We start from the raw sequence: 112,185 nt of genomic DNA, 5'->3' as shown, positions 1-112,185 counted from the left end.
TCCACTTGGTTGGGGTTGCTTCTCCTCACAAAGTCTGATATCTACTAAGCGCCTTTAAAAAACATAAGGGGTGGCGTCAGTCACATCTAACATCTTTCATTTGGGCATTTCTGGTTTTCACAAGGGTGACCGAGGACTTGTAGCCGCTGTGGAGTGCCACCAACCACAACCACAGGCAGAGAGGAAGTAGCTTTTTCTCGAGATGAACCGACGGTGGTTCCTCATCTCCCCGCACTCCCCAGAATTGGGTCAGAGTTCTTTCTTGGTGGTCATTGGGCTTCCAGGGAAGGCTTTCCCAGGGAAGGCTTGAGAAATTCGGCACAGAGTAGAGCATTCGGGGAGCCTTCGGGTCTTTTGTTCTTTGTCTTTGCTGTTCCTGTTCGCCCAGGCTGCCCTGTATGTATCCCATTTCAGCGTGGGAGTCTTCCTGAGCCTGGAGCCCCTACTGAGAGCCCCCTTCCCTCCAGGTGCTGAGATAGAGCGTGGAGCCCCACTATCTACTATGGGGGGCCTCCAGCTGCACCCTCTCCTTAGCGCATGTGATGCTAATCCTCTTCACTTGCTTTGCAGCCTCCTCCTCCCTGCTGGCTCTCCCAACGCAACACAGAAGTGCTACTGGCTTTTCTCTGCCTGCAGATCCCCCATCATCATAATCTCAGAACGTTTTGGCCAAAGGTCACTAATTGGTAGACTGCCAAGCATATACTGATGGCCCTGTTTTACTGTTTTGTTCCCAGTGTGTGACAAAACAGGGAATTTCATCTGTAAATGCAGTCATCTGGCTTCTCTGGAAAGATCAGAATATTCGCAAGGTTGGGTACTCATGACAGTTGGCTGGGGTGTGTGCCCTCCCATTTGGAAAGGTTCCTACCATAACCTATGACTTCACCTCTGGCCCCTATAGGCATTTTGGTGAGAGTGTCATGTTTATCTCATTGAGTCCGTGAATAGGGACTTTTCCATGTCAGTCCTTGTTCTAGGCACAGGATAGGAAAAGACAAGGACCAAGGATCCTGTTTTGATGAAAGGAGACAGATAATTTTAAAAAGTAGAGGCACAGTATTTAAGATGTCAGGTGGGGGTAACTGCTATGAAGAATTTAAAACAGGGTAAGGTTATATCAGGTTGGGCGCCATCTTTTTTTCTTTTTTTTAAATATATATTTTTTATTGATTTTCAGAGAGGAAGGGAAAGGGAGAGAGAGAGATAGAAACATCGATGGTGAGAGAGAATCATTGCTTGGCTGCGTCCTGGGGATCGAGCCCACAACCCAGGCATGTGCCCTGACCAGGAATCGAACCGTGACCTCCTGTTTCATGGGTCCACTGTCAACCACTGAGCCACTCCAGCCGGGCAAGGTGCCCATCTTTTTAAAACTGTTTCTAGAAGGTCCATTTTAGGGTAACGTTTAGGGGCAATGAGGGGCTTCACAAAGCCAGGGAGAGTTTTCCTTCAAGCTGCCCCCCTCCAGGCCTGGGGGTGAGGAAATAAGCAGGCCTTTTTGGCACAATAACATACCCGAGGCCAAAGCACCGAGCTTCTCCTTTGTTCTTATTTTTGCATTCTAGCAGAAGCTCAACACAGATTCATATCTTAACCAGTTGCCAATATTTTTAATACATAAAGCTAAGATTCACGTACGGCTTTTACCCCTACCGTGGCGTGAATCAGTCCTGCTTTTTATTTCCTATATTTTGGGGAGCTGGCCTCTTTCTGCTTTAGTCACCCTGTTCACAGAGCAAGCCTTTCCAATTTGATCGCCGGGGGAGGGTTGTGTCGCTTTCTCTGGGGTTCTTTTCTTGGGCTATGATCACAGCTAGCGAGAAACGACTCCATGCTGCCTACTCATGCCCCAGGATTTGGTCATCCACACAAACATGATGCCGTTGTGAGTTCATTTTTCTATTTAGAGAAGCATGTCAGCTAGAAATACCTCTACCTCGTTTGCCAGACGCATGCGTGTTGAGCGCGTGGCCAAAATAGCCCCTTGAGCAAGTGGCAGCTTTAAAAGCCATCCAGCTGCTGACTTCGAACTAGAAGGTCAGCAAAGGAAAGTGGAAGTTGGGTTCTGAACAATCACGGTGCCCCAGAGTTGAATAGCGGTCGGGATTTGCAAGACTTGAAGGACCAGACCGAGGCTTCTCCTTGGATTCCTTGCCTGTTACCTGCCTCTGTCGCCTCCCCGGGGAAGTCAGGATGAATGTGCAGGCTTGCTCTAGATGTGGCTATGGAGTGTACCCCGCTGAGAAGATCAGCTGCTTAGATCAGGTCAGTAGACGTTGCTTGGGCTTTGGGAAGAATCACAAACGTGGGAACTTTATCTTCTCACGTAGGGACATGTGGATTCTTTTGAACCACCCAAAAAAGATGTATTTCTCACCCTTTTGCAGTTCTACCCCGTTCTAGCTATGTCTTCTATATTGTCTCAGAAAATGTCACTCATTTACATAACATACTGTAGCTGTGTGTTTTTAAATCACCGTTTTATGCCTAAAGCTCTTTTTTTTTTTTCTAACCCTGAAATATATAAGAATCCTGAGTCTGAAAAAAGGGCTATTTTGGTAAATCTTTTCTATGTGATTTCTAGATATGGCACAAAGCGTGTTTTCACTGTGAAGTTTGCAAGATGATGCTGTCTGTTAATAACTTTGTGAGTCACCAGAAAAAGCCATACTGTCACGCGTAAGTGTTCGATGGCCCTCCCCAACACCTCTTTGAGTTTTGTTTATTTTTATTTTTTAACGAGTAGCCAATCAGAGGTTCAAAAATCACGCACCCCAGGGGTAAGTCCAAGAAATGTCTTCTCAAAGGTTTTTACTCACAATCACTGATGAAACTTAAGGCAGGACTTCATGCAGTAAATAAAAAGTGGAAAGTTTCATATTTCTTCTTACAAGTAAGATAAAATCTACCTGCTACAACCCCATGTCAGACTATTAAATATTGTTCAAAACAATATAATTGCCATGATACAGTATATGCATATAGAGCTTTAACAGTTTTTCTTTTAAGTAATTTCAGAATCCTTTTGTATTTGTTCAGAAAGTTTTTAAGTGATCATTTCCAGTTATATTTAGTCTTTAAGTTACATATATTGAAGTTGTTTTATTTATTCATTTTCTTTAAGACTTGCTGTCTGGAAAATCATGAATTATTAAGTTTTCTGTTTATTACTTTTAAAAAACGACGGTGCCTTTGAGATAAGTCACTCCATCATCTTGGAGAAAGTACATTTCCAATTTGACTTTATACCTGTTTTTTGTAGTCACAACCCCAAGATCAACACTTTCACGAGTGTCTATCAGACGCCATTAAATGTAAACAGGAGGAAGTCTCCAGGAGACCTCCATGGGGTAAGTTACTTACTTCTGAATTTCAAAACAGCCTTTAAAGAAAGTTTCTTCGCTCAGACGCCTATTCAGTTTTCAAGTATGTGTCTCAATGTGAACTTGCCCATTTTCTCCACATATACACGCATGTAAGTGACAAATATTGCTATTGGTCCTACGACAGTATAGGGGCCAGTATCCAGGATAATTGCGCTTGAATATCTGAGGTGCTTGTATCCAGAGTAATCTTTCTGGTCTGCCAGCTTTGGACACATTGATGACACTTCATACAATAGGCCCTGTATATACCAGGAGCCTGATACATAAAACAACGTTTTTATAGTTGGAAAATGTTACAAAATCCTTTCCTTTGTTTCCCCCATAAGTCTTTTGGTATAGATAAATTAAGAACCTCTAGTACGACCATTTTAAATCTCTCCGAACTCAATAGTGCTCAAGATTATTTGCAGCCTCTCTTTCCCCTAGGGTAGCAGTAGGTCAAAGATATTTTTATTTAGATGTGATATTTGGGTGGACAAAGAGACCACGTTGATCAACCAGCCTCTTTTGAAAAAACAACAGTGGAGTTTTGTCAAATAACCAGCTATTGATTGAACACTTGAATTTATTAAAAGGATGAATCATTTAACTTCTCACCCCCCCCCCCACCCCATGCCCCACAAGAAGTTCTTTGGGGTAGAGCTAGTAGCTTTCTAAAATTAGAAAATTACACATTAGAGGGAAAGCGCTCTAGAAACCTTCCTTCCTAATGTTACCTCATTTTCTACTGACTCTCCTGCCTGCTCAGGCCACACTCCTCTAAAAAAAAACACGTGTATTAGATCAGCCTTAGCCTTATCGCGTGTTTCGCTATGCGTACCGTCAAGATTGCCTATTTTGCGAAGTACTTTGCACTAATTTTGACTTGTTTTTTTTTAACAAGCTTATATAGCATTTACTGTACATTTTTGCTTAATTCATTTAATGTACATTGTAGTCCAATAAATTAAATGCTATTATTATCCTATTCTACTGGTGAGGGAATGGAGGCTCAGATTGTTATTCATTTATCATTGATTTCTGAGGATTCACGAGCCTTAAGAAGTCACAAGCAATCTTAGATTACTGAGAAGGCTAATTCCTTCAGGATTTTGTTTTCATCTCTTGATGTCTAAGGGCATCTACGTGATTATTTTAAAAATAAGTAAGGGGGTTGAGGACAAATATGTGATACCTTAATCAATAAAGTAATTAAAAAAATTAAGTAAGTATTAAGACAGAACTCCCTGTTTGGTAGATGTGAATGAAATTTGTAGAAGAATGAAACATCTAGGTTCTTTTCTATCCAGAGAATGAACGTTAGCCCTTAGAGCTTCCTAACCCACGAGTAGCATGTAGGCCTTCTCCCCCTCCCTCCCCACACACACTTCTTCCTGCTTCCTCAGAATAATCCTGAATCTGGTGGAAGGTCTCTGGGGATAGACACTCCTCAGTGTGGGATTTGTGCTGTGGGAGGGGGACCGAAAAGATGTGGTTATGATTCCTTAAGTCAATGGCTCTCAAGGAGAGCAATTTACCCTCCAGGGGACATTTGATGGTGTCCTTTTTGATGATCACAACCGGGAGGGGGACATCTGGTGGACAGAGATCAGCTATGCTGCTGAATACCCTGCAGTGCACAAGCAACGCTGCCTTCGTTATGCAGCGTTCATGGTAGCTTCTTAAATCCAAGGGGGAAAGCATGTGAAACCTCTCAATTTATATGCTTTAAAATACACACATTGGAGCTGCATTATCAAGCCGAGAAAGGCAATGGTGGAGAGTGCCTTGATGAGGAACTAGATTCCCTGGGTTCTATCCCTGGCTCTGACAACCCACTGAACAATTTTAGTGAGTTCACTTCTTTCCCCTGACCTTTTCTCATCTACAAAATTAATGGTTAAACTTTAGCTTGTTAATATTGAAGGTTGGGGGTCCCATTTTAAACCTCATAAATTATGATACTTGGGTTTAGACCTAAAACCTTTGGATTTTTTCTTTTATGGTTAGCCCTTTTTACGTTCTCATTAAGAAATCTTTGCCTATTTTATGGTCACAAAGATATTGTTGAGATGTCATACTCCCGAATTGATCTATACATTCAATGCAACCCCCAAATCCTAGGTTTTGTTCATGGAAATGTATTAACTAATTTTGAAATTGATATGAACATACAGAAATTCTAGGATGGCCAAGAAATCGTGAAAAACAAAATTGCAGGACTTAGGTTACCAGATTCCAAGACTTGCAACAAAAGTAGTAGTAATCAACTCAGTGTCGTATTGGCATAAGAACAAATAGACCCGTAGCATATAATCCAAGGCCCGGAAATAGAACTTCTCATGTATGGTCACTCGAATTACAACACCGGCACCACTGCAATTCAGTGTAGCAAGAACGATCTTTAAATAAATGGTGAGGGAGGGATTGGATATGTGCATGGGAAAAAAACGAACCTTGTTACCTACCTCACATTGATGCACAAAGATTAACTAAAGATTAACTATGGATCCAGATACTAAGGGTAAAATTATAAAACATAAGAGAACACCTACTTGAATTTGGGGAGCCAGCATTTTTACAAGCTCCCTGGGTAACTGTTGCACAAACTAAAGTTGAGAATTGCTACTCTGATGTCTAGTGTTTACTGAGGTTAATTTAACCTGAATTCTTCTTGTGTGATAAGCTCATGGAGACTTGAAGTCCTTGTAGTTGCACCACTGAAGTGAGCTTTGCACACAGCAGGTGCTCTCTACATGCTGCCCATCTGGTGGAACAGCTGAAACCACGAGGAGACGGACAGCACTGTGTGTTGTGGTGCAGGGAAGATGTGGCGCAGTTGAGACTTAGGGAAATCCTCCCAATTCAGCTGTAGATTATTTCTTTTCTTTTTTCCCGATGGAAACATTACTGACAACATCTTCATTGGTAGGTTGATGAGCAAGAGGATGGTGGAAGGTTTAAATCGGTGTTTCAGTGGGACATGGAATCCAAGGACGGGGCAACTACATCTAATGAGCGGCCATTGGTGAACGAGGTGAGTTACGAATGGGTTTGGAAACGGAACAGAATGACAAATTCAGTTAGGTTCCTTTTATCCAGTTTGTAAATCCAACTGCCCACTTACCTTTAGAACTCTTCTATGATATAAGTTCAATGGCTTAGGACATTAGGTTATTTTTTTTAGTTTGTAAAAAATGAACATTTTGCTTAGCTGAGACCTGCCATATACCATTAGGAGAGTGTAGTTTTTAGAGAACTTCTCTCTGATGTTGACGATGTATGTGAGCATTGCTGGGAGGGTGGGGCTGGGAGGGGGAATCTTACTTACCAAATGCGTGTGAGGGGTGTTTGTATGCATTTGTGTGTTTCCTTTTTAGAGACCCTATTGGACTGGATACGGGGAAGGGAATGCTTGGTGCCCAGGAGCTCTGCCAGACCCTGAAATCGTAAGGATGGTTGAGGCTCGAAAGTCTCTTGGTGAGGTAAGGGCCCTAGAAATTATTTTAGCCATCCGTTTGAATGCTCCTTTATTTTAAAGTGTGGTAGACAGAGTACTGGCCCCTCCCCCAAAGATCCCCATGTCCTAATAACTGGAACCTGTGTCTATGTTACATGTCCAAAGGGACTTTGTGGATGTGAATAACTTAAGGCTTTTGAGATGGGAAGATTATCCTGGATTATTAGGGTGGCTGCAGTGTAATCACTTGGGTCCTTATATGGAGGAAGGCAGGAGGGTCGGAGTCAGAGAAGAGGTGACATGACCACAAAAGCAGAGGTCAAGGCCCTTGGCAGCCAGAAGCCAAGGAATGCTGGCAGCGTCTGGAAGCTGGAAAAGGCCAGGAAACAGGTTCTCCCCGAGAGCCTCCAGAAGGAACAGCCCTGAGGGCCCAGCTTAGGTTTCTGACCGCCAGCACGGCAAGAGAGACCTCACTTTAGCAGGTTTTCGTGTGAAAAAGGCAGTGGTAGCCCAGATGGTGGAGATCCTTAACGATTTGCACAGAATCCCTTCCCGTCCTCCCCGCACACCCGGGCACCTGCCCTTGGAAGAAATCACTTTGGAAACGATGGTTAGTCTTCAGTGACTTTTCCTTTATCGAATGGAAGGGAAACAATAGAAACACAACTGCTAAGTTTCTGTGTCTCATTAGGAAATCTAATCAGTAGAGATACTAAAAAAGCAAGGAGGAAAAAGTAGCCAACATTTTACTCCCAAAGCTGTTACAAGCATGTCAGACTTCCGGCCCGCGGGCCACATGCGGCCCACAACGAATGCTTTTGCATCCCAGCCAATATAACGGTATGTAAGAAACATTTTAATAAAAATTTCGTGACTTAATTTTTACAATATCCTGTTATACATAATTATTAATAATGAGCTACAACGTTCGCTAATGACTGATGACTATAATGGTGTTGTATTCATTTCCCTCACACACCTTACGTGCAAGCGCACCATTTCTCTCCACTAATACTAGCAGTGAATATTTTAGCAGCCAATTGCCACATCATTAGTCTTGTACTGACTAATTATGTCAGTCTAGTCTTGTTTGGTGTGCGCAGCAGGAAATATTTCGCTTTTGGAGAACAAAAAAAACACAAACAGGTTTATTTGTGTTACGCTTATTAATTTGTGCAGTTATTCAGTGTCTGATAAGTTAATGTTCAAGAAAAAATGTTAATTTTTATTAAAATGTTCTATTATTTTATGTTAACGATTACTCATTTATTTCAGCCCTTTCTATTCAGCATGTCTCTATTGAAATAAACATATGTTTCTATGAAAATTGAAGCTTTTGTTTTATTGAGGCCCACATAAACTTAAACCTTGTTTATTTGGCACCTGTTAGCCTTTGAGTTTGACATGCTTGCTGTAGAACTATCTCTAGTGGACAAGTTAAGGGAAGTCTCCTGCATATTAATGGATCTATTGTCATACATGCCTTTGAATCAAAGAAATACGCCGAAGCCGGTTTGGCTCAGTGGATAGAGCGTCGGCCTGCGGACTGAAAGGTCCCAGGTTCGATTCTGGTCAAGGGCATGTATCTTGGTTGCAGGCACATCCCCGGGGGGGGGGGTGGGTGTGCCGGAGGCAGCTGATCGATGTTTCTCTCTCATTGATGTTTCTAACTCTCTATCCCTCTCCCTTCCTCTCTGTAAAAAAATCAATAAAATATATTTAATAAAAAGAAATACTCATTGAGGTGTGTCAGGTTCCACATAATATGATGTCATCATGGAAGAGGGAAAGTTTTTTACCTGGGGAATATTATTTGAAGGTGTGATTCATTTATGAATAATAGTTCCCTAAATATGAATAACATTTTTGGATTCATTCCAGGTGGCTGAATTATTTTCCAGGTATTTTATAAATCCAGTTGCATTGGTTCTGATGATGCTTGCTATTGCCATTTTATTAGTTCTCATCCAAAATCATATTGGTTCTCATGCTGACCTTGGTTCTGACCAGCAGGAGTACACAGAAGACTATGAGCAACAGAGGGGCAAGGGGAGCTTCCCAGCCATGATCACGCCTGCTTATCAAAGGGCCAAGAGAGCCAGCCAGCTGGCCAGCCAAGTGAGTGTGTTCGTGCTTAGTCACTATTAATTAATGCTAATTTCTGTTATTAGTGTACCCCCAGGATTCAGATAACATTCAATGAGACAGTGCTTTTGGACAGAAGGCACCATTAGTGTGGTGTTATGGAGACAACTGTGTTCTTGTCTCTCCCCTGTCAGTTATCCTCTGTGCCATGATTGGGCCGCATCCATCAAATGGAGAGAAGACCATGTGTCTCACCCAAAAACTGGGCCAAATAAGTTCTTGAGGTCACTTTAGCAATGAGAGACACTGGTTCTTATTAAGCGGATAGCAGACCCTCCTGAAGAATAGCATAGCTTGCTGGTTAAGACCTCAGATTTTGGAGCCAGAATGCTGGAATTTGAATCCTGGCTCTCTCGCTGGCTGTGTGACCATGAGCAAATTACTTAACCTCTCTATGCCTCAGCTACTTTTATGCAAAATAGGGTGATGAAATGAGTTAGCATTTGTTAATGTTTAGCAGTGCTTGGTACTCTCTTGGACTTTTCCTATTAGCATCATTGCTTTTTGAAGTGGAGCTCATGTAGCAAGCCATACAGACTCACCCCAGGTGTGTGTTCACAGTAGCCCCAAGGTGTAACTTCTGGAGAGCTCCAAGGAGAGGTTTTCACAAAGGCCAGTGAGTATGACCTTGACCCTCTACTGTCTCCTCAGGTGGAATACAAGAGAGGGCACGATGAGCGAGTCTCCAGGTTCACCACAGTGGCGGACACTCCTGAGCTGCTACGGGCCAGGGCTGGGGGACAGCTTCAAAATGATGTAAGAAATGATGAAGGTGGAGACTCAGTGATTCTCATTTATGTCTCCCCATTCTTTCCTTACTTGGAGAAGGAGGGAGGGGGAATGTGGGAGGCATGTCAGTCCTACACAGGGAACAGGGAGAACTTCCTAAGGTCAAGTATGGTCGGATCAGATAAGTCAGCTCACATAGATCTTGTGAAAACTCATGTTTAGAGAGAAAACTTGAGAATAGTATTAATGACAAATCAGACGTCCCTGATGAATCTGAAAGAATTCATTTTGTATTCTCTCCTTGTCACTGAAAATTATAGACCACAACTTCTAAAGAATTTCTACCACTTTTCATAGTCTAGTTGCTCCATAGGATAAGACCAAGAACTCACTCTTGTTCTGAGTGGGAAGCTTAAACACAAGTTCAGGTTCAGCTGAACAAGTGGCTTCTATTTGCCTTGGGTTGAGAAGCCTCTCTTGTCTCCCAGACTTGACTGGCAGCTCCTCAAAGGCAGAAGCCGTATTCCTCTGCCCAGCCCTTCACCTGGCCCACACCAGGTGCTGCACACACACCTGTTGAATTCTACATAGAGTCTCATGTGCCAGGCACTGTGCCAAGTATTGGGAATAAGAAGGTAAATAAGATGCACAGGGCCCATCCAGCTATAACAGCTGTGACATAACAGCTGTGAATAGGGGATTGCGGGGTGTTCCAGGAGCCCTTAGCAAGGCTTCCCACCCTGATTGCCTGGTAGATAGCGGGATGGTGACATGCGATTCAAAGTTTGTTTTCGTTTTCCAGGTGATCTACACTGAGGACTATGAACAGCAGAGAGGCAAAGGCAGTTTTCCTGCTATGATCACACCTGCTTATCAGATAGCCAAAAGGGCCAATGAGCTGGCGAGTGATGTGAGTGTCCCCAGCAATGGTGTCCTGCTAGGGGAGGAAACAGGAAGTTACCTGGGCCTGACAAGTCCAACTTCCTGTCTCCTTTTGCATGTGCTGTGGATCCAAAAAGTAGCTTTTCTTTGTGGTTGTCCATCAACTTCACTACAATCTGCCACTTTATGTCCAAGCACACTCCCGGGACCCAAACATAAAAAGAACATTCCACAGCCATTTAGGTTTATACTTCTGGCCTCTGTGCATAGGAGGCTGAATCCACTGGGTTTTGTCCTTTCCCTTCAAACAGGTGAGGTACCATCAACAATATCAAAGAGAAATGAAGGGAATGGCTGGCTCAGCCACGGCAGCCGAGGCCACATTAGCGAGGGACTATGTGGACCAGTGTGGTCAGGTATGTGATAAAATGACTTTCTGGGAGAACGGCCCTTGGTGATGGTCAGTTATGTAGCCTGGGACACAGCCCATGGCCATTTCATCAGAGGTTGGGCCATGGCGTGTCTTTGCTCTATTTATGAAAGGTGGATTTTCCAAGCCACAAAGTAGGGGGCAAGCAATTACATAGGGGTCATCTTGAACCACTTAGGAAAACAGATTCCAAGCACCCCCCACTTTAAAAAAAATAAAAAATGAAAGACCTATATCAAGATGGTGGTTTGCCAAGAATACAGCGTTCTCATCTATTCCCTGTAGAATGGTCTCAAGGACTAAGACTGGCTACTTTTAAAAAATATATTTTTATTTATTTTAAAAGAGAGAAGAGAGGAAGGGAGAGGGGAGAGAGAGAGAAACATCATTGTGATCGGCTGCCTCATGCATGTCTCCTACCGGGGATCCAGCCTGCAACCCAGGCATGTGCCCTGACTGGGAATCGAACCGGCAACCTTTTGGTGATTGACTTATCATACAATTGATCCATTGTAATTGACCCAACCAACTGAGCCACACCGGCCAGGGCAGGACTGGCTACTTTGAACCCACTATTGAATAAGCACAAAGGGGAGCAAAATACGTGTCTTGAAAAATTACTTAGCAGCAGGGCTCATTTTCATAGAAAGTGGAGTTTCTTATCTGGGTTGCTAGGTAAAGCAACATTCCAGAGAATGCAAACCTTTTTCCCAGTTTTACTTCTTAAGTGAACTGTACTTGAGAGGGTGTAAAAAGGTTGAGGTGACAATTACAATATTTTGTAATTGTCACCTCAACCTTTTTATTTGCACATCCCTATTTCCTGGTACTAGATGGGTGTCATAGGGTTCGAGAAAGAGGACATTATTTTTTCACTGCTGTAAGTAAAGAACATTGGAAGACCAATTGTGTGTACTGGAAGAGTACATTCCATGAGTTTAGTTAAGATTTTCTTCTTAATTGGGCAGTTGTGTGAAATTTTGGCAGTAGGTAGACTCTACAACATAAATGACTCATTCAACATAATTTATAAAAGATAACAAATAACTTTATTCTCTTCCTCAGAGAAACAAGTTGCCCATGTGTGGGTACAATCATGTGAAGATAGTTTGCGGCTCCATTGCAAATGTCTGCCTGAGCAAAAATATTTGGTTTTGAATTAAAAAGGCCATTTTATGAAATTCCACAATAAGTTAGTTAAATGGTCTCTGAGTGCTTTAAACTCAGTGAGAATACTTTTTTTTATTGATTTCATGTTTTAAATATGTTGTGGAGAAGGTTCAGGACAACTTTTTAAAAAATCCGTATTTGGCAAAAATGATTTTGTTCTAAATGGGGGCCTGAGAAAGGTAGCATTCAGAGCTCCTGGAAGACAGGAGGGCTTTCCTGGCATCCACTCAGAAAGGAATTTTCCATTATCCATGGGCCTGGGAGACTGGGAGAGTGTCTTGACTTATGTGGAGGAAATGACTATGATGGTGATGAGAATAGTCACCGTTTACTTAGTGCGGACTGGGTACTGGGCCCCAGGAAGTGGCGCTCACTCCCCAGTCTGCTGCCTTAACCACCACGTGGTACCACTCCTGGGGAGATCACTGGAATGTCCAATGTGGACGGGCCTCAGTGGGAACAGAGTCTAGGAAAGATCATTGCTCATGCCCCACCCATGCAGGGAGGGGGACGTTACTGATGGAAGTTTTTGATCAACCCGGCAGGGTTACTTGGAGGACGATGAGGAGCACAGAGGGAAGGGCAGCTTCCCCGCCATGATCACCCCAGCTTATCAGAACGCCAAGAAAGCCCACGAACTCGCTAGTGATGTAAGTACCACGTTGGGACCACCCGCAGATCCCCAGAAGCAGAGGAGAAGTGAGACCGAAGGCTGTGCTTACTGAAACCTACACACGGATACATTTATTAGAGCGGAGCCAAAGTAGAATGTTAGCCCTCAATTTCTATCCAGATTTCTGGCATCCACTGCTTTTGTTCCGACTGTTTGGTCCCACGTATCTGCTTCAAAGGAGATGGATTTGGACAAATGGCATACCTCACTTTAGGTCAGCTGAAAGCCAGTGCAAATGCTGGCCCAGCCAGATATACTGGGGCTAGGACACTCATTGCAAAATAACCCATCTAGAAATTGAGCACTTTTAATAGCTGATTAGAAAAGTCCTATGATTATCAGACTGGGTGTAACCAGGTGATAAAATGATTTTTATTTGCAGAAGGTTGGCCAGTTGGCGGTCCTTGAGAGACAGGCTATAATTAAACTTGGTAAAGTGACACACACACTGTGTAGAACTAAGGCACCAACTTGAACTTGGTCTGTAATTGGAAGCCAGGCATTCAGTTCACACCCTTTTGCCCTTCTCCATTACTCAGTTACTATTCAGTTATTAAACCCATTTACCCAGAGCAGTGCACTTTGACCCCGAGGGGAAATAGAAAGACACATTCATCTCTCTGCCCCTCCTCAGCAGACAAGATGAGAAATGATGTTGAAACCTAGGGCAGACCGGGTTGGGGACTACACCTTTTTTTATGCAGAATTAGAGTGCGAAGTGTGAAAAGGGCCAGTAACTTTTTTTTAGTGAAATTCTTCTTGTTTTTATTTACAAACGTAATCCTGTTTATTTCAGTTTACAGTTACATTACATAGACAGAAAATTCATTGAGTATTTCTAGGGTTAGAAAGTGAGGCACTTTCCATAAAGAAGTACTGACAGTGCACCAAATAAAAGTAACCCGGGCCAATAACATTTTCATACAAAAGGGATGTTTAATTATTTTAATACAGTGGCATGTGGGTTGTATGGAGAGAAAAAAAAAAAAACCCATATGAAATTTGTCCTTCAGGAAATTCTGTGAAGTGAATGTTGACATTAAGCGTGGGGTAATTTGAGGGTAAGTTCTGCCATGGAGCATGAAGACAGCAACTCGGGACCCTCTTTGTGTGTGTCTTTCAGATAAAATACAGGCAGGACTTCAACAGGATGAAAGGTGCTGCTCAGTACCACTCCCTCCCGGCCCAGGACAACTTGGTTCTGAAGCGGGCTCAGAGCGTGAACAAGCTTGTGAGCGAGGTGCGTATGGGGGGCAGTCGCTACTGCTTGCTATCACTCCCTTTAACCCCCATAAAGGCAGTGAAAGGGCAACCCCAGAAAAAAACTCCATGTAAAGCCACATACACTACCCCTGGGCTGCCAGTTCCCAAAGAACAAATGTGCAGTGAAAGCAATTCATAGGCGAGGCCAGAACAAAACCAATTCATAAATAACAAATTTAATTTTCCGATGGCTCAAAAGCTTCTCCCTGAATTCTTACAGGGCTGAGCTATTCAGAAGTTCCAGGCAATAGATTGCTAGTTGCCAGAATATTGGGTGAGATAACCTTTATAAATATATGACATCATTATAGAGTGGGAATCCACGAACAAGAAGTGGCTTGAACTTGAACCTCCCCCATTCTCTCATCATTGTAGTCAAGTTCCCGAGAAAACTGTGGTTACTACATGAATCACCTTTATCTTAGAGGCTGACCTGGCTGCCAGAGGGTGTGTTTTGTTGGTCCTACCCAGTGATTAAGATATTTAGAACTGTTAGGACTCTTTGGTAAGGAAATCTCCCCTCTAGTTCCCCATGTCCTTTTTAAACCCCAGAGTCTCATTTGCATTACCTGTCTGGACCCTAAAGGCATTTGAATTGGCAACAGGTCATAGAAGGGAAGAATGCTATATGAATGTTTGCTGAACCTTGCTCTTTTTTTTTTTTACTTTTTAAAAAATATTTTTATTGATTTCAGAGAGGAAGGGAGAGGGAGAGAAAGAGAAACATCAATGATGAGAGATAATCATTGATTGGTTTCTGTGCAACCTGGGCATGTGCCCTGACCATGACTGGGAATTGAAACATGACCTCCTGGTTCATAGGTCGATGCTCAACCACTGAACCACGCCTGGTGACAGGGCATTAGGTCTGCGTGGAACTTTTACAGCCTGCAGGCCCCTCCTTTGTCATAGGCCTAGAAAAGTGAAGTGTCTCATTCTGGTTCAAAGAGACTTTCAGGGACAGAGCTGGAACTAGAAGGCTGACAGCATAGTTTTGCCATCTGGGAACAACATTGTTACCATTTTGACCTTTTTCTATGTGAATAATTTATAAACAAATACATGAATGTAAGAACATATAGTTTCAGAATTAGAATTCAGCTGTACTTTTTAATTTTATATCCTATTGTGAGCATCAGCATCTTGCATACCTTAGAAGGCGTATAGTCACCCTATCCTATATAAGAAAAGGCTAATATGCAAATCGACCGAATGGCAGAACGGCCAGTCGCCATGACATGCACTGACCACCAGGGGGCAGAAGCTCAATGCAGGAGCTGCCCCCCGGTGGTCAGTGTGCTTTCACAGGGGGAGCGCTGCTCAGCCAGAAGCTGGGCTCATGGCTGGCGAGCACAGCGGTGGTGGCAAGAGCCTCTCCCACCTCTGCAGCAGCCTTAAGGATGTCTGACTCCCCCGGGGAGCGGGCCTAAGCTACCAGTCTGACATCCCCCGAGAACTTCCGGACTGTGAGAGGGCACAGGCCAGGCTTAGGGACCCCCCTGAGTGCAAGAATTTCGTGCATCGAGCCTCTAGTGTTTCATAAAATAGGATAACAAACTGTATTTCCTTTGGTAAGAGGTCGCAAGGGAGCCTTCGGTTTCTTTTTGCCCTCATGTTTATCAAGTGAGATAAACTAGCCATGCCTCTATTAGTGGCAGCACCTTCAGCTCCTTCTCCAATGACCTGGAGTCTGTTTAATAACTGTAGCCTCACATTTTACACCCAGCTACCCAGGGGAGCTCAGCTAGCCAACCCATTTAAAATGAGAAGACACTCTATGCATCTATGGTCGTATTTATTCTATGCCTTTGTAAAGTAACTTTTTAGGTTGCATTTTATTGATGCATACATACAGAGAAGTGCATGTATCATTAAGTGTAACAGGAAGGATTCTCACTAGTGGACACATCTGTGCAACTAGTGCCCAGATAAAGAAACAGAACACAACCGAAGTCCAGACACCACCACCCCCCTCTGTATGTCCCCTCAGACATGCGTCCCCAGTAGTAACCACTGTCTTGATTCCTAAAACCACTTCTGCCATTTTTAAATGATATGAAGTCTTATCGTATTTATTCTTGAAAGAGATTGTTTATTTTTAATGTTTAGAACCAAATTGATTATCACTTATTTACTCCTTGCAAGGAAAATCTGTACTATTAACTTACGAGTATGCTGGGCCTGGTATCTTTAAATCTTGGGCTGAAAGTTTTCTAAAAATATCCTGGTAAAGTCCTGGTGACATAATTCAAGAGTGACTTCGGGTTTGGTTTCTAAGGTGGAGTATAAGAAGGATCACGAAAGTAGTAAAGGTCACAGTATCAACTACTGTGAAACACCTCAATTCAGGAACGTGAGCAAGATCTCAAAATTCACCAGTGATGTGAGTTTTTAATGCCTAAGCATTTCTGGGTCTCCTAAGAGACAGTCTATGTGAATGTACTTATGTGTCTTGGAAAAGCATGACCTTTTAAGCACAGATACCTAACAGGTTTGATTAAGATTGCTGGGACTGGTCCATGTAGTGTTAAATTCTTTTACACCTCCCGATGCATACTTGACTTTGAGTGCTCAGGGCAGTGCCTGCCTGTCCTCTTGCATCCTTTGTGTTTGGCAGTATCCGGTACCTAGAGGCGAATGCTGGTGAGCAGAGCATGCAACCTCCTCTCCCAATGCAAATCTGTGCTTCTTAACACCGGTCACGGTCACAAGATAACTCGTGTCTGCATTTATATTAATTTAAGTCATTTTAAAACTCTGAAAGCTTAAAATGACTTAGATTAATGTAAATGCAGACATGAGTTATCTCCTGACCAGTCAGCAAGGTGTTAATACCTGCTCTCGTTTGACCTGCAGAGTCACCTGGGGAGACAGATATTATTTCCCCAGATGACAGATAAGCAGCTATATGCTGGCGTGGCATTTGCAAATTTGGAGATTCTCAGAGAAGATCTGTGGAGATGTATCTTGGGAAACATAATCTACACTAGACGATGTGCATTTACTTCTGTTTAGCTGTGCATCCTAGTAGAATTTAAAGTCACTCAGGACTTTGTAAGGCTCAACGAGGAATTTATTTTTCATAAATTAGTGGTGAAGAGCACCAGCTTTGGACCTGGTTTCACACTTAGCCAAGTGGCCAACTTTGGGCAAATTGCTTAAGCTCTCCAGCCACGTTGCCCATTGTATAATGGGGATGATGATAATTCCTGTCCTCCTAGAGTGAGATCAACTGAGATAAGTAGAATCCTGTCTTGATATATAGTAACATTATTCTGTTTAAATACTCTCAGTGCCTCATAACACAATGGCCTCCCAGGGCAGGTTGTGTTAATGTAGCTTCATTAGATGCTACCCAAATTTTCCTATTTATGGCTTCTTATCCCATTTTGGTTTTCATTATTTGGTAAGCTGCATTTGAGACACAATATTATTATTTCACATGGCTGTAGTAGTGACCAATCTGTGATGAAAAGTTCATGGAATTTGGCAGAGCTCAAGTTTTATCCTTCATCTATTTAGAAATGGAGGTAGTAGCCTGCAGTGATTTGTACTAGCCCCTAGCATGGGGCTTCACACACAATCAGGGCTTGCCCATTGTGGAAAGCTCCATGCTCTCACAGTAGGTTTGCACATTGAAAAAGATCTGGTATATATACAATTGAACGTATTTTTTTAAAAGTCAGGTATGTTTTGTGTTGTCTGTGCCCATCAGATTTTATGTTTTCTTGCCTGCTGTATGCTTGCCCCATTCCAACTTCTTGTCCTTGCTTGAGACTTCAGTTGTTTATTTTTTTTTAAAGGTGTGTCTTACTTGTTATTCAGTGAAACACTGACTACTTAAATGGGTTGTCTTTAATCATTTATATTTTCAATTTAGTCCATTAAGAGGAGTAGTTAATTTTGAACACGTTGGTAAGAGAATGCTTTTGTTGAAAGTTTTGTGGTCCCCTATAGAATAAATATAAAGAAAACTACCAGAACCACATGAGAGGCCACTATGAAGGAGTTGGTATGGACAGACGGACTCTCCATGCGATGAAAGTTGGAAGTCTGGCCAGCAACGTGAGTCCTTGTGTGAGGGGCCTGGTGGTCCTGGGGATCAGTTGGAGTGGAAGGAGGTGGGGCATAAAGAATTCAGCCAATTCTTTTCAGCTTCCCTTTTGAAAAATCAGTTTTCTATTGTGTAAAGGCCGACCCGTAAGTTTCTAAACATGAACTGATACAACCAAGGCTAGGTAAAAATCCTTGATATTTTTCAATAGCTTCAATTTACTAGTACTTATCTCAGCTTTCTCTGGTTTGAAGAGTAGTCAGATCCATTGTAATTGACCCAGTGTGAGAAAAACCTTCAATTTCCGAGCGATAAAGAGAAATGGATGAGCATAATTTTTATTTGAAATTCCTGCTATGAAATTTGTTGGTCGATTGGGTGCTTGGTTGATTGGTTCATTCATTTATTCCATCGTGGTGTTCACTGAAGACCTTCTGTTCATTGAAGGCACTGGTCTTCAACGTAGATCAGGTCCCTGTTTTCACCATAGCCTGAAATCTATTAATCCGTCTTTGGCTTTGTCAATTCAGTTCATAGGTTTGCAAATGCCAAGTTGTAAATCTTACCAATTTCATTATTAAAACATAGAAATGTCAAATATCCTCTGCTTGAGAATGTCAAATTTGATCTTTAGGAAAAAAAAAAATTGAAAGCACTCTGAAGACTCTTGACTTTTCATTTATTTTCTGGAAGAAGCTCTTCCATTGTATATTCATGCGCAAATACTTCTTATTAACAAAAATTACAAGGGGTTCCATATTTAATAAGATAAAATAAACGTGCTACAGATGGAAGTTAATGAATTTTGGATTAATTAAGAGGAAGAATTCAAATTAATTGAAGGCAAAAGTGCGAGCATAATTTAATTTTCCTTGGAGGTGATGAAACTGAATTAATTTTGTTTCTGGTTACTTCCCCCTTCCCCCCCCCCCCCCCCCATTACCTTTTAAAATACTTCCTATGACATTCAAACAAGGTTAAAAAAAAAAAAGTAGAGGCTAATTTTTATTTTCTTTGTGTTTCAGATTGCCTACAAAGAGGATTATAAACACGATGTTGTCGACTACAACTACCCAGCCACTCTCACTCCTTCCTATCAAACAGTCATGAAACTCGTTCCCTTGAAAGATGTAAGTCCTCTTCCAATAGCCCTTTCTGCTCTTTTCTTGTCGCTTCTCTCCTGTGGAGTGATTCTTAGGCAGCAAGATGGACAGAAACAAGATACATAGGAAATGGAAGAAGGAATTGACAAAGGGGCGCTCTTTTTCACTAGGAAGTCCATTTATGCATGTTTGGAAACTCTTAGTTCTTATTTTATTTTGTTGATTTGAGAGAGAGAGAGACATCAATTTGTGCCCAGGTCAAACCCACAACCTTGGCATATCAGGATGATGCGCTAACCAACTGAGCTACCCGGTCAGGGCTAAGGAAACTTAGGTTTTCAATATAAGGTGAGGACAACTCGCGTTTCATCTTGAAAATAACCTGAGGTTCAGTTTCTCCTGTTGGAATTTGGTGGACTGTGTCCACTGCTGGGCACATTAAGTAATTGCTCCTTAGCAACGATGACCCTTTTTTTTTAAGTTTAGGAGTGTGGTATATTTTAGGACTGGAGGAAATAAAAGGAAGTGGCTATAAGTTGTGAGGAAGTGGTAATGGTAACTCATTTTTCTGCTTAGAAGCACTTGGGCAATATGTGTGGAATAATATATAGCTCAGTTATTACATCAGTGATTTTATTTATAGTTTGGCTGGCCCCAAATAAAATATGCATAATTAGTTACATTTTAATTAATTTCTAATTATAAGAATTTTACTACATGTTTATTACAGAAAATTTAGAAAATACAGAAAAGTACAAAGAAAAAAGACAAAAGTCATGTCCTATCTTAAAAAGTACTTAAGGTGGTTTAGAATTGAGTTGGTATCCCAGTTACTTGTCAGAAAAGGTTATCATAAATCAGTCAATAACTTGAATAATTCAACATATATTTAGTAAATGGTCAGTGCTACTTTCTTGCACATTCCTTTGGGATCACTAGTTGACTTGGGTTTTGCTATTGGTAGGTAGGTCTGTATGTCACTCTGTCTTTTGCTCATAGTAGGAGCAGTATTGGCTGTGGTGGGTATCTCTAGTGTCTGACACAGTTTGCAGGACAATGGAGGATAATCATTGTCAAACTAGAGGCCTGTTGCACAAAGATTCGTGCAATAGGCCTTCCTTCCTGGCTACTGGCACTGGTTTTCCTCTGGCACCTGGGACTCAGTCCTTCGCTTTTGCCGCCGCCTTCAGTCTTTACTCCGGCCAGAGCCTTTAGTCTTGCTCTGGCTGGAGCGCCACTCCTGTAGCTCCCTCCGCCCCCCTGCCCTCCCTCTCATAGCAGGTGTCCCGCCCTGCCCAGCTGCTCTGCACCTGCATGCGTGCTGCCCAGAGGCCCGGAAAGGCTGGGGGTTGGGGCCATCGTCAGCTTTGTTGGGTTAATTTGCATACTCACTACTGATTGGCTGATGGGCATTGTGAAGTGACAGTCACTTAGCATGTTTCTCTTTTATTAGTATAGATGATAGTTTAATGGATGAAAGGTGCTTTCAAATAAAACAAGGGATGGGCAGTAGAAGAATATAAAGGACTTAAACTTTGCTTCTCTTTTTCTGGGGAAATTTGGTTGGGTTGACTTGCTCACTTCACCTTAATGAAACCCAAGGTTAAACTTGACTACCAAAACGACTTCTTTTTGTTTTTGGCTGCATACATTACCTGAGGAATGTGAGGATCAAGAGCATTTCATTAAAATTCAAGTGTGTGTTCTTACAGTAGAATTATAGAAAACATGCATAATAGCACAAGCAAACCAAGGTAGATTCCTACAACGTGTACTCCCATTATAACATGACTTGCTATGACATTCATCTGTATAAGGCTGACTCAAACCATGCACCTGAAATATAGCCAGCTCACCTTTGGAAGTCTGGGAAAGGAATGAAATTAGACTGGATTAGAAATAAGTAGAGGAAAGTTCAAAACTGGAGCCCGTGGGCCAGATCCAGGCTGCTGAGATGTTGTATTTGGCCACAGAGTGTTTAAAAAAAAAATGGACCAATATATAGAAATTTATGTAAGAGAGCACAAATTTATATTTTCTTTTCTTTTTTTTTTTTAAGTTGGAAAACTCAGGGAACTGTGGCCCTAGTTCCTGCATGGCAGTGCTTGGCTAGGACAGAGTAGCAGCTGCTCTCTGTCATCACATTCCTCTTACTTTCTTGGCTCCCTGTGATTTTGAGTTTACACCCTAATGCAGGGGCTTTGGTGTTCAGGAAGTTTGGGGGATCTATTACAAGAACATTTGTGGCCTCTTTTTCTGTCTGGTAGTTGTTGAAGGTGCTCAGATAGCTACGAAATTAAACAAGTACAGCCCTTGATTAGAGAGGGTTCCCTGCAGATGGGTTTTATAAACACTAGCAGCATTACAATGAGACTGTGCTCAGCCAAGAGCCCCTTCAGAGAGAAAACTGAAGCAATGGCCAAGCATCTGTGACGTGGCTAAGGTGTGGTTAATCACGGAGACTGTCAGTTATGTCCTGCAGAGGAAAGCAGTTGTGCTCTGCCACGTACTTAATGCAGAGTTATCAGGAAGGAATATGCCCTTTTATAAATGTAGTTTTTGTGACCTTTTATTGTGCATAATTCTGAATTCTATTAGACACCTCATTATGAGACGATAATTTTTTCCCTCTGAATTAATGCATTAAGAAGCCACCGTACTCTAATCTCATTAATAGTTGACATTGAAATGAGTTTATATTTCCTAGTTTTCCCTACATACCCCATGTCCCAAACTCAGAATGTGCAAAAACTTTTCTTCTGGAATCTAGGCCTAAAGAAGCTGTAACAGTGTGTGGGGTGCTGGGTGGGGTCCTGGGCTTTAGACAATAAAACAGAGGCATATCCTAGCCAGTTTGGCTCAGTGGATAGAGCATCGGCCTGCAGACTGAAGGTCCCAGGTTCGATTCTGGTCAAGGGCAACTACCTTGGTTACAGGCTCAATCCCTGGCTCTGGTTGGGGTGTGTGGGGGAGGCAATCAATCGATGTGTCTCTCTCACATGGATGTTTCTCTCTCTCTCTCTGTCTCTCCCCCTCCCTTCCACTCTCTCTAAAAATCAATGGGAAAGTATCCTCAGGTGAGGATTAACAAACAAACAAAAATACAGCAGAGGCAGGATGACTATGAGTGGGGCAGGTGATCAGAGCCAGAGCCCAGCTGACTAAAGGGCCAACGTGGAGTCTGAACCTGGAAAGGCTCTGGTGGGCTCGGAATGCTTGTTGTCTCCAGTTGGAATCTTTGGTTCTCTTTCCAGTCATTTGAGAATCGCAGCTCTGTTGGGCTTAGGCAGACGGGGCTAAGCAGGTCTTAGAGATGAGCGCGAGTGACATCTTCCTGTGCCTCTTTGTACCCAGGTCAACTACAGGCAAAGCATTGACAAGTTGAAGTACAGCTCTGTGACCAACACCCCTCAGATTGTTCAAGCCAAAATCAATGCCCAGCAACTGAGTCATGTAAGTGACCCGACATGCCCAGCCGGATGTGGGTGACTTGTGATTGCTGGGTGGCCTCTGGATATCGGGCTCCCAAGGATGTGATTTTCATGAATGGTGACATTTGTCTTCTTACAGCTATGAAATGACCCTCCCTTGACAAATTTCAAATACATTCAGAAGTAAAAAGAATAGTGTAAAGAATCCCCATGGCCCATCACCCAGCTTTACCATCAACTCATGGCCAGTCTTGCTTTATCGTTATGCTCATCCACTCCCTTGCCCTCCCATGTTATTTGGAAAAAAATCCCAAGTATCATATTTACTCTATAAGTATTTTAGTATGAATCTCTAAAAGATGAAAAAATTTTAAAACATATTTATGCATTTTTTATATATCACACCCCCAAATTAATAATTCTTAATATCATTAATGTTAACTAGTATTCAACATTCCAGTTGTCTTGTAAGGTTATACTTTTTTTTATAGTTTGTTTGAATTAGAGTCAAATAAGGTCCACATCTTGTGATTGGTTGATATGTTTTTAAGACTTTTCATCTTTAAGTTTTTAAAAAAATCTTCTTTTCTCGCAAGTTGTCTGTTGAAGAGACTGGTTTATCCTGTACGATTTCCCACAGTCTGAGCTTTGCCAGCTGCATCCCAGTATGGATTTCACATGTTCCTCTGGCCTCCACTTGTCCTATGAAATAGTGGTTGGGTCTATAGACTCGATCAGGTTCAGGATTAATTTGGGGGCAAGACTGCATCTCAGATGATGCTGTATTCTTCCACTGGGAATCACATAATGTCTGGAGATTTAAGATTGCTTTTCTTCAATGTGGGCAGACATTTGATAATTACTCGTTGAGTATCCACCATGCATATCGCAAGATGTTCTGCACGGCAGTGAGATAATAAACTAAGCTCCATCCCCTCACAAGTTCTTCAAAGGAGAGCTGCTGAGGTGGCCACAGGGAAAGCCTTTGCAAGCTCATGACTTTGAGTGCCTCTGAGTTGTTTTACTTTTCATTGGGCATCTTCAGTCTGTTCTGTTAAAACATTCACAAAATTGTAGGCTTCCTTGTCAGGTGCCTTTTCCAGAAACCCCTTCTCAGCTATGAGTCTAAAGGGAAAGTGGGAAAGAGAATGTTCTCTACAAAATTCTTCTGCCCATCCAAACACCTTGCATTTACCCTGTGGGTTTATTTGAAACCCAATAGGTGAATTACCGTGCTGACTATGAGAAAAACAAGTTGAATTACACACTGCCCCAGGATGTACCTCAACTGGCGAAGGCCAAAACTAATGCCGAGCTCTTTAGCGAGGTAAGCAGGCAGCATGGGGAGAGTGTGGTGGAGGTTATGTGCACAGGTGAGCATGATGATACTAGTCCCAATGAGCCGGGACTATTCTGCTCATGAGATGGGTTCGTTCACGGCACCGACCATGTTATAATTTTGAATCTTGCTGTCTCATGGCCCGTGGTAGTTCACTGGGGGTAAAGTGATCTTAGCAATTTCATTCTCACGATATGAGCATGTGTATAATATGTGCATGAACATGTACATGTCATCATCATCATCATCATCTGGGTGACTTCAAGCTGGAGTTTTGCTGTGTGGAGAAACTTTACGTTAAAGATAGATGTTAATCACCAGATTCTTCTTGGAGTCCCAAATGGGCTGTGATTAGGCTTCTCATTCTAGAGAGGATTTGTGGGGCAAAAGAAGTAAAGAGAAAGGAACTAATATTTGTTGATGTGTATTCTGTGCTGGGCACTGGGAGAAGCAATGGAGTTATTAAATTGTCCTAACCCCAGGAGGTATTTATTATAGGGACATAGTGGCATGGTTTTTCGTATCAGATAGACCCAGGTTAGATGCTAGCATTGCCACTTTTAACCCATGTCCCTACATGAGGTTTTAATGTCTCTGAGCCTCACCAGCCCAATGCAAAGACTTAGAGCTGATGAGTAGAAGACACATAGGAAAGGGCCAGAAAACAATAGGCACTGTTACCGTGGTAACACCAATATCAACACCTTATATCTATGTTGCACTTTACTAGCTTAAGATCTGTTTTCATATACTACATCCAATTTATTCTCCCATCAATCCTGAGATACATAACAGGATATTCTTTTTGCAACTGATAAACTAAGGCATAAAAAGGTAATTTACCCAGGGTCACATGATCAGGAAACACCAGACCTAGGATGAACGCATGGGTCTTCTCTTTGTCTTGCCCATTACCGTTGCCCTGCATGGCTCAGCAGCTAAGGAATCAATGAACTGTCGTAATAATTGCTATGATGCTTTTGATAATAACACCAAGATTCTTGTCTGTAGACAGATGAAGACGCCAACTTCGCTGTTTGTTTGTTTTTTTCTTCAGCTTTCGGCAGGAATGTGTATAGGGACTCTTAATTCACCTGTGTCTTTGTTTGTCAGATTAAGTACAAAGAAGGCTGGGAAAAGTCCAAGGGGAAAGGATTTGAAATGAAGCTGGATGCCATATCTCTGCTGGCCGCCAAAGCCTCCGGAGAGCTTGCTAGCAATGTAGGTTTTTCTCTCATTAACTCAGAAATGCATAAGAAATGGTTTCCATAAAATGTCAGTGGTCCTGCAGAAAAAAATAATGACTGTTAACGTGGCAAACATCACAATCCTTTAATCTTCTGGGTGCGAAAGACTGGGAGGTGTTTTTGCAGAATTATTCCCCTTGCACTTGTTAAAACCAGAACCCCTGATCTGGCAAAGTTTCTTTCTCCCTCACGGTAGACTTTCTTCTTTCTCTCAAGATTAAATACAAAGAAGAATATGAAAAAAGCAAAGGCAAAGCCATGGGAACTACGGACTCTAGGCTTCTGCACTCCCTGCAGGTTGCCAAGATGAGCAGCGAGGTAAATTCCTTTCTACCCTCCATCCTTTACTTAGAGTTGTGTTACTTTAAAGTTTTTCCTGGGCCTCCTTCACTTGGGACTTTTTATTGACTTCCACCTATGACTTCTTTCCTGGCTTGTGTGAGAAGTTTGTGCCATTTCTCTTTTCTTAAATGTACTTTTGTTGATTTCAGAGAGGAAGGGAGAGGGAGAGAGAGATAGAAACATCAAGGATGAGAGAGAATCACTGATCAGCTGCCTCCTGAACTCCTCCTACTGGGGATAGAGCCAGCAAGCTCAGTATATGTCCTGACTGGGAATTGAACCAGTGACCTCTTGGTGCATGGACTGATGCTCAGCCACTGAGCCACACCGGCCAGGCTGTTCCATTTCTTTTGTTTGCCAAAGCATTCTTTTAAAATAGATGGGTAGTGTGTTCCCTATGAGTGACCAGGATCTCCTAGTGAAGGTACAAAGGTGTTCAGTCTCATTTACTGATTCTACAAGTGTTTACTAAAGAACTACTATGGGCAAGATCCTGTGTGAGAGACAGTGGGCTATAAGAATGAGCACGCCTAACAGGTTCCTCCCTGACAGAGCTTAATTCTACTGAGAGGGTTAGACAGTAAGCACCCTGATTATTGTGGTGATGTCCTGGATGAATCCTGTGGTTACAAATGCATATAATATTCAAAATATTTAGCAAACAACTGGGCATTTAAGCTCCAACCAATCAAAATGATGCTTCGTTGTAAACAACTGTAGTTAATGGCTGGAGATGAACTGTGGTAAAATTGTCACTTACTGAAACCCTTGTGGGGAGGTAAATTCTGCTAGAAGGGGCAGATGTGGCTTCTAATCAAGTCTTTCCTGCCAATACTGAACAGTTAAAAAGGACACTTAAGTATCAGGTTTCTGCTTTACGATTGCCGGCTCCAAGCTGTGAGGCCAGCTGACAGTGCTCTGATGGCGCGGACAGGTCTAATTACCTGGTAAATCATTAAGGAGCCATGGCTTGAGTAGAGTAAGAAGGTTGGTGTCTGAGTCGCCATTTTGGATGTGCCTATATAACAAGCCCTTTAAAGTGCATAGTTGTGAAACATATAGAGACATTGAGAATATGGCTTTGGTTTAGATAGAGAACAAAATGTTATTTCATATTTGCAGTTGGAACATCTAGGGCTGAAAAGATTGTGTCTTGCCTGAGGTCATATAGTAGTCAGTGATAGTGGTGGAGGGGTAGAGAACTAGATCCTAGAACTCTTTTTACTGGCACTCTATTCTTTTTACTGTAGATCACTACCTTTCCCCACCACCGTACCATCATCACCATCATCACCATCACCATTATTATCACCAGCACCATCACCATCATCACCACCATCATCACCATCATCATTACCATCATCATCACCACCATCACCATCACCACCACCATCACCATTATCATCATTAGCACCATCATCGTCAATCCTATCATTAACATGATCACTATTGTCAACATCACCACCATCATCACCATCACTGACATGATTGTCATCACCAACACTATCATTACCACCATCATCACCATTATCATCATTACCATAATTACCATCATCACTATCATCATCATTCCTATCACCAACATCATCATCACCATTATCAACATCACCATCATCCTTGTTATCATCCTCACTGCCACCATCATCACCATCCTTCCCATGACCAACATCATCATCACCATTATCAACATCACCATCACCACCATATTATCATCACTAGGGCCATCATTACCATCATTATCCCTATTACCATCATCACCATCTTCACCATCGTCAACACCATTACCACCATCATCACTGCTGTCACTGCCAAGCTCATTGCTAACATTTACCCAGTGTTTTCTGTATGCCAGCCTCTGCATGAAGCAGGTATCACCTACTATTTTGTTGACTCATCACAATAATCCCCCCGAGGAAAATGAGCCCTTAGAGAGATGATGTAACTTTCCAGAGATCATCCAGTTGGCAGAGGGCAGGGCAGGTTTGAACTCAGGCTACTCTGGCTCTGGAGCCTAAACTTTGTTATTCTACCTTTTCAAGCTTCTACAGAAACCATGGATAAAGGGTTTGCCTCCTGGGGTAGCCAGATAAAATGATTTAGGATTGGAAGGAGGCATTTCTCCCAGAGACAAAGTAGGGTGGAATCTCAGCTCCCCGGCACTGTCATCTTACAGAGCCAGAAAGGGGTCTCACTTTTCTGACAGATGGATGCCGTTGCCCAGAGTGCCAACTTCTCATGAAAATGTGGGCTGCTTTCCTGTGTTTTCATATCACGCCTGCAAACACAGGCTTCGAGTAATGGGCCTTGTTTTGTTACATTCAAGGTTGAATACAAGAAAGGCTTTGAAGAGAGCAAGACCCACTTTCACCTGCCCATGGATATGGTAAACATCAGGCACGCTAAGAAGGCCCAAGCTCTGGCCAGTGACCTGGACTACAGGAAAAAGCTGCATGAATACACCGTGCTGCCCGAAGATATGAAGACACAGTGGGCCAAGAAAGCCTACGGGCTCCAGAGCGAGGTGAGCCCCTGTCATTGACAGTCTCCCATGCATCTCTCACAGGGGGATACAGTGACACTTTGAGAGTGAACCTGAGCATGTGTCTATTACATAACTAGAAGGACCAGGAAGAACTGCTGGAGATGTACCAGGCCTGAGGAGGGTGGATGGGGAGGTAGAGATAGAGTTTTAGCTGAGACATTGGGGACTAGAGGATGCAGGACAGGGGCCCAGAGCCATGACAAAAGTCAAGATGAGCGAGGAGGAATCAAATGTTGAAAATGATAAGAATGATAAGTAAATCTCAGAAACTGAGCAGGTTGAAAGATGAAATACTTAATCAAAAAGTCTGAAAAGCCCACTTTTTGGTTAGGTTATGATGTTTCAGTGCTAAAGTGGAACATGGTTACAAAGTGGGCCCAGTGTCCTCCCTGCCTAGGCAGAGTCCTGCCAGATTATGAAGGAGTAGGGAGCAGTTCCTCTAGGAAGACGATGCAGGAGCAAGGATTTTCCCAACTCTCCCCTCAACTTGGCGCAGTCTGCACCCATGCATCTGTTCGAGCTTTGCACTTCTCTTGCAGCTGCAGTACAAAGCTGACCTGGCGTGGATGAAAGGCGTGGGGTGGCTGACGGAGGGCAGTCTCAATTTGGAACAGGCCAAGAAGGCTGGACAGCTGGTCAGCGAGGTAACCTGAGCCGAGGCCCCTGACTTCTAGTAGTGATCTTGTCCTCTGATTCCCCCTCCCCAATCCCCCGGATTATTTGGGGTATGACTCATAGGAGTATTTTTTTTCATTTTGCACCTGGGAAGGTATGTGTACACAGCCCAGCAATTTAAGTAGCAGATGCGTCCACAGAATAGTTCAGAAAGGGTGTCATACACAATCAGTTGGCACGAGGAAGCACGTGTTTGTTGTGTAAGAGTTTGTGATTACTTCTGAATTAGAGTTTGACACTTGGAGGATAGCGTCCTCATTACGCCCTTGCCTTACGTTCACTGCAGACTTTGAGCAAGTCATTCAGCCCTTCCCACCCTCTTTCACCTAAAAATGAGAAGGTTGGACAGGCTACCCTCCAAAGTCCCCGTGGCTCCAAGCCTGCTTCTCTTTGCACCATGTAAAGCTGGCTTTGGCAGCAGGCAGAGGAGGACTTTTAAAGGGCATTTCATTTGGAAATGTGACTATTTCAGGAGCGCTCTTGGGATCTTTTAAAGGGGATTCTTGTGTCGTGGCCAGGAAGGCTGAGTCGGCATCTCTCTTGCAAATGGTAATAATAGTGGTAGTCATAGCTGCCAATTGTGGACTGATAATTATGTACTCATTGCTGTCATTTATTTACCACTTCGAGTGTGTTACATACATACAAATAAATATTGCTCATTTATTGCTCACAGCAGCCCTACGTGAGTGACACTATTATTATTCTGTTAATATCCCATTTTACACACGAGGAAAGTGAGACTTAAAGGCACACTTCCAGGAACTAGCAGAGGTGGTAACTGAATCAAGTGTTTGATCCAGTGCCCCGGCTTTTGACCACTAAGCAATATTGCACCCCCAAAGTACGTTTTTGTAATCTGTCCTTATTTCCTACTGTACTCACCCTTCTCTCTGACCCAGACACATTTATGGCCCGAATATATAAATAAAGAAGGTAGAGAGAATAGAATAACCCTTTAGGGTCCTATTACTTAGCCTCTTTGAGACCAGCTAAAATACAGGGGGAGCAACCAGAGCCCCATTTGACTTGGACAGGAGTGCCGTAAGGGGCCCCAACTAGCCTTAGGAGTGAACTCAGCCCGAGGAATGTGTTTCTACCTCACTTCCTGTGCCTACTCATTGTTAAGCTCCTCGAGGGACATGTAGATACCATCTCCTTCGCCTTTTTAATGTCCCTGCTGTGCCCTGTCTAAGGTGATTCCTGGCTCCTCAATAAGAACATTGACAAGTGTGGAGTGTGGACCACTGGGAATTTCAACCCTGGAAGGGCAATGTCACTTCCTTCAATTATGTAGGGAAGGAGTTTTCCATCAACGCAATGGAGCTAGAAAGGAAATTGCAAGTGTCTGAAGTATTTGCTCTAGAATTTTATTTTCTCACAGGGAGGAGATTTGGAGTTTTTAATATTCCAATCCCTATTTGGGGTTCAGTTGGTACCTGTAATCCTCTTGCCAACAGCACTGGGGGTTTTGCTCATCTCTGAAGCTGGAAGGAGGTGGAGGTGAGATTCGGACCTCGGTCTTCATGATTGTGAAGTCCAAGTTCCCTACACCTCACTCTCCTGGGTCAGATCTAGATTTATAAGATGGACACATCTCAGGGCACATGGTGAAATACAGGATTTTTTAGGAGAAAACGCAGGAGTAGCAACTATTGGTAAAACACTCTCACCAGAGCAAGCAGTCTCAGGTCTGCCTGGCCCTAAGTGCAGGACCAGTGGGAACATCCCCCTCAACCTCAGGACATGCTTGGGCTTTGGAAAGTGTGTGTGTGTGTGTGTGTGTGTGTGTGTGTGTGTGTGTGTGGTGGGACAGCCTCATCCTAATGGGGTCTCTTCTTTGGAAACAGAAAAACTACAGGCAGAGGGTGGACGAGCTGAAGTTCACCAGTGTGGCCGACAGCTCCCAGATGGAGCACGCCAAGAAGAGCCAGGAGCTGCAGAGCGGGGTGAGTCCCGGGCTGCCCTTTCTCCACCAAGCCGCTGTGTCATGGGCCTGGGAGCCTCTGGGGACAACAGCAGGTGCTGCCCAGGCACGATCCAGGGGCCAACAAAGAATCATCCCTTTAAATAGACTGGACTTAGCTTTCGGCAGGCTTCCAGGCTGTCTCTGGGAGCTGAATCCCAGGTCTCCCCGACTCATCCACCACACTTCTCCCTGGTTGTTGGGGTTGATGCCATCTGATTTTATTCCTTTCAGCTTTCTTTATTGCTTAGTTCCTTCTTTCTCCTTCTATCTCTCATCAGAGGCTCTATAATTCTGGAGCCAGTAGAGATTTATTATGGGGGACAATGATATTTGTTTGTGGGTTGTGTACATTTCATGCCCGCTTGAGCTCACATGTTGAGGGCAGAACAATGAAACTCCACACGTGTTATTGACACGTCAGTGTTCAACACTGGTTGCGCACCTGCACCAAGTAGGTACCGTAGTTGCTACGGTCCTCACTTTCCCTCCTACAGGTCCAGGTACACCTGCCAGAAAGGATGCCATCAACATAACGAGTCAGCAGAAAACCACTGTACAGGAACTCGAGTTGTTGGTCGGGAGGAAAGGAGAGGGAGAAAGAGCAAGAGTGATGGAGATGTTCACTCATGGTGTCGTTCTGGTCGCTGCTCACTTTCCAGGTGTCAGACCTATGAATGCATTAGGATCGATTATGGGGGCGCAGGAGGCAGAGTGTGTTGCTTATTTTTCCTACGTGGAGAGTCTGTGCTCATTTGAGCTCTCTGATGGGTTATTTTTTTGAGGCTGCAGACAGCGTAGGTGAGAACGCCTTGGGGAGGTCTATGTCTTCTCAAGGGAAAGGCATGAGAACAAGAACCTTGGAGGGATTTTGGGGTTGGTTCCCCAGCCACATTCTTCTCTCAACTCCTCACTGCTGCTTCTCCTCCTGTTAACTCTCCCGTGTTAAGCCTCATTTACTGTATCTTACCGGCCACTGTCTGGTCTGGGTGGTTTTGTAAGGTCTTCCCAGGCAAGGCACAGAAGATTCAAGCAGACATAAGAACCCATGAGTGGTGCCCACCCGCCCACCTGCTCCTGACCCAGTTCTCTGTCCCAACAGGTGGCCTACAAGGCAGGAAACGAACAGTCCCTCCACCAGTACAGCATCAGCAAAGACGAACCCCTCTTCTTACAGGCCCGAGCCAATGCTGCCAATCTCAGCGAGGTACAGCACGTGGGCCCGGCTTCCCTATGTGGGCACCGGGACCCCAAACCTGACCAGCCATGTTGGTGTGTCAGCTCGGGTTGCATACATCTGGTCATTGTAAACAGCTCGTCTAGCAATCTTGTTCCTGACCAGTGCTTTATGGGGAGGACAACCTTTCATGGGAGTGAGCCAGTGGTGACTTGAGCCACTGACTATGTGAAGGAGGAGGAGGCAGCGGTTGTCCTGGGCTCAGAGTGGAAACAGCATAAGAGCAGTGTCATAGGGGAGTGAGTAAGAGCTCAGACGTTTGCTCCAAACTGCCTGGGTTTGATCCTTGGCTCTGCCAGTTACTAGGTGTGTGACTTGGGGCAAAGTTTTGCTCTCAGTTGTCCAATTGGTAAAATGAGGGTAATACTCGTCCCTCGTTGGGTTGTCATGAGGCTGCAATGAGCTAATATACAGAAAGCACTCGGAGGACTGTGCACAGGGAAGCTTTGCTCTTAGACACCAAAGTAAGAAGACACTTTCCCATCTGTGTCTTCTAAGGAGGGGCCTTTGCTCTGCCACTCAGCTCCCAGGTCTTTGGGGTCTTGACTTAATTAATGGGGAGAGGAAAGAATTAGAGGGAGTGACCACAGAAGGCAGAGAACCTTCTAGAAGAAAGAATTTGAAATCTGGAGGTGGAGGCAGGACAGGAATTGGGAGGAAGGAAAAGACGCAGAAGAACTAGAGGCTGGGGGACAGGGAAAGAAGAGAGTGGGGCCGGGGCTGGATGGGTGAGGTGTGTGCACAGAGCTGGAGAACACCTTTCAGAAATGTTGCTGTGTGTTATGTCATGGTATCTCATCTTTGACATGTCAAGGCCTCTCAAATTCAATGCCTGCTTCTTTTGATTGAAGCCATGAGTAGCAAGAGGTGTTAAGGCAGGAACAAGGAGGCCTGGTTGTGTTCAGGTTACAGGGTTTCTGAGAGGTCTTGGGGTTTGGGGGAAAGGCGTGATTGGTGTTTGCCTCCCAGAGGGGTCGTTACGGCGTCTAAGGGAACGGTCTCATGTGAAGATGATCTCCTTTCTCCTGAATCCCCTTAGAAACTGTATAAGAGCAGCTGGGAAAACCAGAAGGCAAAAGGCTTTGAGCTTCGTCTTGACTCCTTGGCCTTCCTGGCAGCCAAAGCCAAGAGGGACCTGGCCAGTGAGGTAAGTCGGTCTCCAACGTCTCCATGTCTCCGTGAATCCTGCCGTTTACAGCATGTGTGTATACACATTACATACTCTATAGGTCATGTACATATTATGTAATCTGTGGATTCCATAGACATAAGTATAGAGAGACGTCAGCTGAACTAACCAGTGGCGTGGTGATCCGTTGATTTACATTCCGACACCAACTCCTTATGTTGTCAGAGGGTAACGTTTTACAAACCAGCTCTGGTTTGCAGATGCCCTTGGCGTGGCACAGGTGTACACCAAGCCTGGCTCAGAGAAAGTGTCCAGTGAATGGTGACAGATACTGATACTGCTGTTGCTGTTGGCAGAGGTGAGCGAGGAGCCCAAGTCACCTGATGGCCACAGCAATGACAATGTTGAAAATAGTGCCACACACTGGTATCCTGTAACACTTTTTAAAACATTCCCATACTTATTCTTTCTCCTGATTCTCATTGCTCTTGGTGTAATACCTTTTTTTTTTTCAGGCCAATATGCTTCCTTTGGTACCCATACTTCTAAATATTTATGTGCCCCAGTTGTTTTTTCAATTCAAGCTCCTTTCTCAAAGAGCAATTGGATTTTGGACATTCTGTGTCTTTTTAATTTCTTGAATACTTTTTATTTATAATGTTCTCACTATTACCAAAAAAAGGATTTTAAAGTGGCTTTCAGGAAAGCAAAAGGGCACTTAAAAATAAATCCAGGAAGAGGGGTGGCAAATAATATAGAGAAAAGATGGAATTTCACCAGGAAATTGGGAGAAGACTGTTGTATAGCTGAACATTCTGTGGCTCTGAGTTTTCTGGCAGCTGAGGTGGAAAGGGAATAATGAGCAGTAATATTTTATTTCACTGTTTGATGAAAGGTTGTGCAAAGGAGGCAAACTTTTTATGCCACTAATTCTATTAGGATTCTGTCATATGGCTTTGTTTAAACTTTCACACCTGTGGGTTTTTTTTAAAAAAACCATGTTTTCATTGACTTTAGAGAGAGACTAAGGGAGAGAGAGAGAGAGATAAAAACATCAATGAGAGAGAAGCATCGATCAGCTGCCTCCTATTGGGGATCAAGCCTGCAACCCTGGCATGTGCCCTGACCAGAAATCGAACCTGTGACCTCTTGATGCGTGGGAAGATGCTCAACGAACTGAGCCACACCAGCCGGGCAACGCATGTGGTTTAAAATGTCACAATTCCTTTATTTTTTAAAATATATGTTTTTATTGATTTTCAGAGAGAGAAAGGAAGAAGAGAGAGAGAGAGAGAGAGAGAGAGAGAGAGAAATCAATGATGAGATAATCATGGATCAGCTGCCTCTTGCATGCCCCCTACTGGGGATTAAGCCTGCGACCCAGGCATGTGCCCTGACTGGGAATCGAACTGTGACCTCCTGGTTCATGGGTCGATGCCCAACCACTGAGCCACACTGGCCAGGCCACCCTTCCTTTAGGAGATTCTGACCCACCCCTGCTCTCCTCTTCTCATCCAGGTGAAGTACAAGGAGGACTATGAGAGGTCCAGAGGAAAGCTCATTGGGGCCCAGGGTGCCCAGGGCGACTCCCAGATGAGCCACTCCCTGCAAATGTCCAAGCTGCAGAGCGACCTGGAGTACAAAAGGGGATTCGAGGACACCAAGTCCCAGTGCCACGTCTCCCTAGACATGGTCCACCTTGTGCACGCCCGCAAGGCTCAGCATTTAGCCACAGACGTAGGCTACAAGACGGCATCTCATCACTTTACAGCTCTGCCCACGGACATGAAGGTGGAATGGGCCAAGAAGGCCTACGGTTTACAGAGTGATGTAAGCTCTGCGTATGTGTGTGTACGTGTGTGTGTTCTCGTTGGTACAGGTTATCCAGATCCTTCAAGACAATAGTTGATACTTATGGAAATATCTATTTCTGGGTCCCCAGGTGGAAACATGTTAGCTTCCTAGTGGTTTAACTCTTTATTCACATTATGCCCATTATAAATTCAATATGACTGAACAGGAAATTATGAAGCTCCTTTTTTCTTCCTGGAATTCTGACCTGCCTACGTTTTCCATGTTTCTTTGTATTGCCCCCTGGTGAGGGGGATGTATTTGTGACCTTCTGAGCGGTGGCTTCCTATGGGAGGGCATCTCGGATGCGCATTCCAGCTTTAGTCGTCCCCATTTTTAGAATGATCAGCTCACTAATCAATAGCCCTCGCCCCCTTTTCCTTATATTCCTCACCTGGCTCTGTTTTCTTTCATCTTCGGTTGACTCTTGTACACGAAGGTGGGTGAACTGAAAAGGCAGGTCAACGGCAGCCAGCGGTTACACAGGGTAGGCTGGGTACCGTGTGGACACATCCTTGCAGGTAGAGCTGTTTAAGGGGAGACAGGGGATATGCCCGTTTTAGAGAAGTGTCCATTTAATGGCTTTCCATTAAATCTACTCCTTCATTGGCAAGTAAGCGAATGAGAACTCCACCCTACCTTCCCCACTGAGGAAGGAATTGGCACGTGGGAAGCCTCGGATGTCCTGTGAAATTCCCTCCAGTAGCTCTCCTCCTGGGTTCTGTTGCGAATTCTCATTTTCTTCTCCCCCGCATGTCATTTTAAACAAGAAAACGGGGAAAGCAGACAATGAGGACGCTCCTTTTCTCTAGGTAGACATCAGTTCCTAATGAGGGACCAGGTGGATTCGGCCCCTCCCTCCCCACCCCCAGCCGTGCTGGGCGGGGCCTAAAGTGGCCCTCAGCAGGCAGGCTGCAATTAAAGGGGAAATTAATTTACCTTTGGGAGCCTTACCTGGTGACTGTGCAGAAATGGATAAGACAAAGATGGCATTTCATTCGACTCGGCTGCCACCAAGGCTACGTTGGCAGCTGTTAATAGCCCTTTAAATGCCTGCATCCCAACAATGGCCTGTCTTTTTTTTCTTTCCTTTTCTTTCTCCTTTGTCAGAACCAATACAGGGCAGATGTGAAGTGGATGAAAGGCGCGGGCTGGGTCGCCGTCGGGTCATTAAATGTGGAGCAGGCGAAGAAGGCAGGAGAACTCATTAGCGAGGTGAGATTTCCTGACAGCCTGCAACAGGCCCGGCTGCATGAGGCATGTGGCATTTCTGTATAAAATTAAAATAATTTCCACTCAAAAGGCAAAGGAAAAGGGAAAGCTACATGAAAGACCTCCAACCCCAGACTAGGGCTGGTAATTACAGAGAAACCACATACCAAACACACGCCAGTAGGGGCCCCATAGAGCCCGGCAAAAACAAAGTGGGTGACAAATGATATTATGAATAATAATGACAATCAAACGGGAGCTGCAATTGCTACCCCACTAACTTACCTTTTTAATGAAGCAACACGGGAGAGATGATGAAAAGACACATTTATTGCTCCCAGGAAGCCCTTTTGTGAGTTTATGCACATTTTCTCCCTTTCTTTCTGCCACAGTGTAAACAAGCTTTTGAATATTCACGTGGTGTGGAACACGTGACACGGTTCTCTCTTGTTTGGGGAGGGGGAGGGGTCTTCCATTTAAATCTCACTCCTGTCTACTTGGGGCCACCCTCCCTGGACCCGAAGGCATTCCGGCTTTATGAAAAGAGGCCCTTCCTCACATTGTAGGACAGCCTCATGGCGCAGATCAGAGTTTCTCAATCTCGGCGCTATTGACATTTTTTTTAAAATTTTTTTTTTTAATTTTATTGATTTTTAAAGAGAGGAAGAGAGAGGGATAGAGAGTTAGAAACATCGATGAGAGAGAATCATCGATCAGCTGCCTCCTGCACACCCCCTACTGGGGATGTGCCCGCAACCAAGGTACATGCCCTTGACCGGAATCGAACCTGGGACCTTTCAGTCCGCAGGCCGACGCTCTATCCACTGAGCCAAACTGGTTTTGGCACATTTTGATCATCTTTGTTGTGGGGACTGTCCTGGGCCTTGTAGGATGTTTGGCAGCATCCCTGGCTTCTACCCACTCGGTGCCAGTAGCACCCTCTGCCCAGTTGTGACGACTAAAAATAATTCCAGACGTTGCTGAAAGGGAGAGGCCCACTCGACTAGACACACCAGGCAGCTGTCCTGGGCTCACGCTCACCGAGAGGCTGCGCACCCCCAAACAGCCCAGATCCACCCCTGCTCCTGTCTGTTTGGAGAGGGACTTCTTCAGAAAACCAAGTGAGCATTTGTTTAGTGGCCTTCAGAGTAGCCTGGTCCTTCTGGACTTTTCTGGGTGGGGACCAGAGTGGCCGTAGCCCCAGAAGACTTCAGCCTCGGCAGTGAGTCCCCTGGGACCTGGTTTTGGTCCCCGGAGGAGGCAGAATGTGTACTTAAAACAGACCCCTGTGCTGGATTTTCAAACACGTACTCAGCACTGATATTTCCCAATAGGAGAGCATTCTAGTTACCTGACACGTCACAGAGCTGATTTGGAAAGTGGGCTCACGCTGGTTGGCCTAATTTTTAGAAACATTAGTCAACATTCAAGGCTCAGAAGACCCTGAGAGCCTGGTGGAGACTGTACCGCCCTGGGAAGTTCGAATGAAGCAAAGGCCCTGTTAGGAGGATGCCTGTGGGAAACTTACAGGAACAAGCATGTAGGTTTGAGGATTCATGCCCCAGGCTCTCCATAGGGGACCCCCGCGTAACAAGACAAAGAATAAAGACCATTATATACGTCATTTAGACGTCAAGATGGTGCCTCCGTGCATCTAAGTCTGGCAGCTAAGGGATCTGCCTGGAACTATCTACCCCACATTCCGGGTGTACCCCACAAGGGTCTTAATTTTTCCACCTCATTTTGCAAATTTACTCAACAAATTGGCTTACCTTCCATGCCTCAGACAAGTCCTCAAACTTCAGTAAGTCAGGGCATCTTTTAGCACCTTTCCCAACCATCTCATTGCAGTCTGACATGCTTCCAGGTTAGTGTCACATGGGGTTGACCTCTTAATTTTCAGACGGAACGTGAGGCTCTGTCAGAAGAGCCACAACTGCACACCCACCTATCAGTGAAAGCAGCCGTCAGCAAACCTTTCTTGTGAAGGAGCAGATAGTAAATATTTTTGGCTTTATGGGCCGTACGGTGTCTGTCCCAGCAGCTCACCTCTGTCATTGTAGCATGAAAGCAGCCACAGGCAGTACACAAATGAATGAGCATGGGGTGTTCCCATAAAACTTTATTTATAAAGTCAGGGGATGGATATTGGGCGGTGTCTTCTTAAGACAACCCAGGATACGGGAGCGCTCATAAAAGAATTGTTTGATTTAAGGCACGGTACGCTTCCTAATTCCATGAAGATGGCAACCATTCTGTTCTAGTCTCTTGAGAATGTGCTTTGATTGAAAAACTGACTAACTTAAGCATGATTTTTAGAATCAAAATTGGGTTTATAAGTCTTCTCCAGCATTTGAATTTGTTGCTGTTGCTGTTTCAAACTGCATGATGACTCCAAAAGCCCTTGTTCTTGTTCTTGTTAACCATTTTAAACTGAACCGGGTTCAGAAATGGTTAGGTAGTGTACGCTCACTCACTGTTAAATGCAAGGGTTTTGACTGTGATAATCTCTGCCAGGTCCTTTCGTGGAAAGAAAATTAGACAGCTTCAATTGGTAAATGTAACTATGAATGTTCTTTCTTGCCTCGGAGACTCCGACTAAGATATGTAAACAACTGTGAGACGGTATTTGAAGCCTATAAAAAAGACATCCTTTCCTGAGTGTGTCTCCCACCGTATTTTACCGGTACAACCTAATTTTGAGATGTTTTCTTTGCAGCAGGTAGCTATACTTTAATGTTAATTGACACGAGGTTATTCTTAAATGGAAACAAATATTAACCTGAAGTCACCGAGGATATAAAGATGGAGGAAGCCGAATAATAATTATGTTCACAAATTCACTCTAATCTCAAGCAACCTATGATTTTCTCTTTCAAATGGCATGAAAGAGCAGCACAAAATTCACAGCTTTGATCTTTTTCTGCTCAACAGAAGAAGTACCGTCAGCATCCAGATGCTTTGAAGTTTACCAGTATTAAAGACACTCCGGAGATGGTCCAGGCCAGAATTAGTTACACCCAAGCAGTGGATGTAAGCGATAATGTATATACATTATGACTCTGAGAGTGGGCGCTTCTTTCAACCCTGCGATTGAAGCCGAGGGGTTCTTGGCTTGCTCCTTCTGTTGCTCTAGGGATGAAGGAGCGTCTTGTCCTTTGCTGAGGCTCACCTTAGCGGGGTGCTGCCTCATTAGGATGTGGGTTGGGGGGGTTGTTAACGCTCTCAGGATGCCAACTGGGGCCCCGCCACCCCACAGCCCCAGGCTCACTTTTTCCTATTTGCATGTCGCCAAGATTTGTCTGTGGTGGGGCCTTCCCCCAGCTCCTTTTGTTTTAAAGCATTGTTTCCAGAACTGGAACTTTTGGGTGACATTCTCAGTAATTGGAACACTGAAGCCAGCCTCAGGGCATCTGGGGGCCCCCGAGGACAGGAATTCTTCCTCTTGGAATTTCCCCAAGGCTTTGGAAATGATTTGGATCTCATGTATGTACCTTGGACTACACTGTCAAGCCACGTCCCATCTTCTCAGTTTCTTGTCATCCACGATCTGGCCTTTTGTCCTCTCAGCTCAGGGTTCATTGAAGGATGAGGTGCTCTAAAAAGTCACTCGAGGGCACGAGTCAGCCCGGTTTGGCTGATTCTACTGAGAGAGGTCCACAGATCTCTGTGCAGGGCAGACACGCCTGTTAAATATCTTCAAACCATTCAACTTGCTACGAGGAAAATCTACCAACCTTGCAGGGAGGGGTTTCAGAATTCTCCATTGTTTCCCAATTGGGCCAGTTATTCTGGTTGTGCCTTATTCGACAGGCATTCTGAAACGGCCCGAGCACCCGTCCGGATATGTTCTGGGATGATTTACAAACGTTCGGGCTTAGGAATGTATCATATCTTGATAATCAGCCATCAGAATCAAATTGGATTCTGAGAAACACGAACTTTTTTGTATGAAAGAAAACGTTACCTGCTTCTTCCTTACCCTAACCAACTCTAGGGGGCAGTGCTGTGATGCACAGAAACTCGGACACATCAGATACGATTTGGGGCGGGAAAAAAGCCCAGTTTAGAAACTTGCTCCGGTGGCTGTTGCCAGCGCCATGTGTCCCTGCTCACTTCCTAGAATATCCCAAAGCCCAAATCAGAATTCTGGGTGCATAGTGCCCTAGACACACCCAGAAGACAGTTTTTAAAAATTATATATTTTTATTGATTTCCAAGAGGAAGGGAGAGGGGGAGAGAGATAGAAACATCCATGATGAGAGAGAATCATTGATCAGCTGCCCCCTGCACGCTTTCTACTGGGGATTGAACCTGCAACCCCCGGGCATGTGCCCTTGACCCGAATTGAACCCGAGACCCTTCAGTCCACAGGCTGACGCTCTATCCACTGAGCCAAACCAGCTAGTGCAGGAGGCAGTTTTGAGCACAAGAATCCTTGCAACGGGAGAGGGATGAGGATTGATGTAAATCCAGGGAAAACCTTAGTTGTGGGCAAGCCATCATTTCTCAAGCCTCCTGAGTTTTGATGCCCTCTCTTAGCTTATAGTTAATAACAAAACTACGGCTGTTAACCGGACCTCATTTGTCATTTGACACCCGTCTCAGCAGTGTGCTTCCAGTGGAGCGTTAACCCAGGGCGCAGTTTCAGCCTGTCATGTTCTGAGCGGGGATGTAGAACGCGGGAGGGAATGAAGCGCGTGTCACCGCGCTGGCTGTGAAATCTAGACGGAGGCAGGGCGCCCGTGGTCCTGACTCTGTGGGGAGGTGGCAGCTGCCTCGTCCTCGTCTCTTGACTTGGCTGATGGCTGCGTGGGGGAGGCTTCTGGGTTTAATGCAAAACCTCTCTCCGCCCACAGAGGTTATACAAGGAACAAGGAGAAAACATAAAGCATCATTACACGCAGACAGCCGACCTCCCGGAAGTCCTGCTGGCCAAGCTGAATGCCATGAACATCAGCGAGGTGAGGCTGGTGGAGGGGTACGGGTTTTCATTGTGAGGCCTCAGGGGACCTGCGCAGACACACAGCATCCTGTGCTCAGAAGGGCCCCGCTTGGTGCGATGCTCTGTCACTGTCTTGGACTGTGTGATCTTTTTGAACAAGGGGCCCCGCATTCCCATTTGCACTGGGCCTTGCGAATTAGGTAGCTGGGCCTGCAGGAGAGTCAAAGTCATTTACCAGGAAGAGACCAAGAGAAATGCTTTAGTGCAAGGGGCATTTGTACTGTGGGACTGGTAGGTGGGCATCAGAATACAGGTGAGTATACCCAGCAGCTGTGGCAAGGAGAGACTTGGGGGCTTTCACCTCCATAGTCTCTGTCAGCCCCCCTACCTGTTCCTTGACAGAGACAGCCGAGTTCTCTGTATCCCACGTAAAGAGCCATGCACGTACAGCCTCATGCCCCCTTCTTGCAGTTGACCTGCTGCTCACAGAAATCTGGGTCTGTCTGCCTCCAAAGCTCTTGCTTTTTAACCCCCGTCCCCCACCCACGGCCTTCCCTCCCCCATGTGTGGGCAGGAGCCAGCTCTTTGGTGATTTGCGCTAAACCCCAGTGATCTCTGACTCCCAACTGGGAGAAAAACCCATGACGCACCAGATTCCCATTTGGGTAACGGGAGTTTGGGAAACCAGCAGGCCACACAGCGGTCTTTACTTGTGCACGTCTTCCCAACAGACACGGTATAAGGAATCCTGGAGCAAACTTCGAGACGGCGGGTATAAGCTGAGACTGGATGCCATCCCGTTCCAGGCGGCGAAGGCCTCCGGTGAAATCATCAGCGACGTGAGCATCCATCTCCATTACTGTGACAACGTTTAATACTAACCGATGTGTGTGCCTTCTGCCCCTGCCCCCTGCCTGCCTGTGGATAATATCCTCTCCTCTCCCAGCTGACTGTGGTAGGGCCATCAGATAGCGACCAATGAGAAAGAATGTCCCTTACAACAAAACATGCCCTTGCTGGGGTACAAAGCCAGATGCTTTGTAAACATGGGCCCTGGGCAGATGAAATGCACCCTCCGCCCAGCGTTTTCCTAAAGCAGGTCCCTGTGCAGAGACTGCTAACAATGCACCCACCTTCTTCCAGTGTGGGCCGCCCGAGCGCTCACTCGTCCTGCCATGTCACATCCCAGCCCTTTAGTCATTGGGAGTCTTGCATATGAAAGAACAGGCCCTTTGACGACTCCCACGCGTTTCTTTTAACTCACCCAGTCACTGTCAAAAGAACAAAACATTTTCGCCCAATGCCCACCTCTTCCATTCCGTGTCCCTTGTCCCCGAGCTGTTACTCTCTCCTGTTCTCTCTCCCTTTAGTACAAATACAAAGAGGCATTTGAGAAAATGAAAGGGCAGATGCTCGGCTCCCGGAGCTTGGAAGACGATATCAGCCTTGCGCATTCAGTGTACGCCAGCTCGCTGCAGAGTGAAGTGAGTGGGAGAAAAATGCAACACAGCCCCCTCCCCCCGCCCCCGTCCCCCACCATGCGCCGCCGGCTAATGTCGATCGTCCTCTGGTTGCGGGGACTGGCTCAGTCCTGACTATCTCTGTGGCAGGGTCAGGTCCCTTGGCCCCTCTGGGTTTCAGCTTCTTTCTCTGTCAAGTGAGAGGTTGGGCTAGCTGACCCCTTCCTCCTTCCAGGCTGGGAGTTCTATGATTTTTTGCCCAGTGGCCTCTAAAAGGGACCTGAAGTCTGGTTTTGGATTGCAGAAGTGTTTTGTTTGGTCTACAGTGAATTCATTGCAAGCCTTTAAAAACGGAAACTTGGACATAAAAGTTTTAGGCTCCTGGCCAGAGGCGGATCTGGAGTCTGCAAAGCCACAGGTGCCGTTGATTACGGAGAGCTGCGTTTAGAGGGACCTGTGCCCTCCTGGTCACGCAGCCCCGCCCCCTCGCCCCCCACTTCCTCCTTCACTCCTTTTTGCTGCCTGTCCGGTTCCTGGAGGCATCTCAGATTACAACCCTTGACTTCACCCCTCTGGATGCTGGCACATGTATGTTCCCTGTCCCCTTGCACATATGTGTGGGACTTGGCTAATAGTAGTGATGAAATTTGATATGTGACAACATGTTGCAGAGGACCAAACACTTTGACATGCAATGTCTCATTTCACCATCACACTCTCTCTGGGAACGTCATCTGTGTATTCATCCTGAGTGTACTGATAAGGAGACCTAGACTCTGTGGCTCAGCCCCTTGCCTGAGATCAGCTGGAGAGGGCCAGAGCTAGGACGTGGAGCCAGCATCGCATCTTACACTCTTTCCACAACTTCTCGTGTTCTCTGCCTCAGTGTCCCCATTTCTAACATTGTTTTCCCCGTTCTGTCCTGGGGTGCTGACCTAAGAGTATGGGGTTGGACATGAATTGTCCTTGGCTTTATGGAAGGGGTGAGGGGAGGATTCGAGGGGGTGGGACTGGGGGATTAGGCAGGAGTGGCTGCAGCTGAGGTGGCGATTATGCATCTAACTCCCAAGAAGCCTGGATTGTGCTTCACAGACCTGTAGACAGCTCCTCCCAGGACTCAGTGGAGCTTGTGGTCAGCCAACAGGCCCCTCCCTCTCTCTCCCGGATACGTGTTGAGTTCTTGGGAATACCCACCCCTCCGAACTGGCTTTCCAGGCATCCACCCACTGCACCTGGCCCCCAGATTTCCTGAGAGGGCATCTGATGCTTTGAAGAAGCTCTTCTTAACCTCGCTTGAGAGGAAACTCGCTGGTGTCTAGAACCTGAGCTTGAGAAGGTGGAGGGAAGAAACTAGGGTGGGAGGGATCAGGTAGGCATGCATCTTCTTGCTCGGGAAAATGGGAAGAGCCCGTCTTGAGCAAGGACATCCTTGACCTTGTCTTTGTCACTTGAGCTTTTATATTTTCGCCAACTGGGGGAGCCATGGGTCTTTGTCATCCAAATGAGTGACCTCCAGGAGCTGGGGGTGGTGAGCCTTAGGACCTGGAGATTCGTTCTGTGTATTAAGCCAGTCCCCAAAGCAAGGAACCCTGGCCCCGCCAAGAACCTCCCCCAGGCTTCCCTGGGACAGTGGCCTGGCAGTCGCTGATGCCCCTGAGGCGAATGGTGGCTTTGAAATAGCTGCTGTTGATCTGTCTGCCCCTCTAGGTGAATTACAAGAAAGGCTTTGAACGCTCAAAGGCACAGTTCCATCTGCCGTTGGACATGGTCACCCTGGTGCATGCCAAGAAGGCTCAGAGCCTGGCCAGCGACCAGGACTACAGACACCCGCTCCCCCAGTACACGTCCTTGGCGGAGGACCTGAGGCTCAGCTGTGCCAAGAGAGCTCACAAGTTGCAGAGCGAGGTAAGGAGACCTGGCTTCTCTCAGCGCTCTTTCCTCTCGGATTTGCCCACAAGGCACTGACCTGGCAGCTCCCGTTGGCTCATTGGGGGCCTCCAGAGAAGGGATATCCAAAACCTGGGGTTTCTTTTAAACTCCCTTCCCCCATGCTCCTACCTAGCTCTTAATAGGAAGCACAACGGCACAGATCTAATAACAACCACCATTTATGGAGTACTAGTATTTCTGCTGAATTCTGAGCCTTGCGTTTTCATGCATTATCTCATTTAAACCTCAAAATGACCCTGCACTAATAGTCTTGGTCCCATTTTACGGAGAAATAATAGTGAGGCTGGAAGGAGTTGGGCAGCTTGGCCAAGGTCACACGGCTGTACACGAGAAGGGGACTGAGCCTGGAAGTGCATTCGTGGCTCTGAAGCAGGCAGGCCCAGGAGGGTGGGGGCCGCGGGGATCTCCTCACTCCCAAGGAGATACAGGATGTCTCAGCAGCCCGTTTGGTCCTCAGCCGCCTTCCTAGCTGGCCAGGCTCTCGTGCCGTGAGATTTGCAGTAACAGGCAGGCCTGTGTCAGAAAAGAAAACAGCTCCAGCCCGGCACTCAGGTCTGGGTCTCTGTCGTCTGCTCAGATTTTATGCCTGTGTGCGGCGTTTACTGAATGACAGAAGCTGTCAGGAACCGCAGAGCAGCTGTAGGGACGGGGAGCTGCCAGGCTCAGCTCACGGGCCCTTTGTCACTTGAGCACAGCCCCCTCTGGCCCCACCTCTCCTCGTGACAGTGATTTGAAGGCAGCGCGCCCAGCGGTACCTCCATGGCTGAAGGGGAGTGAACTTGGGGGCCCTTTAAAGTGTCACCCCACATCACTGAGGTACCCACACGAGCCCTACTCAGCAGACTCAGGCAGGCCTTTGCGACATTCTTCTGGATTCATTCATTAGTTCTCTCTTAACCCCATGATTCATTCGTGCCACCCGCTGCCGCTGGGTTTTGTTTTAGAAGACCTGTCCGACCATTTCCACATTAGCCCCAGCAAAAGACAACTGACTTTCTAACCACCATCCGCCCCAGCGTTTATTTTCCTAATGAGCATTTGCTAAGTGTGTTGGCTGAGTATGAGACATCTGGAGAGACTGGCATGGCCGTGAGTACCAGCCACGACGCTTTCCTGTCCCGGCTTCTCTCTGCTCCCTTGTTCTGCAAGTTTGGCTCTTCTGATTCCTAGTGTTGTTTTTTTTGTAGAATGAGTACCGGTCGGACTTGAACTTCATGCGAGGGGTGGCCTGTGTCATTCCAGGCACGTTAGAGATCGAAGGAAGGAAAAGAGCGTCTGAACTCATCAGTGAGGTAACTGGGACTAGAGGGGTGAGGGTTGTCAGTATATTTCTACAGCAGAGGTTGTTGCATAGTCATCAGGGGTGTGTATGTGTGTGTGTGCGCGCGCACGTGTGTGTGTGTGTGTGTGTGTGTGTGTGTGTGTGTGTTGAATTCAGAGATGAAAGGTGAGAGAGAGAGAGAGAGAGAGAGAGAGAGAGAGAAAGAAAGAAACATCAATGAGAGAGAATCATTGATTGGCTGTCTCCTGCATGCCCTACAGTGGGGACCGAGCCCACAACCCGGGCATGTGCCCTAACCGGGAATCAAACTATGACCTCCTGGTTCATAGGTCAATGCTCAGCCACCGAGCCATGCCGGCTGGGCACCATCTGTTTGTTTTCACTGTGAAAGTGAGTTACATGCCCCACTATTAACATTGGCTGCTAACCTTTTGCCTGGCTTCTCTTCTTTGCACTGGATTCTCCATTCAGACCGAATGCCATTTAAGACAGCTTTGCAGATACTGAGTCAGTTCCATTGTGAACATAGAAGAATTATTCACTGTTCACTGACTTGGAGATTGGCGCTGTGGTGCAGTGTAAACAGGGTTGGCTTTGGAGACCAACAGCTGGAGGCTGAAATTCCAGGCCAGCCCTCATTTGCTCTGTGACTTCAAGCCAGTCACCTAACCTCTCTGAGCCTCAACATATTAATCAGCCAAATGGGGATACTATTATGACCTTTGTTTAGTTTTTGTGAGGATTGGGACTAATCTAAGCTCTGTGTTTCTCTGGTGGCTGTACATGAAATGGTTGCTCTAAGCTGGGTCATAGTTTCTTGGTAGAAATATAGAAGTCTAGAATTCTAAGCTCCTTGAATCCTGAGGAATCTTGCTCACCTGTGAGAGGGCTTTGGGACTTCCATTCATGGTAGATCAAGGACAGGAGGGCATAATGGAAGGCCCTGGAAGCGAAGGGTGGTCAGTGGCCAGCTTGGGTGCATTAGATGGGCTTATGGCTTGCTTACACCAGCGGAATTGGCCCAAGTTTAGATTTAACTTTGTGCTTTGCTTTTCCAATGAAATCTCTAAAACAAGTGGGTTCTAAACCTTGTGGTGCATCGGAATCCTCATTGGATCCAGAGCCTTGGGTCCACTGCCGATTTACTGAATCCTGATCTCCCTGGGTGGGTGCAGGCTTATGTATAGGCGTTTCTGGTACATTCTCAACGCCGAGGAGCCCTGGATTTATAACAAGCAAAGGTTGGGAGCAAAACTTGAATTTCAATAGTCACGTTCACATTCATAGCAAAGGACTAGCTCTCCCTTTCCTGCTGGTAAGCATCCGAGTCAGTCTGTCCTGTGCTCCTCTCTGCTCCTCCATCCCATTGAGTTCTGAGGTCATAAGAGCATAGATTCCAGCTGACAGACTGACAGCCTTTGCAAAAAGATGTTTTATCACTACTGTTTCAAGAGCTGGTTCTATATCTTACGTTGTCTCCTTATTCCTTCTTGTGTGTGAATTCAGAGCAAATACCGTCAGCATCCCCAGTCATTCAAGTACACAGCTGTGACAGACACCCCCAGCCTCCTTCAAGCAAAACTCAGCAACCAGATTACGAACGAGGTACACTCTCCCCCTGATGGCTTTGGAAACGGGCTTTTGAGAAACTGCTAGATGGTTAAAAATATGTGTGCCTATGTGTGGGTTTGGGGAGGTGGTGGAAAGCCTGGGTGCTTGCGTGGAGGTTTAGGAGAAGAGAACGCCATTATACAGAGCTTAAATATTTTCCCGAAGGAGAGAAGGCCCAGGTGGAAATCTGGTTGTCTGTTGTCTCATCCCCCAAGTGCAGTCACAGACCAGCAAGTAGCATCTGCCTCTCCCGGGAGCTTGTTAGAAATGCTGAGCCTCAGGCCCCGCCCCAGACCCACCGACTGCGCATTCACATTTGAGACGTGCTGGTGTGCCATTCATTTGTTCTGTCTCAGCAGATACTGGCTAACCACTTTTATAGCGCCATTCTGATGATTGTCATAGGAGGGATTTGTGGTTAGCCAAGGACAGTACTAGAGTATGTTGTTTGTCAGACTTCTCGAACTTCTACCTCGTGGTCTTCTCACTCATCGTTTACCCAGTTTACACTTTAATACATCTATCCGAGGGGAGCCAAGGAAAGGAATCTCATGTTAAACCATCTTTTCAATTCTATTTCTTCTTAGTGGCTGCCTGACAAGCTTGAAATGGAAAGTGAACTTGGCAGAGAGTTAAATTTTGCATCATCTTTAGTTTTTAAGATTCTCTCCCTGACTCTTTTAGAAGTCGGTTGAGATTGGGCTATTTCTACTGTTAGTTTCCCACTCTCACTTGGGATGAGAACGTCCAAAGGGCTTCTTTAATGAGTTGTAAGTTTTAAATTCCTGTTGAACCTTTAGTGTTTGAGTGGTGAGCTGGATGCTATGGGGTAACAAAACCTGTTATGGCCTCAAAGAACTCAGCCACCACAGACCCATTTCTCATCACATGAATAAATGCTCTTGCACTGGCTGAGACCCCTCAGGCTGGCACTGGGATAGATAGTAAAGAACACAGACTAGGGCTTGGGAACTTCCCTTACACATCACAGAGTTTCTCCTACACTTCCCATGTCTTAGTGTTGCCTTTACACTGAGTCCTTGAGGGAAAAGTCGAATATGGGAAGAACCTAGAGATAGACTTCCTAAATGGTTTTTCTTTCCTCGGGTTGTTATTGAGCAAAGTGTAGGGAAGGAAAAAACATCTTTTTCTTTCCCATCGGATGGTCTGGTCCAGGGCTCTGTGACAAAAGACAGATTAACGAGAGAAAAGCATACACGTTTATTTAATATGTGTTTTACATGGTAGGGGAGCCTTTGTAAAGAAACGAAGACCTGAAGACGTGGTTAAGCCCGAGCGTTATGACACTGGGTTTGACGAAAAGCGAAGAGTCGTGGGAAAATGTGATAGGACACAGGGTCTCCATATCCACTAAGTGTAAGAAAGTGGGGGACATTCAGCAAGGTCTGTTTGCTCAGCTCCTCTCTGCGTCCTGCGTCCCTTCGTCTTCGGAGATGAGGATGCTCGTTCCTCAGGTGTAGGGAGGGCATCCTCACTGGAGGGTCTCGTGACCCGCCTCAGGGGGGAGTCAGAGAGCATCCTTGTAGCACCTGCATTTCTCAAATCCCTTCAGCTTGAGATACTCAGCATGCCTAGGTGCCCCATTTGGGGGTATCACATCCTGAACCCTATCAAAAGCAACTTGCAGTTTCTTATTATACATTTTATATCACTCAATTGGACTCATGCAAAAAGCCTTCATCGAAAGAAACATCTTCCCCAAGGCTCACGGTGCACCCAGGACACAGCGAATGGCCTTCTACAGATGTGTTTCCCGACTGCGAGCCAGGGAGGGACCTCCAGCCCTGCAGAAATGCACAGCGCTTTCCTTGCTTTTCCTTTCTTTCTGTTTGCCCAGCGCCTCTACAGAGCAGCCGGGGAGGATGCGAGACACCAGTACACGATGACCCTGGGGCTGCCCGAGTTCGTCCGAGCGAAAACAAATGCGGCCAACCTGAGTGACGTAAGCCTTTCTCATTGCTGAAGTTCAAGCACGCGCCAAAGCCACGTATGTCTGTGACGTGACCTAACAGTGACCCTTCTGGCGCTCACAGGAACTTGAAAACACACACACACACACACACACACACACACACACACACACGTGTCTTTTGGATGCGCATGTTAAATAGACCCTGTCACAAACGTGTTGCGTTCATAACGTGTCAGAGCCCACGACAGCGGGTGTGCTGATGAGATTTCCTTTGCAAAATAGAAAGCTTTCGCTTGTCAGAAATCGATTCTGGGACACGGTGCTACAAAATGAAAGGGGTAGCCTTTGTTCATTGATTCATGTAATTTTTTTTTAAAAAAAGGAAAATCTACATGTGTTTCCATTGTAGGCAAAATACAAGGAGTCTTGGCATAATCTCCGCGCTCAAGGCTACAAGCTGACAATAGACGCGCTCCCCTTCCAGGCTGCTCGGGTCTCTGGAGATATCGCCAGTGATGTGAGTGGAATGATATGACCTTCCGTCTCGCCTGATTTCTGTTCACTTCATGTAAAACCATGTCTGCAGCTGATTTTCCTGAATTAAAGCAAATCTCTCGCCGTGTGAGACAGGATGTCACCTGCAGAATATATTAGTTACGAATGAGATTCTCTGACGGAGGGAGGGGAAGCGAGCTTTTGTTAATCAGAAGCTAAATTCAGACAGAGGTCTCAGGCAGGAAGGAGATGACGATTTATTTCTAATTGCGATGTCGAGGCCACCGTCCCTCTGGACCCGGGGAACTGCCCGCTTTCTGACTCCACCCAGAATTAGAGAGAAAACTCGCCGGGGAAACTGTACTGAGCCCGAGCATGTCTGGCTCCGGGCTCTCTGCAGTTTCACACGCCGGCTGTGCGTTAGGATGTGCTGGCTGTGTGCAGCCACTCTGTTGATGGCGTCCATAGCGTTGGGACATGAAGGTGACTTTCTCTTCCCCACAAACAAATCACAGAAAATATGGACTTCAAATAAACGGGTCCTGTCTTTTGGGTTTACACAGTTTGCCAAGTGCGAATGGATACATTTCTTTTTAACCCTTTTTGATGAATTCCTCCTGGCCACAGGACACGTGCAGGGAGTGTGGGGAGCAGGGCCCTCGCTTTGGTCCCGAGGACCTGGCTGTAATTAGAAAGGAAGGAGGGAGGGATGTTTTAATTGTTGGTCCCCCAGGCAGGAAGCACGCTCCCAGGCTGGCCTCACTGTGGTTTTTCTTATAATCATCACTTCCTAGTGTCAGAACAGGTGACTTTTCTAGGGCCTGCCATGAGAACGTGCAGGTGGGATTTCAGCGGTGGTACGCCAGCCCCTGACCCACGGGCCTTCTCTCCCAGTTTCTCTACAGACACGACTTTGTGAAGGAGCGAGGGAGGCTGATCGGGGCGCGGAGTGTCAGCGACGACCCCCGGCTCCGGCACTGCCGGCGGGTGGGCCAGCTGCAGAGCGAGCTCCAGTACAGGAGGCAGGCAGTGGGCAGCCACGCCCAGTACCACCTGCCCATGGACATGGTGCCCCTGGTCCACGCCAGGAAGGCCCAGGCCCTGGCCAGCGACCACGACTACAGGACACGGTGCCACGAGTTCACGGCGCTGCCCGAGGACCTGAAGATGGCCTGGGCCAAGAAAGCTCACGCCCTGCAGAGTGAGGTAGGGGGCGCCTGGTGGGTCAGACACCAGCTCCTGACCCTCCTCCTACCACCAAGCCTGGGTATAATTTACAATCTCTGCTCCTTCCTTAGCCTGTCAGACACTCCTCCCTGTGCCCAACGACGACTTGCTCAGTCTGTGTTATCTGGGTTGGAGTTAGTCAGTCCGTCATTCAGCAAATATTTACTGAGCACCTACTATGTATTGGGCGTTATTCTAGGTGCTGGGACTACGGCAGTCAACAAAAAAAGCCAAAAAAATTCCTGTGCTCTTGGAGCTTCCATGATATGGGAGTGAGATAAAATATGATAAGTCAAATATTTAGTGTGATGCCTGCTGTGGAGACAGACAAAGCCGGGAAGTGGGCTAGGAGGATGTTAGTGTGTGCGTGTGTACATGCACACATGCAGTGGAAGCGAGGGGACGGCGGGGCGGGTCATGGAAAAGGTGGCATTTGCGCAAAGAGCAAAGAGATGCTGGAAGGGAATGGAGCTCTCCAGCAAACAGAATAGCAAATTCAAAGGCCGAGGCCCAGAGCAGGAGCAGCCGCCGCGAATTTGAGGCCAGAGCGAAGCATGTGAGTGAGTGGGGAGGACGTCACAGGGTTCGAGAGAGAAGAGGGGCTCCATCGTTAACGGCAGGAGTGATGGTGATGATAGAAAAGTCATGGTTGACTTTTCTGACGCTGACTGATTGCTCACCGTTACTGTCACCCTCGCTACGGTGCTGGGAGGTAGGGCCCGTTGTTACTCATGTTTCATTTTATTTTTTAAAATAGGTTTTTATTGATTTTTTTAGAGAGAGAGAAAGGGGGAGGGACACAGAGATAGAAACATCAATGAAAGAGGAACATCAGTCGGCTGCCTCCTGCAGGCCTCCTACTGGGGATGGAGCCTGCAACCTGGGCATGTGCCCTGACTGGGAATCGAGCAATCCACCTCTTGGTTCCTGGGTCGATGCCCAGCCGCTGAGCCACACCAGCCAGGCTCTTACTCCTGTTTTTAAGATGAGGTCACCTGGGAGGTGTCGAGGCAGGATTGGCTACACTTTGTACCATCCTGCCCTTCCGGAGCCCACACTTTGTACCATCCTGCCCTTCCGGAGGGAGCTCCCTGTGGGGGAGTCATGGTTCCTACAGCTCAGAGCAGACACCGAGGCCCAGAAAGAGGAGGTCCTCTCCCAGGCAAGGGCACCAAGCAGGCTGGCAGGTAGCACCATCCCCGCCCAGGTCAGCTCCAGTCCCAGCCCCCCTCCAAGCCTCAGGTCCTCGGCGGGGACATGGCAACGATGGTAACGTGTGGTCAGCACGTACGGGCTGTGCGCGCCTTGGCTCTCTAGGCCCAGGAGGGAGGCGCTCTCATTTCACAGCATAGCCCACGGGACTCTTGTCACCTCCACCCTCATCATCCATATCGGGGTTTCTCAACTCGGGCACCTTTGACATTTGGGGCTGGAGAATTCCTTGTCGTGGGGGCCGTCCTGGCAGCATCCAGGCTTCTACCCACTAGATATCAATAACACTCACCCTTCCTCAGTGTGACAGTCAAGTATGTCTTAAAATATTGCCAGTTGTACCTGGGGGACAGCATTGCACCCGGGAAGAAGCCAGTTCTCAGTTGAGAACGGGTCCGTATGAGGCACGCAGCACGGTACCTGGTCCGTGGAAACACACCAGTAAGAATGAGCTGGTTTTTTTTTTTTTTTGTTTGTGGGTTTTTAAAAAATATATTTTATTGATTTCTTACAGAGAGGAAGGGAAAGAGATAGAGAGTTAGAAACATCGATTCAGCTGCCTCTTGCACACTCCCTACTGGGGATGTGCCCACAACCAAGGTACATGCCCTTGACCGGAATCGAACCTGGGACCCTTCAGTCCGCAGGCTGACGCTCTATCCACTGAGCCAAACCGGTTAGGGCAAGAATGGGTTGTTTTGATGACATTCCCTACACCAGGCCTCCCAATTCCGGTCGCTGTCAGGCAATGACTGTTCTTAGTTTGGTGATGGCACAGGCTGATTATTCTACACACATAATTGATGATTAATTATGATACAATGATGGAATGAACGAATGGCGATCCAGTTATTATTACAATTTCCTGGAACTACAGTGTTGTGCTGTTCACCCTCAGGCTGAGTGTGGAGCAGCTTGCCCAGGGTCACAAACTGGCCGGGAAATGACCATGCACCTAGCCAGTAAGAGGCAAAGGGGGGCACTTGTCTCCTGACTCTGGCTCAGTGCTCTCCAGCTCCCCCAGGTGGCCGGATTAGGAAACCCAGCTGCTCTAGCTCCTGAGGGTTCTCTCAGGGGCCCCAGGTGTGGCATGCCCAGAGGACAGCAGCTGGTGGCTCTTCTGAGACTCTGAACAATCGTTTGAACATCAAAATAGTCCTGTAGGTGGAAATAAGAACCCCTCCTTTGCAGGATGGTGTGTGAACAGAACGAGTGGAGTCTAAAGCAATGTACACCTTATGCAAGGCAGTGATTATAATGATTCTTATTAAGATGACAAATACACCCTTCCCATGGCCACCTCCTGGGTGCAACTGCTGACATGCTCCTGTTAGCCATCAGGGACCCAGCCTGGCCAGCGCGGATCAGTGGTTGAGCGTCGACCTATGAACCAGGAGGTCAGGGTTTGATTCCGGTTCAGGGCACATGTCCAAGTTGCAGGCTCAATCCCCAGTAGGGGGCGTGCAGGAGGCAGCCGATCCATGATTCCCTCTCATCTCTTTCTCCCTCTCCTTTCCTCTCTGAAATCGATAAAAATATAAATACAAAAGAAATCAGGGACCCAAATTCTTAGCTTGCGCACTTACAACACTGTGTGTGAATCTGCAGAAGGCTTCCGGGCCTTACTGTGTGCAAGGAAAAATAGCGAGCCTGCCACATGGGGATGCCAGGCTCAGCCGGGCCGCTGGAGAAGGTCTCTTATTATCTTAGAACCCTTCTTCGAAACCACCTCTGGGTAGCCGTGTCTTTTTGACTCCCCTCCACCTCCCCCCCTCCTTTTTTTTATTTTTTTTATCGTGAAGTCTGAGGCAGGCGTGTTGTTTTTAGGGTGTGCGTGAATAGTCAAAGCTGGGCTGGGAGCTGAAATATTAATAGACCGTCCATTTTATAAGAGAGTCGGAGGCGCAGTCAGATCTTTGGGGAACCCGCATCTTGCTTTCTGACTTACCTGCGATTGTACTGTGCAGCGCAACAAAAGGCGAGTTGAAAGAGCGCTCCCCACTTCATCTTGCTTCTGAAAGGAGCAAGGCCCGGCTGTGAAGAGGCCCTGTAGGATTATTCTCTCTAACTTAGAAATTTGTCCAATTTTCTCTGTTCTTTATCAGAGTGGAAGGCATAAGCTTTGCCGGTGTAGACTGAAAGATCGCGCTCTAAAAAGCAATCTGGTTGACACGGGGTTTTGAAACCTGCTCCTGAACCCGAGTGATGTCTCCTGCATCAGTTGGGAAGCAGAGTGGAATTTGCACGGGGGCATTCACCAGCAGACAGTACATCAGAGACGGACCCTCTTTGAGGCCGGCTGCGAGGGCCGCTGTGAATCCTGAAATGAAAGGGAACTAACAAGGCTGAAAGGCCGGTTTCCGGAGCGATATTTTGCGTTACAGCAGAGCCGATATCTAAATTAGAGGAATGCTATCAACTTTGTTTAGATCCAAATTTTAGATTTCCTCAGAGGGTCTTTTTCCATCTTTAAAAATGCCTAATAGCCATAAAGAGAAGAAGAAAAGCATGCATGCGGCTGTCTCACCGTCGGTGATGGTGGGCAGATCAAGGCATAGTAATAAGGCTTAAGGTTTTAGGAGACCCCTAACCAGACCCATTGTCTTAAAGCACCACGTAGTTTCTCCCAGGAATGATGCTGTCGTTTTAATCTCTGAGCCCTTAAAAAAAAAAATGGAAAAGGCTTAGCCCAATTTTTGCAATATTAGCACATCATGACTAACAGTGGGAGGAGGGGGTAAACGGAGGCACAGAAAGATTAAAATGGCTTGCATACAACTCTAAAGATATATTTAGCCGGGCGTATCTAAGTTTGGTCCGGTTTTTAGAGTCCTGCTCTCATGGTCCTCTCCACTCCCCCCACTGCCACAAGGGAATAAAACACCTAGCAAATAGAGTAGCTTTTGCCCCCGAATACTCTCCAGTGTTTTTTTTGTTTTGTTTTGTTTGTTTGTTTTTTGAGCACAGAGTGGTTGCTATGACCTCCAGGCATCAGAGAGAGAAACTGAGTCACATATTGGTCAAGTGACTTGGTCCAAGTCACAGCAGGTTGGACCCGGAGCTCAAAGCACTTTTATCAACAGGAGTGTGGAAATGTTTCCATTGAGGCGGCTGGTCAGTCACGTGGCTGCCAGAAGGAAGCAAAACCCTGGGGCTGGTGCTCGGGCTGGAGCACGTCTCAGCTCCTCCCTTACAAGGTCATTCCCACAGGTCTTCGTCCTCCTCTTCCAGTCCTGCCATCACGCCCGCGGGTTTTGGTTGTGTCTTATGCACGATCCACTGTTTAATCCCTGGCAGCGTGCACACATTCAAACACCCTCGCTTAACATCATGCAGAATGCGCTCCGCATGGAGGTGTCGCGATGCTGTGATGGAGCGTTATGACCGATGCCCCCACAGGCTCAGCCCTCCCCTGATGAAATGTTCTTTCCGCAGTTTCGCTACAAGTCAGACCTGATGGGCATGAAGGGCACAGGATGGCTGGCGCTGAGCTCCCCGCAGATAGAGAGTGCAAAGAAGGCTGGAGAGCTCATCAGCGAGGTACCACCCACCTGCCCCTACTGCGACTACAGCCTAGCCCTAATCTCCTTCTGAAGAGGGAACCTACTTGGAAGGGGGGAGGGGGGAGGGGGTCCCAAGAGAGCCCCATGGCCACTGAACTCCCAGTATTCTTCCAGGGCCATTTGCAGCCAAATCCCAAAATGGAACAAGTTTTCTCTCCAAGTGAATTCTTTGCTGAGGAGTTAAAGACCTGTTCAAATTGGGCAGTGAAAGATGGAAGATGCTTAGAAGGTTCTCAATAGATACATTATGAACAATATGATCTAAACTGGCCCATTGTTTTCATGGGGCGAGGCACAGAATTTACCACTCACCTTCTCAGTTTACACAGGGTGTCCAGGGTTTCTCTGATTGCAGGTGTTCAAAGATGCACAGGGATAGTTTCATTAACTGAACTCTCACCATTAAAAAAATTTTTTTAATTGATTTTTTTAGAGAGAGAGAGGAAGGGAGAGGGATAGAGAGATAGAAACATTGATCGGCTGCCTCCTGCATTCCCCTACTGGGGATCGAGCCCGAAACCCGGGCATGTGTCCTGACCAGGAATCAAACTGGTGACCTCTTGGTTCATGGGTCAATGCTCAACCACTGAGCCACACCGGCCTGGCTGAGCTCCCACCATTTATTTTATTGGCTGGGGATTCTTGCCCTGGGATCCCTTCCATGGCACCACTGCCTTCTCCAGCTTTTTAATAACAGAACTTGCTTGGATAGCGTCCCAGCAGGGTCAGGTTGATGCTGAATCCCGCCCTCCGCTGAGTTCCTTGGGATGAGCTCTGGTATTTTGCAGCCTTTTTTCCAGGAGTGTGAATACCTACAAAATGCTTCTTATCACAGAGACAGCTCAGGTCTCTTCTGTGTCCTTGTTACATGCCCACCAAGAAGAGAGACTTGTTTTGCACTAATGTCATCGGCATAGTGGGGACTGATTAGGTGGGATGAAGCTGCATCCAGAAAAATGCCTGACATTCACCTGTTACGTGGGTATCTTTGCCTTCTTTTTATAGACCAAGTACCGGAAAAAACCAGACAGTCTCAAGTTCACCTCGGTCGTCGACTCCCCGGACATGGTTCATGCCAAGAACAGCTACCTGCACTGCAGTGAGGTGGGTGTTTTCTCGACACTCCTCCCAGGCTCACAGCACTGGGTCGTGAGCTCAGTGGTCAGTGCTGAACAGCACGGGCTCCCAATAGGATGGATGTGTGTGAAAACCTTCTGCTTGCCACCCAGATGATCTTGGGCCAGTAACTTCATCGCTTCCAACCTCAGTCCCTTTATTAGGAAGGAAGGCAATGACAGCACCCATTTCATAAGATGAAGTGCGTTAAATGAGGATTAAAGAAATAAAAGCACATGGCGCTTTTAGCATGCATCTGGAACATACTAAGTCCTCAATAAATGTCCCTTATTGTGGTTTGATTCATAACCGCAACAATAATACTAAGTATTATTGATGATCCCTTACCAGATACTAAATCAGATACATCCTTTTTTTAAAATTGATTTTTAGAGAGAGGAAGGGAGAGAGAGAGAAGCATCGATGTGAGAGAGAAACATTGATAGGCTGCCTCTTGTACATGCCCCAATCTGGGATCGAACCCACAACCTTTTTGGTATATGGGACGATGCTCCAACCAGTTGATCCACCCAGCCAGCTAGGGTGATCAGATACATCTTAATTATTGATAGATGGTAACGGAATTATCAGCTTCACACAACCCAGGTAGAAAAGGAAAGAACAGCTGTATTAAAAGCTTCTTTCTGCTTTATCCTCTGTATGAGTTAGCCCCATTTCCTCTCTCCTGTATTTATTTCAAAGAATAGGAAGCTAAGTGTTATTTCTCCGAAAGTGTCAGAGGTTTCCGTTCTGTACACACAGTGATTAAGCGGTGCCAGCCTCACTCGGAATCTGAAGGCTCGGAATCTGAACCCTCTCCCACTCACGTTGGCAAAGCCCACATTGAATTTGGGAAAGGATCGGAATATTAAGTATTAAATCCTCCTCTCGAAACACAGATGGGACTCCAGTGCTTCTTAAAATTGTTTGCAAGTCTTAAAGTGCTGCTCTAAACATAGCAGCTAAGATAAAGAGTGAGCTTTAAAATTGTGTCTTTCTGGGACCCCGATAACTATGAAAACTTTACTTTTCTGAACACATGTTGAAGTATCCGAGGATGAAAAGACTAATCAGTTCTTGTGTCATCTTGAGGCATCTTATTATTAGTAAAAAGCTTGAACACTGTTCAGCTGCAAAGATTCTCCAAAGTATCCATACCCTTTACACTGTTTGTAAAGCACGCGGGTGGGGCCCACAGGATGCTGGTGGAGTGGCCCATTTGGAGCAGATTTCAAGGAATATTTTAAACAGCCACCCCACCTGGCCCTGACCACGTGGGCCCTCCCTCCCTGGGTAGCTTCTGAGGAATACTGTCCTGCAGGCCGGGCTGTGTTCCTGCAATGGGCACTCGAGCGGGAGGGGCAAGAGCGGAGAGCAGCCTGCTCCTCACCTGTGCGTTCAGCAGGTGGAGTTCTACATTGACCGTGAACCTGTCTTACCTGCAGCGCCTGTACAGGTCCGGGGATGCGGAATCCCTGCACAGATTCACCCTGATCCCCGACCACCCCGACTTCATCAGAGCCCGCCTCAACGCGCTGCACCTGAGCGATGTGAGTGAGCCGGCCATTCATGGGGGGCGGGTGAGGGGGTTGCCTGTTTCTGTCGAATTATCCAAAGTGGCTCTTATTTGTTAGAAACAGAAGTCCTAGAGAGGAAGACTTAGGAGAAAAGGAACACTGCAGTGAGAGTGGGACTTTACGTCACTTTCCCGCTGGGCCTCAGTTTCCTCCCCTGTGAAATGGGAATGGAGCTGAGCTAATGATGCCTGTGGTTCCTCCCAGCTCTCACATGCTGGTTCTGGACATGGCTGCAAAGACCTCAGTGTGTGCTGGGTTGCAGTCAGAGGAGTGGGCCCCGTCAGGCATGGACACCTGCTCTCTCTGTTTCCTGGACACCCCTCCGTAGCCATGCAGAGGGTGACCTTGGAGAAACGGGGGCTCTTTCTCACCCTGCCGTTTGGAAAGTTGCTGCCATTGTGGCCCATCAGGCCCAAATGCAATTTGCTCCTTTGTGCATGGGGCTGTGGCCTCCACACTTCAGTTTCCCTTGGATGTGTGCCCTTTGCGTGCATAACCAAGATGCTGTTTCCTAAACCCAGGCTTGTTGTTGGCGGGGGGTTGGAGGCCCCTGGTTGTAATAGAATAGGCGGCCGCTCGGCCAGCAAAGCTGTGATCCTGGGATAACAGGTAGTGAGGCGGCAGAATCAAAAGACGCTGTCAGATCAGAATAACACGGGCTGAGTGTGTCGGCCTGGGGCTGCGCCGGGCCTCCCAGCGTCGGCCATTCTCCCCTCCCTGGCCCGGCCATTGTGTCCTGGGGCTCCGTGCAGAAGAACAGCTGCTACCGGTCGCCCCAGAGGTGGCCGCCTTGCAGGGGTTGGCGAGAGGCGCCTTCTAGTTAGCGTGTACAAGAGTTTGTTGCATTTGTAAAGCCCTGTGGGATCCCACGCAGTGAATGCGATGGTGCTTTGTAAATAGGAGTCATTATGGCCATCTGAGGCTTTGGAGGGATGCATGCGGGATAATTTTAGAACAGCAGCTCTGGTGGGCTGACCTCCATCTGGGGAAGCGGGACCTCCCCCTCGGCAGAGCTGGAACAAAACATCCGCCTCATTAACGCTTCGAGGATGGGGGAGGCCAGGCCTCCGTGCGAGGGACCGCTGGAGGCCCACACAGCCCTAGAGACGGGGATCGGACTGCCAGTCCACGTGGGGCCCAGCTGAAGGAGGACAGCCACCCCGGGCTGGCGACGGACGCATCTTTCTTCTCACGGGGGATGCCTGTCTGTAGAGTCCCGGAGCTGAAATTAGCCACCGGGGCATGCGGATGTGGAGAACTCACGGACCTCTTTTGAAAGAGCACTTCTTCGGGGCGTGTGGAATACACACAATTGGATCAAGTGCTGTGTGAGGAGGATGTGGAGGGAAAGTGACCTTCCTGGGCAAAGAAAGCCATTGAGATGTGTCAGGCAGCCGAAATAACTAAAAATCAAATGGCTGTAATGTGTGAGGATGAGGACAAAACTGTGCCCACTGTGATAAAGAAGAGGAACGCCCAGGGTTCCAAATCAAAGGGGCTGCGGAATCTAAAGACTCCCAGTGGCAAGGCAAAAACCTCAACAGAATCAAAAACTCGGGGAGGAAGTGATGACCATCAGGCAAATAGTATCCAGGGAGCAGTGACCAGGAGGAAGATGGCTGGGGCCTCGAGGAGAGCCCCGATCTGGGTCACGCGCTCTCGTTGACCCTCCGTTACAGAGACTCAGGAGCTGGGGTGCACTGGACACCAAACTGGGGTGATGTTGGGGTTGGATGCTGTCATTACCTAGCCCAGGTCTGGTGTGGGCCAGGCTCTTGAATTAGGAAGACCCTGACTGTTCCCTCTCCAGGAAATGATCAGGGTTTGACTCAATTTGCTGGGATATTTGTGGGACCCCTTCTATATGGCTCCCCATCCTGCCTGCTAAACTCAACAGTGACCCAGTAAATCCAATCACGTGGGCCTTGTTTGAGGTCCACCAATTAGGTGATGACCCCAGGGATGATCGGTTCTGTATTTCAAGACCCTTGAACATAGCAGGCTTTTGGCTCCTGGTTTGTGGCGGTAGATGTTGGGGCTGGAGGCTAAGATGCAGGAGAAGGTGGGCAGCAGGACACGGGAATGATAAGACCCATCAGGCTTGGCCCAGGCCCTTCGTGGTCCCCTCCGGTTCCGTGCCCAGTTGTAGAGTGGGTGAGGTTTTTATCTTTTTGTCTGCCACTGCTCCTTTGCTTGGTCCGTCCTCCCCCTGCCCCCTAGTCCCCTACAGAACAGAGCCCCGGCCTTGAGCTCTTGTTTCCAAATGACAAAAGTGAGGTTCTTAAGGGCGCCCTGACCTGCTGCGGCTCACAGAACGAGCGAGCTACCGGCCTGCTCTGAGGCTGTCACTTTGTCAAATGCTGGTGATGAGCCTCTCCCGCTGTCTCCCTTCCCTGTGGCCGAATAAAGGACAGATCCTCCACGGCCACCTCCAGATGACTCCTTTCACGGAGCTGTTGCCTTATGTATCCGCTACATGAAGGCACGGGCGATTGTGATTCCTCTGTCCGTGATGCGGATCTACCTGGGGACCCAGGGGCTGTGATTCCGGGCTCCTGGAGGCGGGGAGAGAACGACTTGAAAAGGAGGAAAATGAAAGAGGAAGATGTGAAATCCATAGGTCAGGGACTCAGTCAGGCTCTTGACAATCAATGTAATTCAGGTGAAGGCTCTTCCCTTGCTCAGCGCAGCCACTAAGGGAGCACAGGGGATGCAGCGTTATGGGGTGACTTGACATCGGAAGTAGCCGAGGGCCCCTGGGAAGTCAGTGGAGCCAATGAACACGGGAACCTGGACCCGAGGCGCTGCACCTCCTGCTGTGGGAGGAAACAGTGCTCTTGAGCTTTGAGTTCCGGCATCTAGAAGCTGTGAATGCAAACATGGGAGGGAGGGGGTCCCTGAATGTGAATGCAAACACGGGAGGGAGGGGGCGGGGGCCTCTGATACCAACGGAGTGTGGCCAGTGGGCCAGACCCACAGACGCCAAGACCCACAAGAGCGGCACTTGGCGCTCAGGTTGCGCTTAGAGCTGGAGCCCTTGGTGGCCAGTCCCAGCGATGCCAGAGCAGAGGAGGTCCTGGATGGACTTGGGGCCATGGGCTGTGCCATTCTGGGCACCATCAAGGCGAGGGTTTGTGCTTAGAAACTGCCCTGCTGAGAACCAACCACATGGCAGACAGGGAGTGCCTCCTGCTCACTCTTCCTTGTTCTCCTTGTCTAGAAAGTCTACAGAAACTCTTGGGAGCAGACTCGGGCTGGCGGCTACGACTTCAGGCTGGACGCCATCCCGTTCCAGACCGCCCGGGCGTCCAGGGAGATCGCCAGTGACGTAAGTCCTTGTGTTCTCGCTCGCCCTCTGTGACCGATAGGTCTTACTCTGGTTTTCTCAGTCCTGTTGACAGGCAAACCACCAGGAACTGAAACTGAACAAGTATTTCACATGAGAGGAAGAAATAGGCTTTACTTTTGAGAAGTCCATTAACACGTGATTGATTTGTTGAGCTGCAGTAAAGGGACTCGTTTCAGCTGAAGTGCAGTGTGATGGGGTTGGAAGAGATTGGTTTTCCCCCTTCATTGACTTGAGTTAAGATCCTGGCTCAGTCATTTAGGAATTGGCTCGAAGGTCTTGGGCGAGTTGCTTAAATTCTCTGAACTCAAATGTCTACATTTATGAAATAGGGATCTAACACTTGTCTACTAGGATGGATATAGGAATGAAAACAGAATGGTTTAGAGTGTCATGCTCATAGCAGGTGTCCAACAATGGCTGTTATGATGGAAGAGGAAGCATCATGGCTAGATATGCATCATCTATGGACGGCTTGGTACTGGTCCACAATGAGATACATACAGAAACCAAGAGCAAGCATTTAGAAAGATGTTTAACAATTAGACATGTGACATTCAGGCATGTGACCTGTGGACTCATCTTGTTGAGCAGGGGGGAGGCCTGTTTTTAAATGCATGTGGTACCACTATGCACTAATCACGTGGAGTAGGACCATATATTTGATGAATTGCATATTGAAAAAGCAAATTGAAATGAATGTGGTCCTTTATATAGAGAGTTTGAGGAGCACTGGACTGGTTCCCTGAAAGATGGGAAGAATCAGAGGAAGAGTGGCTGCTGAGAGAATGGGTACATTTCTCTTCCGTTGGATTATGAATTACAGCAGCAATGATACTCGTAACCACCACTCAGTGCCAGACATGAAGCTAACCCTCTATATCATGGAATCTTCTCCATCTCCCATAGGGTGGAAGTTCATTCTCCCATTTTTTTGTTAAATATTTTTATTGAATTCAGAGAGGAAAGGAGATGGAGAGAGAGGTAGAAACATCAATGATGAGAGAGAATCATTGATTGGCTGCCTCTGGCATGTCCCTTACTGGGGATTGAGCCCACAACCCCGGCATGTGCCCTCTGCTGGACTCAAACCTGGGACCCCTCAGTCCGCAGGCCATGCTCTATCCACTGAGCCAAACCAGCTAGGGCCATTCTCCCATTTTTATCAGATGGGGAAACTGAGGCTCAGAGAGACTCAGTAACTGGCCCAAGGCCACACAGCTAGAAGGTAGCAGAGGGCCATACAGGTGGTAAGTCTACTTGAATCCAAAGCTGTGCCCTTGACTCACTGTAGAATTCCTGCTGAGAATCCGTGGGGAGAGGTGGGTACCAGTGACCCATCTCTGCTCTTCTGACCTGCAGTTTCGGTACAAAGAGGCCTTCCTGCGGGACCGGGGCCTGCAGATCGGGTACCGCAGCGTCAACGACGACCCAAGGATGAGGCATTTCCTCAGCGTCGGCAAGCTCCAGAGTGACAATGAGTACAAGAAGGACTTTGCTAGGAATCGGTCCCGGTTCCACAGCCGCCCAGACCAGCCCGGCTTCCTCCAGGCCAAGAGGAGCCAGCAGCTGGCCAGCGACGTGTGCTACAGGCAGCCCTTGCCCCAGCCCACCTGCGACCCGGAGCAGCTGGGCCTGAAGCACGCACAGAGGGCCCACCAGCTGCAGAGTGATGTGAGCTGCCCCACCCGCCTGGCCGAGGCCCTTCAAAGGGGTGGCTCTAACCCCACATTCAGGCTCCATCTGGGAGGAGCCAGGCTGAGATAGAACCCGGGACGCCTGATACGTTAGTTCCCGAAGAAGTAATAACAGTAACTGCTCTTTATCCAGTCCTCACTGTGGGCCAGGCTGCGGTGCCAAATGCTTTCCAGGCGTTGTGTCCGGTGGTCCTCCCAGTAACTCCATTATTGCCCCATTTTATAGAGGAGGGACCTGAGGATTCGAGAAGTGAAGTAACTTATTCAAGATCCCGTGGCAAACAAGTGGCAGACCTGGGACATGGACCCCTTTGGCTTGATGTGGGAGCCCACGCTCTTGATTGCTAAGCCAAACTGTTTCCAGGGGATCTTAGTAGTTACCCAACCCAGCCCTTGCCCTTTTCTCTCTGGGAGGAAACTGAAGCCCAGAGAAGGAAAGTGACTTGTCTAAGGCCACAGAGCAAGTTAAGGTAGGAGCTTGGACTTGAACCACGTCTTTCCATCCACCACCCCCATTGTGCTCCCATCCTTGAAACAGGTGGGGAACATCTGGCCTACAGGCCATATAAAGGCCTGAGAAATCATTTGGTCTGGCCCTGCCAAGGCATTTGGGGTGAGTTAATTAAATTTGTCCAAATAGAGCAGGCTAATCTTTAAGTTGATAACTTTGTATGGCCCACAAATGAGGTTATAAATACCCATGTGGCCCTGAGAAAGATGCAAGGGACAGCGACAAGCTGGCCAGGCTCACAGCACATTGGGTCAGCGAGCTCCTGCTTTAGATACGTTTGCTCTCCTTGCTTTACTGACAACACATTTCCATCTCACGCTCACCTTTAAGCCTTTCCACCCTGTGCCCAAACCATCCCCAAATCTGCTGACACATTCCTCTTCCTTCCCTTTTTCCCCCAAGGTCAAGTACAAATCAGACTTGAACCTGACCAGAGGTATTGGCTGGACCCCTCCTGGCTCCTACAAAGTGGAGATGGCTCGGCGGGCTGCAGAACTGGCCAATGCAAGGGGCCTGGCTCTCCAGGGGGCTTACGTAAGTAGCAAGGTGCAAACCCGCCCGGCTTGCAAGGCCACGGGGAAAGGCAAGCTCACCTTTCCTTTTTCAGACTTTATTTTTGGCCAGAGGTCAGCTGGCTCTAAAGAGTGTGAGATGCAGCTCGAGCAAGGTGCCTAATTCCATGGGTCTGAGGTGACCAGGCGGATGACACCTGGGTTAACCTTCCTGCAGGGTTTTCTCTGAAGTAGCAGCCATTAGTTCCGCGGAGACGAACCTGCTGGGGCTGCATCAGTGCTGGGCCCTGGCGGCCAGGCTGGGCTGCCTGCTTGCTCATTACATTCCCACAAAGGGTCAGGGACTTGCTGGCTACAACAGTCTGGGTTTTGAACCTCCTTTGTTCAGAAGAAAGACAGCGCATCTAAATGAGAGGTTGGCTTTGCTTCTTCCTCATTCTTGCCTTGAGGATCCTTTCTCTGGACAGAGGGTGGTGGAGGTGAAAAGTAAGGGAGGGTGGACGTGTTAAATGCTCCTGGGGCATCTTAGACAGCTCATCCTAAGGGAGCCGGCTGGAAGCTTCATTTGGACTCAGGGAGGTGTGTTTGATTTCTGCAGAGAGGGCCAGAGGCTGTGGAGCCCGGAGATCACCAGAGGGGGGATGTGAACCCAGATGCCACTGAGATTCTGCACGTCAAGAGGAGGAAGGTGCTGCCGTTGTGAGCAAGTGGGTCCACCCAGGATTCTCGGGAGAGATGCTGGAGAGGAAGCTTGCACGCCAGCGACAGGCCTAGGTGGCTTCAGCTTGGGCGAGCTGTGCAACGAACAGCACACCAGCCATGCCCTGGTCGCCTTTATTAAAGTAACAAGTCTGTGAAAGCAGATGGAGAATGTGGTATTTTGTGGTCCTCTAGCTGCTACCTAAAGTAGACAGCTCGTTCTGTTGGGGACCTTGAGTGTCTCGGATGAGGCATAAAGATGCAGAGGGAACACCCACCGATGTGGAGCGTTCTGAGATCCCACATTTGCCAATGTCCAAGGTGGAGGCAGTCAGTGAACCGTGATTTTCTAGAAGGTGCCATGGTATGAAGGGAAGCAAGCACAATATATTTAGGGCTGATTCTATCATTTCCTGGCTGACTCAGGAGGGAGCCTGATGATGGTGGAGATGATCCAGGATGCCCCAGGCTGGGAAGTTGTTATCTCTGCTTAGAGCACGGACACTTCTCCGTGTGCACCCTGAAGGCTCCCAGGGGTGTCCATTGCTGCCATGAGGCCTCGCCTGGTCTGGGTGCTCAGGAGGAGGGGCTCTGAGGTTTGGAAGACACCTTAGAAGCCGGGCTCCCTTTGTATGGTGGCTTTGATCCAATTCAGGAACTTGGTAACTTGGGTGTAGACCCCTGGCTTCTTCCCACATTCCTCGCCCCAGCTCACTATCCCGTAGACATAGTAGGTCCCATCCTTCTCACAGGTCAGAGGGCCTCCAGAGTCACCCTGGGGAGGAAAGATACAAGTTCATCTCTGTGAGAAGAATGCATTAGGAGACACCCCAACTCCCATGAGGGATGGCAGCAGGGGATGGCGTGGGCTCTCGGGAAAGCAGTGACAAGACTCTTCCTAGGCCTCATGAGACCCAAGGCTCTGAAGCAAATACCAACCCATGCCCCTGAGTCAGGGAGGGCCTGGCAGAGGGGCACAGGGCCAGGCCACAGCACTGTGGTCACAGCCTCACATCGAGATGCGATCATAACTCTCGGTAACACAGGCATTACTCCCGTGAGTTCTCAGGTGCCCTTGACTCCTCATTCCAGCAGGGCCTGGAGGCAGGGGGAGGGGAGGGAAGGTGCCCTGTTAGGATAGAGCCCTTCTTGGACCCACGGGGCACATGCAGGGTGGGAGGGCGGGGCTTAGAGGCGCATGGCTAAGACGTCCAGCATGGTTTATGGGGTTAGATCTTCCGTGTTCCAAATCAGGCCCTACCTCCTGCTAGCCAGCTGGGCCTCCATGTATCATATTATGAACGGTGATTAGCAACAGAACACTCCCCCCACCCCCAGGATTTTTGTGAGGATTAATGTTTGTAAAGCACATAGAACAATGCCTGGTTTATATCAAACCCCAACCCCCCCCAGTGAAAGTGGCGAGGAGGAGGATGGCTCTCAACCACATAGCACTGCTTACACTCTACAACTGTGTAGACAGGATTTTCAATGTTATCTATGAGCCTCAGATCTTATGGGGACAACATTTTCATCTCAGATGAGGCATCTGAGCTTCTAGAATGATTTTGGTGCAATGGACTGAATTCATATGTTGAAACCTAACCTCCAAAGTGATGGTATTCGGAGGTGGGGCCTTGGGAGGGGATTAGGTGAGGAGGGTGGAGCTCTCACGCATGGGATTCTTGCCCTAGTTAAAGGGGCCCTAGAGAGCTAGCTCCCTCTCTCCACCACGTGAGGACACACCGAGGAGTTGGCAGACTACAACCTGCGAGAGGGTTTTCCCTGGATCCCAACCACGCTGGCGCCCTGATCTCAGACTTCCAGCTTTCAGAATGGTGAGAAATAAATTTCTAAGCATCTGTCAAATAACGCTAGTGACATCCCCTTGACCAGAGTGTCACAAGAATGAAATGTAGCAATGCAGGCAACATGACCACTATGGTTATTGTGCTGTCTTCCTGGATTGATATGGGTTCAGATATGCCAGCCTAGGCTTGTTTTTTGGCAGGTGGGTCCCTGAGCCTGGCTCCAAGCCCAGGGCTCTAAGGGGGTCTGTGTCCGTGTAAGGTCCTGCCAGCTTCTTGCTTTCCCAAGTACATTCGGAGTCTCTGACCTGGCAGGTGTCTATCCCAGGCCTCTGCAGGTTTCCCGCACAAATCATGGTCTCGTCGATCGTGTGGTTGTAGAGTCGGCGGGAGTTGCACAGAGTGTTGGCGATCAGCTTGACTTTGGCGTCCAGGAGCTGTCGGGACCCTTCCCCTGTGGGGCAGAAAGAAGAGGTGGCCACTGTGGGGACCAGGGTGGCACCCACACCACCAGAAGCCAGCAGGAGTAAGAGGGCCACCAGCTCTAAGCTTGGGAAGGAAGGGTCTCTCCAGGAAATGGGCTCTGCCTGCAGCTGTCACCAGGGCTTTCTGGACCTTCAGTGCTCTGCTTATCACAACAGAGCAGAATCATTTATTCCCTCCTCTGTCTGCCCAGCTAGACCATGAGGTCAGGAGGACAGGGAAGGTGTCTTAACCATCTTTTCATTTCCCATGACTAGCAGAGGATTGGCATGTAGAAAATGGTTAATGATGGATGCATTTCCCTGGTTGGTCATCTACATCACCTGCTTCCCAGAACAGACATTTCCTGCCCTAAACCTCTGTTCTGCCCAGAACGCTCTAGTCAGCATGCTGACAGGGAAAGGGTTATATGGACTACAGTGACGATAGCTACAAACAGGGTTAACCCTAAATCCAATGAACCAGGTATCTTCTTTCCCCAAATCCTTCTGGCCATTTCATACATGCCACTTTCTTTATGAATACAGGCCTACTTAAAGTGATTCCCGCTCTTCATTATTAAGGACATGACGTATGGGGAAGAAATCCATCGTGAAAATTAGAGAAAGTCTCATATATTAGAAGATATCATCATGTCAGTACTATGAGCAAAGTAACACTGTGGTTGCTTTCTTAGATAAGACCAAACCCTGGAGCCAAATCAAAAGTTTGATTTAACAAAACTTTGTAGAATGCCTAATACAATCAGCACACTGTGGGAGACACAAAGATGAATAAGACCTGACCCCACCCTCCTGGGCTCACTTAATTAGTATCTCTGTAGAATTCTATCTCCTGTTACCATGATTCTAAACCTAGGAGGTAAATATGGTTATTGGAAAACTAAAACTCAGCTGCCCAAGTGACAAGCCAATTGAGAATCTGACTCTACAATTCATATTCTTTCCAATTTATCTTCTTTCCAGTCTCCTTAGGGAAGGCAACAGTTCTTTATGGATACAGGGTCAATGCTTGATGAAAGTCAAGGGTCTGGGGGCAAGGAGCCAGGGACAGGTGTGAGATCAGGGGACACTCCTTGAAGGTGATTAGACTTAACTAAAGCTTGAGAGATGATGCAATCTTTCTTTTGATAATACATTTTGAATATAACACTGGTTTCAAGTTCAGAAGGGCAGTTGAGTTTTACCCTTCTCTGGTTAAAATAATTCATCTGGGTCTCAGGAGACTGCATGGCCAGACTCACCTGTTTCTGTAACACCCCAGCCAGAGATGTGGCACTCGGTCCCAGAGGGAAAGGGGCCATCAGGCAAACATACAGTCCTCACATATTTGGATTCCAAAGCACAGTGACCATCCACTGGCTTTAGCTTGAGCAAAGCTAGGTAGATAGAGAAAGCGGAAATGGGTGATGCTATCCTCTTTATCAAAGAAGCATACGCTCCAGCTTGATTGGAAGGTGCTTATAGCAAAGCCCCACTTCTTCTTCCATCATTTCATTCTTTTAACTACTAACTAATTTAAAAAACAAACAAACAGGCTTTATGAGGGGGGGAAAGATATTGATGAAAGAGAATGAGAGGTACTATGAATGGAAAACTGGGTAGTTAGCAGCTTAAGTCTATCATTGCCTACCAGGTGTGAGTTGTGCATGGGGACACATGCACATGATGACACTTAACACACAGGAAGCTGAGAGTTGCAGTCAGTGTTCCCATTTTATAGAAGAGCAAACTGAGGCGAAGAGAGGTGAAGCTAGCTAGCAAGTGGGAGAGGTGGGATTCAAGGCTGAGCTCTTTCACACGACACATCTCTTCCCCTTAAGAGCTTGTGCATATTTATCCACAACAGTAACCTTTAAGAACTAGAAAGTGATGGGATAAATTGTCTACCTTATAACATCTATGAGGGACCAAACAGAACCAACCCTCAGCTTTCCATCAGTAGAGAAATCCACCCAGGACAAGACCCGCGGGAGATCCCCGCTGGAAGAGACTTGCCAATATCGTTGTGGGGAATGTCATCTCGTTCATGATAGTGGCTGTACTTGAATATCTTCTCCACCCTGAAGGTCTGCTCATGGAATTCTGTCTTCTTCAAATCCTGGTCCCCTAGTACCACCCTTAGATTCTTGACTTTCAGGCTGCAAGGGAAAGTAAGATGGTCAAGAAGGAGCCCTGGCACTGGAGAGACTGCAGCCAAGCCCTGGCTCTGCTGCTGGTGAACTGTGTGACCTTCTGTAAATGGCCCGACCGCCTGCAGACCTGGCATCCTCATCTGTTATCATTGTCTTGTTCACAGAATTCTGCTGTGTGGTCCAAATGGGACAACATGAAGAAACTGTTTTATTAATGGAACAGTCTTTAAATACAAGCTGTAACTTGTATCCCATGTCTCCTGGGAGACCTCTCATTCCCCACGGGTTTTGCTAAAGAGCAGCCAATGAACATCTTGAACAAATATGTTGGTAGATGCTAATGTTTGCATGTTTGACCCTTGAGGTATAACTCCTAGACTCCCTGAAGAAATTGCCCAAGAACAGGGTGGACAGGATCACTTTCAAGGCCACCACCAGAGCCTGGCTTCCATGGGACCAGCCCTGGCCACGAACTTAGGGCAGTCAGGGACGGTAGTGATTCTTCAGGCTCCCAGTGGGTTCTGGCTTCTCTGAGGCACACAGGACCGAAGACACTTGACCTGGGAGGCTCCCTGGTGAGGGCATCAGATGGGAGCATGTTATTGTTTCTTTCTGTCCAGATAGGACTAAAGAGGTTAAGGAAGCAGGAAGGTCTGGGTTCACATCCCAACTCACCTACTTCCTTACCACGTGACTTAAGGCCACATGCTAAACCTTCCCAAACTCAGGGTCCTCATTTATGAAATGAGAGTAACATATAACTCTTTGCCCAAGTATTTGCTGAGCACTTGCTCGTACAAAGACCTATTCTGGGCAGTGGGGACACTAATTCATAAAAGGTAAAAAATCCCTGTCCTCCCTCAGCCTGTCTTCTGATGGATTGTTCTGAGAATTAAATGCCATAAATACATGGAATTCAAAGGTACACATTCTGCCACCTTCTTTGCCCTTGGAGAGCAACAGATGCTGCTCAAATGGGAAGGGGAGAACACCCCATGGACCAGGTCCCCTGTCCCCCGCTCCCAGCAGGCACCTACTCAGTACAGTGGGCAGCAGTGAGCACCCAGCAGGGGTGGATCAGCGCCCCCCCACAGAAGTGGCCCTCGGGCATGAAGGTGGTCAGTGGCAGCGAGGTCTGCAGGGACACCTGCCACGGGTGCTTGCCGGCCGTGCTCTTAAAGCCTCCGTAGATCCTCTTGATTTTTCTCTCTGTTACCTCCGTCTTCCCACATGAGTCAAAGCCCGGAAGCTTGGTCAGGGGCTCTACGGGGTCGGTAATGTCTGTGGGACACAAGAAAGACAAATCACCCCATTCACCCTCCCTCCAGGTCCTCAGAAGGACCTTGTTAGAGGTATGACTTCGAGTCTAGCAACTTAGCAAGTGTCCAGAGCTAAGAGATGGGTGCACACACGGTGAGTAGGTAGTAGGTACATAATTAATATTTGCTGAGTAAATTGATTAATGTAAAGCAAGTCTATAAAGTTAACAATGAAAAACGTTGCTTTTTCATTCTTATTTTGACATGTATACACACACAAAGATGTGAGTGCAAATATATAAATGCATCACTGGGCATATACTTAGCTATCATTAGCACACACATATATTTGGGGGCCTCTTTCAGTGTATAGGGAAAGAGATCCAGATGAAGTAGAATGGGGGAAAATAAGACATTTGCAGAGGTAACCATCATACAAAGTGGTAAGTGTTGTAAGGATGGTGCCTGGTTTCTTTCCCTGAGGTTTCTGAGGAGGGGGAGATAATACTGTACTTGGGAGATCATGAAGGACTTCCCGGAGGAGGGCTCCTTGAGTTGGTTCTCACAGAATAGTGGGATATGAACAAGAGTAGATATGAACGCAGTGTTACAGACAAAGGTGATCCTAAGAGCACAGAAGTGAAACTGTCCAGGGAGGCAATCCCATTGACCAGGATGGAGGGTGCATTGTTCCAGTTGTGGGCAGAGAGGTGGGCCAGCGCAGCCTGGAAGTCTGTGAGGCTGGAATCCAGACTGTTTTGTGTCCTGAGAGGCTATGGGGGCCCAGTCAATGTTTGGTCACCATTGTACACCCAAGGCCAGGCATAGTTCCTGGAACACAGCAAACAATCAACAAATATTTGCCGAGTGCACTGACTTGGAGTTAGGAAACACGAATTTACATTTGCGCCACTGGCCCAAATTTACAAAGGTCTCCAGGCCTGCTCGGCATCCCAAGAGGGGTGTGGAGGACCCGGCAGTTGGGTCGCCACTGGGATGAGGGTCTGTAAAGCAGATGTGGTGGGAAGGCAAAGGTGGGAGAGATGGGGGCCAGGAACATCTGTCTATGGATCTGCATCCTCCCCACCACCAGGGCCTCTGGACAGCCACGGTCTTACCTAGGGCTGGGCAGGCTGGGACATCACAGTACTCCCATTTCACCTTTGCACTGTTTGCTTTAATGAAACACCAGGGCTTTTTGTCTCCATCTGGGTTTCTAAAACAAAAACCAAAATAACCCAGGGTTAAGGCTTGGTGAACCCACTGGACCTCATTACGGGACCTTTGGATAGAAGAGCAACACATTCTTGTGTGTCCCCGGGATCACGGATTGATTCTGGCATATAAGGGTGGTTGTAGTTTTTTGGCAAAACCTTAACTTCCAGAGGAAAATCCGATGACCAGGAAGTAGTTCATGAGCCTTATGCCAGATCCCTGGGACACATCAAATTATTTGTAGGAAAAGAAGAAGTGAAATCCTTGGCCCCAACCTCCAAATTCCATGCATGGGAATTCTCTGAGAAAGGCCGCCGAGGAGTCACCCTGAAGACAGCTCCATGAAGGGAACAGCTCAAGGTGAGTGAAAGTGGAAGGTCCCTCTTGCTTAATGGAACCAGTTTAAAGCCATACAAAGAACTCCTGTCTCTTAGATATAGATCATGAATGCCCTTGGCCTTGATTAGACAGTGAACAGTGAGAGAAAACCAGCAGAATGGTCTGGAGGCACCAGAAGGGGCAGAAGGGAACTTGTTGTCACCTTTACTTGGGAAAACCTGAACATTCTTGTGGTGAAGACTGTAACATTCACCAGACATCCAATTCTCTTCTCTACATTTCTCCCTTGAAGTTATATGGGACCGCATGACACTTTTTGGTCAATGACATGTATGTGCAGAGATGACGTGTCATTTCTAGGTTGAAGTAGTAAAAACAAAGCAAAGCTCATGCTCCCATTTTTTCATTCTCTTCCTTTCTTGCCCTTCCTGGGTAATTGAGTCACTTTGTGGAGCTGAATCTCCAGATCCCCTACCAACCCACATGACACATTAGTGAGAAATAAACTTTGATGTATTCCAGCCACTGGGGTTGGGGTTTGTTTGTTACAGCAGCATAACCTAGCCTGTCCTGAGTATGAAAATCTCCCTAGAAAGAAAGCTGAGGAGTTCCAGTGTTCTGGAAAACTTGGAGCAGCGGAAAGAGACAAACCAACCCTTACACTGACAAGCGACCAAGACTGAGCGTAGTAGGGAAGAAGGTGATTTTTACCTGCAGAAGTTGTGCTCCCCAATCCCGTGGGCCTCAGCATCCTCCATAAACACGTTGTAATGCTCTTGCAAGAGGAGGTGGGAGTTCCAATAGAGGCATGAGTGCTGGTTGATTGTCTTACTCACTTTCCCTCGGTAAGAGTAGCCATCACCAACATAGCAGTCATCAGAGCCTTGGAGAGAGCAGACAGGGATGTGAGAACGGAAAGCAACTGGCATGCTGCTCCCCAAAAGGATTTGGCGGGTGTGTCAGGGGGTGAGATGATTGGGCCTGAATATTGATCACCCTGAAAGTTCACTACAAAGTCCCAAAAAAGAAGGTGCCTTGAATGTCCCACATTTAACCCAGCTCAAAAATGTGAAATAACCCTCGCTGGTTTGGCTCAGTGGATAGAGCATTGGCCTGCAGACTGAAGGGTCCTGGGTTTGATTCTGGTCAAGGGCACATGCCTGGCTTGTGGGCTTGATCCCCAGTAGGGGGTGTGCAGAAGGCAGCCAATCAATGATTCTCGCTCATCATTGATGTTTCTAACTCTCCCTCTCCCTTCACCTCTGAAATCAATAATATATACATATATATATATAAACAAACAAACAAAAAAAAAAAAACCCTCTGAAATATAAAGTGCTTGTGGGTGGGTGGAAACTTAGTTACTTGACTGACTCTCACAAGACCTGGTGGCAGGTGGGTTGAGGCCCAGAGGAGGCCCAGGTGGATCTGAGTTGCCTACACACTATCCCAGTTTCTTACTTTCTCTACCTGGAGCCAAACACACCGTATGCCCTCAGGTTAGAAGGCTGAGGCAACAGCAGAGTTTGGGAATCTTGACTTGAATCCCGTTCTGGGAACAAAACCCAAACAAAACAGGATTCCCAAGGCCTCTCTGGTCGCCCTGAGATTCTGCCGAGGTGGTGGCAGAGACCCATACCTATTTCACAGAATTTCCCCTTGAACTGGTTGGGACAGGCACAGGTGAACTTGGATCTTCGCCGGTGCCGAGAGCAGGTGCCACCGTTTTGGCAGGGGTTTGGCCTGCACACAGGAACCGCTGTGAACACAGGAAGTGGGGCCGGGAAGGGTCTTCAGAACGAGTTGCGGTCACATCTGAGATGATGAGGAGACACTGGTGGTATTCTTCTGGTGTCCATCATTTCACAAAAGATGGGTCACCCAAGGGACAGACAGACCAACTGACGCCCTAGTAAATGTGCACATCAACTCAAAGATCATCTACAAACATGGATGAGGCACTGTGATGAAGGCCACAAAGTGTATGCTAGTACATGGGTCACGCAGTAAGGAATAGCAAGAGGCATGGACGGGCAGGCATTTGGGGATCAGTCTGAGCTAAGCTGAAACTTGGCTGTCCCCCTTTAAGGCTGTGTGACTGTGAGCAAGTTAGTCAACCTCTTTGAACTTGACTTTTTTCATCCGTAAAATTCTTCCCTGCAGTGTTTTAGGGAGAATGTGAGAGAGAGAATATAAACCACCTGGGACAATGCCTGACTCATACACTCAATCAGTATAAATTTATGCCCCACCATGGGCCATTCCGGGAATAAACCAGGGCTGACTTCCTGGAAGAAGTGATTTTTAAGATGATTCTTTTTGGATGGGAAGGGGCACAGATCAAGCAACTCTCAGTAACTCTCTAGGGATGATGAATCTTTAAAACTCCTAGTTATAATGGCCATCATGGATGTTACTAGAACATCAAATGTAAGTGGATTGTAGGGTGCAGAGACCCCAGGCACAGCCAGGGCAGAGAAAGCCTAGCATGGAAGGGGCTGCCAGCACTTACCTGTGGAGCAGTCTGGACCCCTGTAGGGGTGTTTGCAGGCACAGCGGTAGTAGGGAGGACTCTGAGTAATGAGACATTCGCCTAGGCCACATGGGTTTTCCTTGCACTTGTTTTCCACTGTAGGAGAGCCACAGAGAAGAAGGTCTAAAGTACAGGACATTAATGGGGACACATTTCACTTAGAGGGATACCTGAATAGTACCATGTTTGAGGGCAGGATGGCTGATGGAGAGTGTGCCCTTGTCCGTGGTCCTGAAAGACCTGCTTCTTTTACCCTCCACACACAGTGCCCCCTTCCCCCCGCCCCCAGGCAAGGCTTTTCTCTAATCTTCAGGTTATTAGGATTGCTTCCCAGTTCCTTCCCATACTTACTCATTTATTTTTTTATCTTGATAAAAACCTTTTATAACGTTTACACCTTTAACAGAACTGCACTTTGAGTTTCTCTGTTTCATAGCTAATTTTATATTTCATTTACATCTCCCCCCATTCTTCTGAGAAGGTAAGGGGTGAACTCAGATACTACGTTTATATCGATATACCAAACCATCCCGAACCGTTTGTGGAAGGACTAGTAGGATTGAAAATGGAAGGAATAAATAAAGAGGACACAGAAGAAAGAAGTCAACCATAAAACCCTATGTATGTAAGACCTCCACTGCCTCCCTCACCCTAGTTAGGTGGTTGCTAGATGGAACAGAATCCAGGTGCTCTCTAGGGGTGCAATTAGTCCACATGAGTTTCATTTGTCGTGCTTATTGTATGCCCCAAGAACTCACTGAAGGCAGACACAGCCCTTATCAGAGTCCCCATGAGTGGGGAGAGCAGGGAGAAAGAGCACGGAGCCAGGCATTAGGCACCAGGGCTCTAACTTAGGCTCTTCTCCTAACTAGCTGTGTGGCCATGAGGAAGTCCCCTGCACTCTCTGGGCTCTCTTTCTCTAATGGAGTTGGGATTTATGTGCCCTGACGTGCCTCCTGCTCCTCCATTTGAGAACAATGTTTCTCTGTTGTCGTTCGTCTAAACACTCAAACCAAAACAAAGAAAAGTCCTGAGTTTGGAATATGTCTTGGTCAGAGTCCAGCTCTTCTCTCTTCTTAGCCTCGATGTTCTCATCTGTAGAATGGACACACTAGTCCTATTTATCATGCAGGGGTATGGATTCAGCGAGATGCTGCCTGTGACCATGCTGAGGAGTCCATCATGCATGATCTAATGTTTGCGGTGATGATCCTTTCGGAGGGATCACTCAGTCCTTCTTTACCCCATTGACTTGGAAAAGGAAACTGCAGAGAGAGGAGTGAATCCAGTGAAGGTGCACTCACCATTCTGACACCTGCTTCCAGAGAAAGGGGCCAGGCAGCTGCACTTGAAAGTGTCCCCGCTGACGAGGCAGACCCCACCGTGCTCACAGGGGTTGGACAGGCATGGATCTGAGACACCTGGGCAGAAAGCAACATTTGCAATAAACAGCAGGCAGGCGAGAAGCCCCCTACGTACTCCCCGAATTTCAGTCTCCGGCCCAAATGAGAAAGTAACTACATAGCCAGTGACTGGGGGAAAGGGGACACAGGCATGGCCCTTAACGAGCAAGGAAGCCCTAGCCGGTTTGGCTCAGTAGATAGAGCATCTGCCTGCAGACCAAAGGGTCCCGGGTTCAATTCCGGTCAAGGCCACATACCTCAGTTGCCCGGGCCCTGGTTGGGGCTCATCCAGGAGGCAACTAGTCAATATGTTTCTCTCACATCATTGTTTCTCTCTGTCTTTCCCTCTCTCTTCCACTCTCTCTAAAAATCAATGGAAAAATATCCTCGGGCGAGGATTAACGAAACACAAAAACAAATGAGCAAGGACAAATGCAGTCGCAGGCCCAGAGAGGGATTCAGGTTGGAAAGAGGACGGGCGAGAAGGAGTGGTGACTGTCTCTCCCCTCAGCCTGGCTTGCGAGGGGGTCTTTCTCATTGAGAAACTCCCCTTTTCCATCCTCAGTATTTTCCTCCTCCCAGTCTCGCTGGGAGTGCCACGGGGTCTGTCTCTGATGCTGAATGCATTTCACAAGCCTGAAGACCTCCCCTACTCCCAGGGCCCGGGGGTGGAGGTCAGGCCCGGGGAAAGAAAACCCACCCCTAACGGAACACACGCTTTCTGAACATCAGGCACGAAGACCAAAGGCAAGAGGGTGACAGAAAAAATTGACGGCAAGGAGGAAATGACCCAGTGGCCTTCATCTTTCTTCAACTACTTGTTCAGTTAGATTTTGTCATATTTCATCTGTGCCTTTGGCTTTTCATGGTTGTCTGAATGGATCTTCCCTCGGGGAATTCTTTATCCTTCTGTTCACACGCATTGTTCTTTGGTTCAGGGACGAGGATCCCTGGGCCCCCGCTCTTGTTTTGATAGTCCCTTCTGATGTTCCCCCGATGCCCCATGTCTTAGCCCTGCCTTCCAGGCCACTTCGCACAGTTTCACAGCTTTTATTCCAGCGGCTGACTGCTTCCCGTTTCTTCTGCCGCTGTAAGTCACATGGCTGTGCTTGGGCCAGCGTCTCCCTTTCCTTTCTGCACTGTGTCTCCATTAAGAAGCCACACACACACACAAAAATCAAAAACAAATGGGGCAGAAGCACACATGTGAAAACACACACACACACACACACACACACACACACACACACACACACATCCTAAAAACAAAGCAAAGCTTCTAAAGAGTTGAAGAGGAAGAAAAGCAGTGCAGGCGGAAGGGAAGGGAAGTGCCAATGCCAAGTGTGTGAATGCTGCAAATCTGACGCTGAATGTTAACTCAGACGCTTCTCCCTAATTAGGACCTACCTGTCACGAAAGCTCTGGGAATGATTTTGACTCTGACTCCTACTCACAGTGTCTGACTCCTACTCACAGTGTCGGGTGAGGCACTGACTTGTGTATCAACTTGACGGAGTCAACTCCTTTCCTGGTCTCATTTGCTTCACCTGTCCTTTGAGGGTGAGAGAGATGGTCTCGAAGGACCTCCCCAGGCCTCGCAGTATATAATGCTAGCTGGGAAAATAGCCAGTTTAAATCATTTCTTTGATAGCTATTTTACAATGCCCGTCAGAGAGCAGGAAGAGAGGGAGGCCATTGCACAAGGTGACACATAAATTCACCTCCAGGTGTGCTGCCCTCCTCCCGGGAGGGCCCCTGAACAGCATGGTACCTACCATTATCTTCGTAGTACCACTCAGGATTGTTGGAGTGGTCAACAGCACCATCCGTGTTCTCTCCCGGGGTATAGTACTCAGGGCTGTACTCATAGTTGTCGGGAGTCCAATCTGCAGGGGTAGGAACAGGACCGAAGAAACCCTAATCGTTACATCAGCCATTTTATTTCACTGAACATTTCTCCCCCTCCCCCCATGATTTCACAGTCCTGAAGGAGGAATCGTGTGTCTTTCTAGATCCTCACACTGATGAGGTAGACAAAGAGGTCCAACATCATGAGTTTCCATTCGGAAGAAGGATGTTGTCACCCCTAGCAAAGCAGCATTGGGACTGGACAGGGCCAAGAGCACCTGATTGGAAATGAGAAGAAGCCAAGTTCTGGCTTCCCACTAATTGTGACCTTGGACAAGGCAATTGTATTCTTGGTGTCCCCGTGTTCTCATCCGGAAGCAGCAGGAAGATGATTGGAGCCTGAAAGGTCTCCAACGTCCTGTGTAAGATCCGCCCAGGGTCAAAGCCAAGCACTTGAGTGCCCCATGGGGTGGTTCTATGAATGAAATTTCTCAATGGGACTTTATTAGTCACCTGAGCTTAATGAAGTCAAAGAAACTACACTGTCCTCTTGGTCACAGCATCAAACTCTCCCAAGTTGTGTCTAGAGAGTATCACAACAGCTAATGCTCATTGAACCTTTACTGTGTACCAGGCCCTGTACTAAGCATTTTACATGAACCTTCGATTTCATCCTCATAAAAATCCAGGCATGTTATTATCTCTATTTTAGGTTGAGAAACCCGAGGCTGAAAGAGGTTAAGTAACTTGCCCAAGGCCACATAGCTAATAAACAGCAGGATATACATTAAGACAGTTTATCTCAATAGAACCCCTAAATCGAACCCTTGGTTGCTCAGCTGGCCTCTGAAGGACCTCAAGTACCTCTACACTTGCCCTTGGGAAAGGGGTCCAGCCATCCCATGGAATAGCCAGCCTGCTAATTAGGAATCACCCAACGACAACCTTGAGAAGGTTCATGGATCCTGCCCACTGAAAGGCAGGGCCATGTATGCAAACCTCACACTGGGCCAGTCCACTGGGAAGAGCAAGTGTGTGTGAGACTGGACTCAAGTTCATTGATGTGGGGCCTTGGAAGATGCTGGGAGCTCTGTGGCTCATGGAGAGAAGTTTGGGGTTTGCAGAAAGTTTGCAGAAGCCAAGCAGCTGGGGGGCCGAGCAGAGGGATGCTAGGATTCTTTCCATTCGGGCTAGGCTGCAGCATGTGCTGAAGGTACTTTATGGGTGCATCACCTGGGAGGGTTGCTTCACCTCCGAACTTAAAGCTTATTTTGTCCTTTCTCTTCTGTTGGCACTTAATCCCATTGTCTAGATTTAAAAAATGTGCATTGTACACCATGGACTTGGCTGGCTCCAGCTGGCAGGAGCATGGCAGGCAGAAGCTGTACGGAAGCCGTCCAGAGATCCATATGATAATGAGGCCAGCGCAAATGCAGATAGCTGACTTGAAAAGGCGCTCCCACCGAGCCAGCTGATGGCTCCGAGGACCGCACTTTACCCAGGCCCGGTTATCAATCGCATTACCTCACTCGTCTCTCAGTCATCCCCTTCGAGTCTTTATCTCTCTGGCTTTTGAAAAATCGACTTTTGCACAATGGCTGTTTTATATTTCCCATTAAAATGGAACTATCTTTTTATTTCCTTTTTGAATCTGCCAACTCTGGTTCCTTGCCAGAGTTTCACCTCATTTATCACAGTGTCAAGTCGAGACTCCCTTTGCTTGCTCATTATTTCTCCCGAACTGCCTTTCCCCACTCTGAGAATGCTCCCAGAGGAGGCCACCTTCCAGGGATGAGGATCTGGGTTGAAGATAAGACCATTGTCTTCCTGGAGCAAATAAAGTTTCTTTCCATCTAGTTTGATAAAGCAGAGAGAAAGTGAGGGGAAAAAATGTTTTTCTGAGTTTGACATAAAAGATTTCCAGCTGACATTTGGGAGAGACAATGGGGTCTGATAATGAGGTATTGCATCACCCCTTTCTTTCTCTTTTGCTTTGGAGAATGCATTTTTGTTTTTCTAACAGGTGTTTATAGATAAGTGCCTCCCGATTGCTCCTGTCATTTCTCCCATCACTCCCCCGGGTGGAGGGTCAGACGGGCTAATCTTGGCGAGGCCACTCAGAATCCACCCCTTTGCAGATGTTAGGAGAAGAGAGTTTCACATGGATGGAATGGAGCGACTTCTCCGGGTGACAGGGCAAGGATGAAGTGTCTGCTGGACGATTTTGACTTGAATCCAACCCTAGGAACAAGGTCTGCTCATCGCTCGGGGAAGCTAAGCAGGGAATAAACCAGGTAGGCTTTGAATCATGCTCCTGCTATTCTCCAGGGCCCAGGCCCTGGGTAAAGGTGGACAGAGGCCGCAGAGCCTTGGTGGGCCCAGGGAGCCAAGGTCACTGGGAGCCATCCAGCTGGGTGCTGTGCAAAGGGCACTAAGATCCTTCCCACTTGGGGTGGGCTGCAGCATCACCAGGGAGGGTTCTTCACCTTCAAACTTAAAGCTTATTTTGGCCAGGCCAGTGTGGTTCAGTGGCTGAGCATTGACCCATGAAGCAAGAGTTCACAGATTTGATTCACAGTTGGGGCACATGCCCAGGCTTTGGGCTCGATCCCCAGTAGGAGGTGTGCAAGAGGCAATTGATTGATATTTCTCTCTCATTTATATTTCTATCTCTCTATCCCTGTCCCTCCCTCTCTCTCTAAAATCAATAAAAACATATTTAATAACAAATGTTTGATAAAAATCTTATTTTGTCTTTTCTATCCCATTGCCTAGGTAAAAAATGTGCATTGCACACCTACAACAGGCCAAGTATTATGCCAGGTGCAGGAAGGCCTTGGGAACAGTGGGGAGTAGTACAAATAAGAGGGGATGTGGCCTCCATCAAAGGAGCCTCTTGTCTGGGTTGGTGGGGGAAGAAAACCGGCCAAGGAAGGAGATGAAAGGGTAGTGCAGAGGTAGGGGAGCCAGATGTGGCCAAGTTCAGGCCTGGGAGCCTCAAGTTCCACATTGGCCCTCTGGTGTGGTCAGAGCCAATCTGATGGGAAACATGGCCCTGGCTCCCACCCCTCCCTGTAGCCACACCTTTAGCCATGTGACTTTGCAGCTCCTCCCACCAAAACATAAAGCCCATTTCCCGGCCCTTGGGTCTGGGCTGCCCTTGGGACTTGCTTTGGCCCTTAGCATGTGGTGAAAGTGTGCCTGGGCCTCAGGAAGCCTTGTGCGTGCCCCCTCCCCCTCCCCCCACCCTCATGGACCCCTGTGACTGCCATGTGAACAAGTGTGGCCTGTTCTATAGGCGGATGAGAAGACATGAGGGGCGGCTGCAGGTCCAGTGGTCCCAGCCAGGGCCTTGGACATGTGGGGAAGCCCAGCCCATCCACCAGCTCAGCCTGGTCCAGACCAGAACGGCATGGCTAAGGCCAGTCAACATTGCCAATCTGAAGAATTAAGATCTCCATACATTGTTGATGGTCAAAACCATTAAGTCTGGAGGAGTAGTAACAAATGGACACCCAGGAATCGATTGATATTGGGCTGCTCGTGGGATTAGAATTTTAGACACTAGAACATTCCTCAGTGGCCCAGGTGGCTGCAGAGGTTAAGTTTCAGGGCCAGATCTCAGATGGCCCTTCTCTCTTGTGGTTCCTATTTAACTCCTTCTATCAATGTGTTTCCTCCAACTAGGTCAGTTGTTGGTTTCTTAAGAGCAGGGCCATCCCTATTTTTCTTCCTACCCCACCTTTTGCCCAGCACAGAGCCCTATATGCACCTAACGTGTGTGTTTGACAGATTAATTTCTCCCTCTGTGACCAAATCCTTCCTTCGATTGGCCTGCACACAGCAGGCACACAGCTGTACCAGCAAAGATGGCGTCTGCTTGGAGCTGAGTACACGGGGCGTTTAGGAGAGAAACTATGTGAGATTTGGGTCAGGTGTTTGGTGAGAAAAATGCCTGTTGAGCTCTGCCGGCGTCTATAAACTTGTCCAAGTACTTTCCTGGGTAGAGAGGGATTGCAGCCTAACATGAAATTTGGTCCCACCGGTGGATTGTAGAAAAACAGTCCAGGTTCAAGTACAGATTACTTGAGACTTTCTCTGGGCTGTAGAAAAGGGGAGAGCTTTGGGGGAGAAGGCAGCAGCTGTCAGAAGCACATTATATTAGGTATAAAAAGAAATCCCTGTGGATTTGTCTATTGTTCAGAGTCTGTTTCTAGAGTTTATCAGGGAGAAGAGCGAGAGCTTCCTGCGTTAACCCGAATCATCCTAGCTAGAGGTCATTACGTATCGAGTATTTTCTCTGTCGCAGGCACTATCCCAGATCAATGTGCTGCACAACATCTCATTTAACCTCGGGATAACCCCATGGCATCGGTATTATTATTGTATTTTGCAGAAGGGGAAAACCTAAGGCGGAAGGGGGTGGCATCTGAAACCAAGTCTACCCAACTCTAAGTCTGGGGTGCTTTTTTTATAAGCCCTGGAGCCCCCTGAGGGCTTATGTTTCATGAACCCCCATGGGTTTGGCTTCCAGGAAGTAACACGCACTGGAACATTTTCTTTAACCCGGGCTCCTGGTCCCTCGGCCCGAATCACCGTGGTCCAGACTCCAGGTCTCTCGGAAAAACTCCAGAGTCGCTGTGACGGAGGCTTTGCAGCTGCTCCGGTTAAAGAGCTTGCCAGATGTGTGGAACGGAATAAAAATCCCCGGAATGCCGTCCCCACTGGCGTCATCCATCACCGTGGCACAGCCGGTTCCTCCCAGGGCCTCCCCGAAACCCCAGCCCTGTCCGTCTGCGTTTGACGCTTCCAATCCGGCTGACAGGGCGAGCCCAGCGGAGACCCTGCCTGGCAGGCGGCGGGACAGCTGACGGATGGGCTCAGCCCGTGTCGCTGGGCAGAGCCGAGCCGGCTTTGAAGAGGCATTTCCGCAGGCCTGTTGGCTGTCGCGTCACCTGCTTTGGGGAGATGGGCAGAGCCTGTGCCGTTTGATGGCCACCTCCCCTGCCACCCACTGGAGACCGTGGCGTGGGCACCTTCTCCTCCAGCAAGACCCTGGCCGTGCACTGTCTCCAGCAAGATCAACGGCAGAAGCAGCCTGCCTGTGGACAGGAGACCGCGTTTCCCGGGCCACGCTGTGGTCCAAAGCCTGGGGGAGCTCTGACAGGTTTCATCAAAGCGCAGCCCCCCTGTGAAATGAACTCAGACACCAGCCGGGGTGTCTTTAAAACCCAAGCTGACTCAGCCCTGCATCTCACCCCGCTCCACGGCCAGAGGCTGACAGACACCTCGAGACGGACTCAGAAGCCCAGGGTGGCGTGCCCCCCGCGGTCCCTTCCTCTGCTCGCCACCTGCCAGAAGCTCCTGGCGGAGTTCTCACCGAGCCCAGCACCTCGGGATGTGAAACCCAACCCTCTCCACTCCCGGCTAAGTTGTTCTGTAGCCCGTGCTTACACACCACCCGTGATGGGGAGCTCGCTACCTCTCACGAGCCCAACAGCCTATTCAGATTTCGGGACAACTCTGACGATGAGGACGTCCTTCCTGTTCGCAGGTCAAATCTGACCCTACAGACTCCAACCTGTTGGATAAGAGTTTTGTGGACCCCGTGAATGAATCCACTCCCTTTTCGGTGACTTCTGCTCAGTAGGGCCACGGCTCCCAGTGGTTCCTGCTGTTCACTGCACAGTCCAGGGCATCATGAGCCCACGGTCATTGTAGACGTATGTCGTTTACAAGTTTCCGGCAGAGGGCAGTTCAGTGTCATGAGGCTAAGACACCTCTTAATTCCCACCGTGTCCACCTCATGGACGAGGGGTGGGGCTGCTTTTCAAACACTTGGAGAGAGCGCGGTCCCTGGAGACTTTCACGCCCCCGTTTCGTCACCGGGGGACCCACAGTTCTGCCGATCTGTCTCTCGGACACCCAGGCCAGAGCAGTCCCTTCGCTGGTGCCTGAGCAGCTAGTGCTGAAGGCCGGGGAGGGGGCAGCGTGTGACTTTGAACCCTCCATGGAGTCCACGTGTGGATGCTGGCGTGGCCAGCCAGAGGGGGCGCTCTGAAACAGGGTTCCCCAATGAGCTGAATTATAGGTTGGCTTGGACATTCTCCCTTGCTTTGGGGAAAGACCCAGGTCTTCTTAGAAGCCCACAACCACGCTCACCTACGTTCCTGTGCGATTCCACACACATTTCCCGAGCAGGCGGGCAGGACAGAGGCCAGGCAGCCATCGCCGGGCGCAGCGCAGCCTGCCTGCCCATCCGGGCTTTGCTGTGGAAGGATATTGACTGTCGTACCAATTTGGTCCAGTGATTGGCCTCTTGGCTCCAAATAAACCCAAAGTTTAGATGTGACTGCAGTCTCCAGAGGCAGGTTCGGACCCAGAGCCAGAGACCAGGCACAGCAGATGGGGAAGGGAGAAGGCGAGAGGGTGTGGCTGAGGGAAAGAGACTCTCTGGGGAGTGGACGCATCGAATCTCGAGGAGAGAGACCAGGTGGGGATCCTGGAGACGTATCGCCAGGGGTGGGTCAGCCTGGGGGGGCTCCCTGCGTGGCACTGACACCCTCCTCTCAGCACAGAGGTGCTGGCTTCCCACCTAAGGGGGTGAAGTGAGTGGAGGTGGCATAGGGCTGCCCCTCCACCCCGGAGCCAGTCATTGCTCGATGACACCCTGACTTTGTCTTGTACCTGTCACCTCATCTCAGCCACCAAAGGGCTGCGTGACCTGGGGCAAGCTGCTTCCCCTCTCTGGGCCTCAGTGTCCTGCTCTGTAAAATGAAGGGGTTTAACTGCATCAGCAATTTGTCCCTTGGGGTCCTGAGACTGGGCATCAGGGGTGTCCATGGGCAACTTGAAATCATGTAAAGCACCGTGTGTGTGTGTGTGTGTGTGTGTGCGTGCGCGCGCGCGCGCACGCGGCCTGGCCCTACAAACACCTGGGAATGCGTTTTTCCAGGAAAATCCTCAAAGGAGTCTGCGACACCTCTGGACCATTTGAACTCTGAGATTGTGCCTACACTCCCATGCCTGGTCGCCCTTCCCCCCATCCCAGAGCCAGCCGGTGGGGGGTGGGAGCCCCCCCCCCCCCCCCCCCCCCGCGATCGGCACACTCACCTGGGTCCAGGTCTGGGAACAGGGACATCAGGGAAAACTGGAAAACAAAGCAACACAGACAGAGCCAGGTGAGTGAGTCACTGAGCCGCTGACGTGCCCTCCAGCAAGGACAGGCGCTCGCCTGCTTCCTCACACGTATTTACCCGTACCCAGCACCGTGCTGGCACATGGCATTCCTCAAAGAGTTTGTGCTGGATAAATGAGATTAACAGTTCCTCCTAGAATGCAATACCTACCAGAAAAAGAGAGCTTCCCTCATTTAGTCGCTGGGATATTTCTTTTCACTTAAGTCAAGGGTCAATAACAAGGGCCCTTGGCCAAATCCCGCAGTTGTGGTTTTATAAATAAAGTTTTATTGGAACACGCCATGCCCATTTGCTGACATGGTGCTAATGGCTGCTTTTGTGCTGCCGTGGAGGGGAGTTGTGACAGAGATAGTATGGCACCAAATATGCGTCTGGCACTTTACAGACAACGTGTGCTGGCTTCTGACTTGGAAAACGAGAGGCCTGTCGCCAGAAAGCTGGTCACCGCGATGCGCCTTCCGGCGGCCCACGTCTATCTAGGCAGCACCAGTTCTAACTTCGTTTTTAGTTCTGCTTTACTGTAGGCTTCCTTACCCATTTGGGGAACGAGGCAGATGCTAAATTAGGAAAGAAAGGTGAAAAGAAAGAGCGCATCCCAACACGAGGTACCGAGGGCGGGACATCAGCAAGCAGCACGCTTGGCAGCAATGCCTGTCCTGCATGAACTCGCAGGGAACATGCCTGTCCTGCATGAACTCGCAGGGAACATGCCTGTCCTGCATGAACTCGCAGGGAACATGCCTGTCCTGCATCTACTCGCAGGGAACATGCCTGTCCTGCATCTACTCGCAGGGAACATGCCTGTCCTGCATGAACTCGCAGGGAACATGCCTGTCCTGCATCTACTCACAGGGAACATGCCTGTCCTCCATCTACTCACAGGGAACATGCCTGTCCTGCATGTACTCGCAGGGAACATGCCTGTCCTGCATCTACTCACAGGGAACATGCCTGTCCTGCATGAACTCGCAGGGAACATGCCTGTCCTGCATGAACTCGCAGGGAACATGCCTGTCCTGCATCTACTCGCAGGGAACATGCCTGTCCTGCATGAACTCGCAGGGAACATGCCTGTCCTGCATCTACTCACAGGGAACATGCCTGTCCTGCATGAACTCGCAGGGAACATGCCTGTCCTGCATCTACTCGCAGGGAACATGCCTGTCCTGCATCTACTCGCAGGGAACATGCCTGTCCTGCATCTACTCATAGGGAACATGCCTGTCCTGCATCTACTCGCAGGGAACATGCCTGTCCTGCATCTACTCGCAGGGAACATGCCTGTCCTGCATCTACTCGCAGGGAACATGTCTGTCCTGCATCTACTCGCAGGGAACATGCCTGTCCTGCATCTACTCACAGGGAACATGCCTGTCCTGCATCTACTCGCAGGGAACATGCCTGTCCTGCATCTACTCGCAGGGAACATGCCTGTCCTGCATCTACTCGCAGGGAACATGCCTGTCCTGCATGTACTCGCAGGGAACATGCCTGTCCTGCATCTACTCACAGGGAACATGCCTGTCCTGCATGAACTCACAGGGAACATGCCTGTCCTGCATCTACTCACAGGGAACATGCCTGTCCTGCATCTACTCACAGGGAACATGCCTGTCCTGCATCTACTCGCAGGGAACATGCCTGTCCTGCATCTACTCGCAGGGAACATGCCTGTCCTGCATGAACTCGCAGGGAACATGCCTGTCCTGCATCTACTCGCAGGGAACATGCCTGTCCTGCATGTACTCGCAGGGAACATGCCTGTCCTGCATCTACTCGCAGGGAACATGTCTGTCCTGCATGTTCTCGCAGGGAACATGCCTGTCCTGCATCTACTCAGAGGGAACATGCCTGTCCTGCATGTACTCGCAGGGAACATGCCTGTCCTGCATCTACTCACAGGGAACATGCCTGTCCTGCATCTACTCGCAGGGAACATGCAGGTCCGGGTGGTGGGCTTGCTATGGAGCGGCTCACCTGGACTCTGCAAAAATGCCAACGCCACATAACACGAAAGGATGGGAAGACTGCTCTTCACTGAATGAGACTAAAGAGACACAGCACCGAAATGCAGCGTGTGACCCTTGGTTGCATCCAAGAGCTTTAAAAACAGTTAGAAAGGACATTCTTGGAACAATTGGGAAATTTGAATATAGACTTATGAGATAGTATTGTCTCAATGTTATGAGAGTGATAAGGGCACTGTGGTTCTGTGGGAAAATGTTCTTGTTCTTAGGAGATGCTGAAGTTTTGAGGGTGCTGTCTGCAATTTAGCTGCAAAGGACTCGGCACACCAAACACATAGAGTCATACACGAGAGAGCAAGAAAGAAAGCAACGTGGCACAATGTTCGTCGTTGCGTCTATCTGGGCGAAGGATATTCATTGCATGAGTCTTTCCACTTTCCTGGAGGTTTGAAAAATTTCAAAGTAAAAGGTTGGGGAGGGGAAAGGAAGGCGCAAAAAGGAAGAGAGGCCATTTGCTGCGTGGACTGTGCCTGTGTGATTGCCTCCCAGCCCCACAGCCCTGCAGCTGCAGGAGATGAGACAAGGGAGGGGGTGGTTTGCTTGGCCGGGATGGCAGGTTGATAGTGGGAGGCTCGGCAAAGGAAGGGCAGGGTCGGGTCTTGAGGGTGGTCCTGGGCCTGGGGTACTTGCACGGGGAGCATCTGGAGTTGACACCTCTGGGCTCGAGTGTCAGGGCAAGAGAGGACCCTGAGGACGAATGTATGCTGCCCCCCATCACCCTCACCCTGTCGCAGCCAGTCAGCTCTGCCTTGGTCCTGGTCCTCTCCCCAAGCCCCCCATCTTCCCTCCATCCAGCTTGTCTGGAGGGCAGGGCCTGCCCTCTCTGCCTGTCAGCCCTTCGGAGACAGGTATCCCCTTGAATTCTGCTATTTGAGCTGAATAGTGTGGGCCAAGCCTGGCTACCAGCAGTGCTGAGATGTGGGTGGGACTGGAGGGAGGACATCGGGGAGCATGCGTCCTCAGGGCGCAGTATGGAAAGGCCCTCCCAGACCAGTACCTGGGCAGGCAGAGCTCCACATCTTAGTTCTAAACCAGAGCCTGAGGGACAGTCAGGTGCTGTGCTGCCCGTGGCCAGCAGGTGGCAGACGTGCCCTTCCCAGGAGCTGGAACTGGTATGGAGCTGAGGGAAACCAAACAAAAAGAAAGCCCAGCCTGGACTGGGGTGGGGTGGGGGCTTCCGATCCCACGGCTCTCAGGGAGTCTGAAGCAGCTGCCGCCCAGCTGTGCAGCCCGGCTGCAGGTCAGCGGGTCCCAGGGATCCGAAGAGGCCCGCTCATTTTGTGCATCACCAGGTGCACCGCGGAGAGAGGCTATGGTGAAATGTGGCAACGGGCAGTGCAAGCACCAGGCTGGACACTGGGGGGACCGTATGGGAAAGGTCAGGTCAGTAGCCAGTTATTTATGCCCTGGACCTGGATCCTGAAACTGACCTGGGTGATGGTGGGGGTGGGGGTGAGGGGAAATGAATAGATGCAATATTTGTCTTCTTTCAGTCCATTATTCTGTTCAGTTTCCCCACACAGAGACAAGGAAATATATGATAGAAGTCCTACTCCTGGGACTTGCAAATCCCAGAAGAAGAAGAGCAACACAAAGGGAGGAGGAGGAGAAGGAGGAGGAGGAGGAGGAGGAGGAGGAGGAGGAAACTCTGGGCGAAGGATATCAGAGCTTGATAAAAATTCATCATCCCCAATATGAACTTTATACACATTAAGCAACTATGATCTCACTTTGACTGAGAGCTGACAGTGTGCCAAGGACTGTGCTAGATGTTTCACATGCATTCTGTCTCACTGATTGCACACAATACTGATCAATGAGGCCCTGCAATTATGTCCATTTTAGAGGTCAGAAAATGGCCCTATCCAGTGTGGCTCAGATCATCGTCCTGTGGACCAAAGGGTCCTGGGTTCGATTCCAGCCAAGAGCACATACCTTGCTTGCAGGCTCCTCCCTGGCCTGGGCCCTGGTCGGGGCACATGCAGAAGGCAACCAATCGATGTGTTTCTCTCACATCAATGCTTCTCTCTTTCCCTCTCTCTTCCACTCTCCCTAAAAATCAATGGAAAAATATCCTCGGGTGAGGATTAAAAAAAAAAAAAAAAGAAAGAAAGAAAGAAAGAAAGAAAGAAAGAAAGAAGAAGAAAGAAAGAAAGAAAGAAAGAAAGAAAGAAAGAAAGAAAGAAAACAGGTTGGCAGAGATTGAGTTGGTCAAAGTAACTCAGCTAATAGATGCTGGAGCCGAGATCAAATGGAGCCAGGTTTACACCAGAGCCCTCACTCATAACCTCCATTGCTGAGCGGACCATGGTGTGCCCCTGTCGTAATGAAAGGATGGAGGAGAAGGAAACAGAAGAGCTCCCTAACCCTAAGAGAAAGGGCGTTGAGCGAGGGTAAGAGATTGGGCCCCTGTTCTTTGAAAGTTTTGTGAGAGGCCTGTCCAGATGAGGCCAGGCCTGGCCGGACACGGAGAGGGCCATTAAGTGCCGTGAAAGCTGGGGAACCCCAGCCCGTCCACACCTCAGCAAGCCTTGCCACCCAGATCAGGCAGGCAAGCCACGCCCGCTTCTTCTGCCACGTCTGCCCCGAGTCTTGTCAACAGGGCTACAGCAGCGTGCGGTCCATCTGCCCCAGCTCCTCTGGGAGAGCTGCACACAGCTGCCTCACACACATGGAAAGGTAGTGGCTTTGCCATGGATTCAGAGAGAACCCCTCTAGGTCCAACTGCTGGTCCACTTGGGCTTTCTCAATGGACCCATGGCTCAGGACTCAGGCCTTCCCCAGTGAGGAGCAGGCCCTCGGCAATGTCAGTCGCCTTCTGGTCACCAGAGAGCCTGTGTCAAGGTCTGGTGTCTTGCAGGCTAAGGGTGGTTAGTGGGGAGGGACCGAGAGGGAAGGATCCTGAGTCTTACTAATTAACAGTGTAATCTTAGATGTGAAAGGCATTGGGGTCTAATCTATGTTGTCCTATCTTTAATCTAGTGATTATTTCAATTCAGGTTCTTCCTCTGCCTTTAAGAATTCTAAACCTTCTGGAAAACAGAACAAAAGGGCAGAGACTAATTGTCTGAGTGGATGATTTCTAGGAATTCGCTGATGGAAAATGTTCTCCGAGGACTGGGAAGCAATGGAGGGGAGAGATGGGGCTAGTCCTGTCCTTCGGGGCCAGAAGCTTGGCTTCGAATGAAACAAAAGCAAAACAATCTTTCACCTGGTAAGTCAAAGGTTGGAACTCTAATCCCAACCATCCCTTCCTCCTCAGATGTTCCTTCTCTCTCAGAAGAACTGGTGGTAGACCAGATGGCCACCAGGAAAGGACTGCATTGCTCCCAAGGCAGCTGGGTAGGCGAGAACTCTGCACCGTGGCTAAGTGAGGCTGCAGCTGCTGGGCTGGAAGGCAGGCCCAGGACAAGAGTGCACAGCTCAGCAGGCCCCATCCCCACTGCTGAACAAAGAGCTCAAGGTCAGGGTGAGGGGTGGAGGTGACAGAAGACAGGAGTCGCCAGTATTCTAGTCATTAGCCCAACTGCTGCCTCATACCACCTTCCCACTCTGGCTCGTGCTGCAAATGTAAGCTGTGTCATGAGATGCAAGGCTTCGCTGCAGAGCCACTTAATCCTTTTTTAAAAAAAATTTATGGTAAGATACATAATATATCTTTTTAATTTTAACAATTGACAGTATATCATTCAGCAGCATTGATTACATTCACAATGCTATGTTACCCTAAACTTACTATCTGTCCCCCAAACTTTTTCATCATTCCCAACATAAACTTTATACGCATTAAGCAATAATTCCCCCTTCTTCCCTCCTCCAAGCTCCTAGTAGCCTCTATTCTACTTTCAGTATCTATGAGTTTGCCTGTTCTAGGTACCTCTTAAATATACGTGGAATCACATAATACTTGTTCTCCTGTGACTGCTTTATTTCACTCTGCATAATGTTCTCAAGGCCCATCTATGTTGTAGCATATATCTTAATTTCATTCTTTTTTAAATAGCTAAATAGCATTCCATTGTGCATCACATTAAGTTGCCCCATTCATCTGCTGATGGACACTTGGGTGACTGACATTGTTTAGCTCTTGTGAACAATGCATCTGTGAACATTGGTGTACAAAAACCTGTTCGAGTCTCTGCTTTCTGTTGCTGTGGGTATATACCTAGGAGTGCAATTTCTGGGTCTTATGCTTATTCTATGGTTAACTTTTTGAGGGACCACAGTACTCTTTTCCACAGTGGCTGCTCCATTGTACATTCCCACCAGCAAAGCATAATGGCTCCAATTTCTCCACATCCTTGCTAACCCTTGTTATTTTCCATTTAAAAAATTCTTGCCATCCTCATGGGCGTGAAGTGGTGCCACTCACAAGGAGTCTCGCCCTTCTTGCTTTAGCTCACAAGCTGTGCCACGCTGTCCTAACCTGGAGCTCGGGGCAAGGAGGGACGGCTCTAATGGGGACATTTGGAGGCTAAAGGAGAAGGTACCGGCCAGTGGTCCGTATGGGTGGTTTCCTTCTTGGGAGCCGAGGTGAGGCCTGGGACCACAGTGACGAGCCAGGAGGCATCGTGGAGAGGAACTGGCCTGACAGTGTGCAGGGCTCCTGTAAGGTCCTGAGTGGACTGGGGTCGGGCCGGGACTCCAGACCAGCTCTCCTGGGTCTGAGACCAGTCTTGTGTCTGGCTCAGAGGGACCCTGGGCAGCTTCCTGCTCTAAAGTTCAAAGTTGTAGAGCCCACTCAGACCCCTGCCCCATTAACTGAGGGCTGGGCTGCAGCTCCCTGGGGTCAGCAGAGATGGGGCAGGGGGGCAGAGAGAAGAGTCTCGTTTCGATCTGGAGAGCCTGATAAAAATTCAGGTCCCTGGGCCTCACTCACAGAGGTAGGGCTTCCGTGGGTCCGGAGTGGGCCCGGAACATGCATTTCCAACCAGCACCCAGGTGGCTCTGCCCTCAGCCACTCTCTGATTATCCTCGCTTAGGCATGAAGCTCCCAGCCAAGGAGACCCCTGGGCCTCTCTTTGTACCTGTGCTCGTTGTTGAATCCCTCCGTGCCTCAGTTTCCCCCATTGTAAAGAATTCCCTTACCCAGCCCAATGTTTTATTCAAGGGAATTTTCTGAGGGGAAGCATAGCATTTGCAAAGGATTACTCTTCAGGTAAGCATGTGGCCTTCAATATTGGTACAAATGTATCATCCCAGGGACTTGGGACAAACAGGCATGGGCGGGGAGGGTGGGGCGTTGAAGGTTAGGGAGTACAACCTCCTCATTTCTGGAGCTGATCATGTACCTAGAAGCCCTTTGAAAAGGCAAATGAACAAACGAAACAAAAGAGTGAATGAGTCTGGGGCTTGCCACGTGGACGCAGGCCCCCACATTAACCTCCTGGGCCAATCGGCCTCAGCAAACATCCTGGGGGCTCAGGAAAGCACCTGCCCACTGCTGGGGACCAAGTGCACCCCTGAAGCTGTCCTCAGGCCTGTGCTCCCCACGGTGTGGGACGGGGCCCACTGGTGGCACCCAAACTGATTTGCGTGGCTCCTGGCCAGGGTGTGACGTAACATCCAAATACAAGTGAGAAAGTCATTTCCTTCTCGATTTTAGTGTCAACCCTTCCTATCCCATCACAAAGTGACTCGGTTCGGGGGAGAGGCAGGGGTGGGGGTTGTTGCTGGTACATTTCGATCGTCTACCTCTCGCTAATCTCCCCTTCTGCCAAGGAGAAAGCAGGCTGCAGGCTCTGAGTGTGCGTGAACACTGCAGCCAGTTAGAGCTCAATGACACCCTTTTGTTTTCTTTGATTTTTTTCCCATCTATAGTTGTGGCAGTTTCCTTTCAAAAAATGCGTCTATTTAGCTAGAGAAAAGGTGAGTCTGTTTTAACAAAAGTATGAGAGGCTAGTCCGGGCTTTGACAAGATTTCTGAAGGTGGATTCACGCATGATTAAAAGTTGGAAAGCACTGGCGCTAACTGGCTAGCTGTCTGGAAGACTGGATCTGTCCGGGGACGAGAAGAGAAGCTTCAGGGACTGTGGATGGAGCCTGCAGCGGGGAGTAACCTGAGCTCCCGCCTGAAGTGGGAATCTCAGGCCCTGGCCCTCCGACACCTTTCGCACCACCTGGAACCGGCTCATTTGTTTCTGGGTAGCGCCTGGCGTGGCAGCCTCCAGCACAGGCATGGGCACACGCATGGGACTTGGCATCGGGCAGACCTGGGTTTGAGTCCCAGCTTGGGCAGATTCTTTAACTTCTCTGGAGCTTGGTTTCCATTCTGTGAAATGGGCGTGGCCATGGTCCCTGCCTCATGGGGCTGCTGGAAGCTTTAATGACATAATAAGCCCACAGCACATAATAGCTGATAAATAGTTGCTGTTATGACTATGATGATGACTAGTAGCCACTGCTGTCAGTGAGGTGGAATTCTTGACATTTCTATTTATGGATTTTTTGCAAATTGTGGAGCCATTGAGAAGAGCTCACTCGGCACAGACTCTTCTGGAACTTGTTTGTCGGGTCACTGTCACGTTACACAACCCCCCTACCCCCTCTTATTTTAAAAACCTGGGATCTTGGCCAAGTCCTAAGCCGGGAAACCTTGTTATATTAATTATGAAGAAAAAGCATGTTTTATTTAAAATCCCGGCTGCCGAATATTCTGCCACGCTGTTTCCCTGTGACAGCAGAATGGCTTTCGCATTTAGCGAACCCTAACGAATTTAAATGTCACAGTATCTGGGCCTAGATACACATGCGACTCCTGCGACCTGGTTTCCCTAGGTCCCGGGCTACACTGCCAAAGCTAACGAGACAGGCTTGTGCTTAAAATCAGTTAAAAAAAAATTGATAAGCAGGTGCCATGTGAGTCAGGGCCTCCCTTTGCCTTAAGACTGGGTTATGGCAAGAGGGAGGGCTGTCTCCTAAACCTGCAAGAGACTGGCATTCTAGAGCATCGAGACTTGGAAAGGGGGTGCTCGTATCTGCCCATCCGAGGCCTTCTTTGTCCTGAGGGCCACAAAGATTTGGGTACTTGAATTAATCAGCGACTGAACCCGTTACTTGACCATCCAACATGGATCCCAGTACTTCAACACCAAGCCAACTGGAGAAAGCCAAATATCACAGGATATCACTTATGAATGGAATCTAACGATCAACATGAATTGACCAACAAAATAAGACCCGAAGCATGGAGGCATGGAACAGACTGACAAACCTCCATGTGGGGGTGGAGGGATGAGAAGAGATAAACCAAAGAACTTATATACTTACTAGAGGCCCAATGCATGAATTTGTGCATGGGTGGGGTCCAGCCGGCCTGCCTCATCAGGGCCGGGCTGGCCAGGGGGAGGGGATGTGGGAGGTTGGCCAGCCAGCCCCACCCCTGATCGGGGTGGGAGGGACCAATCAGGGGTGGGGCTGGTGGTGGGGAGGGGCCACAGAGGGTTGGCCGGCAAGCCCATCCCTGGTCCAACTCTGGGTTGAACTCCTGGTCAAGGGGACAATTTGCATATTAACCTTTTATTATATAGGATATGCATAGCCCATGGACACGAGCAATAGGGTGGTGAAGACCTGGGCGGGGGCACAGGGGCTGGAAGGGGTTAAGGGGGGGGATGGGAGACATCTATAATATTATCAACAATAATATATATATATATATAAACAATAAAAAATATATATTAAAAAATAAAGTGATAATTGATAGGTTAAGAAAAAAAAAGACTTCAACACCCATGGTGATACTGAACAACCAGATAAGATGGCTCTCTCGGTCTCTCTGTCTCTGTCTGTCTGTCTGTCTGTCACTCTCTCAGGTAGAAACAGGCAGGTGATGTGCATCAGGCAGGCAGAAAGGGTGTCAACAATAGGGAATGGTGGGGACTGTGGGACCGGGGAGGCTCACCTCTCTAACAATAAATAGCAGCAGTAGCTTCTCTCGCTGCCGTGCGAGAATGTGAGCTCCACCAGACGAGGATGTAGGGTTTTCAAGAAAGGCTAGAGATTTGTACTTTTATGTGAAAACTTCTGATTTTCAAATGTCGCCAAGCCATTGAAAGGAAATCTTCAGACTGACCCCCCACCTTTCAAATAAAACTCGGGCTGTGAGCAGAACACACCCCGAGCTGCCACTTTGCGACCTCTGGCTATGCAAACATTTGTGCAGCTCTAGGTCCAGGGGAATTCTTAAGTTCTAGAGTTCCTGCATTTAAATTCTAGGGTTTAAAAAAACCCAGAAATAGGAGCAAACATACATTTTAATCCAAAGACCCCCTTGTTGGGGGCAGGTGAGCCATATCTTCTCTCCTGTCTGGGGATGGATCAAGATAAGCAGGGCAGGCCCAACAAGCCCTGTGCTCTGGCTTTTGACCCTGGAAAAGGTCAGATTCCATCCTGGCTGGGTCCATGCACCCCAAATCACCCTAAGAACTACAACAAGCAAAGGTTTCTGAGCCCTGGAGGTAGTATACGACACCCATACACTCAAGCAGGCCTCTGTAACGTGCCAGGAGTCAGACGGATCTGGGTCCCAATCCTGGCTGGGAAGTTAGTCCACCATCTCCGGGCTTCTCATCCTTAAAACAAGGATAACAGTACAGGGCTGTGCTGGGGACAGGTGTTCAACACTGACCAGTAAGGACAACCAAATCTAGGCCGGACAGGGAAGGCCCTCTGAATGGGCCCCCGTGCCCATGGCAGTGATGTTTGCCCTATACCTCTTTGGATGGTAGATACTTGAATAAACATTTCTGTTAAGGATGAGTCAGAGACGTCATCATGAGATTTGCTGCACAATCTGAGTTCATGGGAGGGACCCAGGTGTCTTTCCACGGATAACAATCACAGACCCTGTGACCACTTTCGTTTACATTTTCAGAGGTCCGCTGAGTCCCGCCAAACAGTCCCCTGGTCTAAGAGCCTCCTGTCCCTCCAGGAAGGACCATGGCCCTGAAGCAATCTCATCTGTAGCCGGGGTCCAGGCCAGAGAGCTTGTCCAGACACAGGGATACCACCGTAGTCCCGAACTCAGCTCAGCCACTTCCCAGCCGTGTGGCTGGAAGCCGAGCCACCAGTTCCTTATCTGTAGAGTGGGAGCAGTAATAGTACCTACGGCCCTAACTGGTTTGGCTCAGTGGATAGAGTGTCCTAGGTTCCATTCAGGTCAAGGGCATGTAACTTGGTTGCGGGCACATCCCCAGTAGGGGGCGTGCAGGAGGCAGCTGATCAATGTTTCTCTCTCATTGATGTTTCTAACTCTCTATGCTTCTCCCTTTCTGTCTGTAAAAAAATCAATAAAAATATATTTTAAAAAATATTAGTACCTACGTCTCAGGGTCCTTCCAGAGGTGAATGGTCCCTGGGGAGCACAGAGCCTGGCACACAGGATTTCCCACGAAACTGTAGCAGGTGGCTATTATTTTTAGCTCCGTGGGGTAGGAGAGGCCGCCCAGTCCATCTGCTAAGCGGCTCCTTGTCCCCCCCGCCCCCTCCCCCCCGTGATGCCTTGAACTCTCCAAAGCATCTGAGCGACTTGGCCACTTTCCCCTGGATGTCTGTGTCCTGGCTTGTGAAACGCAAGCCACCTGCCTGACTCACATCTGGGGTAAGAGACATTCCAAAGCCCCGAGTCCTCTCCTTGGAATTGACTAAGCTCATTGCCTGAAGGCTAGCTCTCGCATTTTCTCTTTCATCCATTATTGACTTATAATTTCATCGCTAACCCTAAACATTCACTGGGGCTTGCAAAAAAAAAAAAAAAAAAAGGATTTTTGGGGACCATTATCTTTTTGTGAACTTCAACAGACTGCATCAACTTGTCTCCTTGCCGGCAAACTTTAGGATTTAATTCTTTCTGACTGGCCCTTTCTCTGGACCCCGGTGGGCCTCTGATAATTTCTACCGCTTTTCTGTAGACCTGTGCAATATTTCTGCTGGGTTTCGGCCCCAGACATCCCACGAGCAATCAAAGGATGGAGCGGGCTTGATAACAACGTGTCATTGCGGCCACACCACACACACTCACGCGAGTTGGCATTGGGAAATAAACTCAGAGGTGAGCCACTGGCAGCTTAAGACGGGGTGGAGGGAGGCTCTGCGTACCGTTTGCCGAAAGGGGAGCTGTTTGTTTTTAAAGCATGCTAATCAGAAAACCTGGAATTTAATCTGTTTCCTGCAGGAAAAGGCCCTATGAAGTAAACTGGGAAATAAAATGCAAAGGTACGCCGAAACCGGTTTGGCTCAGTGGATAGAGCGTCGGTCTGCGGACCGAAGGGTCCCGGGTTCGATTCCGGTCAGGGGCATGTGCATTGGTTGCGGGCACATCCCCGGTGGGGGGTGTGCAGGGGGCAGCTGGTCGATGTTTCTCTCTCATCGATGTTTCTAGCTCTCTATCCCTCTCCCTTCCTCTCTGTAAAAAATCAATAAAATATATAAAAAAAAAAAGAATAAAATGCAAAGGTACTTAATGAGATAAAGAGGTTATGGTTATTGTGTCAGTTCCCATAACCTGCTCGTTCTCTGCCCCTCCCCCAATAAAGGGGCGCATTTTCTGATTTTTATAGACGACTTGTGTCCTTTCTGGAAATATTAAGGGGAAAGAGCTAGCGCTTAGTGAAGGCCAAGGGCGTCGCCTCATTCAATCAATCCTGACCCTCCCTGAGTTTGTGAGAGATTATCACTGGGTTGGCAGTAGAGGAAACGGAGGCTCAGAGACATCATACTTTGCCCAACATTCCGAAGCTAGAATGTGGCAAAGCTGCCATTCCAAGCCTGGCTCCACCGCCCGCCCTCAGGCCGCCAGCCTGGAACTCCAGGAGGTTCTCTTTGTGCCGAGCGACCACTCACGTGCCCACAGAGACGCGGCTAACACTCCCGGACCACAACGCACGCAGCAGGAGCAGCATCTCCACAGCTCATCCATCTGCTCCCAAATGTCTTGAGTTCCCCATGCGAGACCCCCTTTCCTCCCCTGCTCACCACGACCCTCGTGGGCCCTGCTCACCTTTAAATCCCTCCAGTCACGGTCACAGGGTGAGGGGAAAAGCAATACACTGTCTCCAAATCTAACCCATGTAAGTCAACCTGTTGCCGGGCTCACTGGCGGCCGGCAGGATTCTCCTCTAGGGCCAAAGCACAAGGATTCTGGTGTCGCCCCAAAGGGCTGGGAAATTGGGTGTGTCAGCATGCGCAGAGAGAGACTTTATAGCTTTCCTTGGCTTTTTAAATTTATTTTTATTGATTTCAGAGAGGAAGGGAGAGAGAGGTAGAAACATCAATGATGAGAGAGAATCATCGGTCGGCTGCCCTCTGCACGCCCCCCCACTGGGGATCGAGCCTGCAACCCAAGCATGTGCCCTGACCTGGAATCGAACTGGTGACCTCTTGGTTCCTGGGTCGATGCTCAGCCACTCAGCCATACCCGGCTGGGCTCCTTGGCTTCTTAAAGGGGTCTCTGATCTGTGCCAGGTCACGACCCATGGCCTTAGCAGAATTTCTTACCCCGTCCCTGTCTTTGGAGACAGTTCCAAGAGGGCTCAGGTCATTTGCACGGTTTTATGGGATTCGGTGCTCAACCAAACCATCCCAGGCCTGCCTCACCTCTGGTCATCGGGATGCATTCGACCCGACAACACCAGGCTTTCTCATCGCTCCTGGCCCAGCTGGCTTGGTCTTCCTAACAAGCTCAGAGTCTCTCCACCACGGGTATTCGAGAAGAACACTTACCCCGAAGGCTGTCTTTCCCGCCAGAGCCAGAAGCAGCAGGACACGGAGATCAGACGTTCTGGCAGACATCTTTGCCGCTTAAGGACTCCTGTTTTGCTCTAAATTAAATTTCTTTCCATGCCTTTACGGGGGGAAGATGTCTGTCTCCGAGGATTCAGGAACAAATGAAGAGGATGCAAATTATTAACTAGGCATCAAATACTGTTTAATGTTTAATGTTTTGCAAACCAACTATCTTGATTAAACAAATGGTGACTTTGGGGCGGGGCTGAGTCGCAGGGTGGTTTCTTTTCTGGGAGAAAGTCTCCAAAAAAAAGTGGCCGAGACAAGAAGCCCCCAGCTGCTGGCTGCAACTGGGTGGGGGGGTGGGGAGATAGGGGGTAGGGGGAGGTGGCAGCGCAGCGTTCAGTGCGGGATGGTTAATAGCATCCCAGCGGCGGGATGAGAGCCCAGGTGACCTGAGGTTTCTGCCACCGGCCTCTGACATTGCGGATTCGCACAGAATGTGAATCGAGTTCTGATTCATCAAATCTCAAACCGAATTGAGGCACGGACGAGCTCCTAATAACATCACGCTTTACATTCATGAAAGATAAATTAAAGGATGCAAAACTGCTATTGACAAACATTGATTCTGGGCCCTTTGAAGCGTTGCCTGTGGTTGCTTGTTGGCTTCAAAAGTTTTCTTTCAAATTTCATTACATAAGGTTTTTACTTTTTAATTACTTTTTCCCCCCATTGGACTCTTTCTTTGATCAAGGTGTATGGGGTGGGAGGGCGGGGGCGGGGAGACCCATGATGCTCATGTTTGGGGCCAATTGTTTCCCATGTTCTTTATGTAGCTACACTGGTTGTAGGAAGGGCTATATGAAGCACCAGTTACCTGTTAAGCGTGGGTTCCCCTGGACACAATTGGGCGCTTTAATAAGCATGCCTTCGGCTCCCATAAACGCCTGATTGTCCACAGTCACCTGTGCAAGGGCTCCAGACATCCTGCTACCTGCGTCCTAAATCCGGGTTCTGAAACCCTGCTGCGACTGAGGCAGGCGCTCACCTGGGCCTCCCGCTCGCCCATCTGCAATCCTCTTTGGCACACACACTCGGATGCTCAGTGGCTGCTTCCACCTTTGGAAGCCAGGGTGCTGGCCATGGAGGGCCCATGGGGTCCATTCCAGGAGAAGCCCGAAGTCCGTGCCCCAGCCACTGATGGCCCTTGAAGGACAAACCAAGTCCTAAAGGACCCCTAATTTGTCTTCTTTTCTCCACTTATTTTGTCTCCACCCTATCTTAGGCAGCCATCCACTCACCCTTGGTCAATATCCTGCTTTCTGAAAAGTTCTTCTTTAATCTCATCCTATTTTTACCCTGATCCTTACTCCAACCCTCACTGGGTCCTTAATTCTAATCCTCATCACTCTTTAGCAAGGTGACTCAGTGAGCTCACCTAGTTAATGTATCTTTCAAATCTCGGCCCAAGCATTACTTCCTCCGAGGCCCTGCATCTTCATAGCACCATCGCAATTGCACACTCATTGCTGTTTCATTAATGTCTGTTCCCCCATGGCCCCCACTAAACTGAAAGCTCATGAGGCCAGGCACTCTGGCTCACCATTGAAATCCTGGCACAGAGACCTGGCACTGACCTGGCCCGTGGTGGGTGCTCAATAAATATATATCTTAAAAAAAAATTCTGACCTGAGGACAAGCTGAGAGAGAGAGAGAGAGAGAGAGAGAGAGAGAGAGAGAGAGAATGGACAGAGAGAAATATCAATGTGAGAGAGGAACATCAGTTGCCCTCCATATGTGCCCCGACTGGGGATTGTACCCAAAACCCAAGTATGCGCCCTGACTGGGAATCGAACTAGCAACCTTTCGGTGCACAGGATGACGCTCAACCACTGAGTCACTCCGACTGGGCTGAATAAATATATCTTAACATTGCGGATGGATCATGAGAATTCTCGTGTTTTCATTTTACACAGTGTTTTATAAAGTATCATACTTTTAAAAGATATTAGCTTGTAAAACATGTAATAAATAACTTCAAAATGCAATGAATATTTAATTTTAAGGCGTGCCTTTAACATTTATGTAAAACTTTTTTGTACTTGTTCAATAGAAACTTATCTGGCCACTGGGTAAAGCTAGCAATAAAACTACTGGTCCGCAATTCACTTAACAGTTAAGTGAATACCCACTTTATAAAAGTGATAGTGGTATACTTTATAACGAGCATACCTAAGATAGCATAGTCAATTCAACGTGAAAAGAAAACCTGAAAGTATTTGTGAAATTTTTAAGCAACCTCTATTTACTGATGAACATGACATCAATCTACATCATATATTTGCCAATGACCTGCTGTGAGCCAGGCCTTGGTGGTGCAGGGTCAGAGGAGGCAGAGAGGGGCTTGCTGTTAAGGACCACAGGGTCTGGGTTAGGGGGAGGTAGGCAGACAATGAAAAAAAGTAAATAAGTTAATTTTTTTAAAATATATTTTTATTGATTTCAGAGAGGAAGGGAGAGAGAGATAGAAACATCAATGGTGAGAGAATCATTGATTGGCTGCCTCCTGCCCCCTCCCCCCGGGGGTTCGAACCTTCAACCCCGGCATGTGCCCTGACCGGAATCGAACCATGACCTCCTGGTTCACAGGTCGATGCTCAACCACTGAGCCACGCCAGCCGGGCTAAACAGGTTAATTTTAGCTCGTGATAGCTATGAAAAAGAATGAAAGGAGGTGACGGGACAGAAGTCCCTGTGGGTGGGAGGTTTCTGTAGGCTAAGAGGTGGTGATAATGGTGATGGTGGCTGGTGGGTCACAGGTGTGGTCTGACACTGTTGATGGTTCTCTGATCGCAGAGCAAGGGCCCAAGAGGTCACGTGCGCAAGGAGCTCACTGTTGTTCACGTTCAGAGCTGGAGCCTTTGCAACGTGGCACAGACGGTGAAAAGGAGAAACGGAAGTCCAGGCAGGTCCGAGCCCAGAATCGCTCACGTGACTTCCGCGTCTCTGTCCCTCCTCGGCCCTGTGTGAACCGGCCACCTTCTGATGGCGGAGAGCGACCCAGAATCGTTCCTTCCCGTGTGATGGTGAAGTGAGCAGGGTGAGTTGGCTGTGCACCTTTTTAATCCGGATTAATTTCCCTGACATGGAATCTTCCCTTTATGACAAGGAGAAACTGCTCTTTGTGTAATAACCACAGGCCTCCCGCCCATTGTCTCTTATTTCCCTAACGTTTTGTTATCACCACGGGGTGAATTGAATACATTTCTGCACGTAGCCTGAAAGGGGAGAATTCTCTAAAAGATACTTAATCCTTTCCGTTTAGGAGGACAAAGGGGCGAGTTTATCATGGAATGTGTCTTTATCTGGGGAGCTGGACCAAACCTATGCAGTTTCTGATTTTTCAATTCAAGCACAGAGCCTTGCATCCTCATCCTGGTGGGGGTTTCAGCTAGTAGCCCCTCGGTCTGCTCCCTCAGCTCCGGGTGACCCTTACATGCTGGGCTCCAGATCTCTGGAGGGAGCCCCTGCCTGCCTTGGTGATCCCGGGACTCCGATCCTACAGTGGCTGACTCCTTCACCCCAAGGAAAGACCTCCTCACGGTGCCCAGCCCCAGCCCCACACTCTGATGGCCTGGGTTAGGGAGTGTTTCTGTTCAGCTTCATCGCTTGGGCCTCAGCCCACCTGTTTCCTGTTACTGCTCTTCCTCCGGGAGTAACAGATCTTCTGGGCCTTCAGCGTGGGAGGCAGGGGGAAGAGGGCCCCCAAACAGCAGCCTGGACTCAAACAGACCTGGAGAGAGTCCCAGCTCTGCCCCCCTCCCCGCCACTGTGTGACTTTGGGCGGGTCGTTGGCTCTCTCTGGGCCTCAGTTTCCTGGCCTGCAAAATAGGAATCAGATCATTCCCACTTCGTGGCATTACTGAGAGGTGCACGTGCGCGCATAAAAGGGAGGTGCTGGGTGCAGCGGCCGGTAGAGAGCATCCTTTGCAGACACACAGGCCTTGATCTCAATAAAGTCTTTTTATGGGATGGCACTCCCTAAGCCCCAGACCCTCTGAGATGCAAGGGCCTAGTGCTCAGTTATCCCCAACCCGGGGAAGGAATGACTGCCTTCTTGGTGGGGGTGCCTATCTCATTTGTTCTTTCTAGGACAGGGGTCAGCAAGTGTTTTCTGAAAGGGCCAGACAATGAAAATTTTAATTTCTTTCCTGGCCATCCAGTTTCTGCTGTGACCACTGAGTCCCGCCATTGTAACACAAAAGCAGCCACGGACAATACTTAGGCTGATGGGCGATAGTTCATACTGTACAATAGGCGCCTATGTGCATTGTGACATATTGGCTGTGTTCCAATCAGATCGTATTTTTGAGAAGAAGGTCATGGTTTGTGCACCAGGGATACAGGGGCAGCCAGAGCCTCGCACATCATGGTGGGGGGTGGGAGGGGGCGGGAGGGGGAGTCCCTGGGAAACAATGGAGACACATTGGAAACCATGGGAGGAGACCCTGGACTGACACGCGGCTGCCCTCAGAGGGTTTACCCAGAAATTATGCTGTCCATGGGCCACGGGGGCTGGGCCTGTGTACTGGGATCTCCATCTTTGGATATGGGCTACCCCCGTGGGTAGAAGTCTGTGCAGGCAACTCTGGTGAAGGGTTAGTTTTCAGAGAGGAACTCAGCTGCCAACACCCAGCAGCTGAGAGAAAGGGGGCCTCGTTTGTGAGGAGGGGATCTGGTGGTACCCGCCCCCACCCCCTACCCCCAGCATCCACTATAACTGTTAACTTGAAATGTCCATGCCTTCATCCAAATACCCAATTCAGGAAATCTAACTGGCTCAGCCAGTTTTTAAATGAGTGTCCCTCCTCTATCCTTGGTCTAATCACAGATGGCTGGAGTGACAAAGATGGCCAGGTGGACCCAGGTCCGTGGGGCAGACACAGGTGTTTAGTTGGGGTGATCAATATCTAGGAGAAAACCAGAATGCCATTATGGAAACCATGAACCCGATACAGTCATCAGCTGAGCTATGAAGGTATATCCCACAGGTGGGGAATGTCCGGCCCGAGGGCCATAGAAGTCCTGCGAAATAATTTAGTCTGGCCCTGCCAAGGCATTAGGGGTGAGTTAATTAAATGTTTGACCAAATAGAGCAGGCTAATTTTTTAAAAAATATATTTTTATTAATTTCAGAGAGAAAGGGAGATGGAGAGAGAGCTAGAAACATCAATGATGAGAGAGAATCATTGATGGCTGCCTCCTGCACACCCCACACTAGGGATCGAGCCTGCAACCCGGGCATATGTAGGGCATTAAATGGTGACCTCCTGGTTCATAGGTTGATGCTCAACCACTGATACAAGCCAGTTGGGCCCGCAAATGATGATATAAATATCCAAATGGCCCTTGGCAGAAAAAAGGTTCCCTACCCCTGGTCTAGCTAAGTTCTCTGTTGGCCAAAGGAAAAAGAAAACCCTGGTCATTTGGCATGATGTCCATCACACTCAAATCCATTTCACAGGAAAAAGAAAGGGCTTGGTTTTTAACCTGTGGTCAATTCCAGGCCAATTTTGATTTAAAAAAAAATTTTATGATCTGATGATCCCAGATTGGAGTTGAGCCCATAGGACAGGGAACCCCACCAACACACCGGCAATCCTGAATTCCACGTGGCCCCTCTGCGTGGCCAGAAGAAGGAAGCCCGTCTCTCAGGCTGAGCTGGAGGCCTGGATGAGCCCAGATCAGACTCTCCTCCTGGTCCTCAGAAGCTGTGATAGCAGGTGCTCAGGAAATGCCAGCTGGAGGCCTGGAGGATGGCTACCCTCCTCCAGGCCTCTCCGTCTTAGAAAATGGCACAAGTACACACGTGGCTTCAAGTTGGAAATCTGGAAATCACCACAGGCCTCCTCTCCCTCACCAAACCCAAACCATCAGCATGTTTCTACCTCCAGAATGCATCTCAGATCCTTCCAGCACCTTCCACCTCGGCTGCCCCCACCCTACTCCAAGCCCACACCATCTCCTCCTGCCTACCCTCCTCCAAGAGCCCCTCAGGGCTCTGCCTGTTTCTACTCCTGCCTCCTATCAAATCCATTCGACACCACCCAGTAGCATAAAACTCTTTCATATTTTCCTTTTGCACGTAGACTAAATTCCCTGCTTGATCTGGCTTCTGCTTGTTTCTTCAACGTCACCATGGGCTCTTCTCGGGCATGCAGTGTTTTAAGTAAGACCAGGGACCTGGGCCGTCATGCTCATGGCCATCTCCTAGCTCAGGGCCAGGTATGGAATGTCAATAAATATTTGTTGGATGGATGGATGGATGGATGGATGGATGGATGGATGGATCAAGGGACAGTGAGCAACCACGTTTGGTCAGATGACTGAAGTCTCTCTCTTAGCAAGGGCTCCCAGCCAAGCCATTGAACTCCAAATTCAGGGGTGCGTCCCTCTTGCCCAAATGAATCCTGGTCTTTGGTCACTGGTGGCTCTGGCTCCTGTGAGCTATGAGGTTTGGAAAGGTGTGAGAACCCCGGGCGCAGTACAACTGTGTAACCTCCACATGCTGCCCAGCCCAGTGTGAATCACACACCTCAGGATCTTCACGCCATCATTGATCTGCCCATTTGTACATCTTTCCTTCCTTTAATCTTTCAGTGGGGTTTCCATCTTCCCTCTCGCATTTTAAACTCTCTCTGTTCCGTGGTTGTCTGTGTCAGGGAATGCATTTTTCTCCCCCTGATCTCTCCCATCCCATCAATCAGTTTTACAGGAACACACGGCCGCCCCCTTGGATCTTCAGCCTCACAAAGAACTATCACCTGGGCTGTGTGATGTTTCCTGTTCTAAGTGCATCTTTGATTTATTAAACATTTTGGAATAAAATTCTGCATATGGTTTGCATGTTGGCTAGTCGCCCTCCCCTCTCCCTTCAGTGCAGTAGAAAACTTGAAAGAGAGGAGGGATCTTGAGACGTGGGTATCTCTTTCTGTCTGGACTTGTCAGCTTTCTGAGCAGAGTGTGCTGTGCTATTTTCAAAGCCTTTTCTCTTTGGGGAAAGCAGGTCCGTGCTGAGGCCAATGCTCAGCCTCTAGCACCTCTCTACTGGTAAAATGTACTTCTAGCCACTGCCTGACATCAACATCTTTCCGAAGTACATTTGCTTGCTACCTCTGCAATGTGGTGGCAAGAGCCTGGGTTGGAGCCTCTAATAAAGCCATTTAGTTGCTGTGTGATTTCGGGCAAGTTGCTTGACTCCTCTGAGCCTGTCTTGAATAATTTTGGTGTGGATTCAATGAGAAGGTATGTGGAAGTACGTGGCACACAGTATGTACTTGATTTGTGTTATCTTTCCCCCTTTTTCTATTCTATTTCTTGGCTTATTTTTAATTTATTATGGAAACGACAGCTTCCTCCAAATTGGCATGATTATCAGTGAAGCAAGTTTTTACAAAAGAAGTTAGACAAGAGTGGAAACAAAATAATACAGAGCTGTGCAACTTCTCTCCCTGAGTCATGCACTCTTTCACTCATTTTAGGAGAATTCATTGCGTGGGGGGCACTATGGCACCCCAAGATGCATAAGAGATTCTGTCTCTGTCGAGGGAAAATCAAGTAGGCAAATCTACAACCTATGAAAGCAGGTTCTTGCTGAGGCCAACTCTGAGCCACGCCGGAGGCATGGGGGTTGGAGGAAGACAAATTTGAAGAATGACAGGTACAAAATGGATTTCATTCATGACTAACAGCTAACACTCCTACTGACCCACACTCTCCAACCTCAGGCCATTCAGTAAAACCAGCTGTCACAGTGGTGATTATTATCTACCTGGTATTACCCAACGTAGTGATGGTGTGCCTAGCGCTGGGCTGGGCTCTGTGGATGGAGATGGGAGAACAGACCCACCCACAGCCTCTATTTTCAAGGCTCTCACACCCCACCTGGGGGAGCAGGCCTTACCTGCCCTGACTCAGTTTCCCCATTTGAGATGGGAAAACAATATCAGTGTGTATCTCATGGGGTTGTCACAACAATTCAATGGGTTATGATGTGTAAAATTCAAAGCGCGTGGAACCGTGCTGGCACAGAGTGGAAGCTCTGAGAGCATTTGTTAAGCGTCTGTGTGTTTTTCCTCTCCCACCAGCTTTATTCTCTACCACCGTCCCCACTCCCCTGACATACACCCCAAACACCTGCAGGGTGTCCATGGCAGAGGGTACTACAGATCTTACCATCTAAAACGGCACCAGGGACCCAGTGAATTAGCACAAACAACGAGGAAAGAAAGAAATTGTGGGTGCAATGAGCAATATTCAAGACAGATGAGTGAGCGAGCAGGCACCTTTGCCCTGGCACAAACAACATCAGAGGATCTGGTGAAGCTGGCATCCAGCGCCTTCAGAGAAAAGTCTAGGTCTAGACTTCCTTTTGGTCTGACCTCGGACTCCTGGGCCAGCCAGAAGGCCAGCTGACCCCGCCGATGAGCTGTGATTACACAGTGACCCTTCCTTGCCCAGGCTGCCTAAGAAGGCAGGGAGAGGGGACCCACAGGGACCGGCGTGTGGGTGGTTGGATGCCTCTTTGTACCTGTGGCAGAACTACTTTCATTGTAACACCACCAGGTAGCAGATGGAGAGGGGAAGCCGATCCCCACCCTCCTCTAATTAGCAGAGGAGCTCTGTTCTTTCCCAAAGAGCCTGGTGGCGGCTGAGAGCACCAACTGGCTGAGGTCCGTTCACAGTATATGAAGTGTTTTGAGCAGTTCCTGCAACGTAGCATAGACCTCCCATGTGAAGCCATTACCGCCCTGTGACATAATTAACGACCCATCACAAGTTAGATCAGGTGGAACAGGCCACATCTGGCGCAGAATTTGAGAAGAGGACGTCAGGATGGTGTGGCCACAGGTCGGGATTGGGTTCTAGCTCCTTCTCGGCCGGTTCAGTACCCCTGGGCAAACGCGCAACTCCCCTGGGTCTCTGTTTTCCCAATTGTAAAATGAGCTCCTTTGACCCACTCTGCCGACGCGGTGGTGGAAGGCTGGAATGCTTCGAGAACACAACGCCCTCCTGAACGGAAGGGCTGATTGTTCTCCTGCCCCTGATGATCGCCCTCTTCCCTGAGCTGCAGAATATCGATCCGTGTGCTGTCACCTGCCTTGCACCTAGCAGCCATTTCTGCAATTATTTGTGCAACCCCACTTATCAGTTGACCTGGGGCAGGTGCTCTTGCCTGCATAGTCCCCTTCGCCAGAGCTCATTTACTCCTCTGACCTACCGGGGTCTGTGGAACGGGCTCCGTGCAGCCCCCAAGCCTGCCCAACCCCTAGGGAAGGGGTTCTTGCAAAGGATGCATGTGAGTGTGTCAGTCTGTGCACACCTGTCTTTCGCATCTGTCCCCGCAGCCCCGCCCTCACCGCCATGCTGCGGCTCAGGTCGTCAATATCCCTGCCCGCCTGGATCTCCGCAGTAGCCTCCAGCTTCTCAGCTCTGCCTTCACTTCCAGACTTCACAGTGCCAGGTGAGCCATCATATATATGTATGTATGTGTGTGTGTGTGTGTGTGTGTGTGTGTGTATATATATATATATATATATATATATATATAATTGATTTCAGAGAGGAAGGGAGAGGGAGAGAGAGATAGAAACATCAATGATGACAGAGAGTCATTGATCAGCTGCCTGCTGCACATCCCCCACTGGGGATCCAGCCCGCAACCCGGGCATGTGCTCTGACCGGGAATCGAATCTTGACCTCCCGGTTCATAGGTCGATGCTCAACCACAGAGCCATGTGGGCTGGGCAGGTGAGCCACCTTCTAAAATGTCAATGTGGTTGTGTCACTCATTCGCTTAAACGTCGTCATCGGTGCCTCATGGCCTACAGGACAAAGTCCAGACTGACTGATTATAGGAGGCCCTGCTGAGCGGCCCCTGGAGTCTTTTGCTTTTCCCCTCTCCCCACCCACTTTATTCCCAACCACCAGACACCCACTCTCCCCGCCACGCACAGGCCTGCCGATGCCTTCACTTATTTACACTCATGGTTCCCCTGCCAGCGAGGTCTTCTCCCTCTGGTTCTTGGAAGACTCGCTCTTTCTCTTTTAAACCTCAGGTCAAAAGTCCTCCTGGGTAAAGCTTTCTTTCCCTAGGACTTGGAGTCCACTCTCTACCCTGAGGACTCCCCTGGCACCTTGAACATGTATGGCTTTAGGTCCCTGGCATGTCATACCTGGGGACACTTAGAGGCAGAGATTATAATTCTCTTGTCTTTGTGTCTCCAGCACACAGTAGGGGCTCAGTATCTGTTTGCTGGAGGAGTGGATATGTACATGTCACCTTAGGGGCTTCTGAGATAATAGGGATTGGGGAGTGGGGGAGAGGAAGGAGAAAGAGGGACAAAGCAGCTTGGAAACAAGCAGTGGCGCCCCCTGGAGATGATAGGCCCCCACATCGAGTTTGAGGCTGTTCCCAGGATATCTTTGGGGCTAAGTAAATAGAAGCGACAGGAACAGCAAGTAAGTAAAGGGAGCGTTTGTCAATGCGTTTGTCAATGGACCCTCGGGAATTGATTCTTGCTGAAACAGGCTGCCCTTGCCTGTCAATACACACGGTTCAGGCGTGTGCTGGCTCCAGCCTGACCCCGCCCACTGGCTCCACAGGAAATAGTTAGGGGTCTGGAGGGCTGGGGTTCACACACAGGAACAGTGGAGCTGGGGACTTTGGATCTCAGTGTCCCCATTTTCTAGCTGAAAGATCTGGGATTGATTGGTTATTCCACTAGCTGAGACCAATAAGGCCAATCCAATTAGGTACTACGTGGGAAGATCTTTGCATGTAGTAGGCACTTAATAAATGCAGCCATTATTTTCCTGGGTTGCCCAAATGCAATAAATTCAACCACCACAAATAAAAGTACATGTTGCAAGAGAAAATTATTCATGTGCTTTCTAGAACATTCTAATGGTTCCTTTATGAGGCTAGGGTTTTTCGTTTGATTTTTTCACTAGATTATTACTCAAGGAAATAACACTAAAAACCATTGTATACCTGAATTAGTTCCTAAGCCGGGGAGGGGGAATCATATATTTTCTTAAAGCCAAGCTCACTTTGTGGTTGGATTTCGGATTTTGAGACCACATTAAGGCCAACAGATAGATCCTCTTTCTAGAGTTTCTTCCAGCCCTTTCTCATGAGGCCAGTTCTCGAATACGTCTTCACAGAGGTGTCTTTGAAACATTAACACTGGAGATGGCACCTGCCCCAGAGAGGGACACACTTCCATGGAGAGCTATTGAATTGACCAATTTGATTGACCAATATTTGGATCAACTATAAATTTAGTCAATTCCCCATTCTGCACACAGGGTGTGGCGTGCGAGGGCTGGTTCACACTGGGTTGAAAGAGCTGTTGTCCGTGCCCCACCTCCCCAAACCGTTCATACGTTACCTTCTACGGCAAAAGGGACTTTGCAGATGTGGTTAAGGATCTGGACCTTGAGATGGAAAGATTGTCTTGGATTACCTGGGTGGACCCAATTTCGTAAAGACACGAATGCTTAAAAGCAGATGATTTTTCCTTGCTGGGTCAGAGGGATGAGGCCAAAGCAAAAGGGGAGACTCAAGGTGTCAGAGAGACTAAACTTTGAAGATGGAGAAAGAGGGCCGTGAGTCAAGAACGGGGGCAGCCTCTAGAAGCTGGAAATGGTCCCCAGCACAGCCAGCAACAATACAACCCTGCAGACGCCTTGATTTTAGCCCACGGAGACCCAGAAAACTAGACCCACGGAACTAGAAAAGAATAAGTTTGTGTTGCTTACGCCACTAAGTACATTGTTATGGCAGCAATTTAAAACTAATACTACTACATTTTCTTTAGCATCTATAATCTAGATGCTAAAGAAAATGTAGGGGCCCTGACCGGTTTGGCTCAGTGGATAGAGCGTCGGCCTGCAGACTGAAGGGTCCCAGGTTCGATTCCGGTCAAGGGCATGTACCTTTGTTGCGGGCACATCTCCAGTGGGGGGTGTGCAGGAGGCAGCTGATTGATGTTTCTCTCTCATCGATGTTTCTAACTCTCTATCCCTCTCTCTTCCTCTCTGTAAAAAATCAATAAAATATATATATTTTTTAAAGAAAATGTAGGGGAAATGTCAAGAGCAAAGGCTCAGTGGTAGGAGGGGCGATGCATTCTTAAGGAACTGAAAGTGAGAAGCTACTTATCTGCATGGAGGCCTCAAGTGGAAGCAAAGCAGGAAGTAACTTTGGGAGGACAGATGGGCTCCGTGTGGCCCCAGGGGAACTGGTGGCAAGTGTGAGGACAGAAGTGATGGCAGGAACGAGCTAAGGAGTCTAGGGCTACAGTGTAGATGCCTGTGGGAGCCAGGCAGACAATCTGCAATGAGTGGAATGGGAAGATGTAAGGAAATTAGCTTGAGGTTGGTGAGGGAAGGCAATTAGCACTTAGCTTCAGGGTGAGGAGCAATAGGGGGTGGTGGAGACTGCGGTGAACTGGGGCAACCCCACCCAGCAGCCAGCATCCTGGCCCTGCAGGACTGTGGGCCTTGTGGCCATAGAGGTGGCTTTTTTAAGAGAAGCCAGAAATCCCGAATTCTTTCCATTTCTAAACATTAACTATGTCATTGATTTTTTTAACCTGTGCGGGTCGCCATTGTCTGAGTCCCATGAAGCACACGTGGGCCGGCTCCGACCTTTGTCTTCTGCTCCCAGCTTTCTCTCCTCCTGGGTTTTGGATTCTGTGCTGACTTCCCCTTTGGACTAAGTCAGCCCCCGGGGCGATTACACAATTCAGTAGTGGGAGGT

At 48.3% G+C, this 112,185-nt stretch overlaps 2 protein-coding genes across 2 annotated transcripts; one reads left to right on the top strand and one right to left on the bottom strand.

The window, feature by feature from the left end:
- Window positions 1-2,108: 2,108 nt before the first annotated feature.
- Window positions 2,109-65,547, top strand: NRAP (nebulin related anchoring protein). The gene is made up of 42 exons (XM_008144321.3): window positions 2,109-2,268; window positions 2,588-2,682; window positions 3,266-3,353; window positions 6,301-6,405; window positions 6,749-6,853; window positions 8,842-8,946; window positions 9,625-9,729; window positions 10,505-10,612; window positions 10,896-11,000; window positions 12,730-12,834; window positions 13,981-14,097; window positions 16,399-16,503; window positions 18,078-18,185; window positions 19,200-19,304; window positions 22,632-22,730; window positions 23,931-24,035; window positions 25,161-25,268; window positions 25,511-25,612; window positions 27,960-28,157; window positions 28,718-28,822; window positions 30,704-30,802; window positions 31,922-32,026; window positions 33,096-33,203; window positions 34,704-35,015; window positions 36,147-36,251; window positions 39,183-39,281; window positions 41,108-41,212; window positions 41,925-42,032; window positions 42,564-42,677; window positions 44,361-44,558; window positions 45,791-45,895; window positions 47,392-47,490; window positions 49,355-49,459; window positions 49,839-49,946; window positions 50,819-51,130; window positions 55,799-55,903; window positions 56,932-57,030; window positions 58,488-58,592; window positions 61,840-61,947; window positions 63,328-63,639; window positions 64,576-64,707; window positions 65,284-65,547. The coding sequence occupies exons 1-42, from the start codon at window positions 2,197-2,199 to the stop codon at window positions 65,386-65,388; spliced, it is 5,193 nt and encodes a 1,730-aa protein (XP_008142543.2). The 5' UTR covers window positions 2,109-2,196; the 3' UTR covers window positions 65,389-65,547.
- A 447-nt stretch (window positions 65,548-65,994) lies between these two features.
- HABP2 (hyaluronan binding protein 2) lies at window positions 65,995-85,550 on the bottom strand. The gene is made up of 12 exons (XM_054729121.1): window positions 85,520-85,550; window positions 78,334-78,444; window positions 76,460-76,576; window positions 75,135-75,251; window positions 74,262-74,381; window positions 73,334-73,505; window positions 72,187-72,284; window positions 70,847-71,090; window positions 69,673-69,815; window positions 68,919-69,053; window positions 67,501-67,646; window positions 65,995-66,159 (listed from the first exon to the last, which is right to left on the bottom strand). Exons 1-12 carry the CDS (start codon window positions 85,545-85,547, stop codon window positions 65,995-65,997), a joined length of 1,596 nt encoding a protein of 531 aa, XP_054585096.1. The 5' UTR covers window positions 85,548-85,550.
- Window positions 85,551-112,185: the final 26,635 nt, after the last annotated feature.

This window comes from Eptesicus fuscus, chromosome 17 (assembly GCF_027574615.1).
Source record: "Eptesicus fuscus isolate TK198812 chromosome 17, DD_ASM_mEF_20220401, whole genome shotgun sequence".
NCBI classification, from domain to species: Eukaryota; Metazoa; Chordata; class Mammalia; order Chiroptera; family Vespertilionidae; genus Eptesicus; species Eptesicus fuscus.
Note: the sequence above shows the minus strand (reverse complement) of the source record. Positions and strands in the feature narration are given on the sequence as shown.

Coding starts and splice junctions, on each gene's coding strand:
- NRAP (XM_008144321.3), top strand. CDS start 2,197: ATGAATGTGCAGGCTTGCTCTAGATGTGGCTATGGAGTGTACCCCGCT. Junction 42,033..42,563: donor CCGGTGAAATCATCAGCGAC/GTGAGCATCCAT, acceptor CTCTCCCTTTAG/TACAAATACAAAGAGGCATT. Junction 42,678..44,360: donor CCAGCTCGCTGCAGAGTGAA/GTGAGTGGGAGA, acceptor CTGCCCCTCTAG/GTGAATTACAAGAAAGGCTT.
- HABP2 (XM_054729121.1), bottom strand. CDS start 85,547: ATGTCCCTGTTCCCAGACCTGGACCCAG. Junction 74,382..75,134: donor GGGTCCAGACTGCTCCACAG/GTAAGTGCTGGC, acceptor CTGTGTTCACAG/CGGTTCCTGTGTGCAGGCCA. Junction 66,160..67,500: donor CTGGGATAGACACCTGCCAG/GTCAGAGACTCC, acceptor TTTCCTCCCCAG/GGTGACTCTGGAGGCCCTCT.